Source organism: Macrotis lagotis, chromosome X, assembly GCF_037893015.1.
Source record: "Macrotis lagotis isolate mMagLag1 chromosome X, bilby.v1.9.chrom.fasta, whole genome shotgun sequence".
Taxonomy (NCBI): domain Eukaryota; kingdom Metazoa; phylum Chordata; class Mammalia; order Peramelemorphia; family Peramelidae; genus Macrotis; species Macrotis lagotis.
In genome coordinates this window covers 224884126-225028304 of record NC_133666.1, presented here as the reverse complement: position 1 = coordinate 225028304, position 144179 = coordinate 224884126, and the positions used below count along the sequence as shown (strand labels likewise).

Sequence of the window (144179 nt, the reverse complement as noted above, 5' to 3'; positions counted from 1 at the left end):
ATTTCTTCAAGGGAAGAAGATATCGATAACTCATATGAACTTTCTCATTTATAAGCTTGTTAGAAGGAGCATATATAGACAGGGAACAGGAAAGAGCTAAATATGATGGTATAATATAGTAAAAAAGATGGAGTCAATGAGTGAAAAAGGGAAGTGCTGGGAGGAAAAGAAAGGAGAGGAAGAAGGAGCTAAGATATTTCACACAAGAGTCAAGAAAAAGCTTTTTCAATAGAATGGAACAGGGGAAGGCAAGGGTGAATGAGTGAGCCTTCATTCTCATCAGAAATGGCTCAGAGAGGAAATACCATACACACTTAATAGGGTATAGAAATATATCTTACCCTAGAGAAAAATGAGAAGAAAGGGATGGGATAAGGGGAAATTGGGGGAGGGAAGGGTAGAATAGGTGATAGAAGCAAGGGAAGATCAAGGGAGAGGGTACTCAGATTCAACACACTTGGAAAGGGACAGAATGAAAGGAGAAATTGAATAGAATAAATGAGAGTAGGGAGGAATAGAGCTAGTAATAGCAACTGTGGGAAAAAATATTGAAGCCACTTCTTTGGAGGATTTATGATAAAAAAAAAAAAAGGCAACTCACCCCAGAGACAGAGCCATTGGAATCTGAACATAGACTGAAATACATTTTTTTTTCTCTCTCTCACTATTCTTGAGGTTTCTCATCTTCTGGGGGGGGGGGTGGAAGGGGGTTTTATGTTTTATAACAAAATTATTGTAATATTAAATAAATAAACCAAAGAATTTTTTTAAAATTGTTCTTTGCTTTTTCTTTCTCATAACCCCCCCATTCTGATTCTTCTTTCACAGTATGATTAATATGGAGACATTACTTGCTAGCTTAGGGTGAGGGAAGGAGGAAAGGAAAAAAATTTATAAAAATGTATGTTGAGGTCTATTTTTTTTTTAGGTTTTTGCAAGGCAAATGGGGTTAAGTGGCTTGCCCAAGGCCACACAGCTAGGTAATTATTAAGTGTCTGAGACCGGATTTGAACCCAACTACTCCTGACTCCAGGGCCGGTGCTTTATCCACTGTGCCACCTAGCCTCCCCAAAATCTATTTTTAAATATAATTGAAAAAATAAATTAAAATTAAAAAAATAAGTAGTGATAACACAGGAACCTTACAATTCATCAAATTGTTAGATCAGAGTTAATACCTAAAAAAAGAGGGATTAAAATGAAAATATATGGGATCTAATCAAAACAAATATTTAAATTTACAGAATTCATTTATCTATTTAAGTCAGCTATGGAAACAGAAAAATCGGCAATGGATAAAGGCACAGGAAATGTTTTCTAAGGAAGTCTAATTGATGAAAAACAATGAAGTATACAAGGCTGTCAGAAGGGTTTTTAAAGTGCCTAAGGCACTTTTCACTACTTCTTTGCAAAAGTTGGGGATTATGGAACACTGAATATAATGTCACAATTTTTCAACATGTAGATGATGAATATGATTTTTCTTCATTTCATTCTTTATTGTAAGTGATAACTCTGTGAGAGGAGTAAGGAGAAAGACTACATTGGGTAATGTAAATACAGTAGGTGATGCAAAAAGTGAAAATTAATTTTAAAAAAATAAGCATTTCCCTTGGTCAGCAAACATTTGATCTTACTTGTCAAGTTGCACCATGATTTGGTAGTCAAGGCCAATCATAATTTAAAACATTAATTTATTTGAAAAATCTGGTAGAGAAGGAGAGTGGAAAGTTATAAAGTGAAGATAATTATGATTTATTATTTCATAATTTATCAAGGAACAGTGAATAAAAAAATTTTATAGAAAGGTTAAGCTTAAGAGAATACTAAATTTTACTGTGTTAATTATCTGTTAATTATAAAAAGGGGATAGGGACTGGACTAATAATTTCATTTGTATGTGGAAGTGCTGATGAGAAAGTTCCTTATATCAGTGAAAGTCAACACTTCTTAAAATTAGAGAGTAACCTAAGATATCCAGGGGTTATGTGACTTCCCCAGAGTCATAAGGCCAGGATGTGTAAGAGATGGTACTAGAATCTAGATCATACTGACTCTGAGTCCAGCTGTAAATCCTAACTAAACTACAGTGTCATGCTAGTTTGTAAAAAAAAAAAAGTAAAATAAGATGTGTGTCTGTGTGTGTGTGTGTGTGTGTGTATTTAGGGAAAAGTATCCAGATATAAAGATGGGTCTTGGAGGTGGTATGGTGAAGGGCAATGAGAACAGGATAGCCAAAAAAGGAATTAAAGAAAAGAAAAAAGAGGGTCACTGAGGTATATTTTTTTTAGCAGAAATTCAAAAGCATTCCTGAAAGAACAGATAAGCAGAATGACTTTGAAAGATAGAGGTTGAATTTATCAATTCCTTAAAAAGAAAAATAAGTCACCTATAATAGAGATTTGTAGCTCCATGTGAAGCAAGGCATATGAAATGACTATACTGTATTTAAAAGTCATGCCCTTTGGGACAGGACATACTAGTGCATGGAATGCCACCCATGAGCAACAAGTACTGTCTTAGCCACTCCTTGGAGAGCTGCTTCTATGTCACACATATTGGAGAATACCTAGAGTCAGGTTCTAAACTACTCCCCAAATACCACCCTTATCCAACTCACCACTATGGAAATGTATTTAAGCAAGGTCTTCTGGAAGAGAACTCTTTCTTCCTCTTTCCTCTCTTCTACTTTGCAGGATGGCCATGTACTCCCAGCCTATACCACAGAACTATGACCACTGCTCCATGTGGTGAAATTAGATCTGGGCCGGTCAGCTCTTATGGCTGTTTTCCTTCATTCTTTTTTTTTTAAATTTTTTTTTTTTTTAGTCCTTCATTCTTTCCCTCAAACATTCTCAGCTAGACTTTTGTTATTCACCCTGTCCTCAAACACCTTACTGTTCTTCCAGGGGAAAAGTATTAATCTGTGAACTTTTCAGGCTTACGAAATAAAAATCCTGAGCTTTTCTACCTCCAGGGCTAGTATGAGTTTTTCACTTCAAGAACTCTCATTTTTATGATGGCACTACCAATTTCTCCCACATCACATGTACATTCTTCTTTTTCTTTCCTACAAAATATATGGAAATATCCATTTAATTTTTTGTTAATTTCAGAATAAATATGAAGATTTAAATATGCACATATTTTAAGTTTATTACCCAAAGGTAATAGATACATAATGGGAATAAATAGGTTATAATATCTTAACTAACAAAAAATTACACAGAAGTAGCATGAAAGATATAATCAGAGAAAACTATGACTAGAAAGGCATGAGTCAGTCATAAAGCAAAACTGAGTGGAATCTCTCCCACATGCTTCACTGGCACAATGTCAAGGAATCTAAAGGAAAATCCATAGCAGACAAGGCAACAGATTGGAAGATTTATGGGAGAACGTGGATGAGAATAGCTTAAAGAGAGAAAGGACAGTTGAACTGAGATCTCTAACACTGGAATTTATCACAGCACACATTTCATCTGTTTGATTTTGTTCCGTTTAGAATTTTATTGTATAATGTAAATTTTTTTTATTTTTTATACTTGAGTTGTTTCTTTGTATGAATTTTCTTTTCCCTAAAATATAATCTCTCAAGGGTTTTGCATGCCCATGTTATCCTATCTCTGCTATTTACTATATACTGTGTGTCTTTGGAAAATTCATTTAATTAGTCTGGGACTCAATTTTTTCCACCTGTAAAATGATAAGATTAAATAATCACTTAGGCCACCTTTCTTCTCTGAATCATATGATCCTTGAAGGCAAAGGTAATACAACATACTTTTGTCATATTTTTCATTTTACCTGTAGAATGTTGGACACACAGTTGAGAGTCAATAAATATTTGTTGGATTAAATAATGGGAATGGTAAAATTGAAATATAAAAAGGAAATGTGATGCTGGTAGAAATAACAACTTTGGAAGACAAAAAAATTAATCCATTAAAAACTATTTTGGCTTAGGTAACAGAATGAAAAAGCACATTGACATTTTATCTGCAAGAACAAGTTATTTTAATTTCTTGTTCTAAGGACATGATCAGATCTAGAATGTTATGCTTAGTTACCTGGAAGGAAGCCTACCTTTGCTTTTAATCAAATCATCAAATACAATTTATTTTTATAATTTGATCTTGATAGGGCACAACCTTATATCTCTGAATTTTTTCCTGAAGTTTCTTTAGATATTTTAATCAAAATTAATATACTTTCCTCTCATTTGTCTCGTTTCTAAACTTCTGTACCCTAAGTATATGTGGAAAAAAATAGTTTTAATTGGGACAAATCAGTCTTTTTTTTAGTCACTACTTATTTAATCACAGGGTAGAGACATTTCTTAGGAAGAAAAGGATGCATTCCAATGATCCATTTCTCATAAACTTCATTATCAGAAGTAGAAATAATATTGAAGTCAAAAAATATATTTCAATTAAGGCAAGTTAAACATCAAAATCAAATTGCCAAAAATATTATTTTAGGAATCTAGAGAAACAGGAAGTGGAAGGATTGGGCTGACCTGACCTGATGTTCAGATAAAGAACCAAGAGAAAATATTCTGCTGGAATCTCCCTATGCTTGGCACAATATTCTTCTATGGTAGAACTCAGGAACACAGAAAACAGATCCTTCTCTCTTTAGTAGTTTCACCCAGGGATAGGTTACTAGCTACACCCACTAATTCTTTTTTTTTATCTTTTTTTTATCTTTTTTTTCTTTTTTTTGAATTTATTTTTTTATTCTCATTTTGTACACATGTTTTTTTAACATTAATAAAATATTTTTGTTTACAAATAAACAAAATACCCCTCCTCCCCCATAAATATAGATAGACTTGCTTGGGTGAAAAAAAGGAAAATGGAGAGAATAAAATTAAAATTAAAAATAAAAGTAATAGTAATAATGATAAGTATGGCCAGGTGGCGCAATGGACAAAGCACCAGCCCTGGAGCCACAAGCACCCGAGCCCATATCCAGCCTCGAAAACCCGACAATCACCCAGCCATGTGACATGCAAGCCACCTGATCCCCACTGCCCTGAAAAAACCAAAAAGAAGAAAAAAAAAGACCCAAAATAAAATAAAATAGTAATAATAGTAAGGGTGGCTGAGTGGCAGAAAGAGCATTGGCCCTTGAGCCAGGAGCACCTGGGTCCAAATCTGGCCCCAGACACCCAGCCTGTGGCCCCAGGCAGGCCATCCAGCCCCACTTGCCCTGCACCCTCCCCCAAATAATAACAAAAAATGTGCTTCAGTCTTTGTTCCAACACCAACAACTCTGTCATGGGTGGATCTCATTCTTTATGATAAGTCCATCACAAAAGTTACTTCCATATTTTTCCAATGTTGCTATTGCTGATAGCAACTCCCTCCTTTCTTATTTCTCCACTACCATATACTATATTTTCTCTCTCCTTTCACTCTGACTCTGCTGTAGGGTCGTTGACTGGCTCAGCAGACAGATCCCTAGTCCTGGGGCCAAGAAGCCCTGAGCCCCCATACCACCCCTTAGGCCCACAATCCACCTGGCCCTATGGTCCTGGACAGGCCTTCCAATCCCAGCCCCTTGCAAGAAGTAAGAAAGAAAATGTGTTATATCTGACCACTCTCCCACCATGGTTCATCCTCTCCTCCTTTATTCACATTCCTACCCCTTCCCCCTGCTCCCCCCCTCCTTCTTACTCCAGATGTCTATACCCCATTGAGTATATATGCTGTTTCCTCTCCTAGCCATCTCTGATGAGAGCAAAGGTTCCCTCATTCCCCCTTGCCTCCCCCTTCCATATCATTGCAATAGCTCATTGTAATAAAAAAAAATCTTATGTGAAATATCTTGGACTATTCCCCCTCTCCTTTTTCTTTCTCCCATTCCATTTCCCTTTTTTCTACTGACTCCATTTTTACACCATATTTTATCTTCGTATTCAGCTTTCTCCTGTGCTTCAACTATAAAAGTTCTCTCTACCTGCTCTATTAACTGAGAAGGTTCATATGAGTATTATCAATATCATTTTTCTATGCAGGAATACATGCAGTTCGTCATCATTAAGTCCCTCATATTTCCCTCCTCTCCTCCAATCTCCATGCTTCACCTGAGTCTTGTATCTGAAGATCAAATCTTCTGTTCAGCTCTGGCCATTCCAAAAGGAACATTTGAAATTCCCCTGGTTCATTGAAAGTCCATCTTTTTCCCTGGAAGAGGACATCCAACCTTGCTGGGTAGTTGATTCTTGGCTGCATTCTAAGCTCTTTTGCCTTCCGGTATATTGTATTCTAAGCCCTATGAGCTTCCAATGTAGTTGCTGCTAAGTCCTGTGTGATCCTGACTGCAGCTCCACGATATTTGAACTGTGTCCTTCTGGATGCTTGTAATATTTTCTCTTTGACTTGGGAGTTCTGGAACTTGGCTATAATATTGCTAGGGGTTGGTTTTTTGGGATCTCTTTCTCTGGGGGATCAGTGGATTCTCTCCATGTCTATTTTTCCCTCTGCTTCTAGAATATCAGGGCAATTTTCCTGTAATAATTCTTTGAAAATGATGTCAAGGCTCTTTTCCTGATCATGACTTTCAGGTATTCCAATAATTTTTAAATTATCTTTCCTAAGTCTGTTTCCATATCAGTTGTTTTTTCCATGAGATATTTCACATTTTCTTCTAATTTTTCATTTTTTTTGTTTTGAAGTATTGATTCCTGATTTCTGGTAAATTCATCAATCTCCCTGAATTCTATTCTTTATCTGAAAGATTTGTTCTCCTCAGAGAGTTTTCTTATCTCTTTTTCCATCTGGCCAATTTTGCTTTTTAAAGCATTCTTCTCCTCAATAACTTTTTGAACTGTTTTATCCATTTGACCTAAGCTGTTTTTTAGCATGCTATTTTCTTCAGCATTTTTTTGGATTTCCTTGACTAAACTGCTGACTTCATTTTCATGTTTTTCCTGCATCTCTCTCCTTTCTTTTCCCAGTTTTTCTTCCAACTCCCTCATTTGACTTTCAAAAGTCTTTTTTGAGCTCTGTCATAGCCTGAGCCCAATTTCTGTTTTTCTTAGAGTCTTTAGATGCAGGAGCAGGAGCTCATCTTCAGACTGAGTATTTTGATCCTTCTTGGGCTCATTTGCAAAATATTTCTCAATAGTCTTCCTTTTGTTTCTCTGCTTGCTCATTTTCCCAGCCTGGGCCTGGTTTGGGGGTGCTTCCTGAGCTTTTGGGACACTCCCACAAGGGTCTCAGTGTGTGAGGCTCTGTCCTCCCTCCTAGTCTGTGAATGACCATAAGCACCCCGCCTCTGCCATGGGGCTGAGGTGGGGGGGGCTGCTCTTCTATGGGGGGGCCTGGACTGCAATCAGGATCTGAATGTTGTCAGAGCCCCAGAGTCCTGTTCCAGAGGCAGAGGACAGAGCTCTGCAGTCTCTCTTCACTCCCCTCCCTCAGCTCAATGGGCTCATGCCCTGGCGGGGCTCTGCCTGCTTTTGTTTCCTGGATCAGGGCTGGGGAAAGACCATGCTGCTGGCTGTGTGCCCTGAAGGCTGGGCTCCACCTGCTTGCTCTGGCAGAGGTCCCCTACTGTTCCCCCACTTTGTGCCCGGTGCTCCCCGGGGTGCAATTCAGGAGACTCCCCCGCTGTTGTGAGCTGAGACTCCCAGCGCTCTGGGGCTGCCTCCGAGAGGCTGAAGTTCTTTGGCTCTGGCGGGCCACCCCTCTGGCAGGCCACCTCTCCGATCCCGGGGAGCAGAGCCTTTCTGCTCTTTTCCAGGTTACCTTGAGTAGGAGAACTGCCTCACTGGGTCCCTTTGTGGGTTCTGTCTCTCAAAAGTTTAGTTAGAGTCCTTAGCTGGTGAGTTTTATCAGAGAGCTCCTAAGACTGGATCCCTTCTTGTCACCATCTTGGCTCCGCCCCCTACACCCCCTAATTCTTTAGTATTTTTATTCAATTCAACAAATAATTATTAAATGACTGCTGTATGGAAGGGATAGTACTAGATCCTGGAGATGCAAAGATTAAAGAAAGAGAGAGAGAGAGAGAGAGAGAGAGAGAGAGAGAGAGAGAGTCCCTGCACATGAGGAACTTACATTATAAAGGTGTGAGGGGGAGGTAGGAGACAATAGGAGAAAACTGAAAACAACTAAGTATGCTATGAGATTAATGAGAGGAGAGAGTAAAATTTCTATTAAAAAATATTAGTATAGGAAACATTGGATTCAGTTCACTGAGGTAGTCACAAAAGAAAAGTTAGAACTTTTCCATCTTCCCTTAGCTATATTCTTACTTATTTTAAATATATATTAGAAATATATACTCAAGATCATCCAATCAAGATGGCTGCCTGACTGGAGGTAGACTGCCTAGTTCCTTCATATCTATTCTACCAAAACCCTCAATTTTGCACTCAACCAAATACTGATTTTAAAAATGCAATAAGAATCTCCCAGTGACTTCTTCCATCCTAGGATTACATGAAAAGTCAGTCAGTAGCACATGGTCAATAGGAAATTGTATTACCAAAGAAGAATAAGGTAGCCTTCAGATAAACAAGCCCTCAATTCAGAGACATATCAGAGTCTGTAAGAAACTGTTTCCAGAAACAGTAACAACGAAGGATCCCATAAGAAAGACCCAGGATGATTGTAAAGCCACATCTGGGTTCCAAGAACACATCAACTAGTTTGATCAACCTATCTAAAAGCATAGCCAATGGTAGAGTATGACCCTAGCACAAAGCCTTGCTTCAGGAACCAAAGTTGGGGATATGAGTAAATCAAATCCCCAGTCCCAAAAATTATTGCAAACACATATTTTCCTTAAAAAGATAAAGTAATTCCATGACAACTATAAGCAGAGACACAAAGGAGGAAAATAAATTTTTTCATTAGGACTACATGATTACCTAGAAAAAAAACATAAAATAAGGAAAGAAAAAGGTCTGAAGAAGTATATTTGGGAAATAAGTCATAAAACATAACCCGAGAGATTGACTCCCTAAATACTAGAATGTACCAAATAGAAATCAATGACTCTATAAGACAGCAAAGAATATTAGAACAAAATCAAAAGACTAAAAAAAAAAAGAAGAAAATGTGAGATATTTGATATAAAAGCAATTCACTTAGAAATCAGAATTTAAGCATTATTGGACTCTATGAAAACTATCATTTAGAGGGCAGCTAAGTGGTGCAGTGGATAGAGCACCAGCCCTGGAGTCAGGAAGACTTGAGTTGAAATATGATCTCAGATACTTAATAATTACTTAGCTGTGTGATCTTGGACAAGTCATTAAACCCCATTGCCTTGCAAACCCCTCCCCCCAAAAAAACAAAAAACCCCTATGATTTTAAAAAATATCTTAGATATTATATTTTAAGAAATCATAATTGAAAACTGTCCACTTCTCTTAGAACCAGAGAACAAAGGGAAGACAGAAAGAATTCACCACCTGAAAGAACTTCCAAAATGAAAAATCTCAGAAATGTTACAGCCAAAATTCAGAGTTCCTACTTTAAATTTAAAAAAAGGGAAAACAATCAAAAAGAAGCAGTTCAAGCACCAAGAAACCACAAGACAATAAGGCTCAAACCAGGCTTAGCAGGTTCTACTAAAAACAAGAAATTTAAGAATATAATATTGCAAAAGGCAAAAGATCAAGTTTTACTATACTACCAAACTACAGGACAAAGGAGAACCTTTAACACAATAATAGACTTTCAGATATATCTGATAAAAAGAGCAAACTCTAAATACAAAAAAAGCAAAAGCCAATGGTAACCTAGAAAGGTAAATTTATTTAAGCATACTGTTAGAACTAGAAGGCAGAAAAAACAAGAATATCTTCAGAACCTGTTGTATGGGGGGGGTGTTGAAAAGGGAAGGAAAAGCGAGGATTTAAAAAAGGAAAACTTTGGTGTAGAAGGGGGCAGACAGTATTTCTCATAATTGGTGAGAAGAAGAGTGTAATAAGGAGGAGGAAGTATCAGATGAATCTCACTCTTATTGGAAATGAACAAAGGAAGGTTGAATTCATTTGAATAGGATGGTGTAAAAATACAACAAATTCAATAGGGAGATAAAGCATCTAAAGGGTTGAGGGTGTTGAGAATGAGGATGATCCTGGGGAAGGAATAGGCACAAAATAAATTTCCCAATTCTGAAGGGAGGATTAAAAAGAATAAAAGAAAATAAAAGGACTACATTATAAGAAATACTTTAGCTTTCCTCTTAGACATTTGGAAAATGTCTATGTAAATTATAGTATATGAATGCAATAGAATATGATTATACTGGAAGAAAAGAGAAAAAAGATTAAAAAAAAATCTTGGTAGCCTGAACTGATACAATGAAATGAATAGAATCAGTACAATGTACATAAGGACTGCAACTGTAAAGAAAAACATTTTTTTTCTTTCTTTTTTTTTTTAAGAAAAACATTTGAAAGATTTAAGAACTTTGATCAATACAATGAATAATTATTTCTCCATAAAACCTATGAGGAGGCATGGTACTCATTTCCTGGCAGAAAGATGAAAGATTCAAGATGCAGAAAAGGACATACTTTTTTTCCTTTTATATGGCATTGTGTGGATTCATTTTGCTTGACCTCACTTATTTGTATTAGGGGTGGAATTTTTTTTTCCTTTTCTTTATCTCAGTTTTTCTTTTCATGGGTGGGAACAATTGTAAGGAGTGGGGGGGAAGAAATAGTGATATAATAAAAAAGAGAGATTGCAACATTTTTTCAAAATGTACAGAGCAGAAAGAAGTACAGAAGAAAACAGATAAGCAGTATGGGTTTGAAAGTAATGTGAGCAATCTACTAAATTCTTCTTTACGAAATGATATGAAATGAACATTCTTCATTTTGTGAACAATCATCTTTTTGTGGTTTGCAGTGTATTTGGAAATAGGTACTCTTTTCTTTTTTTGGTGTTTTTGGTGGTTTAACTAAAAAAATTTAACATACTTGTAATTCTACCTAAAGTAGCAAAAGTAGTAAGAACATTCTTACCCTCTCATTCCCTCAACTATCTCCCCTCCTATAAATGTCTGGGTTCTTTAATAGAAGACAAATTCTTTCATTTAACATGTAAAGATTATAGGCTAAGATAACAAATTAATAGAAATTCACTACCAATTTTGCACCCAACCAAATAATGATTTTAAAAATCCAATTAGAAACTCCCAGTGACTTCTTCCATCCCAGGATTACATGAAAAGTCAGTCAGTAGCATATGGTCAATAGGAATAACACTATCTTTAGAAGTAAGCATGGCATAATAACTTGGAACTGAAATTGGGATTTAAAAAAATACCTGGATTTGAAATCTTGCCTCTAACACAATCAAGATATGTGAAATTGAGTATGTTATTTAACTCCAATGAACTTTAAGTTTCTTCTTTAGAATGAAGAAAGAAATAGCATCATATATCACAGAGTTCTTAGGAGGTTTCTATGAGAATACATGCATTTCAAATATAACCTATATCAAATTGCTTGCTGTCTTAAGGAGGAAGAGTGGAAGTTTGGAACTTAAAATTTTATTTTAAAAAATGAATGTTAAAAATTGTACTTACATGTAATTAAAAATAAAATATTATTTAAAGAAAAAATAGAGGGGTGGCTAGGTGGCACAGTGCATAGAGCACTGGCCCTGGAGTCAGGGGGACCTGAGTTCAAATTCAACCTCAGACACTTAATATTATTTACTTACCTGTGTGACCTTGGGCAAGTCACAACTCCATTGTCTTGCAAAAAAAAATTAAAAAAAAATAAAGATAGAGAATAAAGTTCTTATTTTCCTTTGCACCAGGAAAAATAATTCACAGAAAATCCAGCTGGAAGTTTTTTAGGTCTTGGCACAGAAAATAGAATACTCTTTCTTCTTGGGAATCACTTTTCTTCCTCTTTTTTTTCTTTCTAATAAGCATGCAAGTCAGTGACACCAATTTCCATCTTCCTCTGAGATGACAGTACTGACAAATAGCAGCATGCTCAGTTAGGATACAGTGCTACTTAAGACCAATCAATATCATTGACTGTGACTCTTTGCCTGATGCAGGTGTGCTGGGGGAAAACATTGTCTTTTTAGCTTTCTCTTAAATCCATAAAGCTGAGAAGGGAAAGTGAATATTCTTTCTGCCATTTCCTTTTGATGAGTTTGGGTATATGGGCTAATGATTTTTCCACATGCACTAAAGATCTATGAGTGAAGATCATGAAGGTACAGGAATGGTGGTAAGAATTTATGTCATTTGCTTTTAATTCTATGTTGTTAAAAACTACAATCCCAAATTACTAAGGGTCTACATCTAATTCTATGAGAAGTGACCTGAGATAGTAGACTACTTTAAGTGGATGGGGACTATGAGTAATTTATAAATAAATTTCATATTTTAATATCCTATCAAATACAGGGATTTGCAGGTATGAGCACCTTATTATAGTGGCTAGCAGGGACAAAAACAGCCTGTTAAAAAAGAAGCCATCCCATATCCATATATACCAGATACTAACAGTTAATGCTGATGTGACTCTCTGAACTAATTTAAACTGCCTTGGCTGCGGGGGTTTTTTTTTTGTCCTGTCCATGACATTTATTCCAATATAGTCTACTAACTGTCTGAAAACTGTTTTATCTTATTTGTTAAGGTTTTTGCTTTAAACCTTGGCAACAATATCAAAGAACCTCATTCCTAAAAGAGCTAGTCATCAAAGTATTATCAAGTATTTATTTTGTAGTTATCTATTATTATAGAAAATTATCTTGTTTATGGGAAATATTACTCAGTAAAACTGAAAGAAAAGAGACTGACATTCAATGTGAGGGCTCAGAAAAAAAGTTAAAGGGATAAAGATCACGAATTTTTTATTGGAAAACAAGGAGAAAGACTACATTTTGTAATATGTGATTGTGTGCCCCCATTCAGGCTTGGGCAATTTGGGATAGAGAGAATGAGATGAAAGGGTAAATTTTTACCTGTAAGAAGTTCATTGTCACCTCTTTCTTTTATATCTTCAGATTTTATGTTCACCTAGTAGAGGATTAAGTCTTTCTGAATGTGATTGAATCATTCTACAATTTGTTAAGCTTGTAGGGTATTGAGTAATTTATTTGTATCAAATAAAAATCAGAAAAGCTACTGAGTAGCCATAATTAATCTGCCCCCAAGGTATGAACTTCCTCCATAACTTTACATTTACACAGACCTCCAATCATTTACATAAACCAACTGGTCAAAGTTTAAAAACTGAGGAATCAGTTTTTATTGACTCACACTGCCATATATATACCTCCAAGAGTTTTAATTTAGGAGGAAAAGTTGAAGAGAGAAGAAGAGAGGGAGGAGGGAAAGGGTCATATCATTATTAAACTTGGGGTGAAAAAAGGAAATTATCTGTTAGACTGCATAGGGAAAGAATCCATGACCAAATGAAAGATGAAGAAACGAGATAAATGGTTAATTTTAATTACATGAAATTAAAAACTTTTTGCACAAACAAAACCAAGACAGTCAAATTTAGAAGACAAACAGAAAAATAAGCAAAAAAAAGGTTTGTGTTTTTCTGATAAAGACTTTGTTTCTAAGATAGAGAATTGACTTAAATTTGTAAGAATGAGGGCTACTCCCCAATTAATAAATGGTCAGAGGATATCATGAGGTAGTTTCAAGGAAAGAAATACAAGCTATCTTATGAAAAAAAATCCTCTAAATTAAAATAATTAGGAAAATATATAACAAAATGTCTGTATCAGTACTTGTAGATACCCATTGATTGGGGCACTGCTAAACAAATTGTAACAAAAAAAATATAATGGAATTTTAGTCAGTCTGATGCAGGGAAGATGTGTGATTAGAAACAATTTTGTAAAAGTTTAGAATGCTATCTGCTCGTAAGATGTAAATTGACTCCTATCCTTCCATTGGTTTTTCTTTTAGTTTTTTTGCAAGGCAATGGGGTTAAGTGGCTTGCCCAAGGCCACACAGCTAGGTAATAACTAAATGTCTGAGTTCACATTTGAATTCAGGTCCTCCAGACTCCACTCCACCACCTAGCCACCCCCCTAGCTGCCCCCCTTCCATTGTTAATTGTAAAATTTGTACCCTGTCTTCTCATTCCCAATCTTCCCAAGCTTCCAATCTTCCACCTAGTTTCAGTGCAAGGTGGGGAAGGATTTTTTTCCCCTTTGCCCCCAGTACCCAGATAATGGGCAAGGCTATCAAAATATGGCCTAGGCTCCCCTAAGAACTACTACTCTCCTTGTCTCAGTCAGCTCTGCCTGACTGTCTTCCTTTGTCTCTTTCTCTTCTTTGAATTTGTCTCTGTCTTCCAAACAACCTTGCCTAATCTTTAGTTATTCACTTCTGTCCTCAAAGTGCTTGTCATTTCTCTGGGAGAAGGAAAAAAGTTTCAAATATGTATACTTTCAAATATGTATACCTTTCTATGAATTCATTTACTATTCAAAGAAACTCTCAATCTTCAATCTTTAATTAGTGGCCCTAAATCTAATCCACTCATCCACAAAGGGACCACTCCCTGAATCTGCTCAGACATCTGTGAGGTGAGAGAAACTCTGAACTAGGCTGCCTTTCCCTGGCCAGGTCAAATTAGATTGTTAGTAAAATCTTCCCTTTGTCATTTCTTTTGCCCCCAGGGTTAATGAGAAGTGAGACTATAAATTTGAAATTGTTATTTGAATTGAGTGCAGTTGGCAGAAGACAGTTCCTAGGATGCTAGATCCATTGATGACCCAAAATTTGCAGTAATCTTTGTGAAGGAACAGTAAAACACTTTCCCTTTGCAGCTCCCCACATTCTTGGGATGGCTGCACAGGGTGGGGGGAAGTTCTTACTTCTTAAGGACCCAGAAGCTTAACCCATTTCCCTGCTGGAATGCAAACCTACATTACTGATGGATAAAATCTGCCCAAACTTAGTCTAGCCCCAGAGTTTAGAATAGTGAAATCTCCCATATGTTCTCTGGGAGTTGGGGAAAAGGGGGCAGGGTGAACTACTCTTTTCCCTAGATTTGACTGGTAGTTACTAAATCCCAATTCTCATTCCCTTAATCTGGGTGGAGGAGAGCCCCACCCTTGAGAAGGGGAGGAGAAAGGGAAGCAGGCAAATTGATTATTTTGACTTTTAAGTTAAAAAGTTTTTGCACTAATAAAATCAATGCTGCCAAAATTAGAAGGAAAGCAGAAAGCTGGGAAACAATCTTCACAACCAGTAGTTTTGATAAAGGTCTCATTTCTAAAATATATAAAGAATTGCATCAAATTTATAAGATCACAAGTCATTCCCCAATTGACAAATGGTCAAAGGATATGAACAGTTTTCAAATGAAGAAATTAAAGTTATATATAATCATGTGAAAAATGCTCCAAATTACTATTGATTAGAGAAAATACAAATTAAAACAACAATGAGGTATCATCTCACACCTATTACATTAGTCAAGATGAGAAAAAAGGAAGATAGCAATGTTGGATAGGTTGTGGGAGGATTGGGACAATTGTTGCATTGCTGGTGGAGTTGTAAACAGATCCAACCTTTCTGGAGAGCAATATGAACTACGCCCAAAGAACAATAAAACTGTTCATACCCTTTGACTCAGCAATTCCAATTCTGGGACTATATCCAAAAGAAATTGTAAAAAATGGGAAAAGTCCTACATGTTTCAAAATATTCATAGCAACTCTTTTTGTAGTGGCAAAGAATTGGAAATTGAGGGGATGCCCATCACTTGGGGAATGGCTAAGCAAGTTATGGTACATGAATATTATGGAATATTACTGTTCTGTAAGAACAATGGTCAGACTCTAGAGAAGCATGAAATGACCTATGGGATCTGATGTCCAGTGAAGGGAGTAGAGTCAAGAGAATAATGTACACATCAACAGCATTATAAGATGAACAACCTTGATGGAAGCAACTCCTCTCTACAATCCAGAGAGCTAGGATAACTGTATTAGAGTGGTAATTGTCTCTATTATCCCCAACCAAAGTAAGAAAAACAAAACACACAGAAAAAAACCCACCCCCACTGAATCTGATGAACACTTTCATAAAAATTATCTTTTATGTATCCCTTAATCCTAATTCCTCATGCTAAAAATTACTAATTTGTAAATATGTTTAACAAAATATATATGTAAAATGCTAACCTGCCTCTTCCCTATTGAGGGGAGGGGGGTGGGAAGGAAGGGTGGAGGGAAATTTTACAACTTGGAAATATGCATGTACAAATAGATGAAAAAAAGTCATAAAAAAATAAAATAAAATCTTCATATATATATTTGAGGTTCCTTAAGAAATTCTAACTGATATTAAAAATTATTTTTTGACTGGTCTTAATCTGTACAATTCAAAAGTAATAATATAAGTATATGTATGTATTTAAAAATAGATTTTTAAATCAGAGGTCTCTGTGTAATTTTACAGTAGGGCTTTTCACACCGCTCCCCTGGCCTGGACAGTTAGGAAAGGGTCTCAACATTTGAAATTTTGGTACTGGTCAGATTTCCTAAAGTCTCACTCACCACATATTTTGATAAATGTGTAACCTTTGTTCAAAAAGAATTGTACCAATGTCTGGTGTGTGTCTGTGTCTACAACTCCTGTGTATGTAATTCAGATCTGAAATAGTTCCTGATTGTTAACTGAGTTAAATGTTTATTCCTTTTATTTTGAGTTTTGGATTTAATTGTTTTAAAAGATTAATTTAAAATTAAGTAATTAATAGGATCTGAGCCTACCACTAGGGAATTTTAATACTATTTGACCTCAGTTAGGAATTGCAAAAACTAGCTACCATTGAATCATTTAGTAATTTTGATTTAAATTGGAAAATAAGTAAATTTAGCATAAACAAAAGGCTGCTTCCTGGCTCTCACTAGTCTTAGAGAAAAAAAAAGCTGAGCCCTATCTACAGTTTCCATTTGAAAGTGAGGGTAATTTACCAACTTTGTGAGGAATACCTTTGTGTAATTTTATCACCAGTGAACTAAGTTTTTGTTAACCCAACCTTGATTCACAACTGTATTCAACCTAAGTTAATTAATTGAGACTTTTAAGTAAGTATTCTCTTGGGTTTAGAAAAATGTAGTTATTTTATAACCTTTGTTAACAGGACTGGGTGATTTGCTGTTTCATTTCTGTGTAATTGTAATCTCAAATCCTGGAAATGTGTTCTTTTCTCTTGGTCTAAAACATCTTGCCCTCAAGATGCTTTAAGAGTCTAGAAGAGATTAAGACAAAAGGGGGATAGGACAAGAACCTTAATAAAGGAAAGCATCTGCAATTATGCAGAGACAAATGGTATTATAGATTATTTTATCAAGCAGCCTAGTATCCTAGAGCTGAAGGGAATTCACTTCTGCATTTCTATAACAAAGGTCATTGCATGACTCTTAGAACCTCCTTTATGAAAAGAGGGGGCTAGGAGACTTTTGAAAAGAAAAGTTCCCTTTCTTATGTTTAAAGGGAAAAATGCTAAAATGGAGAGCAGTTATTACTTTCGGGAAAGAGAAACATTGTCAGGAGTTGTGAAAATGGCATTTGTGTATTAAATTCTGTGAACTTTGTTTTAGGCCTTTTGTTGAAGAAGAAAGTTGTGATAACATTGTCTCTCATCACATGTTTATGGAAGAGAATATATGCATTTACATATTATAAAATTATAAATATATCATATATATAAGATTAAAGCAAAATCTAGTTAACATTTTTATTTGAAAGTAAGAAAATATTTCAAATTGAAATCTTGTTCGTTGTAAATGTAACATTGCCTGGCATCCATGGCACAAATAAGAGTTAATTGGGGTTTTAAAATTTTCAGATTGAATCCTTGGAAATTCTCATTTTCTTTTTGAAACTAGAAGTAGGTTTGGGATAGAGGTAAATAAGCATATAAAACAAAATGTAAAAGATATTGAGTTATAAGATCTGCCTTAAGTTAAGGAAACCTTTTTATTGTTTGGTTGTGTTCTAAGTAAATAAGATGTTAACATAAGAATCTTATTATATGTTTAATTTTAAAGCAGTCAAAATTGTGGATTTCTTCCCTCCCAGTAATTGCAAACAGAGAAGGTTAGTGAAAGTATGTCCTGATTGTGGGATGTTTTCAGCTAGTTTGGGTGTGTGTATGTGTGGGTCTGTAAGTATAGAGAAATCTTTAGGTTATGTTGACACAGGGAAAAGATAAGAGAACTGTGAACTAACACTCTTAAAGACTGTTGAATCTTGTTAAATTGGGTGGAGGGTTCCAGCTCTTGAGATGTAAATTGACTTGAAACAGAGAATTATGAATATAACGGAAACAAAATTTGTAATCTTTTTTTATTTTTGCTTGTTTTTGCAAGGCAAATGGGGTTAAGTGGCTTGCCCAAGGCCACACAGCTAGGTAATTATTGTCTGAGGCCAAATTTGAACTCAGGTACTCCAGTCTCCAGGGCTGGTCCTCTATCCACTGTGCCACCTAGCCACCCCTAAAATTTGTAATCAAAGACTTTTGAATCTTGTCAAATTGGGTGGCAGTCTCCTACTTTTGAGATGTAAAAGAACTACCATTGTTTAATGCAAAATTTATATCCTTGATCTCCCACTATCTAATTCCAGGTCCCCATAAGAATGGGAAGGGAGTTCACCTTTTTGGCCTCTGGATGAAGGGCAAGACATAAAAACCTGGGTTGGACTCCACGCCTGTCTTCTGAACTTGTTGGCCCAGTCAGCTCTACTTGACTGTTCTTTTGTCTCTGTCTCTACATTTTCTTATGTGTTGTAACTTCTTTTTAATAAATTTCTGTTTTATTTCCACCCTTGTTTTCATGAATCTGAATAATGATTCCTCATAGGCAAGCCAGCCAGGAGAAATCTCTGCCCAGACTTGGGGAAACTGGATCAAGTTCCTTAGGTGAGAAACACTCTTTTAGACCATATATTTTTAGAAAGGTAGGAAAATGATTGGACATTTAGCCCTCCTTCCTCTGTGTTTTGTTCCCTGCTTACACTTCTCTCCCCCCCCCCCCCCCAATAGTGATATCAGGTTGATGTTGAGAGATTAGCAGAGGCCTGGCTCAGACTTGACCAGGTCCTAATTGGTGTTTCAGCTGCCCTTATGTGGGCTTACCTTGTCTTTTGTTCAGGCTGACGACCAGTTTTTGGCAGCCCTGAGGTGTCACCCCCAACTGTGGAGTAGTGGGTTGCTGAGGAAGGACTTTTGGCCTATGTTTGACTGGCATGTTTGCCTATCTAGAAGTTTAGGAGAATCAAAACATGGGGAAAACTTGGTACCAAAGACTTCCATTGCCCCAGCTGTGTGATAGCTCCTTGGAAGGAATTAGATTTGACAAAAGCAAAATACCTTACCTCCTAGAAATTATCTTTGGGTGGAATTCTCTATCTCTTTGAAATGCTCTCTCTCATTTTCTGTGGCCCCCCACCCTCTTCAGGGGGAGGGGGGAGGGAGAAGGAAAAAATCTTCCTTTTTAGAACTTTGAAACTCAAACCTATGTCTCAGATGGAATGTATGCTTCACTGCAGGAAGGGTAAGATTCCCCAAAACTTGTTTTAACACCATTGTTTAAAATAGGGGAACCCTCATGCCTTCTTCCTGGTTTGGGGGGAGGCTTGGGCAATGACCATGTTTTCAATTCCAAGCCCCATTCCCTAAAAACATTAGGTGGGCTGAGAAAGTCCTACCCTTGGGAGGGGGAAGGGAAATGGGTAAATTGATGAGAAGCCTCATGGTAAATTAAGAAAAAGGAAAAAAATAACTTTTTCTGGGACTAGGAAATTCAAATGTCATCTTTTAATGAAGCCTATGCTAATAACTAATATCTCTAATAGAGTAACTGGATTTGAACTTTATAAAGTTACTTAAGAATGCAATCAATTTTAACTATTGATTGGGTATTTCAAAATCTTAATGAATATATGAGGTTCTTCAAGAAATTCTGATTGATTCTAAAAATTATTTTTTGACTGGTCTTAATTGGTACATTCAAAAAATATAATATAAATGTGTGTGTGTGTGTGTGTGTGTGTGTGTGTGTGTGTGTGTGTGTGTGTGTTTAAAACTCAATGGGAAGTTTTCAAATCTCTCCACTGGCCTGGAGAGGTAGGAAAAATGTTTCTATATTCTGAGATTTGGTGCCAGCCAGAGTATCCAAAAATCTCACTTTGGTAAATTTGAAATCTTTATTCTAAAGAGCTCTGTCTGTGTCTAAACTCTTGTGTTTATGTGTGTGTGTGTATGTGTATAATTCAGATCTGAAATAGTTAAAGTTATCTGAGTTAAATGTTACTCCTTTTAGTTTGGGTTTTGAATTTAATCACTTGAAAAGGTGTAATTTAAAATTAAGTAATTAATGAAGTTGGGATCTGAGCCCTTATACCATTTGAAAGCTTAAGTTGCAAAGTTTGAGTAGACTTCCCCCCCCCTCAAGAGGCTTTGAAAAAATGAAGGAAAGGTCTTTGGTAGGAAAAGGTCACCACTTTGAATTTAAAAAAGAAACTGAGAGCTAAATGAGAGTAATTTAGTCAACTTTGAAAGTTCTGTAAAAAGTCTTGAGAATTTATATGTATTATTAATAAAGAAAATATAATTAGGATAAATTGTAAGTCAAGGAATTTGGGAATATTGAATCATATTTACTGATTTCTTTTGGGAGAGAAATAGAGTACTAAATTTTGTTATCTTATTTTTGATGTTAAATCAATATTGATAATACACTGTCAATAATTTCACAAGGTCTTTTGTTGGTAAAGGAAGAAAGTTTTGTAATCTTTGTCTCTTTATCATATGTTAAGGGACTGGGGAGGATATTTAAGCACTTGTATTTTGGTAAATAAATGGAGTTCTTGGTTTACAGAGACAACTTGTCTTTCTTGTCTCCCACCCCTTCAACACTCTCCTGGGGAAAGGGACTCAACACTTAGGTACATGGGCAACAATTGAATTATAATTTTTTTCCCTGGATCGCTTATACCAAATTACAGCCTGACACACTCTTGGTTCTCCTTAGTATTCAAATCACCTGAAGCTCTGGTTATAGGCAATTGCTATAATACATTGTAATATATTGTAATACCTGTCTGACATCAGATATGTTAAAATAGAAAGACAATATGCCAATGAAGCTATTAGCCCTATGGGGTTTGATATTAAAGCTGCAGATGGAGTAAGTGACCTGAAAGAATGGCCCTAGCCTCAACTCGGATAGGATTCTCTTAAAGGAATCCCTCTCCTGGTTCATTGAAAAGGATTGTCTGTATGACTTCATAAGGTGACATGTCCTCATGTCCTTCTCTGCATTGCAATAATCATTCCAGGTGCATCATAATTAAGTATGAGAGTGAGCCACTGGAGTGCTATCTTCTAAATTTTAAATAATTGTCTAGTATTTTGTCTTGGCCTTTTACCATAGAATGTGAATTTTTATCACACCAAGTTCCCTTAAGGATATTATATCAGGATAATACCTATTGATCTATTTTTTTATCTACTTTAAAAGAGAGATCCATTCTCCAACTAGAATTTTTGTTCATTCTAAACATGGCCAAACTAAAATAGAAAGTTTTGTTGAAAAATTACTTTTTGGGCACATGCAGTTTTTAAAATGCTTATTCAGTACATTTGTTTACTATTTTTGAGCTTTGGTTAAAACAATGTAGCTAATAACAAATCTGTGTTATGCTGGAACCCATACTCACTGGTTTAGGATCATAAAGTATAATTCTTCCTCTATAGACCTAATTTTTTCCTAATTATTGAATCTGTTAAATAGCCTTCTGTGTTACAATATCTCTGGTTTTTGCTTACTCAATTTTTCCCCCTTTTTGTTTTGTTTTCTCTATATAGAGAAAATATATAGCTGTATATCTTTGAGACAAGCCTCTGCAGTATGCCAAACCAGCTGTACCAGCCAATCATTTTCTGGACCCTGACTCAAGTTTTCTCTGCAATGCATTCATATCCAAATGGACTCTGAAAGGCCCAGAAGAATCTGGGTCTCAAAAAATTCTGAGGGGGGGAATGGTACAGGGAAAAGATGAAGAGAATTGTGAACTAGCAATCTTGAAGACTAGAATCTTGTTAAATTGGGTGGAGGGTTCCTGCTCTTGATGTAAATTGACTAGAAGTAGAGAATTATGAATGTAGCAGAAACAAAATTTGTAATCTTAAAGACTGTTTAATCTTGTTAAATTGGGGAGAGGTCTCCCACTCTTGAGATGTAAAGGGACTACCATTGTTTCATTGCTTAATGTAAAATTTATATCCTGATCTCCTTAGGCTTCACCCTCTATCTAATTTCGGGTCCCATAAGGATGGGAAGGAAGTTCACCTTTTGCCCTCTAGATGAGGGGTAGGACATAAAAACTTGGGTTTGTAAGGATAATGAAAGGGAAATATCAAAACCAAGACTCACCACTAGGATTCCAAATATTACTAAATGTATAAAATAATAATCGAAATATTGTTTATTCATTGCAATGGGGTTAAGTGACTTGCCCAAGGTCACACAGCTAGGCAATTTAAGTGTCTAAGGTTAGATTTGAACTCAGGTACTCCTGACTGCAGGGCTGGTACTCTATCCACTGTGCCACCTAGTCACCCCAATCACTTAAGATTTTCTAATGATTTTAAAGAATTCTGAAAGCAATGATATGTATTGATTTTAAACATGGTTAATAACTAAATGGGTTGATTGAAAAAAAGGTTGCTTTTATAAAAAATCCAGTTCTAAATGTGAATGAGGATTATTTTATTTTTTGCTTCTCAGATTTTGCTTATTGTATTTCATTTACAGCACTGTTCTTAGGTCCATGAGTAACAATTGAAATATGATTTTCCTCTGGATCTCTTTGTTGATACCAAATTACAGCCTGGCACACTCTTGATTGTCTTTAGTACTCTTCAACTTAGCATTTTTCCCTTTAAACACAAGGGGGGAACTTTTCCTTTTAAAAGTCTCCCAGGAAGTGGCTAGGTGGCACAGTATTCAAATCTGGTCTCAGACACTTAATAATTACTTAGCTGTGTGGCCTTGGGCAAGTCACTTAACCCCATTGCCTTGGAAAAATCTAAAAAAAAAGTCTCCCGGCCCCTCTTTTCACAGTTCTGGTGATAGTTAATTACTATATTACAATATACTGATAATTGATCTGTCTGAAATCAGGTATGTTAAAATAGAAAGACAAAAATATGCCAATGAAGCCATTAAACCTATGCAGATGGAGTGAATAGCCTTTAGAGAACATCACAGCCTCAGCTGAGGTAGGATTCTTTTAAAGGAAGTACTCACCTGGCAAACCTGGAACTTGGCTCATTGAAAAGGATTATGTGGAACCTCTACTGTAAAGGACATCGAATACATAAGGCAACATGTACTCATATCCTTCTGTGCTCTTTAATAGCAAATTGCCATAATCATAATCACAATAATTAAATATAAGACTGAACCACTGGACCTCTATCTTCTAAATCTTTAATAATTGATAAGTATTAAGTTTTGGCATTTTTGATATAGGATGTGATTCTTTATCACAACAAGTTCCCTGAGGAAAAAAAATATCAACATGATTACTTTTATATCAGGATGACTATTGGCCTATTTTTTTTTTTTAGGTTTTTGCAAGGCAAATGGGGTTAAGTGGATTGCCCAAGGCCACACAGCTAGGTAATTATTAAGTGTCTGAGACCAGATTTGAACTCAGGTACTCCTGACTGCAGGGCTGGTGCTCTATCCACTGCTCCACCTAGCCACCCCTATTGGCCTATTTTTGGTCTATTGGTCTATTTTAAAGGAGAGATTCATTCTTCAGCTAGAATTTCTGTGCAGTTTTAAAATTATTCAGTGCATTGGTTTATGCTATTTTTGAGCTTTTGGTTACAACTTAATGTGGCAACCATTAATGAATCTGTTATATTGGAGCCCATGTTCTTATGAAAAGTATTCTGATACTGGCTTAGGATCATAAAGTATAATTCTTATTATTCTTTTTTTGTTTGTTTTTGCAAGGCAAATGGGGTTAAGTGGCTTGCCCAAGGCCACACAGCTAGGTAATTATTAAGTGTCTGAGACCAGATTTGAACCCAGGTACTCCTTACTCCAGGGCTGGTGCTTTATCCACTGCGCCACCTAGCCACCCCTAATTCTTATTCTTTATAGACCTTCTAGTTTTTCCCTACTTATTGGGCTTCTTTTATATAGGCTCTCTCTGGTTTTATTTTCTCATTTCTTCACCCCACCCCCAAGCTTCATTTCTCTGTACATCTCTAATAGCAGCCGCTGCAGGATGCCAACCATTTGTTCCAGTCCTTCCAGATCATCAACATCCCATGAACTTTGCCTCAGTTGAATTCCCACTGCAATGCATTCACTTCCAAATGGACTCTGAAAGGCCTAAATGAATCTGGGTCCCAAATAATTGGAGGGGGAAAATGATGCAGAGGATATGCTTTGATTAGAGACAAATCTTGTAATCTTTTAGGCTGTTAAAATTTGTTAAAGTGTAGCATGCCATCTGCTCCTGAGATGTAAATTAACTCCTATTGTTCCATTCTTAAATGTAAAATTTGTACCCTGTCTCATCATTCTCAACCCCCAGCTTTCAGTCTTCTACCTGGTTTTGGTGTAAGGGGAGGAGAGATTTCCCCTTTGTGTCCAGTACCCAGATAATGGGAAAGACTATCAAAATCTGGCCTAGGTTCCCCTAAGGGCTGGCATGCTCTCAGGGCCAGTTGGCTCTACCCAGCTATCTTCCTTTCTCTTTCCTATTTCTATCTGTCTCTGTCTTACATGCAACCTTATCTAACCTTTTGTTATTCATTTCTGTCTTCAAAATGCTTTTAATTTGTATACTTTGTAAGCCTTCTATAATAAATCCTGAGCAATTTTAAATTCCAGGGGATGTGAATTCATTTGCTATTCAAAGAAACTCTTGATATTCAATCTTTAATTGGAGACCCTAATTCTCATCTACAACAAGTTGATAAATATTTATTATTTGCCTATGTACCAGGCACTCTGATAAGGTCTAGGGATACAAAAAGAGGAAAAGACAGTCTGCCTTCAAAGAGATTTCAATAGAATGGGTTAGACAACATGCAAACAAAAATATATAAAACATGTTATATATAGGATAAATAGGAAATATTCAACAGAAGTAAGACATTGGAATTAAGAGGAATTGGTAAAGGCCTTCTATAGACATTTAGTTGAGAAATCAAGGAGGTCAGATAAAGGTGTTCTAGATCAGAGAGACAGTCCAAAAGAGAGTCTTATTTGTGGAAAAGGAGGTCAGTGCTACTGGATTGCAGAGTACATGATGGGGAGTAAGGTGGAAGAAGACCAGAAAGATAGAAGCCTAGATTATGAAGGGGTATGAACACCAAACATAATTTTGCATTTTATCATGGAGGCAATAGGACGTCAGTATTTTGAGTTTATTGAGGGTGGGAGGCATGACATGAGCAGACTTGTACTTTAGGAAAATTATTAAGTGAGGACAGACTAGCAGGCAGACCCACCAGCAGGCTACTGTTCAGGTGTGAAATGATGAGGGCCTGTTTCAGAGTGGTGGCAATGTCAAAGGAAGAAAGATATTTGAGATGTTGTAAAGACAAAATCAATGGGAGATGTAGGGGGAGGGGAGTTGATAAGTGAGGACTTCAGGATGACTTCTATGTTGAGAGCCTGAGGAACTAGGAGAATCGTGTTAATTCTTACCATGGTAGAAAGTAATAGTAGGAAAGGTTTAGGAGTTATTAAATAATACATTCAATTTTGGACATATTGATGTCTATTGAATATCCAAATTGGTGTCTGAAGTTGGAGATGTGAGATTGGAGGTCAACAGAGTCTGAGATACAATAGACTTGAGAATCATCAGCACAGAGACAGTAATTAAATTAAATTAAAATCTCATGGAAACATGAGATCACCAAGTGAAGTGGTATAGAGGAAGGGGGCCCAAAACAGAATCCAAAGGGAATATGGTTAGAGTGGAATGGAAGAGGATTTAGCATAGGAGATTGAAAAGGAGCAGTCACAAAGATGGGGGAGAATCAAAAAATCCTCAAAAGCTAGAGAGAATTAAGTATCAAGCAGGAGAGAGTGATCAACAATATCAAAGCCTGCAGAGTAGTCAAAGAGAATGAGGATGGAGAAAAGGCCCATTGGATCTGGTAACTAAGATCATTTATCTTTGGCAGAAGTTTTGGCAGAATGATAAATCAGAAGCAAAATTATAAGGGATCAAGAAGAGAGTTGGAGGAGAAAAAAATAAAGCCACCTAATACAGATGAGTCTTTTTGAGGAATTTAGCTACAAAACAGAAGAAATATAATATGATGGCAGGGAGGGAAGGATCAAGTTTCTTTCAAGATGGGTTAGATAAGGGGGTGGCTAGGCATCCTAGTGGATAAAGCACCAGCCCTGGAGTCAGGAGTACCTGGGTTCAAATCTGGTCTCAGACACTTAATAATTACCTAGCTGTGTGGCCTTGGGCAAGCCACTTAACCCCATTTGCCTTGCAAAAACCTAAAAAAAAAAATGGGTTAGATAAGGACATAGTTTAAGCACTAGGAATTGAGCCACAGACAGGGAGAAAATAAGTCAGAGAAGGGATGAATGAGGAGACCATCTGTTGCAGGAGAGGGGATTAACCTTGGTACGGAATGGGCCAGTATCATTATCACTCCTATTTGAGTGATAGGAAATCAGCAAGAATTGAGAAGAGAGAATTCACAGAGAATAGCCTTAATTGTTTCTGTAAAATATGAGGCAAAGTTCTCAGCTGAGATGAGAGAAGGGAGCTATACAAGATTTGAGGAGGGATATAACGATCTAGAAGAGATAGAAGAGTGAGATTGTGAGTTGATAAGGAAGAATTCATAATGTTGGCAGCAGTGACAGCCCAGTTGAGGTTATATTAAATACATTTCTATTGGACTCTTTCAAAACAGTTGCATGATTTTCTACTGAGAAGAAACAATGTATACAAACAATGTAGAAAAGCAGCATTTTTACAATTAGTGTTTTATAAAAATAAACCATAAATATGTACAAAATAATTGAAGATGAAATGTTGCAAAAATGCAAAAAACAAACATGGTCCCATAGAAGAACTTTGAAGATACTTCCTTTGTATATTTTTTAGAGATGAGAAATCTATGAGTATGGAATGTTGTATTTTCAGATTTTTAAAAAATGTATCAATTATAATTTTGATTACATTAAAAAAGCTTTTGCAAAGGAAAAAAGACTGTAGCTAAGATCAAAAGAAATGTAGTAAATTGGGAAATAATTTTTGTAACTAGTATTTCTGACAAAGGACTCGTTTCTAAAATATACAGAGAACTGAGTCAAATTTTCAAAAACACAAGCCATTCCTCAATTGACAAATGGTCAAAGGATATACAAAGGCAATTTACAGATGAGGAAATCAAAGCTATCCATAGTCATATGAAAAATTGCTCCAAATCATTACTTGTTAGGGAAATGCAAATTAAAGCATCTCTGAGATACCACCTCACACCTCTCAGACTGGTCAATATGACCAGAAAGGACAATGATCAATGTTGGAAGGGATGTGAGAAATCTGGGATACTAAAACATGGTTGGTGGAGCTGTGAACTGATCCAACCTTTCTGGAGAGCAATTTGAGATTATGCCCCTTGGACAACAAAAATATGCATACCCTTCGACCCAGAAATACCATTACTGGGTCTATACCCTGAAAAGATTATGAAAAAGGGTAAAAACATCACTTGAACAAAAATATTTATAGCAGCCCTGTTTGTGGTGGCAAAAAATTGGAAATTAAGTGAATGTCCTTCATTTGGGGAATGGCTTAACAAACTGGTATATATGTATGTCATGGAACACTATTGTTCTATTAGAAACCAGGAGGGATGGGAATTCAGGGAAAGCCTGGACAGATTTGCATGAACTGATGCTGGGTGAGATGAGCAGAACCCAAAAAACATTGTATACCCTAATAGCAACATGGGGGTGATGATCAGCCTTGAAGGTGCTCATCCCTTCAGTGCAACAACCAGGGACAATTTGGGGCTCTCTGCAATGGAGAATACTATCTGTATCCAGAGAAAGAATTATGGACTTTGAACAAAGATCAAAGATTATTACTGTCAAATTAGAAAAAAATGTATGATTATTATGTAATTTTACTATCTCATACTTTATTTTTCTTCCTTAAGGATATTTCTCTGTCATCACATTCAACTGATATCTATGTATAACATGAAACCAATGTAAAGACTAATAGAATGCCTTCTGTGGGGGGGTGGGGGAGGGAAGCAAGAATGGGGGAAAAATTGTAAAACTCAAAAATCAATAAAATCTTTCTTTAAAAAATATCAATTAGTTATGTTCATTTTTATTTCTTTTCTTTCTATAAAAATCTTTGACATTTAGGATAGCTATCTGGGAGGAAAGAATGAGAGGAACACAGGGTCAAATATAGTGGATATAAAAACAAGAGATATTCATAAAAACCCACATTAAGAAAAGAATATGAACACATCTGTTCTCCCATCTATGGGATTCGATGATAAATAGTGGAATGATAAATCAGAAAAGCCAAGGTCTGAGGGAGCAGAACTGAACAGGTTTGCCTATTCTAGGCTGAGTTCTTTTTGAAGTACCCCAGGCAAGCAATACAGTTGAGCCCAAAGCTACAGGTGTCTGTTGGGAAGCAAATCAAGGCAATTGCTATGAGATTGTCTAGCCTAGCAGTGGAAGAAAATTCACTCAGGGTCATATTCCGGGTCATAAATTGCATAAGAATTTTATGAAGAAAGGACTTTCCAGCCCTGAAGGTCCAGCAGTTCTAAGATACTTTTCATCACATGTATTAACACATGTTAAAGTATTACCATTATATTATTTGAACCTATTTTTCCCATATATGCGGAGTTTGCATATCTGGGGTTTATGGGGAGAATATTTGCACCAACTGTTCTTACTATATAATTTCAATAAATGCCTTTCTAAAGGCTAATTCAGTCATCTGATTGTTAGTAAGAATTGCAGTGAGGTCTCAGAAGTCACCATGTTAGGAGCAGGAAGTCACTGGCTTATTCCTAGATACCAATGAAGTTGTTTCAACAGTCTTTGAGCATCCAGTCTTGAAATATAAGATAAGGAGGAAGATGCAGGTTTTATACTTTGGAGACTTAGTCTGGGATGTAATTGGGTGTCCTTTTACCTTTGAAGGGAAACACTGGAGAGATTCTTTGTCTAGAATTCTCTATCTTGGATGTTCTGTTTTGGCAGGAATTCACTGATCTTTTTCTTTAAAATATGATTGAACAATCAATTTTCCCCATGTTTCCTTTTAAGACAGACCAATTCCTCTTATCTACTCCTTGTTTTAATAACTAAGTACTAATATTTATTAAATTGCAATGTTACATGTATGAAACTGAGTAATTTGGATTGAAATATTCCTAGACCACTGATTTGCAATGTACTAACATCTAGATAGAGGATTCCGAGTTATAGATGCGTCCCATGATTTAAAAGACAAGGATGTTGAAGAGTATCTTGTGAAATGATTTTGATATTTTGAGGGGTTATGCTGCATGTATATATGTGTATATATATATATATATATATATTTATAAGTTGTGCTACATGAATACAGCATAACTCTTCAAAACACCACAAAATCACATAAAGAGGTGATAAGAGAAAAAAAAATCTTGATTGTTTCCTGTAAGGTGCCTGACCCTACTAAATTTATGATAGCTTCAGAAAGGTACTTGGAAATTGGTCTCTTATTGAGGATAAAAGGATACTATAGAGGGTTAAATACTTTTTTTTTAAGGTTTTTTTTGCAAGGCAAATGGAGTTAAGTAGCTTGCCCAAGGCCATACAGCTAGGTAATTATTAAGTGTCTGAGTCTCGATTTGAACCCAGGTACTCCTGACTCCAGGGCAGGTGCTTCTATCCACTGTGCCACCTAGGCGCCTGGGTTAAATACTTCTAATGAAGGAATACCTGAAGACGGAGCTTCAGGAGTGACCTGGAAGGGGGCAAAACACATTTAATTGAAGGACCAGGAGTAGCTATTTATTGATGGAGTTGTAACACAGGGGAACCACAGGCCCAAGTTAGGGTTTTTCCAGGAAAGGACACGCATTCCTTCTTCTGGGGCAAAAACAAATGAGATATCTGGTTCTGAAACAGAAACAAAGCACTACTACACAGCACATATTTGTGGAATGGAAAAAAAAAGTAAAAAATCCAAACGCACAGCTTATGATATTGTAAACAGCATAAAAAAAAATGTAAAGCCTGAAGTCATATGGCAATGATGTTTGCAGAGACTAAAAGGCAATTGTAGTATACTATAGTAATTGTAGTATACTATAGTAAGCATATGCTAACTTTATTTAGTTTGCCATGCAATGGAAAGGGGGAAATCTTTTGAATTTATTAATTCAAGTGAACAGTAAACTACAGAGATTAGTAAGAATAGTAATAAAATCTAAAGCAGAGGAAGCTAGATTGCAAGTACATAGAAGTATGGTATACTCCTAAAGATAATTAGTCTTTAATACAAACGAAAGGTACTGCATTTTGATTAGTTGGTGGAAAAGAGTAATCCAATTTATGTGTGATTTTCAAGTGGCAAGGAATACTCTTAACTAGGGAAGGTTCAGTTTAGATCCAACATTTAACTATGGATGGGCCATAGAAATCAGGCAAAAAACCAAGTGTGATGCTCAGGAATAAAGATCAAGATGTTATAGGAAAAGGATGTTCTACTTGGAGATCTTAGGGGTCAAATTTGAAGACATGAATGATGTGCACTCTCAATTATACGGAGTTGATGTTCACAAGACTGAATTATGAAACCAGAATTGAGATGGGGATTGACATCATCTAATAAGCTTGACAACAAGTCATGTGTGAATCCATCCACTTGAACTCATAGGATTCCACATAGAAGTGAGAGTAAAGATTTTATGAGATATACTATTGATCAGGACAGTAGATCCAGGAAACCCATGTACTCCCATCTTTCTACAAGAAATAAATGAAAAAAAAATTCCATTGCTGTCAATTAAAGGGTTAGGACTTAAGGGACTCAAGAATTTAGTGACAAAGGACTATTCATATTTAATCTACATCATAAAGTCTAACAATTAAGTTGGGAAAAGTGAAGTGAATACCTTGGTTTTGTTGTATCCAGTCTCAAAGAACATTTCTGGAATCCTATCTTTGAGTGAGATGAACTCTGATTTATTCCAGAACCTAGCAACATATTGTGATCAACAAGGAGGAACTCAGAATACTTTGGACAGCTATTCAGCTTATACACAATCATGTTATTCATCCTTTGTTTTCTAAGAGGACCAATGATATTGCAGATGTCTTGACTTGTGTGTGAATGGGATTTAATTGAAGTATTTCACAGTCATCCAAATCTAGTGGCAAGCCAAGAAGACTGGCAATAGCTAAGATGAAGTGGATGACTTAGTCACCTTCAATGTCTCCACATTATCTAAGCATTCCACAGTTCAGCTACCTTCAGGGATGTTCTCATCTACCCATTCTCACTGGGGGAAGTCTTCACATGCATAGGTTATATATCCTCCTACCTCACTGATGGATTTGAAGCCTATTGGTTAGTTATCATCAAGCTAGTTCAAGCTGAGCATGTTGTATACAGCTTCTTCTTGGAGCCACAGGTGAGACTTGGATGACAAATGGACATCAAAGATGGATGAGCAGTCCCCAAAAGGGCATGTTAAGCTCTCATACAATCCCAAACAACCCATGTAGAATGATACAGGAAAATAGCAGTAGATGTTAGCAGAAAACACCATCGAAGCACTGTTTTATTAAATTCAGGAATGAATCTGGAGAAATTTTGTTTTGGCGACTCATCAGAACAGAAGAACCAAAAGACCCAAAAGTTATTTGGATGACATAGATGTTCTTGCAGTGAGTGTGGGATGTAACAATATGCAACTTAGAAAATCTACCTAACTCACAAAGATTTCCTGTATGTGATAGATCTGAAACCATCTGAAAAAACTGCACAATAGTATCATCAGGGAATACAACAGTCTGTACATATCAATTGTACCAATGGTATGAAATAAAACAGAGAAGATAGGAAGTGCATAGCTGACCAGATTTTGAAAAAGAGTTTAAGTGGTCCAGTATGTCAAAAATTCAAGATGGGCTGGACTGCTTATAAGGCAGGCAATGATCTTTAAGTTGGATTTACACAAAGTTACTACCAGGTCCAACAGCAAAATAAGACAAAGATAGCTTTTATTGTTTCTGTTTGATTTTATGCTTCAAAGCATCTCAGAAGCATGAATATCTACCTTCTGTCAAGGACATATGGAGAAGGTAGTTGGAGACTATTTAGAAATATTGGTGCACCTCCATTGAATGGGCAATATACCAGTGGGGCTGCAGGAGCAGGCACCCATTGTGATCCCTGTAACTTAATAGAAGCCCTTGTTGTAAGCTGTTCTAAGATCTAATTTACAACTGCAAGTTGGAGTTGTATCCAAGGGGGGGGGGGGGGTTAAGAAATAAAAGTATTTAAAACATTTTTATAGTCATCTATCTTGAAGGCTTATTTTTTCCTTATAAACTGATTATTCATAAAAGGTTACTCTTTTCCTATAATTTTAGAACAAACTTTTCATTTAAGTAGAAATAGGTTTAAGAATATCTTTTAGGATTTTATCATTAGTTTTTCTTTTAAAAAGGTACTTTATTGCATAACTATTAAAATGTTAAAATTTTAAAAATATTGATACAAAGAAATAAGTTAAAGCTAGATGTAATTTTGAAAAATACAGGATAGAAGCACTCATTGAATTTCAAGAAAATACTATATATTTTTAAATATTTATTATATGCTTTAAGTTACACTCATCTGAAAACTACAAGCAGACAATCTGAGAATATTATATTCCGATTACATCCAAGAACAAAGATGATTAACATTTTTTACTTTAACATCATTTTATGTATAGTTTACAGTTGATGAAAAAAAGATCAAAGTTACATTAGCTTTTTTTTAAACATGGAAAAATCAGTAAGGAAACTGGATTATCAAAGACACAGCATTACCAATATAAGAGTAAAAATGACTTCTAAATATTTTCAATTTTTAACAACTTACAATTCAATGTTTTTTTAAAAAAGTAATAAATTATGTCAATATTACAGGGTCACTGTCAGGGTGAAAATATACATATTTAAAAGTAAAATATATTAGGAAAATGCTTTGGGTTCGTTTCATCTGTTTTAATATTGGCGTACCCCATATCACAGAGAGTAAAAGTACACTTCATCAAATTTGTTTCACTGAGCTGGACATTAAACCAGACTTTTTCATAAATTTCAACAGAAGCACAGTAATACCATCATGAGTAAAGTTAAATACATTAATTTAAGTGTGTTGATTCTTCTATCAAATAAGCATCCCCATTCCCTAATGAATTTTGGATATTCCTTTAAAAGTACAAACCCAAAAAGCTCTATTTCTTCAAGGAAAATAATGGGGTCTTCAGTGATTTAAGGGTTTGGAATTCACTTTTTTAAAACCAATGTAAAAATAATAACTCTCTCTCTAAAGTCACCTAATACTTTTGCTCATGGATTCCCCACAATAATTCTCAATATAATATTGAAATTCTTAATAATACTATATAAGCTTCAAGTTCCAATCTAAGAAGTTATCTTGAAGTGATCCATCTAAGAAAGGTTCAACGACATCTTCACTATTTTTTTTTAATAACACTGAGTTATATTTATAGACTAAAAAATTACTTAGTTTTAATTTACATTCTCAATTACAAGAAAGGTCAATTTATATTAGGCTTTGATCCTTGTTACATAAAGAGGTGAGCTAGCAAAAAAGATTCCATAGCAAAGATAGACTCTTTATTTGAATGTACTCAAACACTGTTTGGTCTCTTGATTCCAGATTATGAGCATTAAAAGCTCTGTGTGGGTGGTTAGTAAGAACATGAAAACCACAATAAGACTTGTATATAACCTTGAAATCCACTAATTTCCTTGTCTTTAATTATTCATTTGGCTACAGGAAAATGGGGTAGAAAAAATCTATTTTTATAGGCTCTTCTGTAAAGCAGAGTTTCTGCCTTTTGTTATCCCCCCAAATAATCAGGAATATTGCATATAATGAAAATTTTCTATTAACTTTTTAATTAGCATAGGGGATATTTCAAGTTAAGAATTTGAATAATCCTACTCTGCTGTATGTTTGATCTAGCTCAGTCATAAGTTTTATGAAAGCAGGAAACTCCATCTTTAACTCCTGTTACATTTCCCTATGGAGACTGACACAGTGCTATACTTATGGAAAATGCTTAAATTCTGTTTCACTGAATGAATCAGAGTTTGATACTGTCTCAGAAACTCTCCTCTAGCACTCTAAAAACTGAGTTTCATATAACTGGACCAATTTGAATTTTGGAATTCTCCAAGTAGAAAGGCAGGAATAATGACTTACAAAACTCTTAACTTCATTTCTCCACACACGCACTCCTTTTCCCCCTTTCCAATATGCAAAACCAAAATATATCACTAAATATCACTAAATACTAGACTACCTTTTGTTTAGACTGGGCAAATACAATCTTTCTATTTCAGTCAAAGGTAGCAGGTAGTTCAAAATTCATCAGCCAAAAATCAGTTCTGTGATTCAGAAAATGATTAAAGTCCAGTTTACACTTCAAGATTAATTTGATAGACCTTTTAATGGAGCAAGTAAAATATCTGTTTCAAGATTATATAATTAAAAAAGGTGCCAAAGTTGATTACATATATAACATGCTGCCCAAAGACAGAATGCTTTTAGACAAGTTTTTACTTTTCCTTCCAGACCAGAAGGAAGGGGTAGGAAAATAATTCAAATAATGTATATTTTTAAGTATACCTGACAGTGTCCTTTGAAAAAAAACTAAATATTTGCTGGTAAATATGAATACTTAAAATTTCACTATTTGCAAAATATAACACTTCAACTGTTACAATATATTTTCAGTCTTTTTTACTGAAATATTTCTGTTTTATGAAGCCTTGCATCAAACCCAAATGCACTTAATTTTTTTAAATAAATAAATACTCCATAGACAGTGACTATTTCATTAATAAGTTACACAAAGAATAAATAAATCATGGCACACATGAGTCCAGTCCCTACAATAGTGAATTGTTTCAGGTGTCATATAAATAGCTATATTATATGTTTCACATTCAATTTAAATGCAAAATATCAGGGTTGGAGCACAAAAAACAAAACAAAACCCTTACTTTAATGGACATAAATAAAATGAGAGTTTCCAAAAGCAGATATGGATAACTCTTCTTACCTTTTCTCAAAATGTCTTCCCCATGCAACCATCCCACAATTTCAATGACCAAAAACAAAACAAAACAAAACCTACAAACATTTAAAAGGCAACAGCTTTGGCAAGCTATTAGCTTCTTTCAGAGGCTTTTAATTATTTGGTGGAAAGTAAATAAGTTAAAATAAGAATTCTCCCTCTTTTGGCTTATTCCTTCTCAAATCTCTTCCCCCTTCCCCTTAATAATGAGAAAGCACTTCTTGAAATGAACACAATTATTTTAACCACAAAACTGCTTGGTTTTAAAAGTATCAATTATATGATTAAACTAACACACACAAACTAGGATGGGGTCCTAGAGGTGGTTACACGCAGAGCTAAACTTGCAAGAGATCTCATTGCACATGTTGAAACTTTGTGACACAACCCAGCTTTTGAAATATAGTTGGAAGCCAAGCGGTAAAGCCTTTCAGCTCCAAAAGTGTTGAAATGCCCAGGAAGCACCTTCTCTACCACACCACTGTCCACCAATTCTATCAGACGCTCACAGGTTACAATATAATCATTTATTCGGCTATATGGAAGCCAGTCAATCATTGCTCCATCGTAAACAACATCTCCACTGAATAGAATCTTCCGATCTTTGTCGAGTAAGCAAATGCTTCCCCTGGAGTGACCAGGCATGTGCATAACAGTGAGTTGTCTGTCACCAAGGCTGATCACATCCCCTACAAATGAGAACAGATTTTAAAGATAAAAATCTCATTAAAAACTTTGTTACAAAGTTATATGCACAAGGAAATAAAGTTAAATGGTTTGAGAAAGAAAACAATAGGTGAAGAAAAATTAATCTATAGTCTTGTTTCACAAATAAGATTATTCCCCAAGTAAATTTTTAGAGTGAATTAAGTGTTAGTACTTGGTCTGAACTCCTAAATAAGGGTCTGGTGATGGAATGCATATCTTGTTTAAGGCCTTTTAGCTCAGAGATGTTCACTGTCAGATAGATGGGCTGAAAGGGAATGAATTTTTTGGACACAGAAATTATATAAAACCAGAGAAGTTATACTCACTGCATAGGTCATCTCTGTAGTGATATGATAGTTATAAATGGGTTATTCGTATTTTCCCCTCGATCTTTCTAATCTAGCTCTAGTTCCATGATACAGTTAAATCCTTGGATAATTCTCAATCTTCATTTGAGATAGCAACTGATCAAAGAGAATAGTTACAAATTTTTCAGAAGCTTCAACTTCAGGGTTTGGTAATATATGTAAATGAAAACATTTAATGAATTTGTGTAGACATTAGCATAAAAAAGGTTTTAGGGACATGTAATGAAGACCCAGAATATAATATAATATACATTTTAAGAGATGAAAGATTGAAAAAAGGCAACAGTATTTAGTATGAAGTTAAGTGATTGAGGAATAATAGATGAGACTGTCTCCATTTCAAATCAGTAGCAAAAGCTGTTACAATGGAGCTGGGGGTTTCAAGAGAGCCCCAAAGGAGAGAGCTTGAGTAAGTTAGGAAAAGGGATAATTTCCTAGAAATAAAGTACTCAGTAATAGCTAGGGTCCATTTGATAGATTATTTTGCTGTGAGAATTGACAAATTACCCCGAGTCCCTAGCTGTTCAAACTGGGCCCTGTGGGGGAATATTGTTGTTCAGGCATTTTTTTCCTTTTCTTTTTCTGTAGAGTGCTTTGCAAAGCTATTTATTTCATTTTTTAATTGTTTTGAATTTTATAACCCCCCCCAAGGCAGTCTTTACATTATTTCCATGCTAAATACATTGATCAAAATTGAATGTGTTGAGAGAAAAATCATATCCTTAAGGAAAAAAATAAAATATAAGGAGAGAAAATTACATAATACAGAAGATAACTTAAAAAAATTAAATAGTCTTTGGTCTTTGTTAAACTCCACAATTCTTTTTTCAGACATTGATGGTATGCTCCATAGCAAATATTCTAAAATTGTCCCTGATTATTGCAATGATGGAATGAGCAAGTCCATTAAGGTTGATGATCACCCCCAGATTGATGTTAGGGTATACAATGTTCTCCTGGTTCTGTTTGTCTTGCTGAGCATCAGTTCATGCAAATACTTCCAGGCTTCTCTGAATTCCCATACCTCCTAGTTTCTAATAGAGCAACAGTGTTTCATAACATACATATCCCACAATTTGTTCAGCCATTCCCCAGTTGATGGACATTACTCAATTTCCAATTTTTGCAAAGCTTTTTAAGTGCTAGTTGATATTACTATTGCTCTAGTAGACTTTTTTCCCAGATGTTTGGTTTTTTTAAAGATTTTAGAGTTTTACAATTTTTCCCCTAATCTTACTTCCCTCCCCCACCCGGACAGAAGGCAATTTGACAGTCTTTACATTGTTTCCATGTTATACACTGATCTAAATTGAGCCTATGAGAGAGAAATCATGTCCTTAAGGAAGAAACAAAGTATAAGAGATAGCAAGATCAGTTACCAGTTCTTTTGGTAAATTTAAGGTAACAGTCCTTGGTCTTCGTTCAAATTCCACAATTCTTTCTCTGGATACAGATGGTATTATCCGTTGCAGAGAGAGCCCCAAATTGTCCCTGATTGTTGCACTGATGTAATGAGCAAGTCCATCAAAGTAGATCATTGCCCCCATGTTGCTGTTAGGATGTACAATTGTTCAGGCATTTCAATCTTGTCTGACTCTTTATAACCACATTTGGGGTTTATTTGGGCAAAAATGCCGTTTTTTTCTCCAGCTCATTTTACAGATGAGGAAAATGAGACAAACAAGGTTAAGTGATTTACTTAGGAACACAGAGCCAAGAGGTACTGTGCTGTGGGGCTGGATTTGAATTCAGGAAGATAAATCTTCCAGATTTTAGGTCTGGTACTCTATCTACTCAAGGTGACAAGAGTCTAAGTGTCTTGGGGCCAGATTTGAGACCTGGTACTTTAGCCACTGTGCCACCTAGCTGCCCCATGGGGAAATTAACTTTGAATTAATACCTTTTGGATCCTTCAGTAGAAAATCAAATTAAAAAAACACAAATTTCTGAGCCAAGTGGCTGAAACTTGCTTCAGAAGAATATCACATACAGGGACTGGTTAAAGGTTCATGACTAAGTTCTGACCCAATGTCTGAGACAAATGTCTCTTTTCATACTGTTATTATTCTGTTCCTAGAGCTAGGTCTCAAGTTGATGCCAGTGGAAATGGAATGAGACATTCCTCAAATCCTTTGAATAGAATTGTCTTGGAAGACAAGAATACACTGCCTTTGGAAAACTTACAATCAGTCTTATTTTATTTATTTGTTTGTTTATTTATTTATGTGTGTGAAGGGGAGGGAAGAAACTTCTACTAATTTTGATAATTAACTACTCAGTTGTGATCAGCTGATTAAGAAATTCAGGAATGAACTATCCTCAAACAAATATTAACAGCTTAGGATAGGTATTAATTTTCAACTAGGTGCTAAGAATAAATCCTATCCCTTCTTGCAACTGGGTAATTGTGAATTTAGCATGGAAGAAGCACTGTATCTAGCCTAGGTTCAAATCCCAGTTTTATTAATTGCATCTGTGTAACCTTAGACAACTCACAAGCTCTCTGGGACTCATCTACACAATGAGAGGTCAGACCAGAATCATTTTAGCTCTAGGTTTGTGAGTTCATAATTTGATATGTTTTTTAAAGAAGAAAAATTTTAGTTAAATTACAGTAGTACTTTGAACTTAAGGATTGTATTACTTTGGACTTTTCACTGACTTGTATGGGGTTCAGTTTAGTGTTAAGTAGAAATTAAGCAAAATACAAATGATTTAAAGAGTTGTATTTTTGTAGGAAATGTTTATGTTGGTGATATGGCTCTTTCAGTAATCTGTGGTTAGGGAAAGCCTAACATGGTCAGGTATATATGTCCTTTGAAAGATATCTACCAACAATTATCCACTGAATAAGCAAAGTGCTCAGGATGGATCAGTTTATTCTTTTTTTTTATTTTTAGGTTTTTGCTAGGCAAATGGGGTTAAGTGGCTTGCCCAAGGCCACACAGCTAGGTAATTATTAAGTGTCTGAGACCAGATTTGAACCCAGGTACTCCTGACTCCAAGGCCGGTGCTTTATCCACTACGCCACCTAGCCGCCCCCCTGGATCAGTTTATTCTTACAGACTTTGACTTATGGGGCCAAACCTTTTAAGGTCATATTAAGCAATAAATAATACTTCTTTACTCCCACATAATTTTTGCTTCAAAATATGCACACATAATGTCATTTGATATTTACAACAACCCAGTAATGTTCATACCAAGAATAGTATGCATGAGAGTATTATTAGATCAAAAATGCCATACAATATCAGAGCAATGGTTTCCCCACTCTTTTAATTCTTATTATAGATAATGTGGTGAAACTATTTTTACAGTGCTATTTTAAAATCCTGATGAGCTCTATTCAGATGAACTTAAGAGTTGTAGCCTATGATCAACTAGAATTTGTTCTGAAAAGATGAGCCTCTCTGTTCTGGGAATATTTCTTTTAATGTAAGATGTCAAAGATGCCCAAGAAGTTTCAAAGGAAATGTTGTTCATAAAAGAGGTATGGATTAGACTGGAAAGAAGAAAACTGGAACAAATGACCAAAATTAAAAGGCAAAAATGGAAAGGTCATCAAGCTTCTCTAACTGTGGAGAGAGTCTAATGGATTTTCATTTGAGAAATTACTTTTAGACTTTAGAATTCTGATCACTGCAATGAAAAACCACAAAACCAAAAGAATGAAGGTGAAATACACCACTATCTTTCTGACAGAACATAAGATGCAGAAAAATACATGCATTTTTTTTAGACATGGCTATTGTGGGAATTTGTTTTAGGTAAGATATAATTGGATTTTTTTTTATTCACTGGGAGAGAAGGGGAGGGAAAGATTTATATAAAAATAATTATTACTTTAAAAAATATAAAAATAATTTGAAAAAGAAATTGCTTTATTCAGAAAAGTGTAAGGACCATTACAATTAAACTATGAATAATTTTTCTCAATAACATATACTGTTTTTTCAGGATCTCAAATTATCTAGAGCTAAAAGTAACCTAATCTCTCTCTCTCCCATGTTCTTGCAAGAAACTACTAAAAAGATGAAATATCAAACTACTCTTCTTACTATTGGAGAAGCAAAAAATAAAAATAAAAAATCAGTTAGAGGAGTGGTAAAGGAAAAGCCATCTGTTTATTAAGTTTTATCAGGCTAACAGGGCACATCCCTGGGGAGGTTTTGACTCAAGAGTAAAAGGAATCTAAATCTACTTAAATAGCGGTTGAAAAGCAATGCTATAAAAATTGTTTGTATTAGTTTTTAGTATAAGTAATAACTTACTCTTTAATAACTTACTTCATTTTTGTATTTATTCTTAATTATTTTAATAAAGAGTGATGGGGGAGAAGACAGAAAAGACAAAAGACAGAAAAATTCCCTCAATTTCATTTTTAACCAAATGGGATGCAATCCAGGAACCTCTTGATCAAAGGGTAGAGAAGCATATTCTAATTAATGGCCAAGTATTTAACATGAAAGATAACTCGAGTGCAGAATTTTCAAAAACATTTGTTCAAAATACCAAACGTACCAAAATACTTATGATTAAATGGAAGTTGTTCTCCATGACAATAAATTCAAAGAATGGATTCCAAACTGCTCCATTTTCCAACTGCAAAATTAAAGTCTCATGATTTTTGTCTTTCCAGGCAAAAAAAGTTTTTAAGCTGATCATGGAAGAAGCATCATTCTGTTTTCATTTTGATTGTTCTTTGAACAAGGACTTCATAAGTTAATATATTTTTTTTGAGTTTCAGAGCTCCAACTGAGCCAAATACAAACCAAGCAACTGACAGTTTTGACCTAGTTCTTATCTAGTCCAACCTTTTACCCAATGCATTAGTCTTCTACATGACTCACAAGCCCCAAACTCTGCCTCAATACTGTTTATAATGCAAAACTTGCTACTTCATTAGACAGGCAATTTCATTTTTGAATTAATAGAAATTTCATCTTGACAATGGGTAAAAATTAGCCTTCCAATCATTGACCCTAACTAACTCTTGCCCTCTGAAGTCCTACAGAATAAGTCTCATCTTTCTTATACCTGACAGTCTTTTGAATACACTTATCCAACATCCCCTAAGTTTTTTTTCCTAGGATAACTCCCCTTCTTTACTCCTTATAGATAACCTTTACATGACATAGTTTTGAGTTCCCTCATGGACCTCTGGACTCACTCCATCTGACTAGTACCCTTTCTAAAATATCACACTCAAAACAGAACACAATATTCTAAATATGGCTTGGTGAAAGCTGGGTACAGTGAGTACAGATTATCCCTCTGCACCTGGACAGTGATGCCTCTTTTTTGTAGATACTCCTTGGGCATGTTTAAAACACTATAGATTTTCCATTAGGATACAGCATTACCAGGTAGTCTACTTCTGGCCTTGTATTAGAAGCATTGGGCTATCTATAGAACACTGGAGGTTACTGAAATTCTACCCCAAACTGTTCTTAACTAGGTAGCAAAGTCAGCCTGATAGAATTATTTGGGTTCAATAACTTCAAGTAATTACTTTGTAAAATAATAATACTCATCTTCATGTCACAAACACACAGAATGTAAATAAAACTATAAGTGAAATTCATGAAAATAGTATTAATATATATATTTAAAAAAGGGAATTATTTTTCTATTAATGATAAATGTGATTTACTACTTTCTCCTGTGTCCCTCAGTGTATAATTTACTAGCTGTAGGATAACAATCCAACAACTGTTGGACACTGGGAAAGTAACTACCCTGAAGTGGATACAATTTATTTTTTTTTGCCTTTCTAGCACTAAGTTCTAGGGGGAGAGAAAAGGTATATTACTCCACATCACTGTTTTTAAAGTTTGGCTATTTCCAGATCTTCTAGTTACTTTGCCAGTAAAATTAATCCGAAACGTTTTTGAGACAGGAAATGAACATTTGTAGATAAGGAAGAAAATTGATATTACTTAAAGAGGTGAAATTTACAGTTCCTGATGTGTTAGTAGAAACTGTTGTTTTCGATTTTTCAAGTGTTTTGTAAATACTACGCCTTTTTTTCCCACACCTTAAAACTTAAAAAACTAGTCATGAAAAATGAACTTGAAAAATGCCTAGTTCTCCAAAATTCTGTGAATATCTTTTCTAAAAGCTACTCTTTATATCATTAAAAAAAATTAAAAATTTGTAGACAGCTATAACTGCTTAAAAATACTACTTTTTAAAAACTATCTGATTTTATAAAACATCTGCAATAATTACAATACTTGTTAACAGTAAATTTAAGTTTGTTTCCTTGTTTTCACTGTCATATAAAGACCATTTCTAGTCAATTCTAGTACAAAGTTAAGTCAAAAGACAAGTCAAGAGAACCACTTGCTCTCATGGTGCTCAATCCAATGGAGTAGACAATATATAAACTATTATGTATAAGTAAAAAATATACAGGATAAATTGGAAATTATCAACAGTCGGAAGGCACTAGTATTAAAGGAGGATGGGGAAAGGCAACCTGTAGAAGATGGAATTTAGCTAGGACCTGAAGGAAGCCAGTAGGCAGTGATAAGGGAGAGCATTCTAGCCCAGAGGGACAGTCAAGGAAAATATCTACAATTTGGAGATGGAAACAGCAAGGAGGTCACTGTCACTGGATTGCAGAATCATGGGGGGGGAGGGAAGGAGAGAGGTAGAAGAAGATAGATGTAATGTGAAGGAAGACTGGAAAGGTCTTATTAATATTTGCAGAACTGACTTCAAGATGTTTGACTTACTCAGCACTCATATCTTCATCCATCAGCAGGTCCATTTACTGTTGAGAAATGGATGTTTTAGCAGAAATGTAGAAATTGTTCTTAATCTACAAGAATTTAATCTTACAAGGGTGTATAAGACAGGAAGGCTGAAATATTCCAAACTCTTTTTGAAAAGTGATGACATGGTACCCTGTAAAATTTTATAAATCACACACAAAATATGGCAAGTACCCTTAAAAAGATAGCACTAGAAAGGGGATAGGTCTTTTTAAAAGAAGGCAGTAAATATTAATTCAGCAAGTGAGACTTGAGATGGTTGCTATAGAAACAACTGAATGCAAAATTCATTTTTTACAATTCCATTAGTTAAATTATTAATCAGAGGGAGTCATTAGTTAGTTAGAACTTCCATTCAAAGGAAGACAACAAAGCAGGTGGAGTCTTAGGTGGCTGGAAAACTGATAATGAAGGAAAAAAATATCCTTGAAAAAGCTTCTTAGAAAAATATTGCTAGAATGAAAATGGTTTTTTACTCCTGCTTCACCATTTATCAAGAAGTGACACAATAAAGTAAAAGGTACACAGCAGGGACTTTCCAGATGAACAGAGAGAATGTTAGGGAAGCCAATTTAAGGCTGCCCCACCTCCTATAAACTTCTCATTTTGAAGTCATGATGAAGAGAAGGTTCCAGAACCACATTCAAATGTTGAAGGCAGGTTAAGAATTAGCAGACTGCTCTATCTCATTTGCATTTTTTTGGTAAAGACTATTTGCTTTAAGTAGTGAACAGAATTGGCACTATTTAAATTGTTTTTCCTTTTTGTCTAGTGGAATTGTAGAGTTGAATGGGGACAGATTAAATGTTCATTTGATGACTACTCTATCGGCTTTCTATTCTCACAATTAAAGGCTTCTTTGAGTCCACAAGAAAGGCAAAAATCTCTTTGAAAATAAATGTATAAATAGTTTCCAATCATTGTTCTCTAGAATGATTCCCTAAAACTATATGATGGAATTGATATTGCCACGAACTGAGTTGATGGTGGGAGAGATTTTCAGAAAAAAATCTTTGGCTTTAAGGACCCTCAATTTGATGTAAGGCACTAAGTAGTTTTTTATTTAAAAGTGCTTTTGGGGGTAAAAGCACCACTTGTACAAAAATATTCATAGCAGCCCTGTTTGTGGTGGCACAGAATTGTAAATGAAGTGAATGTCCTTCAATTGGGATTTCGCTTAACCAACTGTGGTATATGTATGTCATGGAACACTACTGGATCTATTAGAAACCAAGAGGGATGGAAAGTCAGGAAAGCATGGAAGGATTTGCATGAACTGATGCTGAGGGAGATGAACAGAACCAGAAAAACAATGTACCCTAACAGCAACATGGGGGTGATGATCAACCTTGATGGACTGGCTCATTCCATCAGTGCAACAATCAGGGACAATTTGTGGCTGTCTGCAATGGAGAATACCATCTGTATCCAGAGAAAGAACTGTGGAGTTTGAACAAAGACCAAAGACTATTGCCTTTAATTTCAGAAAAAAAAAAAAAATCAGAACCATCATCTCATTGTATAATTTTGCTATTTCTTATCCTTTACTTTTCTTCCTTAAGGATATGATTTCTCTCTCATCATATTCAACTTAGATCAATGTATATCATGGGAACAATGTAAAGACTAAGACTGCCTTCTGTGGGACGTGGGGGGGGAGGGAAGCAAGAATAAGGGAAAAATTGTAAAACTCTAAATAAAATCTTAAAATAAAAAAAAGTGCTTTTGGGACAAAGAGTTTTTCTTATAACTAAACTAGGGGTGAAAAGAGGAGATTATCTGTTTGAGCTGTAAGAAATAATTTAGCTCTATGAATAGGGAAAAATTCATGATCAAATTAGAGATAAAGAGACAAGATAAAATTTCAAGTAATTAAAATTATTTGAAATTATAAAGATTTTGCACAAACAAAACCAATGCAGTCAAATTTATAAGAGAAACTGATAAATGGACAAGTTTTTTTTTTTTAGGTTTTTGCAAGGCAGTTGGGGTTAAGTGGCTTGCCCAAGGCCATACAGCTAGGTAATTATTAAGTGTCTGAGACCCGATTTGACTCCTCCAGGGCAGGTGCTTTATCCACTGTGCCACTTTAGCTGCCCTGACAAAAGATAATCGCAGTAAGTTTCTCTGATAAAGACTTTGCTTCTAAGATATATACAGAAAATTGGCTTAAATTTATAAGAGCTATTCCCCAATTCATAAATGGGGGAAGGAAGACATCCAAGTTATCAATATCAATAAAAACCCCCTCTACATTAAAATAATTAGAAAAATTCAATTTAAAGTTTGAGATTTCATCTCATTCCCATACTATTGACAAAGTTGACAAAAAGTTAAATGACAGAAACTAGAGTTTATGAGCCCTAAATCCTTAACCTGTGTATGTATTTTAGTCCATCAAAACCACTAGATTCTATATCCCCAAAGAGATTAGAGGAAGGAAAAAAATATGAACAAAAGTATGTCATCAACTCTTTTTTTGGTAGCAAGAGATTGGAAAGTGAGGGAATACTCATTAATTGGGGAATGGTTAACAAAGTTATTGTAAATGTATACTATTATGCTATAAATAAAGATGGAAGGAAGGTTTCAGAGAAACATGAAGACTTGTATGAATTGATTTTGAGGAAACTAACCAGAACCGGAACAATTTATACAAAAACAGCAAAATCATGACAAAGACTTAGGAATTCTTATTAACAAAAATGACCACTACAATTTAAGGGAACTCAAGATGAAACGTGTGATAGACATATTTTTGAGACCTTTTTTGAGGACAGTCAATTTGGGAATTTGTTTTACTTGACTTACATATCAGTAACAGGATTATTTTTCCCCTCCTAAATTTTAGGGGGAGGGAAGCTGGCAGGGAGGAAATGTGTATCTAAAAACAAAATAAAATTTCATTCAAAAATAGTGCAAGAGGGAGTGACTAGTGTACTAGCCCCAGAGAAGGGAGAACCAGAGTTCAAATTTGACATCAGACACTTAATAATTACGTAGCTGTGTGGCCTTGGGCAAGCCACTTAACCTCATTGCCTCGCAAAAGAAAAAAATAGTGCAAGTCTGGAGGATCTGGGTTCAAATGTGCCTTTAGACAGACTCTGGACAAGTCATTCAGACTGCCTTAAAATAACAAGTGTCTGACCAAGGATCGGAAAATGGCTGGAGAAATTGTGAAATTGTGGCATAATGAATGTAATGCAATATTGCTTTGGTAGAGCTGTTAAAGGGAGAAACGTCAAAGCATTCCTCGGACAAATGTGAAGCTGCACCTGTAAGGAAGTCACTCAATCTTTCAAAGTTCTGGATAAACTGGAAAAAAAAAAACACCTAAGTTTTACAAAAAAAAAAAAAGAAGCAGAGCCTCAGATGAGGTAGAGTGAATTTTACCCAAATGAAATCACAGTCCCCTCATCATGAGATTCTTACTCGTCTAGATGCACAAACAAGGTTTTTGCGGCTGGATCCCCCTTGACAGTCAAATGACCCTTTCTGGAAAGGCGTAAAATGTGTAAGATTACAGAACAAATCCATGACATTGACATAAAAATATGGTTTTCTCCCATCTTAAGAATCTCCGAATGGAAGTCGCCTTAGACGGCAGCTGGAATGTAAAAACCTGGCAGCCGGGGAGTCGGGGCCGGCGCCTTCCCCCTCGGGGCCGGCGCCTTCCCCCTCGGGGCCGGTGCCTTCCCGGCGCCTTCCCGCGGGCCTCGGGTCGGCGGGTCCGGCTTCGCCGGGGCAGAGGAGGCGCGGGGAGGCGCGGCCGCCGGCTACCGGGGAGGGAAAAGGCGCGCGCCTTCCGGCTCGGCCGGCCCCCGGGACAAAAATACGAATTCGTGGCTTTCCGACGCATTGGGAGCGGGAGCGCGCGGGTGGGCCCGAGGCCCCGCCGGGCACCCGCGGGCGGGTCTGCAGGCCCCCGCCCGCCGCGCCGCGCCCCGCCGCTTACCCTCCTGCAGGATGTGGGTGGGCTGCACCGCCTGCACGCGGAACTGGCGCGCGTTCCAGCCGGGGCTGGGGGCCCGCACCACCTCGCTCTCCGACAGCCAGGTGGCCGTCTCGAAGTTGTCCCCGCGGGCCAGCGCGTCCGCCTCGGCGCGGTGCACCGCCACCCGGTCGAACTGGTAGAGGCCGCCGGCGTGGTCGAAGTGGACGTGGGTGGCCACGGCCAGCAGCGGCCGGCGCGCCGGCTCCTCCGCCCGGTCCGGGTCCTGCAGCAGGCCGGCCGAGTACAGGTACTCGGGCAGGCTGCGCAGCCCCAGGCCGGTGTCGATCACCACGTCCTGCTCCGTGCCGCGCACCAGCCAGATGTTGGCGCGGTTGCCGGACTCGAAAAAGCGCTCCTGGATCCAGAAGACGCCGTCGCCCAGGGACTTGTGCGCGTACCACTCCAGGGCCGACATGGCGGGGCCGGGCGGGCGCGAGGCGGCTGCGGACACGCTCCACGCAGACAGCTGCGGCTCCCGCGGCCCGAGGACGGCGGCTCGGCCGGGGGCTCGCTCCGGGGGGCGGGGCGGGGGCGGGGCTCGGCGCCGCCGCAGTGGGCTCGGCGCTGCCGGCGGAAGGCGCCGCGTCCTCCGCCCCGCCCCGCCCCGCCCCGCCCCCCGGGCCGCCGCGACGCCGGGAGCGCGCGGGCCGCAGAGCCGCGCGTGCCCGAGGCCCGGCCCGGAAAGGGCGGGGCGGGGCCTCGGCCGGCCGCCGGCGGAATGCCGTTCCGGACGGGCGCGGAGCGGAGGCGGCCCCGGGCACCCCGCCGGCCTCCCGCGGCTCCGCGTGAGTGAGGGCACCCGCAGGACAGGTAGGCGACGGCGACCGCGCGCGGAGGGCCCCTCCGGCCGCGGCCCGGGAGCTGCGAGGGCGCTGCCCCGCGGGCACCGCGGGCACCGCCGCCCGCCCTGACGGCTCCCGGCCATTGCGGCAGGCTCGCGGCCGCGCCCCTTACCTGCCGCCGCACTCCCGAACCAGGCGACAGCCGCTTTCTGCACCTTTTCGCACGCTTGAAAGGAAGGCGAGGCAGGTAAGGGGGCTGGGGGCTGGAGGAGGCCGAGCGGGTCCGAGGGGGATGCCCTGGGCAGCCTGGCAGGGTGGGCGTGCCCATCGGCCCCCTGCAGGACTTCCCTGCCCAGGCTTACCTTCCCCCACCCACGTGCCGACCACACGCCGCATCCCGAAGCTTCCCCGGATTGCGCCTCACCACTCTTTTTTTTTTTTAATTTACTTTTTATTCTCATTTTGTACAAATGTTTTTTTTTACATTAATAAAATATTCCTGTTTACAAGTAAACAAAATACCCCTTCTCCCCCTGCCTCAGCGCTCTTTAGGCCCTTCCCAGATTGACTTTCTTTTTTTTTCTTTTTTCTTTTCTTTTGTTTTTTGCAAGGCAAATGGAGTTAAGTGGCTTGCCCAAGGTCACACAGCTAGGTCATTATTAAGTGTCTGAGACCGGATTTGAACCCAGGTACTCCTGACTCCAGAGCCGGTGCTCTATCCACTGGGCCACCTAGCCACCCCATAAAATTGAGTTTCTTGAAGTCTGCAATGTGAAGTCCTAAGAGAAAATTGGACAAGCTGTATTTTATGGAGGCAAATACTAACATGCCTGTCTTTGAGGAAGAAGTTATTAGGCCATAAACTGCCTAGGATGACTTTGGTCATGATTTAGGTTGTTTTTTTTTTAAGGTTTTTGCAAGGCAAATAGGGTTAAGTGGCTTGCCCAAGGCCGCACAGCTGGGTCATTATTAACTGTCTTGAAGCCGTGTTTTAACTCAGGTCCTCCTGACTCCAGAGCCGGTGCTCTATCCACTGGGCCACCTAGCCACCCCATAAGATTGAGTTTCTTGAAGTCTGCAATGTGAAGTCCTAAGAGAAAATTGGACAAGCTGTATTTTATGGAGGCAAATACTAACATGCCTGTCTTTGAGGAAGAAGTTATTAGGCCATAAACTGCTTAGGATGACTTTGGTCATGATTTATGGTTTTTTTTTTTATTTTTTAGGTTTTTGCAAGGCAAATGGGGTTAAGTAGCTTGCCCAAGGCCACACAGCTGGGTCATTATTAAGTGTCTGAGTCCGGATTTGAACTCAGGTCCTCTTGACTCCAGGGCCAGTGCTCTATCCACTGCACCACCCAGCTGCCCCATGATTTAGTTTTTAACAGGAGATTTTGTATTCACTTTGATCATTAAAATGACAGATCAAATCAGCATGCATTTATTAAGCACCCTACTGTATGCTTGCTCTGTGCCAAATGAATACAAAGGAAGTAAAAAATCCAGGTCCTGCTCTTCAAATTTCACACTCTGATGGAGAATGTAATAGGGCATTCGAATGTTGTGAGATGATGGTCTTGATTTTTTTTCAGTGAATATGAGGCTAGGTTCTCAGGGGATAGGAGACTTACAGGCTTAAAGAAGGATGAAGGGGGCAGTTCAGTGGCATAGTGGATAGAGCATGGTCCCTGGAGTCAAGAGGACCTGAGTTCAAATCCGGACTCAGACACTTAATAATGACCCAGCTGTGTGACCTTGGGCAAGCCACTTAACCCCATTTGCCTTGGGAAAACTTAAAAAAAAAAGGCTGAAAAAATTTAGAAAAAGTCACTGTAGTTAGTGGAATACTGAATGGGTTAAGGAACTGGGCCTTCTTTTTTGATCTGCTTGATATATAATAGGTTACTAATATCAGGCAACCAATAAGTCTTTATTAAGCCCCAGTAAGGAGCCAGACACTGTGCTAAGTACTAGAAATGCTAAGTACTGGAGAAACAAACTGAAGCTGAGAATCCTTGCCCTCTAGAAGCTTATAATCTAATGGAGGAGAGATGCAAAGATAAATAAAGTAAGCATATAGTACAGTAAGAGGTCGTTAAGGAGAAAGGCTGTAGAATTAAGAAAGATCATGAAGACTTCTAGTAAAAGTTGATTCTAGTTGGAACTTAAAATAAGTTAGCAAGGTTAGTAGTGGGAGCTAGAGGGATAGAGATATTAGGGATGGTGAGAAAAAGTGCCCAAAGCCAAGAAATAGACTATTTTGTTCATGGAACAGCCAGTAGGTCAGTGTTACTGGATCAAAAATATGTATTAGGGAGTAAGTTTATAAGAAGATTAGAAATGTAGGAGGGATTGATTAGTTTATGAAGGCTTTGAGTACCAAACAGTATGTTGTATTTGATTCCCAGAGGCAAGGTAGGGACTTCAGGAAACTTTAGGAAAATCACTTTAGTGTCTGAATGGATTGTAGTAGAAGAAACATCAGGCAGGAAGACAGGCAGACTCAACAGCTTACTATTAAAATGGTCCAGACCTGAGGTGATGAGAGCCTGTGCTAGAGTGGTAGCAATGTCATTTTTTTTTTTTTAGGTTTTTGCAAGGCAAATGAGGTTAAGTGGCTTACCCCAAGGCCACACAGCTGGGTCATTATTAAGTGTCTGAGACCGGATTTGAACCCAGGTATTCCTGACTCCAAGGCCAGTGCTTTATCCACTATGCCACCTAGCCCCCCCTAGCAATGTCATTTTTGAGAAAAGGATGCATTCAAGAGATATTGCAAAGGTAAAATTGACAGGCCTTGGATATATATGAGTGAAGGCAACATCTTCATCCTGAGATTGAGGCATTGAAAAGATGATGTCAACAGTTAGAGGAAAGATGAGGGGGGGGTGGGTGGGAAAGGGTTTAGGGAGAAAGGTAATGAATTCAGTTTTGGACATATTTAATTTAAATTGGACATCCAGTTCTAGATGTCTGAAAGGCTGTAGGAGATTAGAGGAGAGGTCAACCAAGAACTTGGGTCAGGATGGGTAGAGGAGAACTCAGGGAATGGTATCCCAAAAACTCAGGTAGAAGAAATAGTAAAGAGGAAAGAGTGATCAAAAGTGTCAAACTGAAGAAAAGTCAAGGAGAACAAAGATTGAGTAAAGGTCACTGGATTTGGCAACTAAGAAATCACTAATAACTTTGGAGAGAACAGTTTTAGTCGGATAAGTTTTAAAGCCAGATTTTCTTTATTTTGAATTTTACAATTTTTCCCCCAATCTTGCTCCCCCCCCCACCAAGGCAGTCTGTTAGTCTTTACATTGTTTCCATGGTATGCATTGATCTAAGTTGAATGTGATGAGAGAGAAATCATATCCTTAAGGAAGAAACATAAAGTATGAGATATAATATAGCAGAATTACATAATAAGCTAACTTTTTTTAAAATTAAAGGTAATAGTCTTTAGTCTTCAAACTCCACAATTCTTTCTCAGGATACAGATGACATTCTCCATTGCAGATACCCCAAAATTGTACCTCATTGTTGTCCTGTTGGTATGAGCAAGTCCATCAAGTTTGATCATCACTCCTATGTTGCTGTTAGGGTGTACAGTGTTCTTCTGGTTCTGCTCATCTCCCTCAGCATCAGTTCATGCAAATCCTTTCAGGCTTCCCTGAATTCCCATCCCTCTTCGTTTCTAATTGAACAATAGTGCTCCAGCACATACATATACCACAGTTTATTAAGCCATTCTCCAACTGATGGACATTGAATTCCATTGCTTTTAAGAAGCAATGAGTAATAGTGGAAACCTGATCAAAATCAGGCAGATTTAAGTTCAAGTTTTGATACATACTGACTCTGATGTACAAACAAGTACAGACAAGTCATCTCAAGTGCGTTTGACAAGTCTCAAGCAGTAACTTGCAGAGAAAGTGCCAACTAGCATTAGTGAAGGGAATTTCTTGGCATTCCCTTTGGTTTAAGAGGGGCTAGAGGGGAGTGGGGTAGAGGAAAAGGGATCCACCTAAGAGAAAGTTTGAACTAGAGAGTACACCTCTTATTCAAGAAATAGTGAGTAGGCTGAAATACTGGGAAGTTGGAGAATTAACAGGTTGAAAAGGAGGGGTTCAGAATGCAAGAGATAAATCAGTGATCTCAAGACTGAAAGGATGGCTTAGTATATTAAGGGCTACTATTATCCAAATGTTGTCATCTGATAATTGGAGGAATTAGATAGTTTGAAGAAATGGAAAAGAGATTAAAAGTACAGTTGGAAGAATCTTTAGGATGTCAACATATTGGATGTGGAGGACAAAAAGTTTAAGGTTTTGGTTCTAGGTGATTGAGAGGCAGTGATGGACCTGGATTTTATAGGAAAGACAAAGGAGAAGAATAAGAAAAACTGATAAAAGAAGGAAGGCAGCAACTATGAGTAGACTATTCCTTTTTTCACACCTAAATAGGAAGTTTTCTAGTTTCTTTTCCTGCCACTTAAAGCTAGTTATAACCTTTTTCTGAGTCTGAAAATGTAGACTTTGGAAAGTGGGAAATCATTGAATATTATTGAAGATGCAACTATTTTAGGAAGATTAATCTGGCAACAATTTACAGAGTGGTTTGTAGGTGACCTGGGGGACTAGTTATGAACCTGAAACAGTCCTAGCTTTGAAGTAATGAGGCCCTGAGTTAGAACAAAAAGGAGAAAATAAGAGAAAGATTTTAAAAGAAGAATTCAGTAAGTGTAGTGTTTAGTCAGTGAACATTTATTAAGTACTCGCTCTCAATCTAAATGAGGTGATGCAAATAAATGTGTACAAACTAGTTATATACAGGATAAATAGGAATTAATTAAAAGTGGGAGGATGTTAGAATTAAGAGGGTTGGGAAAGACATCCCGTAGAATTTGGAATTTTATCTGGGACATAAAACCAGCCAGTATGTAGGTGGAGATAAGGAGGGACAGCATTCCAGATATGGGGGACAGCTGGAGAAAACGCCCCCAGTCAAGTGATGCAGTATCTTGTTTGTGGAATAGGGTGGAGGTCAGTGTCACTGGATCCAAGAGTAAGTATATGGTGAAGTGTGTGGTATGAGAACACTGGAAGGGTAGGAAAGGTCGAGGTTAGGAAGAGCTTTGAACTTCAAACAGGATTTTGTATCTGGCAACAGATTTAATAGTCAGGGTGGTAAATACTGAGGAGTCCAAGATGACTCCTAGGTTGTGAGTGAGGTATTGAGATGATGTTGTTGGCCTCTACAATAACAGGAAAGTTTGGAGAAAAAGTTAGGAGAAAAGATTTTGATTGATGGGTTTTGAACATGTTTAGTTTTAAAATGTTTATAGATAACTATCCAGTTCAAGATGTCTAAAAGGCAAGTGGAGATGAGAGATTGGAGGACAGCAAAGAAATTAGGGCAGGATTTGAAAGTCATCAGCATAGAGATGGTAATTATATATGTGAGAGCTAATGTGTACAAGTAGTAGGGAGGAAGAAGAGAAGATGGTCCAGCCTTATAGGACCTTATGAGATACCTATAATTAGGGGGCATGATCTCAAAGAGGATCAAGCAAAGGAGATAGAGGAGCAGTAGTCAGGTAGAGGAGAACCAGGAGATTGATGTTCTGAAAAAACTAGAAAGAAGAGAATATCAAGGAGGAGAGAATGATCAATAATGTCAAAGACTATTGAGAGGTTGAGGAAAATAAGAAATGAGATTGAGATGAAAGAAAAAAGTCAGAGACAATTTAGAGAGTTTGAATCTGGATTATTCCTTAGAGACACAATGAAATCAGAATCTTAGATTGAACCTCTCATCTCATCCAAGCCCTTCATTTTACTGATAAAGAAAATTGACCTTCTGAAAACTGAAATGACTTGTCATTTAAATTTTAGTTTTCTGACAGAGAGGATAATTCAAGGATAACTGTTTGGAAAAAAGATGATTATTTTAGTTGGGATATATATAGATATAGATATAGATATATAGTATTTAGACTTGTAAGTACATTAGAATGTGAACTCCTCTTCACACATACCCACAACTTCATTGGCTAAGGTATACAACTGAAAATTGTTTAGACCTGGAGATAGGGATTTGCTATCATTTATTTAAAGCTTGAGGTTATCTATTCCAACTTCCTTCTTTTACTGATGAAGAAATTGAGTCCAGGAGAGAGAAAGTTATTTTCTCTAGGTAAAATAGGTAAAAGGCAGGATTCAATTTCTCCTCTGGAGCCATCTGGGTCCAGTGGCCAGATATGAATCAGGAGATGGCCCTGGATGTGAGACAATCAGGATTAAGTGACTTGCCTAAGGTCACATAGCTAGTATAAGTCAAATATCTGAGGCTGGATTTGAATTTCTGTCCTCCTGACTACCAGGCCAGTGCTCTATCTACTGTGCCATCTAGCTGCCCCTGAGGACCTCATGCCTGGAATAGACTTGATCTTCATTTTTTAGCTTCCCAGTAACTCCCTATTTTTGCACACATTTCTCCTTCTTTGCCCCCTCCCCCAATTTCTCCAGGACAATATAAATTCTTTGGAAAAAGTGATAATTTTATGCTTTGTGAACTGTGGGTTCTTTAAAAAAAGGTCGTTGGAATTGAAACCAGAAGGCTATGAAGGTTGTGCTTCTGATTGATCAGGAAGAATGAGGATTTGAGTTAAGATTCTAGGATTAGGCCCATCAGAGGTTATCTCTGACCTTTAAGAACAAGTTTTTTTTTTTTTGAAAGGTTTTGGTATTAAAATCAGATTGCAGTGACTAGTTCCAATGGAGGGGATAACTCCTTTGAGAAATTTGGCAATAAAAGGAAGGGCTTTAGCTCTTAGGGTAGGCATTCAAGCATAAGTTGTTGTTGGGGTTTGTTTTTTTTTTTTGTATGTTTGCTTTACTACTAGATTAGGAGAAATTCCCAGAAGTAGACAAAAGAGTAATATTTACTAGGGGAGAATAATTGAGGATTAGGGTCTCTACTGGAAGGTATGGGAGAGGTAGCACATATGGGGAGGCTTAATGATTGAACGAGGGGAGGAAACTTCTTTCTCTGAACCTGGAGGAAATTTTTTAGTGTTTTGAAGCTAAAATAGGAATTTATACAAAGTAGAAATAGGGCACTGGGGGTTTTTTATTTAAGAATCTGAAATTAAGACCAATTTATCCCTTATCTATTTTGTTTTAGGTTTTTTATTTTTTTTTTTTGCAAGGCAAACTGGGTTAAGTGGCTTGCCCAAGGCTACACAGCTAGGTAATTATTAAGTGTCTGAGGCTGGATTTGAACTCAGGTACTCCTGACTCCAGGGCCAGTACTTTATCCACTATGCCACCTAGCTGCCCCTCTATTTTGTTTTGTACAAAGGTTGGGAGTATACTGTCTTCCTCCTTAGATTGTAAGCTCCTTGTGTGTAGACTGTCTTTTTGCCTAGTCAGTGCTCCTTGAACTTGACTTGTTTTCTGATTTGTAAATGACATGCTAATTGTAAGTGATTCTTTTATTAAACAAGTCAGATAAACATTTTTTCAGATTTTAAAGTTATTTTATATCACATATATAGTATTTGAAAATAATAAAATAATTTCTCTGAGAAGATTGCTTAATTCTGAGTTTTTACAAATTTTACAAATTTCCCACTGAGTCTTAACTGTTAATTTCTTATCTCATTCTTTTAGGACAAGCATGATTGTTGCAATTTTGTAGTATTTAGTTTTCAATTGTTTTGTTGTTTTTTTCTCTTTAAATATTTAGAACACTTGTGTGTATGATTTTCCTGCTCCTGCCTTCCTCTGTCTACATCTATACTTGTTCTTTCATACTTATCCATATTTATCATATATATATATATATACACATATATATTTATCATATATATATATATACATATATAGCTTTTTTACATCTTAGTAATATATAACTGTCTTATACCATAAGTTGTTTAACCATTTCTTAATTATAAACATATCACTTCTTCGGTCTGTTTTGTTCTTTTTGTTGTGTTGTCAACTCATATCCAACTCACCATGACCCCATTTGAAGTTTTCTTGGCAAAGATACTGGAGTGGTTTACCATTTCCTTCTCCAATGCATGTTGAACATGAGGAACAGGGTTAAGTGACTTGCCCTGGGTCCTCCAGCTCTAGGAAGAGTCTGACACTGAATTTGAATTCATGAATATGAATCTTCCTGATCACTGATTCTAAGCCTTGTGCTCTCTCTATATTCTGCCACCTAGCTAGCTCATTAATCTCTTGGGGCTTGTGTATAGCAGTGGAAATCTATAGATTAAAGAGTAACTATTTTATTCATTTTCTTTGCATAATTCCAAATTGCTTTTCAGAATAGTTTGGATTACTTCATAGCACTAAGTATGCCCAATCTTTCCCCAATCCCTCCAATTTTGAGCTTTGCCATCTTGGTCATTTTTGCTGTTTTGCTATTTGTGACTTGAGAATTCTGGGTTGTTATGTTTTCTTTTATTAGTAATTTGTAGCATTCTTTCATACGATTGTTAATTCTTCTGTTTGAAAACTGTCTAGCCTTGTCAAATGAATGAATGTGTGAAAGGCCATTTATTAAACCTTTACTGTGTACACGACCTTAGGCTTTAAAAGGAAAGGCAGTTAAAGCCAAGAGAGAATTATTTCAATTCAGTTGATCCCTTTGGTTATCCCTTGAATTTTACTTTGTGCATCTACAAAATTTTTCTGAGAAGGAATCCATAGACTTTATTAGATTTTTCACAGAGATCCATGAAACTCTAGTTAAATTCTAATTTCTGCAAGGGTACTTTCAGCTTTTCCTGTAGTTCGTATCAAATAGGAAAATTGAGGGATCACTGAGGTTTATTTCTGATTCTTCCTTGTTTAGTCTGTATTATTGAATTTTTATATTTTTTACCATTATCAAATATTTTTAAATTACCTCTTCATAATAAAATTGGAGTTCTGAAAGGGATATTCCTGCTTTACCTTTCCCTTTTTTCATTATTGTTATTTTTTATATTATATATCCCAACTTTAGTGAAACTGAATTTCTCACTCAGTTTTTTGCTGATTCCTAGAATTTTCTAAATAAAGCATTATGTAATCAGACAATATGAATAATTTTGTTCCTCTTTTCTCATCTTTATATTTTTTGATTTTTATTTCTTAATGCTATTGTTTCTAATTCTAGAACATTTGAAGAAAAGCAATCCTTTTTTTACTCTGATATTTGGGAAAACTGCTTTTGAAGTGATTTGAAAACTATTTCCTTTTTTTTTTTGCAAGGCAAATGGGGTTAAGTGGCTTGCCCAAGGCCACACAGCTAGGTAATTATTACGTGTCTGAGGCCAGATTTGAACTCAGGTACTCCTGACTACAAGGCCGGTGCTCTATCCACTGTGCCACCTAGCTGCCGCCCCATTTCCTTTTTTTAAAAAGAGATTTTATTTATTTTGAGTTTTACAATTTTTCGCCTAATCTTACTTCCCTCCCCCCACCCCCCCCCAGAAGGCAGTTTGCCAGTCTTTACATTGTTTCCATGGTATACACTGATCCAAATTGAATGTGATGAGAGAGAAATCAAATCCTTAAGGAAAAAGCATAAAGTATAAGAGATAGCAAGATCAGACAATAAGATATCAGTTTTTTCCCTAAATTAAAGGTAATAGTCCTTGGTCTTTGTTCAAACTTCACAGTTCTTTCTCTGGATACAGATGGCATTCTCCATTGCAGACGGCCACAAATTGTCCCTGATTGTTGCACTGATAGAATGAACAAGTCCATCAATGTTGATCATCACCCCCAAGTTGCTGTTAAGGGTGTACAGTGTTTTTCTGGTTCTGCTCATCTCACTCAGCATCAGTTCATGCAAATTCCTCCAGGCTTCCCTGAATTCCTGTCCCTCCTGGTTTCTATTAGAACAATAATGTTCCATAACATACATGTACCACAGTTTGCTAAGCCATTCCCCAATTGAAGGACATTTGCTTGATTTCCAGTTCTTTGCCACCACAAACAGGGCTGCTATGAATATTTTTGTACAAGTGATGTTTTTACCCTTTTTTCATCATCTCTTCAGGATCTAGATAGACCCAGTTGTGGTATTGCTGGGTCAAAGGGTATGCACATTTTTGTTGCCCTTTGATTGTAGTTCCTGACTGCTCTCCAGAAAGGCTGGATGAGTTCACAGCGCTACCAACAATGTATTAGTGTCCTAGATTTCCCACAGCCCTTCCAACAATGATCATTGTCCTTTCTGGTCATATTGCCAGTCTGAGAGTTGTGAGGTGGTACCTCAGAGAGGCTTTAATTTGCATTTCTCTAATAAATTAATGATTTAAGCTATTTCAGCTGCTTTTTTTATTTTCAGCTATTTTTTGCAAGGCAAATGGGGTTAAGTGGCTTGCCCAAGGCCACACATCTAGGTAATTATTAAGTGTTTGAGGCAGGATTTGAACTCAGGTCCTCCTGACTCCAGGACTAGTGCTCTATCCACTGTGCCACCTAGCTGCCCCTAAGCTATTTCCTTTTGAAAATAATTCTAGCTCTTGGTTTTAGATTAGATAATTTGTGTCATATTTAAAAGATCATTTTTATGATCTTTGTAGTTTTTTTAAGCATAAATGAGGATTGATTGCATCATTTATTTATTGATATAATAATGGGTTGCTATAGCTAAAAACGTAAAGACTTAAGGAGGTCATGACGAACTCAAAAAAAACAGGAGTAAAGGATTATTAAAGAATTATATGACAGAAATAGGACTGGACATGTGTCAAGAATGAAGGGTGACAAGTGGATAGCTAGAAAACTCAGTTCTCTTGCAAAATCAGGAGAAGGAAAAAAAATTCCAGTGCACTTAGTTCAAATCTGGCTCAGCCACTTCTCAGCCTCTGTCCCAGCTACCATCTTATGTTGGCAAATAATATCTCCATCCCTGTGGTCTTCTTAAAATAGTGAGTTCCTTCCCCAAGGCTTTCATTTGAGGGATTCCTTATACTAATACCAATATACCAATACATCAATGTGTAGGGACTTCTTACTTTCTGGACTACTTTTCTACTTTCTCCCACACACTTCCTGCTGTTCTCTTTTATTTATTGTTTTACATCTTTAGAATGTAAGTTTCTTGAAGGTAGTTTCTTTTTTTTTTTTTGTGAATTTATTTGTAATCCCAGTTCTTAGCACTTTGCTTTGTGCTTTGCTTATAGTACTTGGCAAATGATTTTTTCCCCCTCTTTTTATATCTATCTCTGTATGTATCCATCCATCCATACATCTATACATCCATACATCTGGAACGTTGGGCTGTACTCCTTGAGGTGAAATTTGGGGCAAATATAGTTGAGTCCCACCAGCAGGATGGGTAGGTGAGACTGCTTTGTAATACCCATTATTGGAGAAAACTCCAAAATTGATGAGGTCACATATCCACTTGCGTATTGATATATTGAGGATTTATGTTTTTATCCCCAATATGATTAATTATTTTAATTGTTTTGCTAATGTTGAATTGTCCTTGAATTTTTGTTTTAGATCTAACTTAATCAGAATGAATGGCTTTTTTGGAAAAATCTTTTTCATCTTCTTGCCAGCTTTTTGCCTTGCCTTTTTGCCAGGATTTTATTTAGCATATCTGAATTGATACTCACAAATGACATTGGACTGTAGCTCTCTCCTTTCAAAACTTTTTATAGGTAGATTTATATTTTCTAAAATTAATAAATGTTTGTTTTTCTCTCTCTCTGTTACATTTCTTTTTACCATTGGGGCAGAGGAAAAAGGAAAAGCAAAACTTTTATAACAAATAATACATAGTCAAGCAGAAGAAATTCCCATTGATTGTAGCAAAAAAAATTTTTTCTCTCATTATGCATGTTTCATCTACCATCTTTCTAACAGGTGCTCTGTTTTCTGGAATCATGATCCAATATTACATTATTTAGAATTTTGAAGTAGTTCTGCTTCAACACAACTGAGAATTCAAAGATACAGAGAATTAGCTACAAAATATAAAACATCTAAATTAAGAGAGACCTCAAACAAATCTTAAATAATTCAATTTGAGGAAAGGAAATTGAAGTAGTTTTAAAGAAACTATTAAGGTGTGGAGGTGGGGGACAGCACCCAGTTTAAATGTTTTTTTTACAGGAGAGTTCTACCAAACTTTTAAAGAATAAGTAGTAACTTATGGAAGGAACTGATTTAGTTGCATTCCCCAAAGATAAAAAAATGGTCACTTATGCTTGTGAAATGCTATGAAATATGCTCAAAGTCACTAATCATTAGAGAAATGAAAATTAAATCAACTCTGAGATATTATGATACACCCATAGAATTGATAAAGTTGACAAAAAAAGGGAAAAGACTAACGTGGGGGATGCTGTGAGGAAAATAAACACATGGTGTCTGCTCAGGGCGTTGTGAATGGGTAGTTATTTTGGAAAGCAATTTGGAACTATGCCCCAAACTTGTTAAAACTGTACGTGCTTTATGACTTAGCAATACCATTTCTGGATCTATACTCCAAAGGAATCAAAGAAAGGGGAAAAGAGCCTACATATACAGAAATTGTTACGGTAGCTTTTTGAGTAGGCAAAGAACTAGAAATTAAAAGGATGCCCATAAATTGCAAAATAGCTGACCTTCCCAGTTTCCTTTCAGTCCCAACTAAAGCCCTTCCTACAGAAGCCTTCTTTAACCCCTTTAATTCCAATTGCTTTCCTTCAATTACTTTCTATTTATCCTGCATATAGCTTATTTTGTATATATACATTTGGTTGTGTGTTGTCTCCTGGATTAGATAGTAAATTATTTTAAGGAAGGGGCTGTCTTTTGCCTTTTTAGGTATCTCCAGCTCTTAAAATAATTATCTGGCACCTAATAGGCAATTAATAAATGTCTATTGAACCACATATAGTAGGTTCTGATAATTATTATTTCTTCTGAGTTTGTTGTGATTTCACATAGTTCATTTTTTCATTGTTCATTTTGTTACTTTGTTTTAACTTTTTTTCATTAAGCAAAGAAGAAACAGTTACAGGTTGGCTAGTGAGAGCAGCAAAGACAATTAAGAGGGAGGAAAAGATAAACAGCTATGAGAAGGTGAGTCAGCTTAGATCAACAGGGATCCAGCAGCATGGAGAAGAGAGTGGGAAATTTTGAGGGATCACACTTTCCCCAGAATGGGCTGACCTCTAAAGCAAGGTGAGCTTATAGGGAGGATACATTGTAAAGAAGGGTATAGGGAGTTATTTGGGGAATCTCTCTTTCCCAGATTGGACTGGCTTCCCAAAGGAAGTAAGTAAGTCTGTGGAATGTCATTGTTAAAATCTTAATTTAGGTCTGTGCTCATAGTCTCTAAATTGATTGCTGTTCTTTTTTAATTGTATTATGGTCATAAAGGATGTTTTTAATACTTCTTTATATTTACATATTTTCTTTTGTGAAAATGCCATATGTTGCTGCAGAATATATATAATCTTTAGTGGTTCCTTTCAAAAGGATACAGTAAATCTTTTCACTCCAAATTCTTCAATAATTTGTCTTAGTTCTGTAATGTCTCTCTTTTTGTTAGATTTGTTCAGATCTGAGAGGAATATTAAATATTCCTACTCTGTTACTGTATACGTTTTGCAGTTAAGCTAATTTTTCTTTTATGAAGTGCTATGACTTTTTGATGTATAATCAATATTATTATTGGCTTATTGGCTACAGTTCCTTTATGCATAATGTAATTTTCTTGCTTATCATGACTGATGGGAATTTTTTTATTTTTTGTCTGAGAGCATAACTGTAAATTCCTGCTTTCTTTTGGCTATATCTCTGATCCAGAGCAACTTTTGTTCTAGCTCCTCATGTTTAGTCTATTTTTGTTTTCAGTTTTTGTCTTTCTTGAATTAATGGTTTCTTATCTATCTGGCACTTTTATTTCACTGATTATTTACTCATTGACATTTAATGTTGTGGTAGTTATGTTTGTTTTATTGCACTTTTTTAAATCTCCACATGTATATTGCAAGGGGGGAGGAATTACTTAAATTTTTTTTTCTTAAGTAATTTATTTGATTATCTATTTCTTCTTCTCATTCTTCCCAACTCAGTTATTTGTTGTTGTTCAGCATGTCCTACTCATTTCAACCCCTTTTGGAACTTTCTTGAATAAGATACTAGAGTGGTTTACTGTTTCCTTTTATGATTCATTTTATAGATGAGGAAGCTGAGACAAAGGTGATTAAGTGACTTATCTAGCATCACATAGCCAGTATCTAAAACCAATTTGAACTCTGGCCTCTGACTTGAGCCCTGGTGCTCTGTCCACAGTGCTATCAGGTCTTCTTCAAAGATTAAGGACAAACATTATTATTATTATTATTATTATTATTATTATTATTATTATTATTATTATTATTATCATCATCATCATCATCATTATCATTATTATTACTATTATTAACTGTCCCTAGTTAGCTAAAATCATCTCCTTCCTGCCCTCTACTATATCAACATATTTTGGGGTTTATTTTGCATGTTTTTCTAAAAAAAAGAATTTCTTAACTCTGTTAACACTAATTTTCTCTTTTCTGCAATTTTATTCTGATTCTTTTTCTATATCTTTGTTTTTTCTTTAATTTCTTTTTGTTTGTCATGTAAGTAAAACTTGTGAAGTACTGGAGCTTCTCCTAACAGATTTTGAATTTATAGATTCTGTTAGGACATCTTTTTTTTTGTACCTTACTCTTAGAAATTCATTAGAAGGGCGGGGCTAGGTGTGTGGTGGATAAAGCACTGGCCCTGGAGTCAGGAGTACCTGGGTTCAAATCCGGTCTCAGACACTTAATAATTACCTAGCTGTGTGGCCTTGGGCAAGCCACTTAACCCACATTTGCCTTGCAAAAACATTAAAAAAAAAGATAAGAAAAGAAAGAAATTCATTAGAAAAGTAATGTGAATAGAAGCTGTCTAATTGTAGGAATTAGGACCTCAGATTTTCCAGTTCTATATTGTTTTTCCCATTACCACTTTCTCATTTGTTATGCCATTTTACTTTTTAATCCATGCCTTCCTTCTTTAATAATCCAACTGCCTCAGCAGCTTAAATTTCCTTCTTCCTGGCACAGGATATTGTTCTATATATTCTCAGAGAAGTTGGTCTTCCATGTAACTTCCTCCTAGGTCAAACCCATCATAAATTTCGCATTCCTGTCATTTATCTCTTTTTCCTCATAGTTATTTGTCCTTCTCTTTTTTAGTTCCTTACTCCTAACATCTCTCATTTCTCCTGAAGCCCAAATTCTTTCTGAAAGACTAGAAGTCCTCTTTAACCTAATATAAAAGGCATGGACCTCATTTCTTCTCTGTCCTCCCTTCTCCCCAACATGTACCCTTTCCATTCTGCATTTTTGTCCCACAAAATTTCATTGATTCACCTATAGTGGGGTTATGGGATTTAGAGCTTCAATTTTGCTTGTATACCATCATTTATCCTATTTCTTTAAATTCTACTGTATTCCCTTATGTGCTTTTCATTTCTTCAATATTATTTTACTTTCTAGTTAGAATTTTCTCTTAAAAGAATGAAACTTCAAATGTCTAAAAGTATTGAAATTTATTTTATTCCTTTTTTCTTTCCTTAATAATTGTATTTATTTGTTTGTTTGAGGTTTTTGCAAATCTTATTCTTATGTTATATTCCCCCCTTTTTTTTCCTTTCCAGGAATGCCTTAAAATTCCCTATCTTCACCTTTTGATAAATTCTGGAATATTTTTTTGTTTCATGCCTTCTTGTAATTCTGTGGACTTCTGTGCTTCATCATACTTTTATTCACTTTCCTTTGTTTAAAAATTAAGTACTATTTTTTAGATTTTCAGGATATAAATACTAAAAGTTAAATCACTTTATATTCCATTAGGGAATACCCTTCTGTACCTATATGCCAATAGTCTTATAGTTTTGCTATACTTGCTCATTTTGAAACATACTTCAAAATTAATTATCTAACATTTAAAAATTTTTCTCCTTCTGCCAGTTCAGACATTCTGTGATTCTCTACCTTTTTACTACAAAACTAAAAGGAAGAAGAGATTAATGGTCAAATGGCATTCCCCAGAAAGTTTTTTTCAATTGATAAATCAATGGAATATATACTAGGACTATCAAGGCAAATTTTGAAGTACTGGGATATGACAGACTAAACACTTTTCCCAATCCCCACTGACTTTTTTTTTTATTGCAAGGCAGTGGGGTTAAGTGGCTTGCCCAAGGCCACACAGCTAGGTAATTATTAAGTGTCTGAGGCCAGATTTGAACTCAGGTACTCCTGACTTCAGGGCCAGTGCTCTATCCACTGTGCACCTAGCCACCCCACTGAGCCACCTAGCCACCCCTTCCCACTGACTCTTAAAGAAAACCCCCCAAGAAGAAATTATATGCCAACTTGATAGTAATTAAAGCTGAATTCATAAGTCAAAAGAAAGAAAGAAAAGAGATACCTTCAGGAATGTACATACAAAAGAAAATTAATCTTTAAAGGTCTCATTTAGTAGTAGCCTTTCTCCCTCTACAAGTCAAAAGATGCCAGGTTCTCAGGGGACTATATTGATATCCCTTCTAATATCATTTTACCTCATATCTTATACTGTTCATTCCCCACCCCCCCCTCCCACCTTCCCATTAAGACTTTGGAGGTTAGACAGTTCTTGATTAGACTCAACCAGGCAAAAGAAAGGACGAAAAAAATAAGGACGAATCTGAGGAAAGGAAACAGCATGAGAGGTTGGTTGCACTGAGTCTGAAAAGAAAGGAAATTAACATTTGACTAGGGTTACCCCAGTTCTCCCATCACCCCCCTTAGATCTTGTTTTCTTCATCTGAACATTGAAGGGATGGGACTGGATCTCTGAACTTCTAAGTTTTCAGATTCTCAGTTGTAAAGGTACCAGAGACAAACAATATGATAGACTTGGAAAATCCTGAAGACTCAGCTAAAAAGTTAGTTGAGGGGCAGCTAGGTTGCGCAGTGGAGTCAGGAGGACCTGAGTTCAAATACGACCTCACACACTTAATAATTACCTAGCTGTGTGGCCTTGGGCAAGCCACTTAATCCCCATTGCCTTGCAAAAAAAAAAAAACACAAACCTAAAAAAAAGTTAGTTGAGACATAATTTTAGTAACTTAGAGCCAAATAAGAATCACCCCTGCTCTTCCTCACGATATCCTCTAGCAATTAGGGATAGTCACCCAACTCATACTTGGCAATCTTTAGTTGCCTGATGCAGCCTTTTCCTTAAAGTAAACTGATTAATTTTTATTTTATTTGCAATATTGAAGTAATTATATAAATTATTCCCTTTCAGTTCATCCAAATTATTCCATTGTTTTTTAATCTGTCCTTCATTTCTCATGCAATAATTTGAATTGTATTCATATTTCACAAATTTTTATCAGTCACCCTTTTATTGAAAAATATTCCCTTAGATTCCAGTACTTTCCCTGCTGTTATGAGTCGGTATAAAAATCTGTATCCTTTGAACTTCCACATGTTAATACATTGTTGGTGGAGCTGAGAATGGGGGGGGGGGTCTGCTTTTGTTGGGGAGGGAGGTGCAAGGCAATGGGGTTAAGTGACTTGCCCAAGGTTGCACAGCTAAGTATTAAGTGTCTGAGGCCGGATTTGAAATCAGGTCCTCTTGACTCAGGGCAGTGCTCTATGCACTGTACCACCTAGCTGCCCTTGGAACTAAGAATTGGAACAATCATTCTGGACAGCAATTTGGAGTTCTACCTTCCCTTAGATTCTGTTACTTTGCTGCTGCTATGAGTATTTTTATATATATGCAAATTCTTTTTCTCTTTTAATTATTTTCAGGGTGCGAACCTAGTAGAAATATCTTTCTGATCCAGCATCAGTTCATGTAAGTTTTTCCAAGCCTTTATGAAGTATAATCACTTATGATTTCTTTTTTATTTTCTTTTTTTTACTCATGATTTCTTACAGAACGATGGTACTCCATCACATTCATATACCATCTATTCATATATCATCCATATATCTCCATTCATTTATCATCCATATATCATATATCATCCATTTTGATGGGTATCCCCTCATTTTCCAATTCATTGTCATTACAAAAAAGAGCTGCTACAAATTTTTTTTACATATAGATCCTTTTTTTTTTATGATCTTTTTGGGATATAGACTTGGTAGTGGTATTGTTAGATTAATGGGTATGCACGTTTTTATTGCCCTTTGAGCATAGCTCCAAATTGCTCTCCCAACTCTACCAAGAGTACATTAATGTCCCACTTTTCCCATGTCCTCTCCAACAGTGATCATTTTTCTTTTTTGTCATATTAGTCAATTTGATGAGAGTTGGTAGATTAACGATTTGGAGCACAATATGTGACTATAGATAGCTTTAATTTCTTCATCTGAAAACTGCCTGTTCATCTCCTTTGACCATTTATCATTTGGAGAATAACTTACATTCTTATAAATTTTACTTAGTTCTCTATACAGTTTAGAATTCTTTTTCAGAAACACTAGCTTTGAAAACTGTTTACCAGCTTTCTGCATTCCTTCTAATCTTGGTTGTATTGATTTTATTTGTGCAAAACCTTTTAAATTTAATGTAATCAAAATAATCCATTTTGCATTTTATAATGGTCCATATCGCTTCTTTGGTCACAAATTCCTCCCCTCTCCATAGATATGACACATAAACTTAAATGGACCTATTTTATTTATTTTATTTTTTTTAGGTTTTTGCTAGGCAATGGGGTTAAGTGGCTTGCCCAAGGCCACACAGCTAGGTAAGAGACAGGATTTGAACTCAGGTACTCCTGACTCCAGGGCCAGTGCTCTATCCACTGCGCCACCTAGCTGCCCCTAAATAGACCTATTTTAGAAAAAGAAATTAAATATACCATAAATGAGCCTTCTAAGAAAAAAGCACCAGGACCAGATAGATTTTACAGATGACTTCTGTCAAACATTTAAAGACCAACTAATTCCAATATAAAATTAATTTTCTTTTTTTAATGAATGAATGAAACTATGAAACTTTTATAAAACATATATATATTGATAACCTAAACCAGGAAAAGTAAAAAGCAGAAAATTATAGACCATTTTCATTAATGAATATGAATACAAAAATCCTAAATATAATTCTTGCTAGGAAATTACAACAGATTACACATTGTGATCAGGAATGCAGAATGGCTTAACAATAAAACTATCTCTTTTTTTTTGTAGACAATGGAAAATTCTAAAGATTAAACTAAAAGTTAGTTGAAACAATTTTAATAACTATCAGGATGTAAAGTAAATCCATAAATCATCAGCATTATTAAATATCATGAGCAAAAGAGATAGAAACAAATATACCACTTAAAATAATTGTAGACAGTATAAAATACCTAGGAGTAGCATCTGTCAAAAAACACCCAAAATTATAAAACACTTTTTAATATAAATAAAATCAAATATAAATAATTGGAGAAATGGTCATCGTTTATAGGTGGGCAGGGCTGATATAATAAAAATTGAAAATTTTACCTAATTTATACTATTCAATGCTATCCTAGTTAAATTATCAAAAAATATTTTACTGTTAGAAAATATATAAAAGGGGGCAGCTAGGTGGCGTAGTGGATAGAGCACCGGCCTTGGAGTCAGGAGTACCTGGGTTCAAATCTGGTCTCAGACACTTAATAATGGCTTAGCTGTGTGGCCTTGGGCAAGCCACTTAACCCCATTTGCCTTGCAAAAATCTAAAAAAATATATCTATACATCTATATCTATATATATATATAAAAGAAAATATAAAATTCTTCTGAAAGAACAAAAGATCAAATAATATCAAAGTAACTAATAAAAAAATATAAAGAAAGGAGACTTAGCAGTGGATATTCAGTATGCATGACTATATTAACATGTTTAATTTGGGGGGAATAAGAATTCATTATTTGGTAAAAACCTGGGAAAGTTGTAAAGCAGTTTGATGGAAATTGGGCATAGATCAATATCTTACACCAATTACCAAGATTAGATTAAAATGTACACATTATCTAGATAGAAAGGAAGATACTAAAGAAAATTTGAAGAACATAGAATGTAACACATATCAGATTTAATGGATAGGTGAACAATTTACAGAAAAACAAGGTAGTTTTGGAAAATGTAAAGTGCATAATAGTGATTACATTAAAAAGTTTTTGTACAAAAAAAGTTGGTGTGTCAAGATCAGAAGAAATCAGAAAATTGGGGAAAAGATTTTATACACAGTTTCTTAGATGAAGGTCTGATCTTTAGCATGTAAAGAATTTTGTAAAATCTGTAAAAGTACAAGTTCAAGGGCTGCTAGGTGGTGCAGTGGATAAAGCACTAGGCCTAGAGTCAGGAGTACCTGGGTTCAAATCCGGTCTCAGGCACTTAATAATTACCTAGCTGTGTGGCCTTGGGCAAGCCCTTAACCCCATTTGCCTTGCAAAAACCTAAAAAATAAAAAAAAAGTACAAGTTCATTCTCTATTTGATAGTCAAAAGATATGAACAGAAAGTTTTTAGATGAAGAAATCAAAACAATTTATGGTTTTATGAAAAATCTTTGAAATCATTATTCATTAGAGAAATGCAAATTTAAATAATCTTGATATCATTTTACTTAAATCAAATTACTAAAATGAGAACAGGGGAAAGGGACAAATGTTGGAGAAGCTGTGAAAAAGTTGGGACCCTGTGAACTAGTCCAACCATTTTGGAGAGCAATCTGGAATTATATCAAAAGTTATTAGACTGCCTTTGACCCAGCAATATTAGTGTTAGCTCTGTTAAGCAATATGATTAGGGGGAATGGAAAAGAACCTATATGTTCTAACATAGTTATATCAATTCTCTTTGCGGTGGCAAAGAACCAGAAACGGTGGAGTTGCCAATCGATTGGGGAATGACTGAATAAGTTATGGTATATGATTGTCTTGGAATACTATATGCTATCAGAAATGGTTAACTTAATTTTAGAAAAATATGGATAGATTTACATGAAATAATGAAGAAAATGAATACCATCATGAGAATGTTGTATATAATGATAAACAATATCGCTTTAAGAACACCTTGGAGCAACCAAGTCACTTTGACTATTATAAATACTCAAATTAACTACAAAGGACGCATGAAGGAAGACTGTCTGCATTCTGAGGAAGAACTGATATGTTCTCTCTCTCTCTCTCTCTCTCTCTCTAGATAGATAGACAGATAAATATATATATATATTCTATATGGACATTTTTGTGTCTGTCATTTCTAGGGTGTGAGCGAAGGAAAAAATTTAACTGAGTTTATTATATATTTAAAATGAAAAGCAAGTTGTACATAATAGGTTTGCTGTTTCATGTTCAGTCCTCTTATTGGTTTTTTTGTTTTGTTTTGCAAGGCAATGGGGTTAAGTGGCTTGCCCAAGGCCACACAGCTAGGTAATTATTAAGTGTCTGAGGTTAGATTTGAACTCAGGTGCTCCTGACTGCAAGGCCGGTGCTCTATCCACTGTGCCATCTAGTTGCCCCAGTTCTCTTATTTTGAATCCTACTTTGATGGATTTTTTTTTTTAATATTGAAGCTAGCATAACAAAGTAGGATTCAAAATAAGAGAACTGGGGCAACTAGATGGTACAGTGGATAGAGACATATATTTCCTGTGGGATTTTAGTGTATATATAAGTCCCTGGTCTAGGTAATAAGACTACAAAGGTGAAAAATAGAACATTACTTTCCTTTATACCTTTTATAGTCTCTCTGCTATTGACTCATCTCAGTCTTTCATCTCCTTTCTCCTTGCACAAACATAGAACATTTCCAGGGCCAGGAATCCTTTCCCTGTTACTCTCTCCCTTTCGGAATAATTTTCTTCTTTTTAAGGCCTTAACTCAGAGACCAGCTTCTTTGTTATTATTTAGATTCTTTTCAAATGTACCTAAAACATTTTGTCTGGATCTTTCCTGTGTTCTAGTTTCTCCCTGTTTTGCATTATATTTATCTGGGTTCATATCTGCTCGCCTATCTCTCCTTTCCATTTCCCTAAAGCATGGAAACTATTTTAGGGTAGTAATGTCTTCTTAAAAAGTTTTTGTAATATCTAATGTCTAATTCGTTCACTTGAACATGAACATGAACATGGCAGCTGCTTCAAATCAATCTTTTTTGAAGAGATCATCCCTGACTGAAGTGACAAGTTTATAATTGAATAAGGGAAATATGAATCTTTTTTGAATTAAAGAGTGCCATTTTATTTTATTCTTAACATATTATCCTTCGGGATTTGGCTGTCTGTTTTTATAGTACAAGAATTCTGATGGCTGGAAACAAAGGAAGAGGACGTGCTTCTTTTACCTTTAACATTGAGTCTGTTGGGTTTGCCAGAGGTGAAAAGTTACCTGATGTGGTATTGAAACCTCCACCAATATATCCTGTAAGTATCTCTTCATGCTTATCTAACTCTTTGGATCAGGTTTAAGACCATCTTAAGGTTCAATATTCAAATAAATTATTAATTATTTCCATTCTTTTTATGTCAGGGACCATAACCATAGAATTTCATCTTATTAGATTTAGCCAGTCTGGTGAAGCTTATGGGGCCCCTTAAAATCATGTCTTAAATGGATAAAGTAAATTATGTAGGATCATAAAGGGAATCACTCATGTCAAAATGCAGTTATCCATTTTTTAAAGTTCATAGACTCCACATTAAGCTATGTAAAAATGGAAGAGAGTCTAGGTTAACTTTCTTACTTTTGTTAAGTTGTTTGTTTGTTTTCTCTCAACCTATTTCAATTTCTAAACAGCCTTCCTTTGGTATAGAAATATTATTTCATTAATTGGAGAATTACTGGTATAGAAATTACCTCCACTAATACAGATGAGCAACTTGTTTATAATTTATAATGAGAGTTATTACTTGGGACTCCAGGGATTTTGTTGACCAAGGTAGAAGGTGCAGAGCACAAACTCAAGTCTTAATCAATATGTCACCTAGTTGTCTTCTCTGTTGAAATGAAAAGGAAACCTAATGGAATAAAAAATAACAATATATATATGTGTTCTTTTAAAAAAAATGCTTCTGCTCCCTCCCTCTTTAATTACATAGGACATAGATTATAAACCAGTGCCTCTCAAAGCAGGAGAAGCAGAAGAATACATGTTGGCTTTAAAGCAGGAGTTTAGAGCAACCATGAAAAGAACACCTTATTTTATGGACACAGAGGAAGAAAAACAAGGTGTGTATGTGTGAACTTGTGGTGATTTTAAATGTCTGCTAATATAACAGTGCTAAAGTATAAAGACAATGCTTAATTCATACACATTGGGTAGAATTTAAATGTCAAATGTATAGAAATAGTACATTAAGTGGCTTGCCCAAGGCCACACAGCTAGGTAATTATTAAATGTCTGAGACCGGATTTGAAGCCAGGTACTCCTGACTCCAGGACTGGTGCCCTATCTACTGTGCCACCTAGCCGCCCCCTCCTTCTATTTTTACCACAAAAATATTAAGATTTGCTTTATTAAAGGGATAGGCCCTTGATCTGTGATTCCCCTGGGGTTGGGGATTCCCAGGGGTTCAGACTCCCTTACCATATAGGTCAGCTGGCACCTTTTTTTTGCAACTTAAAATTTAAGAGAAAGGGTGTCAAGAGCACTGAGAGACAAAGTGACTTGTCAAGGGCAACTGGATCAACATGTCAGAAGCAGGACTTAAACAGAAGTCTGTTTAGCTTCAAGACCAGTTCTCTACCCATTTGGCAACACTGTCCCTACATTATCAAAAGCTTGGCAAAAATCAAGGTAAAAATATATTCTCAGTCTTCCCTTCATTGACTAATTTCATGATTGAATCTTGATGAAGCCATGTTGCTCCTTTGGCATCACAACTTGGAACTCAGAGTTTTTAGTTTGTAGACTTTGTCCTTTTCCTGTTTTTGAAGCCCAGGTTATCTACTCCTTTCTAGAATTGTGGTACTTCTCCTATTTTTCTTAGTCTTGGAAATCTTATCAGTCACATATACTGGTTCTTTTATTATTATTATTATTATTATTATTATTATTATTATTATTATTATTATTATTATTATTATTATTATTATTATGTTTTTGCAAGGCAATGGAGTTAAGTGCCTTGCCCAAGGCCACACAGCTAGGTAATTATTAAGTGTCTGAGGTTGGATTTGAACTCAGGTACTTCTGACTCCAGGGCCAGTGCTCTGTCCACTGTGCCACCTTGCTGCCCCTTTTTTTATTACTTGAGTTCATCTGGGCCAGATGACTTGAATTCATCAAGGGCATTGTAGGTGCTCTTTTACTCCTTATTAAGTTTGTGTTTCAGGTCCTTTTAAAAATTTTATTTTATATTTTCTACTGTCATTTTCTTTCTTTTTATATTTTCTACTGTCAAGGTCATTTTTTTTATTTTTAAAGACTTTATTTGAGTTTTGAGTTTTACAATTTTTCTCCTAATCTTACTTCCCTCCCCCCCCAACAGAAAGCAATCTGTCAGTCTTTATTTTCTTTCCATGTTGTGCATTGATCCAAATTGAGTGTGATGAGAGAGAAATCACCTCCCCAAGGAAGAAACAAAAAGTATAAGAGATAACAAGATCAGATAATAAGATCTGTTTTTTTTCTAAATTAAAGGGAATAGTCCTTGAAATTTGTTCAGACTCCATGGTTCTTCATCTGGATACAGATGGTATTTTCTATCGCAGACAGCCCAAAATCGTCCCTGGTTGTTGCACTGATGGAATGAGCAAGTCCATCAAGGTTGAACCTCTCCCCCCATGTTGCTGATAGGGTGTACAGTGTTTTTCTGGTTCCGCTCATCTCGTTCAGCATCAATTCATGCAAATCCCTCCAGGCTTCCCTGAATTCCCATCCCTCCTGGTTTCTTTTTTTTTATAATCAAGTAATTTTTATTATTTTTATCATTAATATGGTCAATTATGTTTATAACTTTCCTTATATTGGAAGCAATCCCACATTTCTGGTATAAATTCAACCTGTTTCTTAGTATAAATATTTTTAATATGCTATTTTTATATATATATATGAGATTCTTATATATATGAGATATGCATATATTTACTTATGTGACTGAGAAGAGAAGTTCATTGGCAACAGTATTCCTATGTAGAGGATAGGAGAGGATGAACTTTTGATTTCCTAGGCACAGATGCTTGTCCTTTGTTCTCAAAGAGGATCATGACATCAGAGAGGTGATGCAATGACAAGCATGTGAACCTGGAGTATAAGGCAGTATTAGTCTTTTTTTTAAATTTATTTTATATTCTCATTTTGTACAAAATTTTTTTTTACATTAATAAAATATTCTTGTTTACAAGTAAACAAAATACCCTCCCCCCATGAATATAGATAGACTTGCTTGGGCGAAAAATGTAAAGGGGAGAGAAAAAAAATTAAAATTAAAAAAATAATAGTAATAATTGTAGGTATGGCCAGGTGGCACAATGGACGAAGCACCAGCCCTGGAGCCATGAGCACCCGAGTCCATATCCAGCCTCGTAAACCCAATAATCACCCAGCCATGTGACATGCAAGCCACCCAATTCCCACTGCCCTCCAAAAACCAAAAAGAAGGGAAAAAAAGACCCAAAATAAAATAAAATAGTAATAATAGTAGAGGGGGCTGGGTGGCAGACAGAGCATTGGCCTTGAGCCAGGAGCACCTGGGTCTGAATCTGGCCCCAGACACCCAAAGATCACCCTGCTATGTGGCTCCAGGCAGGCCACCCAGCCCCACTTGCCCTGCACCCTCCCCCAAATAATAATAACAAAAAATGTGCTTCAGTCTTTGTTCCAACACCAACAACTCTGTCATGGGTGTATCACATTCTTTATGATAAGTCCATCACAAAAGTTACCTTCCATATTTTTCCAACATTGCCATTGCTGTGGATTACTTTGATCTCATCTGTAAATTGGCTTTGCATATCCTTTGACCATTTGTCAATTTGTGTTAAAAATATGACTCAGTTCTCTGTATATTTTTAGAAATGAGTCCTTTGTCAGAATCATTAGTTGTAAAGATTGTTTCCCAATTTACTACATTTCTTTTGATCTTGGTTACATTGGTTTTTATCTGTGCAATAGCTTTTTAATTTATTGTAATCAAAATCATCTAATTGGTTTTTGGTGATGTTCTCTAACTCTTCCTTAGTCATAAATTGCTCCCCTTTCCATACATCTGACAGGTAGACAAGTCCTTGATCTTCTGATTTGCTTATAGTATTGTTTTTTATGTCTATGTCCTATAGCCATTTGGATCTTATCTTGGTAAAGGGTGTGAGGTGTTGGTCTAATCTAAGTTTCTTCCATACTAACTTCCAATTATCCCAGCAATTTTTATCAAAGAGGGAGTTTTTATCCCAATGGCCGGACTCTTTGGGTTTATCAAACAGCAGATTATTATAATGGTCTCCTGCTTTTGCACCTAGTCTATTCCACTGGTCCACCACTCTATTTCTTAGCCAATAACAAACAGTTTTGATGACTGATGCTTTATAATATAATTTTAGATCAGGTAGTGCTAAGGCCCCCTTCTTTTGTACTTTTTTCCATTAAATTCCTGGAAATTCTTGACTTTATTTCTCCATATGAATTTACTTACAATTTTTTAAAATTTTTATTGTTTTATTTTTTTAATTAAAGATTTTATTTTGAGTTTTACAATTTTTCCTCAATCTTACTTCCCTCTGCCCACCCCCTCCATAGAAGGCAATTTGTCATTGTTTCCATGTTGTACATTGATCCAAATTGAGTGTGATGAGAGAAATAATATCCTTAAGAAACTAAAATATAAGAGATAGCAAGATTAGACAATAAGATATCAGTTCTTTTTTCTAAATTAAAGGAAATAGTCTTTGGTCTTTGTTCAAACTTCATGGTTCTTTCTCTGGATACAGATGGTATTCTCCATTGCAGAGAGCCCCAAATTGTCCCTGATTGTTGCACTGATGAAATGAGCAGGTCCATCAAGGTTGTTCATCACCCCCATGTTTCAAGGCAACTCTTTACCCACTTTTCCATGCAGCCTTTATAAAAGAATAATATTCCATTTAATTCCATATACAAATTTTGAATCCTGCTAACAAGTTGATCTTTTTAATGCCACCACTTCAACCAGAATTTATATTTGGCAATGAAACATCCTAAGTATTTACATGTTTGGTAGCCTTTAATGGTGAATAGTGGCCATCCTGCCCTTTTATGAAAACTTTCCTTCAGACTTGTGGGAGAGAAACTGAGGAAGCTGGGTAGGTGTTTCAGTAGATTGCCCTGTAGTGGGTAATTATGTTATTGGCATCTCTCACTAGATTTTTAAAAAAATTAAATTTATAAGGGGCAGCTAGGTGGCATAGTGGATAGAGCACTGGCCCTGGAGTCAGGAGTACCTGAGTTCAAATCCAGCGTCAGACACTTAATAATTACCTAGCTGTGTGGTCTTGGGCAAGCCACTTAACCCAATTGCCTCTTACAATTTTTTCTAAGTCATTAAAGTAAGTTTTTGGAATTTTGATTGGTAGGGCACTAAACAGGTAGTTTAGTTTTGGTAGAATTGTCATTTTTATTATATTAGCTCTACCTATCCATGAGCAGTTGATATTTGTCTGGTTATTTAAATCTGATTTCATTTGTGTAAGAAGTGTTTTATAATTATTTTCGAAAAGTTTCTGAGTCTGTCTTGGCAAATAGATTCCTAGATATTTTATATTGTCTGAGGTTACTTTGAATGGGCTTTCTCTTTCTAGCTCTTCCTGCTGTATCTTGCTAGACATATATAGAAAAGTTGAGAATTTATGAGGGTTTATTTTATAACCTGCAATTTTGCTAAAATTGCTAATTGTTTCCAGTAGTTTTTTGGATGATTTTTTGGGATTCTTTAGGTAGACCATCATGTCATCTGCGAAGAGTGAGAGTTTTGTCTTTTCCTTCCCAATTTTAATTCCTTCAATTTCTTTTCCTTCTCCAATTGCTGAAGCTAACATTTTTAATACAATACTGAATAGTAGTGGTGATAATGGGCACCCTTGTTTCATCCCTGGTTTTATTGGGAATGCCTCTAGCCTCTCCCCATTGAATATAATGCTTTTTGATGGTTTCAGATAGATACTGCTAATTATTCTAAGGAACATTCCATTTATTCCTACACTCTCTAGTATTTTTAATAGGAATGGATGCTGTATTTTGTCAAAAGCTTTTTCAGCATCTATTGATATGATCATTTTTTCTTTTAAGGATTTTGCAAGGCAAATGGGCTTAAGTGGCTTGCCCAAGGCCACACAGCTAGGTAATTATTAAGTGTCTGAGGCCAGATTTGAACCCAGGTACTCCTGCCTCCAGGGCCGGTGCTCTATCCACTGTGCTACCTATCCACTCTTGATCATATAATTTCTGATAAATTTGTTGTTGATATAATTGAGTATACTAACAGTTTTCCTAATATTGAACCAACCCTGCATTCCTGGGATAAATCCTACTTGATAATAATGTAGTATCCCAGTGATAACTTGTAATCATTTTGCTAAGATTTTATTTAAGATTTTTGCATCTATATTCATTTAGGAGATAGGTCTATAATTTTCTTTTTCTGTTTTAACTCTGCCTGGTTTAGGTATCAGCACCATATTGGTTTCTTAGAAAGAGTTAGGCAGAGTTCCATCTTTCCCTATTTTTCCAAAGAGTTTATATAGAATTGGAACCAATTGTTCCTTAAATGTTTGGTAGAATTCACTTGTGAATCCATCAGGCCCTGGAGATTTTTTCTTAGGGAGTTCAATGATGGCTTGTTGAATTTCTTTTTCTGAGATAGGGTTGTTTAGGTATTTAATCTCCTCTTCATTTAACTTGGGCAACTTATATTTTTGTAAATATTCATCCATTTCAATTAGATTATAAAATTTATTGGCATAGATTTGGGCAAAATAATTTCAAATTATTATTTTAATTTCCTTCTCATTGGTAGTGAGTTTACCTTTTTCATTTATGATACTAGCAATTTGGTTTTCTTCTTTTTTTAATCAAAGAGGCTTATCAATTTTATTGGTTTTTCATAAAACTCACTTTTGGTTTTATTTATTAATATAATAGTTTTTTGCTTTCAGTTTTATTAATTTCTCCCTTGATTTTTGGAATTTCTAATTTTGTATTTGGGGATTTTTAATTTGTTCTTTCTCTATTTTTTTTAGTTGCATGTTTTTTCCTCTTTAATTTATTCATGTAAGCATTTAAAGATATAATATATATCCCCTGAGAGCCACTTTGAGTGAATCCCATAGGTTTTGTTATGTTGTTACATTATTGTCATTATCTAGGATAAAATGGTTAATTCTTTCTTTAATTTTTTTTTGGTCCACTCATTCTTTAAAATGAGGTTATTCAGTTTCCAGTTTTCTTGGTCCATTATTGCATATGACTTTTATTGCATTGTGATCTGAGAAAGATGTATTCACTATTTCTGCCTTTCTGCAGTTGATCATTAGGTTTTTATGTCCTAGTACATGGTCAATTTTTGTATAAGGTCCATGTACTGCAGAGAAAAAGGTATATTCCTTTCTATCCCCATTCAGTTTCCTCCATAAGTCTACCATATCTAGTTTTTCTAACATTCTGTTTACCTCCTTAACTTTTTTCTTGTTTATTTTATGATTCGATTTATCTGGATCTGAGAGTGGGAGCTTGAGGTCTCCCACTAGTAGAGTTTACCTCTCTGTGTCTTCCTGTTTCTTTCAGCTTCTCTAAGATTTTGGATGCTGTCCCATTGGGTGCATATATATTCAGTATTGAAATAACTTTATTGTCTATGGTACCTTTTAGGAGGATAAAATTTCCTTCCTTATCTCTTTTAATGATATCTATTTTTGCTGCTGCTTTGTCTGAGATAAGGATTGCTATCCCTGCTTTTTTTCACTTCAGCTGAAGCAAAATATATTTTGCTCCAACCTTTTACCTTTACTCTATATGTATCTCTCTGCTTCAGATGAGTTTCTAGTAAGCAGCATATTGTAGGATTCTGGTTTTTAATCCACTCTGCTATTTGCTTACGTTTTAAGGGAAAGTTTCATCCCATTCACATTAAAAGTTATGATTACTAATTCTTTATTGTCCTCCATGCTATCTTCCCTCTGTATTTTTCCCCCTTTCCCCCATCTGTATTTGCCGATATTTTGTTTCTGAATACCATCTCCTTCAGTGTGTTTGCCCTCCTGTATCACCCCCTCCCCTTTCTTTCCCCTTTCCCTTTTTCCCTTTTCCCTTCCCTTCCTTTTGTTAGTTCCCCTTTTTGCCTCACTCCCTCCTCCCTTTCTCCGGCTCCCCCTCCCCTTTTCCCTTTTCCTCCTTTTAATACTTGAAAGGTTAGATGTTTGTTAAGTTAACTATATGTAAGTTGACTTTAAATCATGTCTGATGAGAAGATTCAGGTGTTTCTCATCTCCCTTCTTCACCTCTATTACCATAGATATTTTGTACCTCTTAGTGTAATGAGATTTACCCCATTCAATCCCCTCCCTCCTCCCATCTCCTTCCTGTTCCCCTTTTTAAGGGGGGTAGTGTTTTTAACATTCTATCTAATTGAGTTAAAATTCTTGAGAGTTTTTAGTCTTTCTCCCAAGTAGGGTTAAAGCCAGTTACATCCCATTGGATAGCAGTCTCATGGATAGGTTATGAATGTCCATCATTTCTGGCTAGGTATATTTTCTCTGTTAGAGTTACAATTAAGGTCATTCTTCTTGACAAAAAAAGAAAAGTAACAACTGAGCAGTTCTGCCTTTGCAAACTCATCCTTCCCAAACAGAGTCTATATCCCTTCTCTTTATTCTTTTTCCCCTTCACTGTGGTTACTTTAAATATCTTTTTGTTCCATTGCCAGCCTCAGCTCATTTTGAGCTTTATAATTTCAGACACTATTCCACCACACTTTTCCATTCATCCTCTTTTTTGTGCCCTTGCTTCCATCTTCTGTATAGTTCTTTTAAAATTTAAATTGGTTGATGAATTCCATATATACATCCACAGTGATCTTAAGAAAACACTTATTTCCTTCTTATTCTTGGAATGTCTTAAGCATCTCTTATGCTCCTGAGATGAACTCCTCTTAAGACATTTTAATCCATGGGATTCTACCTCTTTCCTCAGAAGCTTTTTTTTTTTTTAATTTTTTTTTAATTTTTCAAGGCAGTGGGGTTAAATGGCTTGCCCAAGGCCACACGGCTAGGTAATTAGTAAGTGTCTGAGGTTGGATTTGAACCCAGGTACTCCTGACTCCAAGGCCGGTGCTCTATTTACTGCGCCACCTAGCTGTCCCTCTCAGAAGCTTTTGAAATTATTTTTCTAACATCTAGAGTGCATGTCAGATTGTGCCCAGATTTTTTACTCAGAAAGGCTAGGAGGAAATGGTAACTTCTTCATAAGGTTCTCATTATTCCCACCCCAGCACCAAGTTCCTTCTGGTTAATGAGAATCATATCCAATATAGTATTTCCCCTTTTGCTCTTCTGTATTATGAAGGATGAATTTATCACTAAGTGAAAAACTTATTAGACACTGTGCTTTTAGCAGAGAGAGAGCATTAGGAAAGATCTGGATAATTAAAGTCTCCTATTAATACTGTAGCATTCCTTTGTTCAAGTCTTAAATTCTAGTTGCCAAACTCTTCCTCATGTATTTCAGCTTTCTGTCATAGTGATCTGTAGTATGTTGTTGTTGAGTCATTTCATTTTTGCCCAACTTTCTGTGACCTCTTTGGGGTTTTCTTAACAAAGATCCTTCTCCCAACTCATTTTACAGATGAGTGTTGAGTCCAGAGGAGGGAACTCAGTGCCGACATCAATATGATGCATAAGCTGGTTCGTTTATTGATCACAGGATACGTACTTTTATACTCTACATTTTCGTAACCAATTACACAAGCGTTTTAGCAAGCATTTTTTTCACATGCATACCTTGTGTATGTCTTAGGTGATTGTTTTGAGAACCAAACAGTGATTTGATAAACAGAGTGCAGAAGGTAATTATCTCAAAATGCACTATCTATCTGAGCCTGGGAATACACCTCATTAGCTCAGACATGCAGCTACTCCCTTATCTAAGCTCTGAAGTACATCTTGCTGGTTAAAGCACATAACTATTTCTGTGTTAACCCTTCATAGCTCTTAGCCTGGAACACATATGACGCAACAGATGAGGAAACTGAGCTAAACAGTTAAGTGACTTGTCTAGGATGATACAAGTAAGTGCCTAAGGCTGGATTTGAATTCATCTCTTTCTGACTGTGAGCCTAGTAACTCAATCCACTGGGCCACCTGGCTGCCCAGTCTGAAGCTTACTTCATTGATAAAAATTATTTCTTTCTTTCTTTGACCTTCAGTGAAATAATTTCCATTATGCTCCCTCCGTCTGGTTCCTGGATTTCCTTATATAAGCATATTTTCTTAATATGTAAGCTACCTTCTTTCTGCATCTTATCTTTTTCTTTTGAATAGTTTTGTTTGTATCCTTTCAGAGCCCATGGTCTCTGAAATAATATTAACCTATGAAATCTCATAGATTATTCTTAGGTCAAATTTATCTCCTTGCATCTGGACCTCTAGTTCTTTTTTGCTTCTTTTTTTCCCCTGATTTTTGTTTTTTTGTGGGATTAATGTGATTACCCAAAGTCAAACAGCTAAAAAGTGTCAAGTGTCTGAGGCAGGATTTGATCTCAGGTCCTCCTGACTTTTAGGGCCAGTGCGCTATCTACTATGCCATTTAGCTGCCCTTTTTTTCACAGTTACTTCTTTCTTGGATTTTGTTCAAGAACTTCTAGATAGGTTTTCTATTTTTTTTTTTTTTTTTGAGGATATTTTTATGGTTTCTTATTTGGGAGATTTTTAGAGGTAGCTGCCTTCTATCTTCTTGTCCTGTTTTGGTTTGAGACTCTTGATTAAATTCTTCATTTTCTATAAGTGATTCCATTTGGTTTTTGACTCCATGGAACATCATTCCTCCTAGGATTAGCTGATTACCTGAAATCTCATCATTGTTCAGAGAGACTCAACACTTTCTCAGCTCCCTCAGTCGCCTCTTCCTTCTGATTGGAAGGCTGGAGGAGAGAATAAATTAGTTCAAAAACATTTACATCAGCATCTCTGCTAGGTTTTGGAAGAAACAGAATTAGGGAGCCTAGTCCTGATTTGGATACTACCTGGTAGACTCTTTTTTGCTTTGTCTTCTTCCATTAGATTGTAATTTCTTTGAAGTCTGAGACTTTTTCTTATTTGTATTCCGAGCAATTAGCAATGTGTTTAGCACATAGCGGGTACTTAACAAGTGTTACTGAATTGAATTGAATTTGCAAGGTCACCAGCCTTTGTTAGGAATACTTTGTCCCAGCCCAGGAACCAGTTATCTATGAATTTAAAGTTATGGTTTGGAGTTCCAAATTCTATTTTCAGCTACCATCTTCTTTACTAACAATTCATTTTAAAACTTAGTTTTTCTCTTTTGTATCCCTTGACATCAATGGACAACACTGAGGAAAACATACCTTGCATTCCTGTTATCTTCAGTTGTTTTTTGCATTCCTGTTATCTTCAGTTGTTTTTTTCCCCTTCCCATACCCTTTAATTGTTGGCAGGACTTTTTAGGTTCCTTTTGGCAGGATCATTTGTACCAGTGTGAATCACCAATAGTGGGTAGTTGTCATCCATTTTGATAATTATGATCATTCTCTAATTGCTTGGATACATGTCCTGGGAAGGGAACCAACCTTACTCTTCCTGTTAGATTGACAGATAGTTGCTTTAGTGTCCTTGAGCAGGGAATCACCAATGATTATTATTGTTTCCTTCTTCCTCTGACCTTTTTTAGATACTTTACCCGATAGCTTCTTTGGTTTTACTATATCATTAATTGTCCTTTATTTTTGAAGATGACTACAACAACAAGGAGGTAATGTCATGATAAGCACTTGGATTGGATGGGGGGTTGCTGCTGGGGTGCTTTGCTAAGTCATCAGCCACACTTTCTCCTCCAGAGCCATCTGGGTCCAGTGACCAGATATGAATCAGAATGATTGGATCTGGCCCTGAATGCCCAAGGTCACACAGCTAAGGGGCAAGTGTCTGAGACAGGATTCAGACTCCCATTCTCTTGAATACAAGGCCAGTGCTCTATCCACTGCACCACCTAGTTGCCCCTACTGTATCATTAATTAAAAGACAAGCTTTTATTTCTTCTCAGACCATCCAGCTCCCTACTCTTCAGAAGAGTCCCAAATCTTTTTTTAAGCTCTTACTTTTAATACAGTTGTCATTGAATATCCTCATCGACTATTTGCTTCTTTTTCTTTTAGAACTCTTCATTCTCCCTGACAATCTGAATTGCCTCTTCATTTCTTTCTTCCTTAGTAACTGCTTAAGATTTGTTGTTACCACTAGTTGTGGACATTGACTTTTGATTAATTATAAGTTACATTTACATTAATCATTTTAAAATGGAATCTTTATGATGTAGATATAACTCTTCAGGTATATCAGTGATCATTTTTTACTAGGAAAAATGGAAGTCTCTTTATCTTAAGGTAATTATCACTTGAACACTGAAACTTTTATTCTGGGCCTTTATATAAAAAGATTTAGAAATATATTCTTGTTAGTTATAGCTTCTTTTTTTTCTTTTTTTTAAGTTTTAGTTGTGAGAACTGCTGATTGCTTTTGCAATAAAACATCTCTCACGTTTTTATAACTTGTAGGTTGAAACTTTAATGGTTACAGTATAATTATTTCTATCCATTACTGGAGAATTTTTGTTTCTACTAGTTGGTTAATTGTATGTCTTTTGGATGTATGCATAAAGCTTTTTTGAGGTCTGTGTCTTCCATTAGGCATTAAGCTTCTCCATGGTCAGGAATTCTGTCTTAGTCTTTTATCCTTCACAGTGCCTTATACTGTCAAGTAGGCATTCAATAAATATTTGAATGTATGTATGGATTGTAGCTTGCATTTAAGACCAGAAACAAACCCTTCCTTTTTTGCAGACCTTCAGTTGACCATAGTGTGTGGTTATTGATGGTAATGAGCACTTTATTCTTGCAACAATAATTTAAAGGGGAGTTGTGAGTGTCTCATAAATACCTAAAGGCTTCTTCTGAACAGCTAGTTTAGTCATAGTGTATTGATCTTAGTTTCTTCTTTCATTGTTGTAGTTAGAGAAATCAATATCATCCTTGTATTTGCAAACATACCATCATTAAAATATGATGATGAAAGTACATAGAAATATCCCATTCCATTAGTATTAAAAATGCATTTGCTTTTTTGTTTCTTCCATCTGAAAGACTTAAAAAAGCTAAGAAATGAATGAAAAAGTAATGCATCCTAATGTTACATGTGCTTTGTAATCACGAGAAACATTATAGCCAGTATGTTTAATTTTTTTAAAATATAGCTACTCGAAGTTCATTATTGTGGCTTGATTTCTAATAAATGTTTGCATTTGAAAACAAAACAAAACAAATTAACTTGACTTTTGGGTTGATTTCATGTATTCAACTGTTTGTGAGTATAAGTTAAAACACCAGTAGAAAATGGTTCTATGAGGAGGGCTAAAGAAATCCATGAGGTGTGATCCTTGACTTCAAGAAACTGAGAATTAGATTCAGGGGGATACCATATTCTTTTTTGTATAATAGATTGCACACATGTTAAATGTTTGAAAGAGGTACAAATTGCTATGGCCTTTCAGAGGAGGGAGGAGATACTTTTGGCTGAAGGGATCAAACAGCTCTTCAGGAAGCAAGATGAATTTGAGCTGAATCTTAAAGGATATGTATCAGTGGCTTTGTTTTTTTTTTTTTTTTAAGAAGACTGGAAGAAAATGTATTCTATGGGGAGGGATCAGTATGAGTAAAATAGAAGTATATTTGACATTCAAGGCCTACCATAATGTTGTACTGTCTTATCTTTTCTTTCTAAATTTCATTTTATTCCTTCTATATACTATTTGATTCAGCTGAAGTAAACTGTTTGCTACATCCCTTGCCCTTGAATATTCCTGGCCTTTTACCACCTTCCATGACTCTGCTCTTGTTCCTTATTCCTGGAATATTCTTCCCTATTTTCATCTGCTTACTTCCTCCCCAAATCAGATGCTACCTGGAGAAAACTCTAACTCACTTGTCTAATATTACAATTTCCCCTTAGATCTCAATTAGCTTTGTTCTGCACTTTTGTAATATGCATAAACAGAAATGCTATGAGTAGTGATCTCTCTTATCGTTTTACCATACTATAAATGCCATAAGAGATTTCATTTTCTCTAAAATTTGTATCTTCTATTACGTTTAGCTTAGAGCGCTGTAACATCATTCAATTCAAATGTATTAACCATGGCCCTTGTTAAGGTCTGAGAAAAGTCCCCAATTATGGAACAGAGAATAGCAAGGGTTTATTAAACTAGCTCGAGCTAAGGTTCCATCCTAGGACAGGGCTAGGATCCTGGAACCCCAAGTAAAGTGAGGAGAGACCTTATATATTGTTTAGTAGGGGAGTTCCAAGCATCTGCTGGTTGTCTTGAGATAGTGAGTTATCATTGAATGCAGGTCCTCGGGGAGGATCCCCCATTGCATGGTCCCATAGATGACCAGGCAGAAACTTAGGAGCAGAATTTAGGCAAAAGTTCACAGGTTTCCACACCCAGGATCTTACAGGCATTCAGGCAAAAGTTCACAGGTTTTGATACTCAGGGTCTTACACCCTAAATAATTGAATTTTTCTTGCAGTTACTTGGGATAATTGGAGAAAGAATAGGAAGAGGTGGATGACCTTGCCTTGCTAGACACCTAGGTGTACCTTTAGATATTCAGGCCCCAAGAGTGAATAGTCAGGATTAGCTGTCTATGATAGGGTTTAATTATGTAAATAGAAGATCAAGATAAGAAATTTCAGAGACTTAGAATGACCTGATTGATTCAGATAAATATGTGGCCTAGATGGTAGGTGAAAAAATAGATAATTGAAGCAAAGGGATAGTTGAAGACTTGGTCCAATAAGTAGTTGTAGAAACTCAAGCAGGAATGAGTCTCTATAGCAGATGGACTAGAGATATTGAGAGGAGAATTGAAGGAAGTGTGGGAAGGCTGTGGTCAGGAGGATATCAGAAAACATAGATGAGGCAGACTATTGTGGATAGTAGCTGGGATTGCTCCTATAAAAATGAGTTTTGCTTATTTAAACTTGCTGTCAGTTGTCCTTTCTAAAAGAGAGACTGGGGTCTTCAGGGGTAGCTCTTTTCCCAGAACAAGATATACCCATATTTAAATGGAGTGAGAAGGGATAAAGATTTGTTAAAAGTTTTCTTTCCTTTAGCCTACAAAGTTTGACTAAAGAGGAAGTATTTGTCATTGGAATACAGGGTGACTCCTGAGATCTGGATTAAAAAAACCCTATAAAATCAGAGGGACAGTGCTCTTCAATCCCACAGAGCTAGGTTTCTCACAACAGAGCATTTGATTTAGAAGTCAAAATACCCATCATGAGTACAATGAATGGGAAGAAGGAAGAGACCAGGAGGCTAGTTTTTAACCATAGTTATATGCAAGAGATTGTAATGGGAGCCTGAACTAGGATAGTATCCATGGATTTAGAGAGAAAGAAATGAATTCTACAGACTTAAGAGCAGCATTGACAGAACTGTGGAATTGATTGCTTGTTGGGTGATTGAGGGAAAAATTAAAGATACTCAAGGTTTCTGAAGGCAAGGGAATTTGAGGATATGAATGACTGGATTCTTGAAGAGGCCAGGTCTTGGTTTCTCTGTTATTTTGCAACATGTTTTCAGTGTTTATCTCTGCTCTGATTTTCTGGATCTTCCTTCATTGGGATCAGTGAAAATTCCAAACAGATACTTATTAAAGTTATTCTATCTATCTGAAGAAAGGTACAGTCATGATTTGAGTAATAAATTCTTTGAAAATGAAACTGATTCTGTTAATTATACTTTATAAACTGTTTAAGATAGGCTATATGGAATAGTGACAGAATACATGGAATCTTGGGGGAAATCCTTATGCTAAGTTTTGCTGGTAAGGATCTCAAATTAGTAAGAATGATCAAGACAATTTTGAAAGATAGAAATCCAAACTATCAACATTCATGTGAGGAAAAAATTTCAAGACACTAGGCATCTGAAAAATGTAAATTAAACCAATTCTGAGGTTTTATCTCACACCCATCAGACTTAGTTATATAGTTGATAAAAAAGGAAAATGACAAATACTGAAGGTACTATAGGAGAGCAGGCACATTAATGCACTCTTGGTGGAGCTATGAATTAGAATAGTCATTTAAGAAAGCAATTTGGAACTAGGCTCCAAAAGTTACTATATTGGATAAAAATTGGATTACCTCAAGGATTACACTATTGGGTCCATATCCAAGAGAGATGAAAGAAAACAAAAAACCTAGATGCTACTAGATGTCAGGCTCCTTGAAAGTAGAAGTATTATTCATCTTTGTATTTGTAGCATCTAGTTTAGGGTCTTTACTTATTAGATGCCTAGTTAGTGTGATGAATTTAGTAGAAGTAAAATAAAATAATAAACTATATTTTTAAAGTGGGAAAGGATCCAACCAGTGGAGAATAACTGGACAAATTAGTGTTTATAAATGTAATAGAATATTATTGAGCTGGAAAAAACTGTGAAAAGGACATTATCAGAGAAGCTCTGGAAAGGTTTATATGAGTCATTGCAGTAAAGTGAGCAAAAATAGGATGATAATTTATCCAATTACAATAACAACATAAAAACAAATAACATTGAAAGACTGAAGAAATAGGGGTGGGTAGGTGACACAGTGGACAGAGCACTGGCCCTGGAGCCAGGAGTACCTGAGTTCAGATCCAGCCTCAGACACTTAGTAATTACACCTAACTGTGTGGCCTTGGGCAAGCCACTTAATCCCATTGCCTTGCAAAAACCTAAAAAAAAAGACTGAAGAATTATAATCCAACTACCAACCATGATTCCAGATAACTGATGATGAAACATGTTTCCCTCCACCTTTTGACAGTGAGATGATCCATTAAGGATGCAAAATGAGTCATATTTTTTAGTCTTGTTCAGTTGTGGGAAATTATTTTGCTTGATTGTATATTTGTTAAAAAGTGGTTTACATTTATTTTTCTTTTTCAACCTTGAGGGTAGATAAGAGGAAAAGAAAATTCATTATTATTAATTGATTAATTAACAAATTAATTTTATAAATATGGAGACATAAAGTAAGGAAAAGACAGGATTTGTAAATCTAGATTTGTGAGTTCTATGCCTGACTTTTTTATCCCGAGCAGGTAATGTATAATATTCTTTTGGTTTTAGTTTTTTTAATGTGTAAAATTAGGGGATCTCTGAAGTTTCTTTGAACTCTTAAAAATTTCTGATTTTTAGAGTCATTGTGGTAGGGCAGGAATAAAGCTACTTGATCTGTATGTACATAGAAATATTTACTTTAATATATTAGGAAAAAATCTAAGAAATGAGGGGATATTCAGTGCATTCAATAAGAATAAATTTGAACTGAAATCAGGCTTGTAAAATGCATTTTTTAATTAAGTTGTTTTATGCTAATGGATATTTTCTATCTTGTTTCTAGAAATTGAAAGATATAGTAAAAGATATCTGAAAAATTACAAAGAAGATGATTTGGAATGGGTACCAGGTAAGTATAAATTATGTAACTAAAACTTTTATTTTAAGATTTCTTGTTTCCTTTTTGCATAGAACAGATTTCCATTTATTGAGAACTACAGAAAAATAACAATTGCATTTCTGTGTTATCTTTTGGCCTTAGAGGTAAGAGCAGTCTTCCAGGTAAGAGCAGTCTTCCCAAATTCAAATTTGTAAGTCTTCTCTTTTTATAATCTGAGTTAATAATATGCTGTTAAAGTTTCAGTAATTCAATTCAAGGAATATTTATTAGGTGCCTAATATATGCACAACCCATGGTGTCTGCCTTGTCATAACCTGATATGTAAATATTCAGGAGCTGGCATGAAAAGAGGATTTTTCACATTTTTGAGGAGAGAAGAACTAGAAAACAGGTTCAAGCTGTAACAACTAGTTACAGTTTGTCAGCAAAAGACATTTATTTTTTAAGGACTGCTACTCTTTTTTTTAAAGGTTTTATTTATTTTGAGTTTTACAATTTTCCCCCCTAATTTTACTTCCCTCCCCCCCACAGAAGGCAATTTGCCAGTCTTTACATTGTTTCCATGGTATACATTGATCCAAATTGAATGTGATGAGAGAGAAATCATATGCTTAAGGAAGAAACATAAAGTATAAGAGATAGCAAGATCAGACAATAAGATAATCATTTTTTTTTTCTAAATTAAAGGTAATAGTCCTTGCTCTTTGTTCAAACTCCACAGTTCTTTCTCTGGATACAGATGGTAGTCTCCATTGCAGACAGCCACAAATTGTCTCTGATTGTTGCACTGATGGTTGATCATCACTCCCATGTTGCTGTTAGGGTGTACAGTGTTTTTCTGGTTCTGCTCATCTCACTCAGCATCAGTTCATGCAAATCCCTCCAGGCTTCCCTGAATTCCCATCCCTCCTGGTTTCCAATAGAAGTTTGCTAAGCCATTCCTCAATTGAAGGACATTTATTTGATTTCCAATTTTTTTGCCACCACAAACAGGGCTGCTATGAATATTTTTTTTGTGCAAGTGATGTTCTTACCCTTTTTCATCATCTCTTCAGGGTATAGATCCAGTAGTGGTATTGTTGGATCAAAGGGTATGCACATTTTTGTTGCCTTTTGGATGTAGTTCCAAATTTCTCCCCAGAAAGGTTGGATGAGTTCACAGCTCCACCAACAGTGTAATAGTGTCCAAGATTTCCCACACAAGATTTCCTCAGAGAAGCTTTAATTTGTATTTCTCTAATAAGTAATGATTTAGAGCAATTTTTCATATGACTATGGATTGATTTGATCTCCTCATCTGTAAATTGCCTTTGCATATCCTTTGACCATTTGTCAATTGGCGAATGACCTTTTATTTTTTTTAAATTTGACTCAGTTCTCTGTATATTTTAGAAATGAGTCCTTTGTCAGAAACATTAGTTGTAAAGATTGTTTCTCAGTTTACTACATTTCTTTTGATCTTGGTTAAGGCCTGCCACTTTTTTTTTAAATTTTTTTTCAAGGCAGTGGGATTAAAGTGGCTTGCCCAAGACCACAAGGCTAGGTAATTATTAAGTGTCTGAGGCAGGATTTGAACTCAGGTACTCCTGACTCCCATGCTCTATTCACTGCGCCACCTAGCTGCCCCTAAGGACTGCCACTCTTAAAAGTATTGTGTTTACATGTTAATAGTACTTTTCTATTTCAGGTACACTATTAATCCTATTGTAAAATAAATAATAGTTTATCCCTTCTTCTGGGAGAATTTATATCCTGAAAACTCTAGCTTTAAGATGTGTTTTTCCATCCAAGTTTCAACAGGTTCATCTTTATTTTTTTTAGGCATATGTAATTTAAGTTATTTGGGTACCTTTTCTAATAGAACCTACTTTGCTTGCTTTATAATTGCAAAAAACACATTTTACCTATGATATAAAAATCAGAGCTAAATGTAACTTTTTATGGTATGCAACCTAGGGTTTCTTAAGCTTTTTTGGGTGTGGCATGAACCCCCTTAGCAGAAGTAGATGAATTTCTTAGAATAATATTTTTAAACATCTAAAAATAAAACATATAAGATTACAAAGGAAATAAGAGTTTTTAAAATCTTTTTAAAAATTGTTTTGGATTTTTTTCACAGACTCCAGGTTAGGAACCCCTAATCCTATATTCTTCTCTCATATTTTCCATAGAAATGAGGAAATTGAGACCCGAGTAGTTAAATGAATTAGTGGAACAGAACCAGGACCCAGGTTTTTTTTTTTCTCTCTCAAGCTAGGACTGCTTTCTCTGTACTGTCCATCTCATATTTTAATCAGCATTTTCAGTGTTTTCATGCACCTGACCTTTGAAGAGAGGCTTAAGAGAGCCTTACTCTTTTATGTAATATAATGTGTGTATACTCAGTCAGTCAGCACTTATTGTTGATGAGGACACAAGTTCCCATGGAAACAGTCTCAAATGTCTCATATTTTTTTTCTACTTCATTTCTCACTGGTCTCAAACCATTATCTCTTCATATTTTAGCTTGATTTTTCTGTGAAACATTTTTTCTGTTAAATGTAAATATATTCACTGTAGAAACCATTAGCTAAGGAATGCCATGTGAAACTAAGATTTATATATTTTCTGCTACTAATTTAATGAGTTTCCTTTTTGGGTTGGTAAGGTTTTTGGATGTATTGTTTTAATGATGCTTCATCTTTCTGCTCAGTTCAATGTCTACACAGTTAAAAGAATAAAAAAATAGCAGTAGTTATAATATAAAGGTGACTGAAGGTAGAAGCTGATTGAAATAGTTGACTTTTCTCTCAGTTATCTGGATTTTTTTTTTCTAGGATAATTTAGAAAACTGTCAGTTCTTTACTCTTCTTTGCAGGCTGTGGATACAGCAATGGTGTGGTTACCCTGAGACTTAATATTTTGAATTAATTTGTGGTATGGTCTGCAGTATCTGGACAGAGTCCTTGACCCTCATTCATCTGTGCTAGAGAAAATACATAGAAGTCAAAGGCTAGGTTTCCTCATTCAGAATCACTGGTACCATGTATATCTGTCTCTCTGTCTCTGAATCAGATTGGAGAAGACTTCCAAGAGAGATGATGCCAAGGAAAAAGCTGACAAAAGGTAGGATATGATAAAGATTCATTATACAGCAGTCTTTTGGATGTGGAGAGGGTGTTAAATTACTACTTGATATGGGCTTTATCTAAATTTTATGTATTTACTTCAAAGCTTCAGTGTTCAATTTTTTTATTTTTCCAGGGTGGTGGGGAGGGGGAGGGTGGGTAACAGACCTAGAACTGTGATTTCATTGGTGTTCTGGGAATACCTGGAAGGAGTAAATCCTGTCTATGTATTTCTTCAACCTATAATCTGAAAGAGTTGCCTGAGGCATTGAGAGCTTAAGTGACCTATCCAAGGTCACATAGCTAGCTTGTGTTCAAAGCAGGACTTGAACCCAAGTCTTGATTCATAGATCAGTTTTCTGTCCATTACCTCACACTTATCTCTCATGCAGATGATAATTTGTGAAACTTAGTGACCTAAGTGTTTCTTAAATTTCTGGTTTTGTTGGGATTTCTTGATATTCTAGCAATAGTTTTTCAGTTTTGTAAATGAGTTAGAAATATTTCATTAAGATATTTAAGTTTAGAAAACAATGTTGAAACTTAAATATTGTGCATAATAATATTTGATATTTATGTAGTGCTTCAAGATTTGTAAAGCATTTCACATAAATGATCCCATTGATCTTTTAAGGAATTTGGTGAAGTAGTTAATACATGTTTTATTAGCCCTATCATATGGGCAAGGAAGCAAGGTGAGGAGAAGTGAAGAGACTTGCCCAGATCCACACAAGTAGAAGAGACTGGAGGAGGTGCATTTGTACAGAGACTTTTCTGATTTCAGATCCAATGTTCTTGTTGTTCCATCATGTTGCCACATTTTTAAAAACCAGAATAGTTTATCAGTATTTACAGTGAATCTTTTTATTGGGCAGCTAGGTGGCTTAGCAGATAGAGCATTGGGCCTGGAATTAGGAAGATCTGACTTTAAATATGTCCACATACACTTGCTAGGTGTGTGACCCTGGGCAAGTCAGTTAACCCTGTTTGTCTCAGTTTCCTCATCTGTAAAAACTGAGCTGGAGAAGGAAATGTTAACTTTATCTTTTCAAAGAATATTTCAAATGGGGTCATGAAAAGTTGGATATAAACTGAAAAATAAACAAAGTAAAAATAGGCTTCCAGAGATTGAAAATGATTTTATATTGGGGTAGAGGGATGAGAAGAGCCTATAATATTATTTTGCACATCATTAAAATATCAGACTATCTTACATAATAATACAGCTGTTGGAATTATTTTACCTGACCTTCACAGTCCTTTTCTGGCCTTTACATATGATTTGAAAGTATGGATTATTTTATTAAATAATTTGTAAAGAAGAATAATTAGCAATTATTAGTTTCTGCTTTTTTAGTCTTATGTGGAACAACCAGTTATTGTTCTTTTCAATAAAATAATAAACAATAATGAATTTACATATTTACCACTTTTTCTTCCCTACATAATATATTCTTATTAATATTTTATAAAAATATTAATTACTGTATCGATATAAATCTTTGAAAAAGGCAATATATATTGCTATTATCTGCAAAATTTTTTGTCTTCAAAAAGTAGATACTATTTTGTTTCATAGAATTCAAGTATCAGTCTACTTAAATGGTCAGGATTTTTAAAAAATTTTATATCTGAAAATTTTAAAGAATCATTGAGTCTCAGAATTGGAAGTCATCTCATTCAACTCCTAAGTATGAATCCCTTCTTTTACAAAAAAAAGTTGTATTGGTATCTTTTTACATCCTATTTTATATTGGATCTTGTTTTACATCAAAATTATTTTCAGCCAATATCTCTCTTCACTCTACCCCTATTACAATGAACTGTTACAAAAAGAAAGACACATAAAAAGGTTATTGGAAGACAATTTCTTTCTTTTTGTAAAAGTTTATTCTTTTATTTTTTTTATTTTTTGCTTTTTTCTTCTTTTTTTTTATAATTTTGGAGCTTTGGTTCTCTCCTTCTCTCCTGCCATTCCTGTACCCACTGAGAAGACAACCAATATGATCATTTATACATGTGAAATCATGTGAAACATTCCCATATTAGCCATATTAGAAGAATGAAAGTGAGAAAATTATATTTCAATTTGCACTCAAGAGTATCTTTTTCCAATAAAGATAAGATGAATGTATAACAAAACCTAGCAATTTATTGTGTATGAGAAATATACTTAAAATAGGAAAAAAATAAAAATTTTGGGGTTGGAATTTGAAATTATACCCCCCCCCCATGATTAAAATGTTTAGCCCCTTTGTCACAGAAGTTCCATGGCTAGGCATCTAACCCATATGCAAGCAAAAATGAAATAGTCTAGGCCTTCAAGGAACATATTAGTGGGGATATTGGAGAATCTGGAGAAGCTTCATATAGAAGTTGCTTCAGCAGAGTAGTCAAGGAAATTAATTCCAAATGGAAGGTTGAGTTGAGCATGCCTAGGCAGATGGAGATGAAAAATAGTAGTAATCTGCATACGAAGCATAAAGTTAGAATGACCAAGCTTGACATTGAAGAAAAGTTAGAAAACATATTTCCATTCCCTCTTTGTGGAGGTGGAAAACTTTGTGTGAGGAATGCTGAATGCACTACCAGAAAAATGATTTGTTTGGTTTAGTTGGACTTCTCATTTTCATATTCTTTTTGATTCTTTATTACATTTAAGTTAATAGAAGAGGGAGGAGAATATTCAGAAATGAAGGAAATATTAAAAACAAATTGTATTAATTTAAAATTTTTAATAGTACACACGAGAGAGAGAGAGAGAGGCAAATTAACTTATTGGTTAATTTACCTATATCCTCTTGTATAAACAGTAGATAGACACTTCTGGGCTTAGTCCTCTTTTTTTTTTTTTAAGTTTTTGCAAGGCAATGGGGTTAAGTGGCTTGCCCCAAGGCCATACAGCTAGGTAATTATTAAGTGTCTGAGATGGGATTTGAACCCAGGTACTCCTGACTCCAGGGCCGGTGCTTTATCCACTGTGCCACCTAGCTGCCCTCTTCGCCCTCTTTAATAGATTTCTTTTTTCTGATGCCCGCAGTTGCAGGAGTTTTTTAAACTTTTAAAGAATGGTGAATGAATGAGAGTTTGAGGAATGTAGAACACATTTTCTTGTTATACTTTTTTCTGTAAGAAAATAAACTTATGATAACACATTTAATTTCTCATCCTGTTACTGGTTTTGTTGCGATGTTGAGTGCCCTTTTTCTTCACTTGAAATGGTGTGAAGAAACTGAACCCAAGCTACCTCTTTTACTTGTCATCTTGCAGCTGTGATCATACCAAGCCTGCTCTTCAGCATCTCTGACAAATGATCATCTGTTCTCTATTTGAAACACCCTAGTATTGCCTTCTGAGGCAGACCCTTTTATTTTAGAGAATTTTTAATTATTAGGAATCTTCTTTATATTGTTCCTAAATATGCCTCCGTGAAATTTCCATCTCTTCCTTATTCTGGCCCCTGGAGGCAAGCAAAATAAGTTTTATTCTACTCATATAATCATTCTTTTCATCATCATAATTAGTAATTATACTTTACAAATATTATCTCTTTTGGTCTTCACAGCAACCCTAGTAGTTGCTATTATCATCTTCATTTTACAGATGAGGAAACTGAGGTAAACAGAGGTGAAGTGTCTCACAACTAGTAAGGATCTGAGACTATATTTTAATCCATGTCTTCCTGACTCCAAGGTCTAGTTTTCTATCTATTGTACCACATATCTGCCTGATGAGGTAATAATCTCAGTGATACTTATTTTAAATGCTTGAAGACAATCGTCATGATGAAAATCAAAATCTTCCCTTATTTTTAGGCTAAAAATGCTCCGTTTCTTTAACCAAGCTAGGGTGAAGGATTTTTGGTCTTCTCATCATTCCGTTGTTACTCAGTCACTTTTCAATCATATCTGACTCTATGACTCCATTGGGGTTTTTCTTGGCAGAGATATTAGAGTAAGTTGCCTTTTTCTTCTCTAGTTCTTTTTATAGATGAGGAAACTGAGACAGATAGGGTTAAGTGACTGAACAGCTATACTTCTAGCCTGGATGAGAAAGGGAGACTCAGTCTCAATTTTTTTTTTAAGTGAATCAGTTTTGTTTTATTTTTTGATTTATCAGTCGTGACCATGTTTCCTGAATTGTTCCTTCAGTTTCCTGAAGTGTTCATTCAAGACTAATAATTTGAACTCAATTGAGGGATGTTCTTTTATCATCTTATCACTTATGTTCCAATTCTCCATAAACTACTCCTTATTCTAGACTTTCCATTCCTGAATGCCATTCTACTTGGTAGAGGAAACCGAAGTAAAACAGGAACTGCCTTCTCTCATATTATGCATTGAGTTCCCTTTGCTTCATGTGTGGTCTTTTTTGATCTTTTTGCTTCCAATGGAGCTTTAACATAGGACAAAAAAAGGCTTTTTGTTGTCTTTGGCCATTGAAAGCCTCAACTTGTTCTGCTGTACTCCTCCTCCCCATCCCACCCCTCTTTTTACTGTTTTACTCTTGTTACTTATAAATCTACTTTACATGCCTTAATAGCATGTATTCTCCTTCTATGCTTAAAATTTACTATCTTACCTAATCCTATATGTGTTATTAAAAAACTGAAATATTTAATGCTATGTAACTGTACTAGAGAAAGATGGAAACTCTTCTCAGTCATTAGCAGTATTTCCAAGTGACTTTGTACTTTGGCTTTTTTCTTTAGAGGTAGCAACAGGACCTTAATTTTCTATAAAACCTTTCCTGTTCACCTTTAATATCCTGCTTCCCTATGGTGTTTCTGAAAGGAACAGATAAAACTGAACCAATCTCCATGACTACTGCCTTTTATGCTCAGTTTTCCTCATTCACCTTTATCCCTGAAGTGAAGAAATGACAGGCATAAAACCTAGGTAGAGAAAAGAGACAGGAGGGCATCTGGGCATAATAATAGCTATTTCTTTGTGCCATCTTACAGAGATTTTTTTTTAAAATTCATTATTCTCCCCACCTAGTTTGTTTACTTTGGTAATAGAAAGATAAGTTGAGAAATTAGATTTTTAAACTGATAATTGTATTTATTTATTTTAATTTTTAAGACTTTATGATTATTTAGCTTTAGCATAGAAACCCACTTAACCCTCTACTGAGGGGGAAAAGGGACAAAAAGAAGTAGAAAATGAGTTATTTTTAAACTGGAATGAATATAAAAGTGAGGAGACCAAGAAAGAAATAGGAGAAAATAGGAACCAGGGGCATTTTAGGAAACATACAAAGAACTGGGCAATACCAGAGATTAGAGTTTCTTGAATTACTTATAGTAAAGAATCACTGCATGTTTGAAATTAGATTATTAGAAAAGAATATGAACTTAGCAGAGAGGAAGATTTCTGTGATTATAAATGTAGATGAGTAAGTTATTTTATTTGATTCTCACAACAGTTCTAAGGTAGGCAGGGCAGATGTACTCTCTATGCTAAAGCAGAACTGGTACCACTGAACCAGTAAGATCCATTTGGACCACATATTGACATAGAAAATTACATATTAATACTATCTATTTTTTGGCTTTTTGAAATTTCATTAAATCTTTACCAGTTGCATTTTTGATCTGGTCTGGGACACACATTTGGGATATTGTGGGCCATATGTTTTTATTTGACACCTCACCTGAAAAGTGCTTCATATGCGTGAAGAAATTGAGGCTCAGGGAAATTGATATTTCTCAAAAGCTAGTATGATGTAAGACTATGACTAGAAATCCAGATCATCCTGGTTCTTGACCCAGTGGATTTTCTCTTTACCGCAATTACCTCCATGCATTGTCTCCTCTGTCTCTTGCCATGAATAATTCTATTTGGAGGGAAAGAGGAGGAAAAATCTTTTTTTTAATTCAAAAGTTTAAACTTAAGAATAGTAGAATTTTAGTGCTATGAGGGAATTTATATATTTATTTGTTGATTAATATGAAAGGAAAATTTTCAGTATTTGGCCTATCTTCCTGTATCTACCACTTCTACTTTTCATTTTACTACAAATGTTTACCTCATTACTTAGAGCTGGACTCAAATTTTCATTGTTAGGTTTTTTTTTTGTTTTGTTTTGTTTTTTAGGTTTTTGCAAGGCAAATGGGGTTAAGTGGCTTGCCTAAGGCCACACAGCCAGGTAATTATTAAATGTCTGAGGCCAGATTTGAACTCAGGTACTCCTGACTCCAGGGCTGGTGCTCTATCCACTGCGCCACCTAGCTGCCCCTACATTTTCATTGTTAATCCTTATTTCCTCATTTCAAAACATATTCTTTCTAATTTGAAATAGTTTATAGCCTGGGTGATTGGGAAGTCCTAGTGTCCTTCAAAGAAGGGTTCAGGAAGGGAGCAGGGCTTTATTAAGCACCTGCTAGACACTATACTAAACACTTTGCAGATTGTATCTCTCTCTCTCTCTCTCTCTCTCTCTCTCTCTCTCTCTCTCTCTTCTTTAAGGTTTTTGCAAGGCAAATGGGGTTAAGTGGCTTGCCCAAGGCCACACAGCTAGGCAATTACTAAGTGTTTTAGGCTGAATTTGAACTCAGGTATTCCTGACTCCAGAGCTGGTGCTCTATCCACTGCACCACCTAGCCACCCCTGATATTATCTCTTTTGATCCTCTGGGATGTAAGTGCTGTTATTAGCTATTATTGTAGTTTGGAGGACAGAAATGTTTTAGGAAAAGATCACTTCTGTTTTAGCATGGGGAGTTTTGAGATGCCTTTGGAGAATTCAGTGTAAGAGGTCTAAAAGGCATTTGGGAACGTGGAACTGAAGTTTGGGGGATAGACTAAGGCCTGGATATATAGATGAGTGAATAAATGAATGAAAATGTTTTTATTAATTTCATACGATGTGCAAAGCACTGTATAGTGGCAGTAAAAATGTAAAAAGCAAGACAGTGTCTGCTCTCAAGGAACTCATATCCTAATCGAAAGAGACAGTCCAGATGGAAGGTTATAGCTGCAAATCAGATAAAAAGAACCCATGATCTATAATAATAATGATAATAACTAATTATTATGTAGTGCCTACTATGTTCCAGACACTATGTTAAGCATTTTACAATTATAATGTCATTTCAACCTCACAACCATCTGAGAAGGGAGGCGCTATTATTATCCCCACTTTACGGATGAGTAAACCAAAGCAACAAATGAAATACCTTGCTCAGGGAAATACTGCTAATCATATCTTGACTGCGTTTGAATTAAGATCTTCCTGTTTCAGGATGTATTACCTAGCTTTAGGGCATTTCAACAAAGTTGGGAATACTTCTTTTCAGGGCATTTTCCCTGAGAAAATCCCAGTTGTTTCTGGGGTTGAGCCCTTTGATAATAACAACAACTTTGTTGACAAGAACTTTCCTTTCTGGGTTGTCAGTGACTGTGGCTATAACACCTGGAGATGCCAGATTGCATCTTCATAGAAATTATTTCCCAAAAGTTGGCTGTGGAGTCAAATAATTTTCTGCATAGAGATAATAGTTAAACTCATGAGAGCTAATGAGATCACCAAGTGTAGTGGTATAGAGGGAGAAGAAAAAAGGGTCTGAGGCAGAGCCCTATGAGATACTCAGGATTAGTCAGTATGATCTGAACAAAGATAAAGGAGAAGGGGGAACCTGTCAGCTAAGCAAAACAGGAAGAGGGAATTGTGTGTGTGTGTGTGTGTGTGTGTGTGTGTGTGTGTGTGTGTGAGAACACACCTAGGAGGAGTGATTAACAATGTTGGAACTACATCAATTTTCATTTAGCTACATGCTATGAAATTTCCTTTTCCAAGAAGAGATAGTTCATCATGTATTTATCATTTTATTTTGTAGAGACAGTGATGTTGTAAATAAAATCTAAGAACAGTGACTACTTTTTGTTTGTTTTTTGGTTTTTTGAATGTTATTTTACTGTATTTTTTCCAATCAAAAATAGTTTTCAGCATTCATCTTTTTGTAAGCATTTGAGTTCCATGTTTTTCTACCTCCTTCCCTTCCTTTCCTCCTTGACAATGAATAATTTGATATAGATTAGACATGTGCAGTCATGTTTGACACATTTCCATATTAGTCATTCTGTGAAATAAAAATCAGAACTAAAAGGAAGAAAAAAATAAGAGTAAAAAACTAAGTTTTAAAAAGTGAAACTAGTATGCTTTCATCTGTATTCAAACTCCATAGTTTTTTCTCTGGTTGTGGATGGCATTTTCCATCACAAGTTGTTTAGAATTGCCCTTGATCACTGACCTGCTGAGAGGACTGTTTATCATCACACAATAATATGTACAAGGTTTCTTGGTTCTGCTCACTCCACTCAGCATCAGTTCCTGCAGGTCTTTTCAGGCAAGAAAAGTTACTGTGATTGCAGACCCTGATGTATGAATTGCTGTAACTTATTTATTGTCAGGCTTTTTAAAAAATTGCCTTTCACATTGGTTTAGGGAAATCCTAATGAGTAGACTAATTCTCCCCAGGCAATTCAGCATATGTTTGGCAACCTAAAGTTTACAGAGCAGGAAGGTTTAAGTGATGTCCAGGATCTCTCATCCAATATTTTTGAAGGGCATAACTTGAGTTCAGGTCTTCCAGATTCTGAGAATATTTATTTTTTATATACTTATTTATATATTTATTTAGGTTTTTGCAAGGCAAATGGGGTTAAGTGGCTTGCCCAAGGCCACACAGCTAGGTAATTATTAAGTGTTTGAGACCAGATTTGAACCCAGGTACTCCTGACTCCAAGGCCGGTGCTTTATCCACTATGCCACCTAGCTGCCCTGAGAATAACTCTTTATATACCAGATTATGCTCCCCTTCACCTTAACTTTTAGACATAAAAAAAAATTTTTGTATCTTTATTTACTTTGCTGTACAACAATCAGGATTAAGTTACTTGTTCAGGGTCATACAGCTAGTAAGTGTCTAAGAACAGGTTTGAACTCCTTATTCAAGACTGGTGCTTCATTCACTGCTCCACCTAGCTGCCCTGTAGACATAAAATTTTCACTAAAACATCAGTAAATTAGTGCTCACCATATATTACTCCTTTTTATTTTAGTCCCTAACACCTTGCTTATCTATATATTCTTTCCAATTCAGGGCATTAGACCACTGGGATTTTGGTGTATTTTTGGCACCATGGCTTAACTTATTAGTTTTTTTTTTTTTTAGCAGGAATGGCAGAAGCCATACAGGTGATGATGGAATAGAGAATAACTGGGTTATATATATCTCTATGTTGGCATGTCACTGGGAGTTATATGGATGGGCGTGGCTAAATGTCTCCAATGACTTAAAAAATTTATAGATGCAAAATAGCTTGAAAGTTTGGGAGCACTTTAAGATTGTCTTGGGGTTTAGGAAGCTGAAACAGTGACTTGGGAGTTCTGGAACTTGGCTATAATATTCCTAGGGGTTGTTTTTTGGGATCTCTTTCTCAGGGGGCTCAGTGAATTCTCCCCATTTCTGTTTTGCCCTCTGCTTCTAGGATATCAGGGCAATTTTCCTGTAGTAATTCTTTGAAAATGATGTCAAGGCTCTTTTCCTGATCATGACTTTCAGGTATTCCAGTAATTTTTAAATTATCTTTCCTAAGTCTGTTGTCCATATCAGTTGTTTTTTCAATGAGATGTTTCACATTTTCTTCTCATTTTTCATTTTTTTTGGTTTTGAAGTATTGATTCCTGATTTCTCATAAATTCATCAATCTCCCTGAGTTCTATTCTTTGTTTGAAGGATTTATTTTCCTCAGAGAGTTTTCTTATCTCTTTTTCCATCTGGCCAATTTTGCTTTTTAAAGCATTCTTCTCCTCAATAACTTTTTGAACTGTTTTATCCATTTGACCTAATCTGGTTTTTAGCATGCTATTTTCTTCAGGATTTTTTTGGATTTCCTTGACTAAGTTGCTGACTTCATTTTCATGTTTTTTCCTGAATCTCTCTCATTTCTTTTCCCAGTTTTTCTTCTAACTCCCTCATTTGATTTTCAAAGTCTTTTTTGAGCTCTGTCATAGTCTGAGCCCAATTTCTGTTTTTTTTCTTGGAGTCTTTAGATGCAGGAGCTTGTGCTTCCTCATCTTCAGACTGAGTGTTTTGATCCTTCTTGGGCTCATATGCAAAATATTTCTCAATGGTGTTCCCCTTTTTTCCCTGCTTGCTCATTTTCCCAGCCTAAGCTTGTTTTGGGGGCGTTTCCTGAGCTTTTGGGACACTCCCACAAGGGTCTCAGTGTGTGAAGCTCTGCCATATGTGCCCCCCTCTGCCATGGGGCTGGGGGGGGGCCTGCTCTTCTGTGGGAGAGCCTAGACTGCGATCAGGATCTGAATGTGGTCAGAGCCCCAGATTCCTGTCCCAGGGGCAGAGGACAGAGCTCTGCAGTCTCTCTTCACTCCCCTCCCTAGGTTCAGTGGGCTCATGCCCTGGAGGCTCCTGCTTCCTGGCTCTGCCTGCTTCTGTTTCCTGGATCAGTGCTGTGGTGGCCAAGCTGCTCTCTGTGTGCCCTGAGGGCTGGGCTTCACGTGCTCCCTTTGGCAGAGGTCCCCAGCTGTTCCCCCAAGTTGTGCCTGGTGCTGGGTGGGGGGCGGCATAGGTCAGGAAACTCTCCTGCTGCTGTGAGCTGCCTCCGGGAGGCTGAAGTTCTTTCGCTCTGGTGGGCCATCCCTCTGGTGGGCCGCCCCTCCATCCCCGGGGAGCAGAGCCTTTCTGCTCTTTTCCAGATTACCTTGAGTAGGAGAACTGCCTCATTGGGTTCTGTCTCTCAAACATTTAATTAGAGTCCTTAGTTTCAAAGATTTATGAGAGGGCGCCTAAGACACAATCCATTCTTGTCGCCATCTTGGCTCCACCCCCTACATGTATACTTTCCTGAAGACAGTTTTTAATCAAAACCTTGAAAACAGATTTAACAATTTGATACCCCATGAATAAGAAAAGATCCATTTTAGGCAATAATTGTGTAAACACTTAGCAAGAAGGTGTTAAGAACATACTGTCACTGACGTTTTGGGCACATACTGGATATAGCTAGCCTCTTTATGAAATTAATTTCCTCTTTTGAAATTTTTGGTCCATTGTTTAGGGGATTTGTGTCTTATGAAATGAGATGCTTGTTGATAAAATCTCCTTAGGGAAAAACACAACAGTACATAAGGCACTTACTACTCCTGACTTTTTAATACTCTACTAGCATTGATTTTGGGCTGCAGAATTTATTAGAAATTCTCCCAACCTTGACTATGTTTATTATTCTACAAAACAGATTAAAGCAGTGTCCTTGTTCCTCTGCTGCTTAGAGCATTCTAAGAGAATAATAGCAAAGTTAAGAGTATTGAGCAAATAGCTATTAAATCCAATAAAATTACTTTTATTTCAGTAAAATCTCATCAAAAAGTTATGGCCATGGGCATATTTGCTGAATGAATCATAATTTAGTGCAAATAATAGAAAATTACATTCTCAGTTATGGTTGAGCAAACACAATTTACTGTGGTCCTTTTCTTCATTGTTTTTATATTTTGCCTTTTCATATATATATAATATATAGAAAATGCCTGGTTCTTAGGTATGTGTGTATTATACACACACACACACACCTAAGAACCAGGCATTTTCCTAAGTGCTGGGGCTGTAAGTACAAGGAATGAAATGATCCCTACTTGCAATGAGTTTATAGTCTAATGATTGTTTATTAATCAACTTCTTTAAAAATTTTTTTGTTGATATACTTTTAAAAAACATTGCCAGAATTGCTGCTATTATTTACTTCCCTTCCTTCTCACAGGCAGTCATTCCACATAAAGGTTTTCTTAATTTACCCAGGTGTTCTTTTGTGCCCATTTTATCCCATTATTTACTTGAGATTTGAGGGAAGAGGAAGATCAGTAAACATTTTCAGAACTCAAGGCTAATGTACCATTTTGCAGCTAATCATGGTGCATCTAAAGACATTGTGTCAGTTTGAAATAACATTGAATTCAGTACTAATCATTGAGTAGTTTATTGAGTACACCTATACCTCTGATTTAGTATAGATGTTAAATGACTGAAAAAAGGAACTGACTTTTATTTTGCAATCTGTTAGAGATCTAAACTTATATATTTAGAGGTAAAGAATTGTGATATATTTTATTATGACTGTTCAGTTGAATTATTTTTACTTTGTTCTGGTAATGAGATTTAAATATTGAATTCTTTCCCCTTTTTTCATTGATTAAATGCTGATTGTATTCATGAAGAGATGTCCTCCATTTTCATTTCTCAAGCATAGTGAAATGTCATCTCTTAAATTCTAGGCATATTGAATAGTGATTGATTAGGAGGATTCATGCTTGGAGATTTGAGCTTTTATATTTTTTTAGGTTGTTTTGTTTTGTTTCGCAAGGCTTGCCCAAGGCCACACAGCTAGGTAATTATTAAGTGTCTGAGGCTGGATTTGAACTCAGGTACTCCTGACTCCAGGGCCGGTGCTCTATCCACTGTACCACCTAGTCACCCCTCATGCTTGGAGATTTGATCAGAATTTTCAGCTAACATAAATATTACTATTGACCTCACACCAATGCCTTTCTACCCCTCAAAACTACAGCAGTACTAAAGCATTTTAAAATATTATGCTAAACTGACTATCCTTTTATGAGATTTGACAATGTTTGATTTAATATACTTGGTTTTGTTTTCTAATATGAACTTGAATGTTTTGTTGTAGTAATTTAGAAAATATGCCTGAATTGTCTTGTCCATAGTAGATACTTAATAAATATCTTTTGAATTGAGTGTATTGGATAGGACCTGTATACAACCATTAGAAGAGCTTACTAGATAAGAGAGTCTGAAGGTTTGGGTTTGGATCCAGATAGACTACATGAGAGCTCTGAAACTCTGTAAAATAAGTCTCTTCATCATCATCATTTTCCTTGGCTTTAAAATAGGGACAAACAACACTTGCCTTAACCACCTCACAATTTAAAGAATCAAATGAATGAATGTGTTTAAAAGTGCTTAGTAAACTGTGAAATGTATTAGAGGAGTGAAGTGCAAGGTGTCATTATTTTTTCTAAGAAATACAAAGCAGCATAATACAAGAAATGTTCAGCTTTCTTTACTGCTCTAGAAAAATTATATTAACTAGTTGTTTTACATTAGCAGGTCCCAAAGGACAAAAGACAAAAGGTACAGCCAAAGTTTCAACACTCATGAGTTCTGTGGATGTATTGAAAAAAATTGAGGTAAGTTTCATCTGCTTATTAAACAGCCTCAAGGTGTGCTCTGCTCACTCCGCTATCCTTTGATATCAGTGATTTGGCAGAAGAAAACATAGTTTGTTGAAAATAACAAGAAGGGGCAGCTAAGTGGCACAGTGGATAGAGCACCGGCCCTGGAGTCAGGAGTACCTGAGTTCAAATCCAGTCTCTGACACTTAATAATTACCTAGCTGTGTGGTCTTGGGCAAGCCACTTAACCCCATTGCCTTGCAAAAACTAAAAACCAACTAACTAACTAAATAAATAAAATAAGAAGTCTCTACATAAGCCAGTGCATTATCTGGAAAGTTGCATAATTTGTCTCATTGGTTCCATGCACAGTTAGACAATATTAGAGCTGTCAGAACCTTAGATATTGTCAGGTGTCTTCCCCAGTTTTCTTAACCTTCACAATCTTTTCCTTTCTCATTTATAAACATCTCTTAATCATACTTTATTCTCTACCATTTGCCTTCCTCCTCTCAGTGAGTTTCTACCCAGAATGATAAAAACAACAAAACTAGGAAAAGGAAACAAGACTGAATGAGTGAAATTTATACATTTATTCCCTTTATTAACAATATCCTTTATTTAGTTTGTGCATGCACTCTTCCCTCCCTTTGTCTTACTATATCCTTTTAGCATTTTAGCATTTTATTTGTGCATATCTTTGTTTATGTATTCAGTGTACCACTATAAACTTCCTGTAAGTTTGTAAGGATTGATGAAGGAACAATGATCAAATATGTCAAGCTTAAATTTGGTGGAACTATGGATGAGGTTGGAGACATAGCTTTTGGTATCAAGCTGAAGCCCTCTTAATAGTAATCAAAACTGGTTAGGTTCTGACCATTTGTAGAGTTTAAGAGTAGGAAGAGTATTAAGGACATCCATCTTAAGGAAGATTGATCTAGAGCTCTGGTTTATGTTCACGAGGAAGGGTTTAATACCAATACAGAAATGGGCCAAGTCATATTTTAACCTATGAAACCTCAAAAATTCCATTAAATTTATCAATTTTATTAGCATAAAATTAGAAGTCAAATGACCATATCATTATTTCAGAGGTAGGAGTAAGTTTGGGTCTTTAATATGAAGCTTGTATATAATCAAAGGGAAATAACACATTCCAGTCTTAACAACATTCAACAAATATTTGAATTTTAACTTGTTCTGTGATTTATGTGCTACTGAAACACAAAAGATTTGGTTCATGGTTATTAATAGTTTTCAGTCGTAATTTCCTAGATTTTAGAAAACGAATCTGATACTATGAATATAAGGCCACAATCCTCTAATTTAACAATAGAAAATATGTATTTCTCTTCTTCCCTTTTCCTTTGCCACTGCTTTATTTGTTCTTATGTAAAGTTGGTGTTTAGAATTCTAGCTTGATGGAAATAATTGTTACTTGTTCAGAGTTACATAAATTTAGCCCCAAGCTTAACCTAAAAACCCTAAACTTTTGGGGTGAGGACAATGTTGCTTCTTTTAAAAAACAATTATTTCCCTTTTGTTTTGATTCTTTTTCACAACATGACTAATGTGGAAATATATTTAGCATGATTTCATATGTATATCAGATTGCTATCTTGGAGAAGGGAGCTACAAGAAAGGGGGAGGGGGGTAGCTGGTGGCAAAGTGAATCTTAGAGTCAGGAGGACCTGAGTTCAAATTCTGCCTCAGACACTTAAAATTACCTAGGTGTGTGATCTTGGGCAAGTCACTTAAACCCACTGCCTTACCAAAAAACAAAAAAAATTAAAATGAAATAAAAAAAAAGAACAGGGAAGAAAGGAAGGAGAAAAATTTGGAATTCAAAACCTTATAAAAATGAATGTTGAAAACTATCAATACTGTAATTGGAAAATATAAAATACTATTTACCAAAAAAATTATTTGTTTGGTATTTTTCCCCAATTACATATAAAGACAATTTTACTATTTGTTTTTAAAATTTTGAGTTCCAAATTTTCTCCTTCCCTCCCCACCCTTCTTATTGAGAGGAAAAACATTTTGATAAAGGTTATACATGTGTAGTCATATAAAATATATTTCCATATTAGTATCATGTTAGAAAAAGAAAACATAGACTCACACCCCCCCCAAAATAAAGTTTTAAAAAAAGTATGCTTCAGTCTGTATTCAGATAACATCTCTTCTTTCTCTCGGGACAGATAACATTTTTCATCATAAGTCCTTTAGAATGGTCTTGGATCATTGTATTACTGAGAAAACGTAATCATTCACAGTTGATTATCTTACAATGTTGCTGTTACTGTGTACAATGTTCTGTTCGTTTCACTTTGCATGAGTTCATGTAGGTCTATCCAGATTTTTCTGAGAGCATTTTGCTTATCATTTCTTATAGCGTAGTATTCAGTCATTCCCCAACTGATGGGCATTCCCTCAGTTTTTATTTCTTTGCTACCAAAAAGGACTGCTAAAATATTTTGTATGTTTGGTGTGTCTGCGTGTGTGTGTGTGTGTGTGTGTGTGTGTGTGTGTGTGTGTGTACTTTTTCCTTTTTGTTTTTTATCTCTTCTGGGATCTAGACTTAGTAGTAGTGGTAGATAAGTTGCCTCTTAATCAAAAATATTGTTTTACTTGTCCTGGAATAATAAAGAAATAAAAATTCAAATCTTGCATTAAACCTGTAAAACCGGTGGGACTCTGGACAAATTATTCAACCTCTGTCAGACTTGGTTTCTTTTTCTGTAAAATGGGGTAATGTAGAGCCTACCAAGATTGTTGTGAAGATAAAATAAGATAGCAAATGTAATTGTAAATCTTGAAGTGCTTTAAATGCTAATTTTTAATATTATTATTTTTAGTAGCATCTTTTGTTCTGAGATCTCATCAGAAACTGTCTTCCCACAGAGAATATAGTTTGCAATCCATCTATGCCTATCTATTTTATTTAACCTCCTGTCAGTGCCCTGCAAAAAAAAAAAAAATTCTCTTGGGAGGTTCACTTAATTTGCCTGGATAGCTTTCTCCATGATCTTTTCTTCGGGTGAATATCAATAGATTGTACCATTTGTTTATCTCTTCTCTTGATGCAGGACTAGCCTATGTTTTTTTCCTCTAGTATATATCTGTGATAGTAACTTCTCTAAGATTTCTGAAGAATTCTTTATTTTTTTGATTTTTGAAGCATCCTAATGCATTTTTCTTGAATGGAAAAAATATAAACGTTTCACTTATTGAAAGTAGGTGGATGAAGTTGACGGGAACTGTTTTACAGATTGAAAAAATAGAAGCAAAGAGGATGAGAAATTTATCTAAGGTCATATAGGAAGTCACTGTCAGATGCAAATGAGGATGCTTTAAAAAAACTTTTCTTTTGTCTTAGTATCATTGAGTCTTTCCTTGTAGTGTGAACATTTCTAAAAAAAAAGATCCTGAATTATACTCTAGTATTCAAGGTCATCCACATATGTTCCCTGTCTTTCTTAAATGTTTTGATAAAAATGAATACACAAAAGATCAGATTCATAATCCACATATAGAGATGTAATTGAACAGAAATGATTTTCTACAGTATAGAAGGTCATTTAGTAAAATTTGAATTAGAATTCTGTTTATTGTGAAGAATGATCCTTTTTTATTGAATATTTGTCTTATGCCTTATTTATAATGCCATTTGCAAAAGTGTTGAACTATTTTTCTGGAAATCTATAAAATTCTAATAATGACGCTACTAATAATTATGCAGTGCATTGCATATATTAATTTGATGTTTCAACACATTTGCAGAAACTCATACATTATGTATTGGCTTCCAGTTTAATGACTGTGATGAAATACAATAATTAAAATAGTTTATGTTTCTATGCTTTGCACGATATCTTATTTACTCCTCATAACTATCATGAATAACCCTTGAGCAGAGTTAATACAACTATTTTAAAATGTCAGAGCTGAGATTTGAATCCAGGTCTTTCAACCCCACACCTAGCATTCTTCTACTACACCATTGCTGGTGACTTTGGTTTGAATAAATATTTGACACCGACTATAGAAACAGTCCAATTACTAATGACCTTCCCCAATTACTAAATTGGAGAGATGTCTATATGAAACCAAATTAAAATTCTGTAAATACAAGCAGGTATAATGATTTAAGTGAGATATAAAAATCTGGCAAGAGTGAAAGTTTAGGCATTTCCACTCCTTTTTTTCATTTTTCATAAATGTCACCGAAAATAGCTGAAATTGACTTGAGTTCCATCTTTCCTTTCCCTTATTAACCCTCTGGATGCATTAAAAAGAATGAAAGCCAAGGAGAAGCAATCAGGTAAGCAGGGAGAAAAAGATTAGCAGCATGCTGGATCTTCCACCTGAATAACCTCAATTGAAAATGATAATTGGTGCACTAAAACTTGTGCTTTAGGAAATTTTACCCTTACAGTATCAGTAGTTCTTTCATAAATATGTGAAAATTTACTCCAGTTTTAATGGGAATAAAATTCAGTATTTTTAATATTGATTTTAAGTTTATCATTATTAAAATATAATTTTTCTCTTTACTGTGTGTGTCTGTGTGAAGAAGAGGCAGCAAGGTAATACAGAGGAGAATGCTAGACAGATAATCAGGAAGACCTGAGTTCACATCTGACCTCAGATATTTACTAGTTGTATGACTCTAGGCAAGTTGCTTATCCTCTGTGTACCTCAATTTTTTTTCATGTATAAAATGGGAATTGTTGAGGATCAAAGGACTTCTTCCTTAAAGTACTGTGTATGGCTGCCCATTATTGTCTTGGAAGGTCTTGCACATAAGCCTTCACCTAAATAAAACATTGCCTCAAGGCTCAATATTGTGATTAACTCATTTAAAGACACTGACAAGATGGTGACCAGATCCCTGACCCACAAGTCACTGCACCAATTCTTTTGAAGAATCCTGGGAGCTGTTACTACAATTGTATTGTCCTGTGAAGGAAATTGAAGTGATTGTGGTCAAGCTGTTACTATTAATTGGTTAATGAATCTTAATTTGTACCAGGACTTGGAAAAGAAAGGTGATGAAGAAAAATCAGATGAGGAAACTGATGGGAAAGAAGGAGGCAAAGGGAAAAGTAAAGATGATGAGGATGAAGACGATGAAGCTGAAAAAGAAGATTCTGATGAAGAGCAGGAAGAGGTACTATTTTAAAATAATGACATAATATATAATATATCCTTTTATGAATATGTGTGTACATATACATAATATATATATTTATATTCATGTGAAAACAAGGTTGAAGATAGCAGTAGTTATCAATGTATATATGATTTTTTAAGAACAATTGGTTGGCAAGAACAAGGAACCTGGTTCTTAAGAGTGATATAAGGTGAAATTAATTGGACCATTATAATGCTAAAATTAAAAATTTAGTGGCTATAGTGTTCAGGAAGGAAAAGTGCTTGATTGGTAGGAAGCTTTATAAAAATGAACTGGCAACTCTAATTCTTCTTGTTTAAAGGGAGTAAATTTCTTTTTCAGATTCAATCATGTGAGATTCTTAAATCAGGAATTTAGGAACAGATCTTAAGAGACAGAAGTCCATAGATTTGATTAGTTGATACAGACCTAATTATAGTTGATATAGACCTAACAGAGCCCGACTCTACTTAGGAGATCTTATGCCTGATATGTGAAAAGTCTTATGACTTATAAGTTTGGGGACTAAATTTATAGGGACCATTCCTCCCTCTGTCCCCAATTTGAGTGAGTGCTTTAGAGTCTCTAGTAGCTATACTAGTATCCTGTGCCCCTTCCTTTCATTATCAGATTAAATTCTGTACTAAAGCTTAGTACCTTAGAATTGGAGCTTTGTAACCATTTAGCAGGAATTTCTTTAATCATCGAGAGATTTTCATATATTTAAATGACAATAAAATGAAATAGATTTTTTTATGAGTGGAATGCCACAATGTCATTCATTACCTTAGCTTATGTTACACACACACACACACACACACACACACACACACACACACACACACACACACACAAACACCCCAGCAGTGGAGAGAGCACTGGCCCTGGATTCAGGAGGACCTGAGTTCAAATGTGGCCTTAGAGCCTTAATAATTACCTGGCTGTGTGGCCTTGGCCAAGTCACTTAACCCCATTGCCTTGCAACAAACAAACAAGTTTTAAACAGTTGTTTCTCTTGAGCTCATATAAACTGGCTTTAGCATATTCCCATTATATAGAAGTCTGTTCTTTAGTGTGGTGATTTTGGGTGAGCATCAATTTATACTTATCCCACTAATAGTGCCTTAATAATCTAGCTAGATTGAGTGACATTTTGGATTGATTCAGAACAGGTTCTATCCAGCCATTGGAGTTATAGGCCCTCTGAATGTTTTTTAATTTTCCAATTTGTAGAAATGTTAAGAATTTTAAATGTGGTAAATATTTGGTTCCAAGTTCATAATCTCTATGGCTACCCCTATCTTCAGAATGACTGTAGACACTCCCTAGATTCAAGGGATAAGAGATAAGGGTCATCTTTTGGACAATTAAGATTAGAACTGCTTAGCTCAGGGAAGGGTTACCCCAGAGTTTGGGTTGGGGTCATTCTCAGGAGCCTTAATGTCCCCTATATTCTGCTGCCTTTGACTAGTGAGTCTTCAAAACACCTTTTAACTTAGTAGATTACTAAAAGCTAGCTTTTATTGGAGAAATATTCTTCCAGTCCTGCCCCCAAAACAGTGAGATTTTGCTTAAAAATTGGTTGGCTAATTTTGGGAATTTTGTATTTTCAGAGTTGCTTTCTCTTTGAATCATAGCTCAGCCAAAGCTTAAAAGGCAAATTAGGAGGTCTCCTGCTAAGCACAGTAACTGCAGGATTCCAAGCTTCTCCACCACTGGGACCAACATTGCATCAGTCCTTAGTGAAGTATTGTATCAGTTGATGTGCCTACATAACTGCATTTCACTTTTTTTTTCTTTCTGTATGCTCCAGTACAATAAGGGGACTGAGCTATATGTTAGGTGAGAAGGGAAGAAGGGAAGAGAAAAAATGCTTATTTACAAAGACAATGAATTTGAAGCAGTTGAAATTCTCCTAACATAATCTATTTTGTGACATCTTGATGCATGAGAAGAAAAGGGGTGTTTTATTTTGAAGGATAAATGAGGCTAATTAATCAAATGAGCAATTGCAGAAATATTGACATTTCTCAGAAAAATCCATATCCTTGGGAAGAAAGGGGAACAGGAAGTTTTGTTTTTTGGTTTTTTTTTTTTTACTTTTGAAAGCAGCAAAGAATAAGATTTGAACTCAGGTCCTCCTGATTCTGGGGCTAGTGCTCTATCCACCTAGCTACCCCCTTCCTGCTATTTTTAAGTGTAAAACTTGGGATAGTAGGCAAATTTGGCATAGTTAAACAAAATTCGTAGAGAATTCTAAATTCCCGGTTAAATTATTAGTTTCAGATTATTTTCTCACTATGATATAAGAATTCTCCTTCCCCACACAGACTGTCAGGAATCCTAACAAAAAAATGTTCTGTTTGTTTCCTTGCTTGTCACTCCTGAACCTAGATGGGAAAACCAGAACCAGTTTCCTCAACCCCAAATACTTTTTTTTTAACCTTTCTGAATTTGAGATTCCAGCTTATCTTGTCAGATGCCAGAAAAAGAACCAAAATGACTAGGAAGTCTAAGTCCTGGCAATAGAAGTCATACTTCCAGCTCTCTTTCTGTGTAAACTGAATTATTTTAAGGGCTAGCTATATATTTTTTTTTCAATTACTCATTTTCTCTTGGAGACCAACTGGATGCTTCTAATGCAAAAAAGAATCTCTTAGGGGCAGCTAGGTGACATAGTGGATAGAGTACTGGCCTTGAAGTCAGGAGATCCTGAGTTCAAATGCGGCCTCAGACACTTAATACTTACTTAGCTGTGTGATCTTGTGCAAGTCACTTAACCCCATTGCCTTACCAAAAAAAAGAATCAAAAGTTGGAATTAAAGTTATTCAGAGAAACATCAACAAATTCAGATATGTACATTATATCAAAGTGAAGAATAATTAAGAATTAGTCAAATCTTTATAAGGGTGAAGGAGGAGATTATAAAAACTGGCTTAAAGCTTAATATCAAAAAACTCCCAAGATCTTGGCATGACTTCCTGGCAAATAAAGGGAGAAGAAATGGAAGCAGTGTCAGATTTTTTATATTCTTGGAGATGACATCTGCAGCCATGAAATTAAAAGACACTTGGTCCTTGAAAGAAAAGCTATAAATCTGAACAGCGTAATAAAAAGCAGCGCTTTCCCCTGGCTGATGAAAGGTCTGTATAGTCAAAGCTATGGTTTTTCCAGTAGCAGTGTATGACTGAGAGTTGGACTATAAGGAAAACTGAGAGTGGCATAATCAGCTTTTGAATTGTGATGCAGGAGAAGACTCTTGAAAGTCCCTTGGACAACAAAGATATAAAATCAGTCAATACTTAAAGAAATTAATTCAGACTTCTCACTGAAAGGTCAGATACTGAAACTGAAGCTTAAATAGTTTGTCCATATAATGAGAAAAAAAGACTTATTAGACGACCCTGATGTTGGAAAAGATTAAAGGCAAATGGATAGATCTTATCTTAGAAGGATCTGGCTTGCTATGGTCACTAGGGTCATGAAAAGTCATATACAACAATAACAAAAAGATGCAGTGATTCACCTTAGAACTGACTTTTAAAATATCCTCTAATTAACAATATTTGTATTGATAAAATCATTGTGTTTTATGAAACTTTAAAAGATAATTGGGCAAAGATCAGGTTCCCTCCCTCCCCACTTTCTTTTATAGATGAGATTCGAAGAGACTGACTCTTGTCAAGGGAGCAATGGGAATTGGTGGTCTTTATTTGGAAGTGAAGTAAAAAATGTGAGCAGAGTTAATACAGCCTATTTTAAAGCAAACAGAAATTGTGAGGTCTTTCCCTTTGGTTTTAGGCTATTACTGTTTCTGATTTGGTAATTTAGAGGTTTTTTCCTCACTTATGTAGAGGAACAGATTGAGAGAGTAACTTAACTTTGAATTATGTTTTAATGTTACGTTTTTTCCCCATTGTTTAGGAAAATGATTATATCAACTCTTACTTTGAAGATGGAGATGATTTTGGTGTAGAAAGTGATGACAACATGGATGAAGCAACATACTAGTGATAACTGCTCAGATTATTTTTGTTTAGTATATGGCCTCTGAATACTTAAGCAAACTTATTACCTCTTTTGTTTCTGATGAGAAATGAGTAAGTATTCTATTCCTGTTCACTATCCTGTGAACATTTATTACTTAAAAATTCCAAAGTCACTTTGAGTTTACAGATTTGTTACAGTTTACATGTTAGTTTGCAGGGCTTTACTGTAAATGCCTTTGTATCAACCATATTTAAATTAATTTTTCAATTACTTTTTTTAATTTGAATGTGCCTAAAGTTTACAAATTAATACTTGAACCAAGCTGCTCTTGTTTTTAACTACCAATCTTTTGAAGAATTTATTGGTCTTCATAATGGATTTCTTTATCATGGAAACTGATCTTACATTGCACATGGAGCACTTTAAAAGTAAAGAAACTTGAAAGTAGTTGCTATTTTTTACCCTCCTGCTTTTAGACTGATGATTTTCTGGACATCTTCCAAGTTAACTTTAAAGTTAGGATGAAATTTATACAAGGAAGCAAGTGAAAATGTAAATTTTCAAAGTTCCAGTCCTTAGTCAGGAGAAGATGGCCTTCAAATATATTGAAAGAACCTTAAATAGGGGCGGCTAGGTGGCGCAGTGGATAAAGCACCCACCCTGGAGTCAGGAGTACTTGGGTTCAAATCCGGTCTCAGACACTTAATAATTACCTAGCTGTATGGCCTTGGGCAAGCCACTTAACCCCATTTGCCTTGCAAAAAAAATAAAACCTAAAAAAAAAAAAAAGAAAGAACCTTAAATGAATGAAAGATTCCAGAGAATTGCTTTCTACATGATACTGCAGGAGATGTTGAGATGTTAAGGTCATTTTATAATTCTCATCCATGAACAGTTGGGTTTTGAAGAAAATCAGGTTATTTTACAAAATAATATTTAGAATTATAATAGGGTAATTCCAAAAGCTTTATTCATATATAATAATGCGCCCTAGTGTGAATGGGTAAAGCCCCATGCTGTGTTGATTCTCTGAGGATAAATAGAGTAAGGTCTGTTGAATACTGTATAGAATATAGAAGCAGTTGAATTAATTCTATTTGTTTACATAATGATATTGAATAAAGCTCAGGATATCTTTAAAATAAATATTAACTTTTTTAGTAGGATGGCAAAACTACCCCTTCTGCCTTTTTTTTTTGTTTTTTTGCATGGCACTGGGGTTAAGTGACTTGCCCAAGATCACACAGCTTAGGTAATTATTAAGTGTCTGAGGACAGATTTGAAATCAGGTACTCCTGACTCCAGGACCCATGTTCTATTCACTGCGCCACCCAGCTATCCTTTTCTGCCTTTTTTTTAAAGCAAGTTTTATGGAAATTTCTTTCAATCCTCCAGAACCTGAAGATGTTTTTGTTTTTTGAGGACAGTAATATCCTGTTTAGTGGTGGTTTTCACACCTTAAGAATAATTTGTGAAAAGTAATATTGGATAGATAAAAGAAAGAGTCTGTCTTTTGGACCAGATTCAATAATACCTCAAGTCTATTTTTAAAAACTTGTTGTAGAAGACTTCTCCACTCACAAATATAAGCTTTCTGGGAAATACTAGTGTCTGAGTTCAGCAACAGCTTTTGAAAATTGAAATCTTCATTCCCTAAGTCTATGATCTTTCTCTTTAAAAATAAAATCTTCTCTCCCTCCTCCACCCTCCCCTGACTCTCCCCATTCCTGTCATACTCAGAGATACTGGGAAGTTTGGTTAAATTTTTTTCTGCCATGGTATGAGCATTAGTAAATAGGAAAAAATTCCCAGGAACCAATCTACAAACATTTATTAAGTGCCTGCTTTGTACCAGGTGCTGATCACACTAAGACAAAAATGAACCTGTCCATGTTCTCATGAAGCTCCCATTTTCTGTGAAGGTTCCACTCTAATCATACGTTCATAGAATTAGAGCTGGAAAGGAATTCAGAGGCATTCTTCTTGTTCAATCCCCTCATTTTACAGATGGGGTTTGCCCAATATCATCTTGGGCTGTAAGCCAAGCAGATGGGATTTGAATTGAAATCCTTTACCCTAGAACTTCATTCTAGTGCACCAAATATCTTTTAGAAATTTTTTTTAAAACTGCAATTTTGAAACCTCTGCTAACAAAAAATATAATCCTATAGGAAATACATAATTTCGTTTTCAATCTTTTAAAGGTCAAATGATGTCATTTAAAAAATTATATTTTCTTTCTTGCAGAGACAATGTTTATTTCTAATTCTAAGATTTAATTCTAAGATCTTCCTTTTTTTTTTTTCTGATTGAGGAAATTTAAAGACAGGTCTACCCGCATTTTTCTGAGGTTTAGAAATTACTTCCAAAAAAAAAATTACTTCCTCAGGAAACAGAATGATAGTTACTTCCTAGGTAGTATCTTTGATGTGGAAATGATAATTATTGTTAATAAGATGTAGTGATTACCAACTAATCATTTAAAGGTAAAAGAATCTTAAGGAAATGGAAAATAATTATTTCAAATTTAAACCACCCTTCTTTCAATGTAGAAAATCTGAGAGCTGCAATTTATTGCATTAGAAACTGGACCATTCCTATAAAGCAATTAAATCTTTTTTTTAAGGCCTGACTTAAAACTGTATGGTGATTAAAGAAATTGGGCATGTTTAACCTAGAGAAAGCTTCAGTCAGCCATGGTAACTGTCTTCAAGACTTGGGAGGGCTATCCTATATGACAGATCAGCAGCCATTCTGCAATTGATAGTTTGTATCAAGAGATTGGAAATAAAGCCTGATCTAATTGATTCTTGAGATTGGATCTACCAAATATTCTGTACTGCCACTTTTCTTATTAACTTATCATGTAGGCTACTAACATAAGAAAAGAAGGCAGCAAAGCATTTTCAGCTCTATGGGTGCTTTATTATTATTATTATTATTACTCTTGATTTTCTAATTCGATTAAAATATTTTTAAGACAATATGAAGTCATTTCTAATTGAAAGATTATAAAGTCAATTTAAAGACAGTCTTCATTTGGGGGGAAAAACTTCAAAAGGCTATATCTTAACATTGCTATGCAGGAAGCTGATAGCAAAACTTTAATTTATTCTTGCTACAATGCTCATCTTTACAAATTAAAGAAATTCTTACAAATTTTTTTCTAAAAGTTAAATTGACCTGAAAGTAAAATGACCTAATACTTTAACGATGCTGAAATGGTTCATATATTTTGAGGCAGGAAAAAATATTGTACACTCAGTGTAATGGAGTGATTCTTATGGATTTCAACATATTTATAGAGCAGATGAGTCAGTATTTATTAACAACTCCCATTTATATCATGCTTGAAGCTTAATAAGTCAATATAATTCTAGCTTATTTGGTCATCCTCACAATCCTGTGAGGTAGGTGCTATTATTAAACTTTTTACATATGGGGAAACCAAGTCTTAGAAAGTTTAAATTTTGTGCCCAGATTGTATGACTAATATTAGTGTTTGAAATAGGATTTGAATTCCAGCCTTCTACTCTTAGTACCTTATTCATATGGTGTTTTACAGCTTTGAACAGGACTTTGCATATAGTGACTCATTCGATCCTCAGGATATCTTAGTGGGTTAGGCAGGGTAAGCATTATTCTGATTTTACAGAAGAGAAAGCTAAAACTCAAAGAGATTAAATAATTTTCCCAAGGCCACATGAATAATTTCTGGTAGAACAGCTAGCCTCCTGACTCTCATACTGTGCGCTTTTTTTGTGTTATTTTTTTAAAATAATTTTCTAGTCTTCTCATCAAAGCCTGTTTCGAGTAGGACTTTTGCCACTGTACCAATACATTAATGTACATTGTAAAAACATGCAAAAACTGAACTTTAAAAAGGATGAGTTAAAGATGAAATAAAGTATTAAAAAATAATTTGTAAAAATGTTATTTAAAGTCAAATCAAGTCAACAAACACTTATTTAGTAACTATGATGTGCTGGCAATACAAAGAAGGGCAAAAGAAAAACCCAACCCATTTTTTTGTTCTTCAGGAGCTCAAGGTTTAATGGGGGGAGACTCCATGCAAACAACTATATATGAACAACTATAAACATGATAAATTGCACATAAGCTGAGAGGGTATTAGGAAAAAGCATGATAGAAATGACTTTCAGAGCATGGAATTTTATCCAAGACTTGAAGGAAGTGGGGAGGCTGAGGTGAGGATAGAATTTCAGATATGATGGATAACCAGAGAAAAAAGCATGGAGATGAGATATGGAGCATCACTGGAAAGGGGGACAATATCACTGACAGTATCACTATAGTGAACTGAGTAAGGTATAAGAAGATTGAAGCAGTAGGAAGGTAGCAGGTTAAGAATGGCTCCAAAAAGTCAGAAAATAGCCTAAGTACAAAAGTGATAAATATCATTTTTAGTGAGAATGATAGGATTCATTATTTTTGAAAATCTTTTTTTTTTCAAGACTTTAGTCTTAATAAACTGGAGGAAAAATACCTTCACATGGAAGTGTTGGATTCAAATGAAAGGAGTCCATTTTTCAATACCATCCATCAATCATTTATTTATTTATTTTTTTGGTTTTTGCAAGGCAGTGGAGTTAAGTGACTTGCTCAGGGTCACAAAGCTGGGTAATTAAGTGACTGAGGCCAAATTTGAACTCAGGTCCTCCTGACTCCAGGGCCTGTTCTCTATCCACTGTGCCACCTAGCTGCTCCACCATCCATCAATTATTCAAAGGGTTTTTTTTGGCATCTAGTTAGTCAGTTTTCCTCTTCCCTTTAAAGGACTTGGGCAGGGGTCATGGAGTATTTGATTGATCTTTGTGAGTCAGGTCTTCTGGTTAAAGAGTAGAGGAGAAAGGGGTTTCAGAGAGAAGCTGAAAGTAAACGACCAGGATAGTTCCTAATTTCCTAGGTGAATGGCTATTATTTGCTTCTTGTCTGATTGAAGGTTTGGGATAGGGTAGATATTAAGAGCAGGATTTTAGAATTTGAGAGTTTTGTGATTGATTGACTAAACCTACTGGCAGCCACTGCAGCCATCTTTTGCAACTAACTGTTGCAACTTGACTCAGCTCTATAGACAAGAATCCTACCTTGTTTTCATAAGGGCAAGGAAAAAGGGTGGGGGGGGGGATAGGCAAGGAGCTTATTATATAATGCTGTTATCATAGGGATGGGAAAGAGGGAAGATAAGGGAGCATAGGGAACTGCACAGGATACAGATAGCAGCTGCAACACTCAATTATGTTGCCTGCCTTAAAGCTACTATTTTTCTTTGTGCCAATAGATTTTTCTTGCACACCTCACTTTGAAGACCACTGATGCAGGAAATATTTCAGCAAAGTACATGTCTAGATAGCAGAGAAAGAGAGATAGTGAGAGAGAGAGAGAGAGAGAGAGAGAGAGAGAGAGAGAGAGAGAGACAAATTGAAAGGAAGATTAAATGATTTCTTTTTAAGTATATTAATGAATGTATACTGTGTTGTATTTCATACTCTTAAACTAGCCAAGATATAAAATATACAACAAAGGTGACACATTTATATTACTATAATTTTTTACAATTGTCTATAATTTTACATATTATATTTATAATCCTAAAGTTATTTTTTATTGTAAATATTAAATTACTAAAGCTAATTCTGGTCGTCAGATTCAGTTATCAATCACATCAATTTTCAGTGGAAAAGCAGAAGAAAAAAGAAATGTAAGAGATAAGATTTTCTTGCCAGAAAGAAATGAAGAAATCTAATGTGCTTTGAATGATTGTTATCCAAAAATTTCAAATAAAATTTTATTTATATAAAATGTGTTTTAAGCCTGTCTTTTTCCTCCCTTTTCTCTGCACTAAGCCCCTACTCCACCATTTTCACTAGAGTCAGTATTTGTGTTGAAGCCCATAGTGGAAAGGAACTAGAAAACAAATGAGAATGGAAAGAAAATAAAGATATTAAAGAAGGACAAGGAATATACAAAGAATAGTTTAGATCTTTTGGTCTAGAATGGAGCTCCTAAACTTTTTTTTTTGTCATGAACCACCTCTGGAAGTCTGATAAGATCCATGGACCCCTTTTTCAAAATGATTTTAGATATATAAAATAAAATTGAGTGTATAAAATAAAATTACAATTACAGAAGAAACCAATTTTGATGAAATAGAGTTATCAGTCTTAGAAAAAAACATTCACAAGTCTAATCTAGACTCCAGGTTAAGAACCCTTGCCATAGATTTAAGATAAACCAAAGATAACCCTTGCCTTTGATTCCTAGCAAAATTTAGAATGTTTTATTAAAAGCATGGTTAATTCTAGAAAAGGAATTGTTGATCACAGAGAACCCAGGTTTCAAGAGCAAATTATTCCAGATTAACTTCATTTCATTTGTTGTCAATTGTCAGACTGGTAAACCAGGGGAAATGCTGTGGATGACCAATCTACTTAGTTTACCTAGTTTTAGCAAAGAATTTGACAGTCTTCCATTCTCTGTGAGCCTTGTCACATCCAGTAGGGTAGGTTTGTACCTGGCTGAAAAGATTGGATTCAAATAATTTAATCTTTTAATACTATTTGACACTGTTGGTCAAGGCTTAGTTTAAAAGTGATAAAATGTGTAGATATTGGGTGATTTCATCTTATTTAAGTCAATATCATCATACTAAAGCCAGTATCTGAGTGTGAAAGACTGAGTGATACTGAAAATTTAATCACAGGTAGAGTTCACATTCTGGGCTTTGCTGCTTAATGGTTGCACAATATTGGCAACATTGAAAAGTCACTTTTTCTTTACCCTTCTATAAAATAAGTCAAAATGACCTTTAACATCTTTTCCAGGTGAAAATTTATGATTTCAAGACTCTTGGTATACCATGCTATACACTTAATTAACTGTCAAGTTGTCTCTCTGCAACTATGCACCAAAAGAATTTATAGCTACCCAGATTCTGTATGCCTATTTCTGGTTCAATTTATTTCCTACAAATGATATCATTTTAAAATTTAATAACTCACTTTAAACAAGTATATCTGAATTGGTTTGCTTCTCAAACTCTTGGTTTGTATCTAACAAAATGATGTATCAATTCAAGTAAATAAATTCGAACTATTTTTTGAATATGGAGAATGGAGAGTTTGGTTTTTTTCAATTAAATTCACCAGCTTCCATTTTAGATTGGATAATAAAATAGAAACTTTATTATGTTTTACACTCAAGACATCTGAAGATATGAAAATTTTAAGTGGCAAAAAATTTAAAGCCACCCTTTTAAAGACTTACATGCTAACACATGGTTCTACAATTATTACACTCTGCATTTGTATAAAATATATTTTATAAGAGATTTACAGCATTAATGTGCATAAAAATACTTAAATAAAGCATTCAGGTATTTCTGCTTATGATCTAACAGTGCAATATGCACATACTTGGAAGAAAAATACCAATTTCCTGAGCAAGTGTATTTGTGTATATAGCCAAATATAAAGCATGATTCTCAGCATAGTGCACCATTTAAATACATTTTCTTTAACTCTGGCTTCACCATTTAACATTTATACTGTATTATTTTTACATTATACTTGCAAAATTTTCACTGTATTTGATTCATCTTATTTCCCAATTAAATTTCTTTCCAATTTCCAATTATATAAATCCCAACTTTTTAGAAGTATCAGTAAGACTAAATCATTCATTTAGTCATTTAACTCACAATCTGCCTTATCAAGCAGCTAAAAACAAGTCTCCTAGAGAAATTACTTTAATATTCAAAATGAATTTATCTTATTCATATTAGAAGGCAGATTTTTATCACTTATTAATGTTATCTATGAAAATAACATGTTTTTAAAAAATTAAGCCCATATTTTACCTTGGAAGGGTTAAAACTGCAATTACATCTTTAAACACACAAACAATATTTTTATTTATAACCAAACATTTCCAAGGGAGCCAAGATGATTTTTCAAGTATTTTTTTGTCAGTTGGACATATGTGAAATATAAAGTAAGCCAGTTAAATCTCAACATTTATCAGGATAAGAGTCCAATGTACATTTATCCTTAAAGCCCACTTCCAAAGCCTTCACTTAGAAAACAAAAATACATCCTCATTGAGAAAATTATATAAAAAATTTCACATACCATCGTCATGGTGCTTATCAGCACATTAACAAATTTAAATTTTATTTTCATAATTATTAACTACTAAAATTGTACTTTGCTAAGTTTAACCATATTTTCTCTTGGATGTTCCATTTAAAAATTTTAAAATGTGTAATTCCAGAATGACATAATGAGTAAATGAGGGGAACTGGTTAGCAATGAAGAGGGTAATTTTATGTTCACATTTATCAAAATTGACATTCTATATGGCATCCTATATTAGGCAGGTTTTATGTTTATTTACTTATTTATTAGACTATAATTATAATTTCAAAGTAGCACCAGTAAAAGGCATTGATATTATTTATCAACTGAAATACACAATAAATTCTTCACATAATTTGAGCTTTACTATTCATGATTCTTATTCCCTTCAAAACAAACTAACACTGACTAAGGATTAGAAGGACTGCATTCCTCTCTGCAATATAGCAATCTAGAAAATTAAGATTTTTTTTTTTTGAGAAGGGACATTCACACAGAATTTAGATACCCTCATGAATGTTGCTCATTTCTCAGACTTTCTATATGAAATGAGTAGATAGATGTTATTTACTAATAACACTTCCTGGTAAATATCTAATATGTAAAAGGACTCAGTATCGTTTTCCTTTTATCTTTATGATGCCTTGCTTCTAAAAGATGACACTTATCATGGGTCTATGTTACTCATCAGTCAAACTCTTTACTGGTTAGGGCTTAGATACAAAATGATTGTTCTTTAAGTTCAAACATTAGACACTAGAAAGTAATGCCCAGAAAAATGAGGCAGTATCATATACCTAAAACACAAAAAATTTAATTACACATTTAAGAAAGGCAAGTCAGACTCCATTAAACCTATTTTCTCTGGCAGCACCACTTTTTTTTTTTAAATAAATGAATCAGTAGGCAAAGACTTGGTTAGCCAGATTTCTATGAACTTAAGGCATGAAAGGTACCCTGATCTGATCTTCAGAAGACAAATACATCTTCATGCAGCTCTAGCAAAAGATCCCCTGCCAATTCCTCTTCCTTAGTCTTCTAATATACTATAACTTAGAAAGAAAATTCTTTTCACTCACTTTATACTTTAGATAGTCATTCCTGTGGAAAAGAGCAGACTAAGGGACCAAGATAAAGGAGCTGTACCTATTTTGCCTACTAATGCAAATGACCCTGTTTACAATTTTTTCTTAGTGAACCATTTTTGGCAATTCACATTAGATTAAAAAGACAATAGACACATCTGTGTTACCCATTGGATTGTGCTTGATTAACTGAGAGCTAGGATTTGTTTACACTACACATACATCACAAGCATTAATTTTATTGAAAGGGCAGTCTAGGACACTGAAGTTTGATTCTAAAAAACATGTTACCTCTCATAGTAACACTAACATTTAATTAAGGCATTCAATTCAATTAAGGCATGTTGCTGCCCGTACGAAACTGCAACAGTTCATCATAGGAATAAGAATTTTCTTCCAAATAATGCATGTGCACAAGTTCTTCAAAGAACTACAAGTCCAAGTATACTTATTTTACTAAAAACAAAACATAGACATAATTAAGAATGTCCCAAAAATTGAGAAACTGATTAAATCTAATATCCTCTGATTCACCCCAATATTCTAATTATTCAATGATGCCACTTCTCTATAAAATTCTCAGAGGTTTTACTATATCAATTTGAAAGTCCTAGCTCTTCTTGCTGAAATTCTACTTCCCTTTCTGATTTTGTTACCTATTGATTTTACTTTTGTTTTTATGCCATATTATAAGTGATATAAAACAATCAACAGATTCAAATGGGTAGCATCATGTTCACAATGTGCTATCACAAGTACTTTTACAGTCAATTGTTCCTCAACCAAAAATTTTTAGCTAAGAGATGTTTTTCTGTTAGTAATAAATGAATTTTCTTCAGTCACATACATCTAGTGCTACTATTCATATTGCCAATAACTTTAACATCAATACCTTAAATGAAAAAAATTACTTAAAAAATAAACTTCAAAGTTATGTTTAAATAAGTAGGTGCAAAATTTTCTAAAAGAGAAATTTCTATGTGTACTTATATTTACTTTTGCAGTGCCACAACAGAAACTTTTGACTTAACCTATTCAAAAGAACAGGTAGTAAGTCTAATGTTTATACAGATTTGACTTGCAAATGGCTCAAAATAAAAGTCTCTGGAGGAAATAATAGCATTTTCAATAAACTAAAATACTGCCCATGAGTGGTAAATAAAGAATATAACCGATTCTCTGCATTCCAGATACATTTATAGTTATAAATATTATAATCTTGAACCAAATGTTATGTTATATGCCGTGTAGAAGGTGATTGAGAATTCTGTTTATGAAATTTATAATCATCTTGTTGTCCCACAATTGTTCCTTTTGTTGGAATTATTCCATTCTGTATTTCTCTCTGTTGTGAGGGAGCTGTGACTCCTGAATGTAGATGGGAGGAGTCCACTGTGGAATGATGACTAACATCTACTTTAACTAAAACTTCATAATACAGTAAGTAAAATACTGGCGTAATAATGCCTACTATCAACATTATCACCACAGCTGTCCACCAGCCTATTCCCCAGTCTGCTCCGTAATAGGGATCCTTACGTCTAATGCTTTTGCTGTCAGGTTCAAAAGACAGCTCTTGTTTCGCTAAGGCAGAAACCACTTCATTGAGGTTTTCTCTTTTTGTGTCTGTACACTTTACTATTTGTTCTATGTCTTTGTCCACTTCTTTTAAGAAATTCCCAGCAGTTTCATTCGAAACCAAAAGATCAGAGTTAGGGAAGAGCTCTTGCAGTTCTGGAGTACCCTGGGCAGCTGAAGGACGTGAAGTCTGTCGTCCTTTGGGAGAGTAATGTGTTTCAGTCAATACACTAAACTTTTTTACTGGAATTTTAACAGACCTAAGGGCAAAAAAGTCTTGATCGCTGATGAGATTATTAACCCTCTTGATATCAGCTACCTGTTGAAAAAGAATCGTTAAAATAAGAGTCAATGGAATTCAAATTCAGAAAACAAGAAGTTTCATTATCTCTCAGGTTTTTTTTTACTGAAAATAAAGATAAATCAAAGTTGATCCTCCAATTTCTCACAGCATCTTGCCTCAACTTTGTATTTCTTCCAGTGCCTTGCTTACATGTCCATTCCCTGAACCAATTAGATATCAAGTTCTCTGAGAGCAGCATTTGTTTTACTTGGTCTTTATATTTTATCACCAAGTCGCAATGCTTAAAAATTAGAGCCATTTAATAAACATTTGTTAAATGAACTAAAAGTTGGTCTTACATGAAAACCTCTTTATGCTGGTGCTTTGTCATCTGTACATCTCAAGTAACAGTTTGGAATCTTGAACAAAGCACAGACTTTGGTATACAGAGAGGTCTGGACCAAGCTAATTCTGTTACCTGTAAGACCATAGGGAAGTTACTGAACTTGTCTGAAACAGTTTCCTCATCTGTAAAATAGAAATAATGCTTCTATTATCTATCCCTTGTGACTGGTTTAGGGGAAACATTTCTCCTCTTCAGGTTTTAACAAACCCCTCTTCAGTATCTTTTGCACACTCTATCAACCAGATGCAGTTAGCTCATTAGTTCCTCCTCAGTATCTCTGGAGTCTTTCAGCCTGAACCTGAAATTCAGTGCATTCTCTAACCAGTACTCTTTGCTCAGCTTTGGATTATCTACAGAACCCACTACCCTCTGCTGTTATACCTAAGCTATACTTTATCACTTACATGACCTTTAAAAAAATGACCAAATCACACTAACCCTTTCAACCATTTTACCCAACAGGAATTTTTGATTAATAAAAAAAAAAGTAGTTACTGGATTTTTTTTTGATTGTGCATCCCATCAATTAAATTTTTTTTCTAACGTTCACTCCCCTACATGTCTATTTACTCATACCACTAAACTAACAATTATATATACACTATAAAACTTATACAAAAATTAAATTTAAAAATGATGAAATAAAGTTGAAATAATATTTGATCTAGAAGTTAACAAGGAGTGACTTGAATTCAAGTAGGGGAGTGGTATGATTTTAGAAAAATAATACAGGAAAAAGGTGATAAAGTTTTTAATTAGGGTGGTGGCTGTGAGAGAAGGAAGAAAAGGGACAGATGCAAAATATGCTGTGGAGGAAGAAACAATATTTCACCACTAGGTCTGGGATTGTAAAAAGCTGAAGATGACAATAAGGTTGCAATCCAGGGTCACTAGAAACATGATGAGGCTCTCAACAGTAAAAGAAAATTTGATAATTTGGGGGGGGAATTATACAAAACCGTCTGAAAATTGAAATGCCTAAGAATGAGCATGCTTATCTACTTTTGGAGATACACTATCCCACTCAAAAAGAAAGATCTCTACTCCCATAGGAGTGCTATGTTAGGGCAGGGGTTAAGTATGCTGGGGAAGGAGGAGTTAAGAAATCTGCACATGGGGCAGCTAGGTGGCACAGTGGATAGAGTACTGAGTACCGGCCCTGGAGTCAGAAGTACCTTAGTTCAAATCTAACCTCAATACCTAGCCGTGTGGCCTTGGGCAAGCCACTTAACCCCATTTGTCTTGTAAAAACCTAAAAAAAAAATGCACAATACTTTGATCCAGCAATACCACTACTGGGTCTATACCCTGAAATGATGAAAAAGGGTAAAAACATCATTTGTACAGAAATATTCACAGCAGCCCTATTTGTGGTGGCAAAGAATGGAAATCAAGTAAATGTCCTTCAATTGGGGAATGGCTTAACAAACTGTGGTATATGTATGTCATGGAACACTATTGTTCTATTAGAAACCAGGAGGGCTGGGAATTCAGGGAAGCCTGGAGGGATTTACATGAACTGATGCTGAGTGAAAAGAGCAGAACCAGAAAAACCCTATACACTCTAACAGCAACATAGGGGTAGTGATTAACCTTGATGGACACGTTCATTCCATCAGTGCAACAATCTGGAACAATTTTTGGCTGTCTGCAATGGAGAATACCATGTGTATCCAGAGAATGAACTGTGGAGTTTGAACAAAGACCAAGGACTAATACCTTTAATTTAGAAAAAAAAAAACCTGATATCTTATTGTCTGATCTTGCTATCTCTTATACTTTGTTTCTTCCTTAAGGATATAATTTCTCTCTCATCACATTCAATTTGGATCAATGTATACCATGGAAACAATGTAAAGACTAGGAACTTGCCTTCTGTGGGGGGAGGGAAGTAAGATTAGGGGAAAAATTGTAAAACTCAAAATAAATAAAATCTCTAAACATAGGAAAAAAAAATGATCTGCACAACTACTACCTAGACTGTAGCTAGGGTATAAGTACCCTGAAGTGCCAACACCAATCTCAACAGCAATGAGAATGAGAGTTTGCAAAATGAGAAGAGGAAAATGGAGTGGGTCAATGGGTATTGAGGGTGTGGGGTGAGAAAAGGGGAGATGTGATTGTGCTAGGAAACAAGCCACACAACAGGTAAGCTATAATGCAGAAAGTGATCATCCCATGCTGATGGTAGGTGATGAGGACAGTATAAAGGATGAATAAATAATCCCTAACAAGAATTTATATCCAAATGGGAGATTAATATACATAGAAAATACATATAAATATAAAGTTAATAACTACAAATAAATAAAAAGTAATAAATATGTTAGTTTGGGATGGATGAAATTAGCAGTTGTGAGGGTTCTTGAATGCTTTCATGCAAAATATAGTGATGGGCTCATCTTAATGCCAGGGATTCTTTAGGGAGGGAGTAGGGAGGGAATGTATGGCAAATACATGGGATGGTCAGAACAAAGGCATAGAAATGCGAGCTAAGAGTGTTGTACATGAGGAACAGAGAGAAGACCAGTTTGGCTGCACAAGATTAAAAGTAATACTCAATGAAGCTGGAAAGAAAGGCTGGTGTAAGCTTATGAAAGTTTTATAAAATATGTAAAATGAGTTGCAGAAGAGGAAAAACTTGAGGCAGAAAGTCTTGTTTGGAAGACACTGAAATAGTCTAGGGCTGATGTAATAACCAAGAACCAATGTATATAAATCCAAAAAAAAGGTTCAGCTGAAAGAGACTAGAAGCAAAAATAGCAGGATCCAGCAAATGACTGAATATGTGGGGTGAGAAAGAGTGAGGAATCAAAGATAATGAATTTGGAAGACTGAAGAAGGGTGGTCTCTTGGAAAGAAATAGGAAAGTCTGAAAGAGAGGAGACTGTCAGGGGAAAGATAATCAGTTCTATTTGGATGTATTGAGTTTGAGATGTATTTAAAGACATCCAATTTGAAATTTCCAAATAGTCAATTTGGTAATCCAGGAATGAAGGTCTGGAGGAAAAAAAATGATATAGGATTCATCTGCATAAAGATGTTAATTCAGTCAATTGAAACTGAAGAGGTTATTGAGAAAAAGTATAGAGGGCGAAGAGCCTTGGATAATCAGTGATACCCAGATATAGAGGTCATAATTCAACAGTCAGTAAACTGAGAACAGGCAATCAGATACTTAGAAAAAACTAGATAAAATAACATCACAAAATCCTAAAAGGAGAAAATATTTAGGAGGAAAGACTGGATCAAAAACATCAAATGCAAATGATGAATCAAGAAGTTAGGATGACAACTGAAAAGAGGTCAACAAGGTTAACAATTAATGGATCACTGGTAACTTTTTAAAGAGCATTTAGATTCAGTGATGAGGTCAGACTGAAAAAGGTTAAGAAGGAGAGGAAAATAAATGGAGGAATGGAATAGAGAAAGTTGTTCAAAGAATTTTGACTGAGGTGAAAAAAAATGATAAGATGGTTTAAGGAGAACATAGGGTCTAGGGAAATTTTTAAAAGATTGGTTAAGACTTGAAAAGTGGCAGTGAAGGAAACAGTTGGGAGAGAGGTTGAAGATTCTAGGGATAGGATGATTAAAGACTTCAACTGCTGGAGATGGTAGGGGTTAAGATCAAATGCATATTCAGAGGGATTGGACCAGGAAAAGAAAAAGGGCTACCTTATGTGGGAAAGGAGGAGGAAATAGAGGAGATCAAGGAGATTTAAGAGGGAAACAAGGGGAGATTAAGGGAAGGGGGGATCATAAAATGGCCTCTATGAGTGATACACAAAGCTCTCTCAGGCTAGACAAATAACTTAGGCTAACATGTGACAAAGGAAGAGAAGGCTCAACTTCTTTAAATGATAGTTTCATGTCATGCCATGTCATATCATTTCTGATATTCAGAGAACAATCAGGTGATACTATAGTCAATCCTATTCATTTGATTATTGAATCAGTTCATACATTACCATTTTTTACCTAGATTTGTCCTTAATTCTATACTATTAATACTTTAGGTTCTAGTTAATTCTCATCTGAAATGTTTCAAATGTCAATCCTAAATTCAACACATCTCACCTTTATTTTGCATAACCACTATCAAGTTATCTTTAGCTTAAACTTCTGGTTAAAACCCTATGATTTCCTGATGAATTAAATGTTTTACTTTTTCCAAAACCTCCTTCATCAGGATAAACTTTCCTACATCTCCTTCTATACTTGAAAATTTTAATTTTACTCATCTCATGAACACTAACTTGTCTGCTTATCCTATTCCCACTTTTAAACTTTCTCCAAAGCAATACCACACATCTAAATACTCATACTTTCCCAGTTCACCATATCATCTTTCTGTGTAAGTCAAAACCTCCTGACGTATCCCCTCCTGCATGATATTGTCTTGAGGTAACTGAAGAAGAGCTGATAGTCTTTTCTAACAAAGCTATTAAATTTGACTGCCTGACCTCAATCTCAATTACATTTTTGTTCACTTTTGTTCCTCATTCCCTAGAAAGAATTTTATCTTTGGTCTGTTCAGAAAGCAAATGTTTAAAAAAACCCAACTCAACTAATTTGGTAAGGAAGAATAAGCATATAAAAAAAATTATCCTTTTGTTTATACTGCTGTTTCAAAAGTTAAATTTAAACTAGTCTTTTATGCCTCCTGGTATTAATGAGGAAAGAGTAACCTCAAATTTACTTAAAGAAATACAAAATAGGGGCGGCTAGGTGGTGTAGTGGATAAAGCACCGGCCTTGGAGTCAGGAGTACCTGGGTTCAAATCCGGTCTCAGACACTTAATAATTACCTAGCTGTGTGGCCTTGGGCAAGCCACTTAACCCCATTTGCCTTGCAAAAAAAAAAAAACAACAAACAAAAAACAAACTAAAAAAAAAAGAAATACAAAATAGTTTCAATTATTAAGGGTCATTTATGACCATATGACAACCAATTAGCTTTTAAAAGCATAAAAACATAAAATGTTCAAAGTATGAACATATTACTTCAATAACTGCAAAATGCTTATTACTGTAGATTTTGATATTATTTAAATTTTTTGACCGCCATGCTATTTCCATATTTTTGTTACAATTAAAAACTTGGGATAAGAAATGGATTCATGTAATTCTTCCTAGTTACTGAAAAAAACTGCTTTTGATAATGATAAGAGAATATCTTTTACCTTTCTTGATATGATTATTATCTTGAAACAGTCTAACTCTTAGGCTCATAGGCTTATCAAATCATAGAGCTAGAGCTAGAAGGGACCTCAGAGGTCATTTAGTCCAATTCCTAAAAATATTAGTTTTGAAGGAATGTTACTCAAAACAAGATTTATCGGGGCAGCTAGGTGGCATAGTGAATAAAGCACTGGCCTTGGAGTCAGGAGTACCTGGGTTCAAATCCAGTCTCAGACACTTAATAATTACCTAGCTGTGTGGCCTTGGGCAAGCCACTTAACCCCATTTGCCTTGCAAAAAAAAAAACTTAAAAAAAAAAGATTTATCAAGATCCTATTCTATGTACAGCACCACATTAATTATTAGGGAAAATAGTTTTAAAACCTGGGTTTTCTTCATCTAATTGGGAACTCATTTTTTTGGTTAATAATGTTATATTTGATTCATTTTCATATTTTAGATGTACTAGTTTTTGTGTTATCTTTACAATATTTTATTTAGGCATTAAATGGTAAAATTTGGAATGTAGAATCATAATGGGCATTATCTACACCAGTACCATCAAAAAGATAATATAATTACACACACTGTTTTAAGCACCTGGGAGAGATAATCTGACACATTTTCTCTCTGTTATCTAAGATATGACACATTTATAAATATAAAAAGGGACTGAATATTCTAACAAGTATGTATTTAGTCACCAATATTGAAATGATAAATAAAGTCTGTAATCTTTATAGATCTATATATGGAAGCTTTCTGAGAATTTTACATACATACATAGATACACAGATTTGTGTATGTATATTTTTCTAGAAAGATGAGAAATAAAGGAGAAACAAGATAAATGGAATTTCACTGTTATAATTTTTTGTGATAACCAAAGTAAAAGGACTTACTGAACAACAATACTGAAGGGCTATCGCATTTAAAGTATCACCTTCCTGTATATCTTTTGTAAGTAATACGATATCATCCAGTCTATCTCTTGATGTACTTCTTCTGACTTTCTCTCTTCCTCTTGGTCGAAGTTCATACAATTCAGCATCCTCTTCAAAGATATCAGTGTCTGTATTATTTCCAAACGAATATATTTGGTTGCTCACCACAGACTGAGATATTGGAAACTGAAAATTGCGAGTCTGATTCCTCCCTGCCATAACCTCAAATTCTATAGAAGAAAAGAGAAAACTTGTGAAAAATTGGTTTGTTACAAAACTCAAAACAAACAGCTTTTCTACTTGAAGCTTATTTTCAAAGCAGTTAAAAATATTTTTATTATGTATTGTATGTATATATGATCTGTAAAGCAACATTTTTCTAAGTGTTAAAACATATTTTAGCAATTTAGAGAATAAGAACTGTGCCCTAGTCTAATAATCCATCAACAGTAGTGTGCTTGGGGGAAAAATGTTTAAACAAGGGCAAATCCCTAAAGAATAATTTTAAAGTTAAAGAACTACCCTTCCCCTTAGAGGTTATGAGGAGTGTGCTCTGAGTACCAGATAATTAGGTGTCTGTGTTGGCACTTTATCTAAAGAAATGAAGCTTTGATGGTGATAAAACAGTTTCAGAAGTGTGATTTATTTTAAATATACATTCTGTATCTGTAACCTAAATTTCTGTTACTGCCATGTCCAAGTTTCTTGGTATGTGAAAAACATCTTTCACTTAATTAAATAGATACTTGAGTATAGTCTTCTCACTATAGATATTAATGTATAGTAACAGACTTTTTCTGAATCAGAACATTATTTTTATTCATACATACACACACACACACACACACACACACACACACACATATATATTTGCAAGGCAATGAGGTTAAGTGGCTTGCTCAAGGCCACACAGCTAAGTAATTTTTAAGTGTCTGAGGCCAGATTTGAACTGAGGTACTCCTGACTCCAGGGCCAGTGCTCTATCCACCATGTCACCTAGCTGCCCCTATTCCTATATTTTTAAGGACTCTTACCTGCACCTCTTCAACCTGTAAGATAAAACTTGATCAACCATGTTGTTAATTGGGTCAACTAGTATATTTCTCCTCTACAGTACTTCAGTGGTTTAAAATCAACATCATTTTGTGTTATGTGTGAGTGTGTATGTCAGATATTATTGAGGGACTGCCAACCTCAGACAAAAACTAATGTAAAATTGATTTTTACTTTCAGAATGTCAGTCAATAATAATAAAACAACTCTCTAAATGTGGGTCATATACAATGGAAAAGAAGGAAGCTCTACCATTCTGTATTGCAATTTAAGTTCTTTATTAAATGTTTCACATGGGAAATATGGTTCTTTAAATATTTAACTATTTTTTTCAAAATGAAATTAATACAGTTATAATTGAAGTGAAAGGAACTTTGAGATTAAGGTTTATTTTGGTCAGAGTTCTTATTACTTACTAAAAAATAGTCATGAATCATATAGTTTGAGTCATAGTGTATATGGGATACTATTAAAAAAACAGAAGATAAAATGTTCAAAGTTCAGCTAAACAAACATGTCTCTCTCTGCAGGATTTTTTTAAGTTTCTCCTAAAATTTCAACTGAGGATGTCAATTATAGTTAGTTCCCTAATGTATTTTGGAATGGATATTTACTTTTCCAAGTCTAAGTTTAGCTAACAAACTAGCTGAATTTACATTTATTTGACCCAAAGATATAACTTCTCCTTCAAAGGAAAATATAGTGTTATCAAAATTGGGTAAGTCCTTGGCTCTATATAACACTCTCATTTCTTTAGCATAGATCTTAAATACAGAAGTTTACAAAGTAATCTAAAAAAAACAATCATTCCTTGATTAAACTTTCAAGAGATCCTAGCTGGATAAAACTGAGGACGAACTAGCAATACACTAATAAATCCTGATCTCACTATTCTGATTGTCACTGTCCTAAACAGAGACAAAACTGTATCAGATAACCACAAGTTGACAGCTTTTCTAGTAGAAAATGAAATATTGGGATCCGGCCTAGGTAAAATATTTACTGGACCAACTAATTAAAACAAATGTCTGAAGCATGGTAACTAAAGTCTTCAAGAACAGATTTTAAAAAAAAAGGGGGGCGGCCGGGTGGCACAGTGGGTAAAGCACCGGCCCTGGAGGCAGGAGTACCTGGGCTGTGTGGCCTTGGGCAAGCCACTTAACCTCATTGCCTTGCAAAAAACTAAAAAAAAACCCAAAATAACAAAAACAAAAAACAAAAAAGAATGAGAGAGAAATGCCATCCGCTTTCTTAACCAAATCTCCACCGTCCCAGGAGGCGCTTTTTGACATTTCAGGGCAGCCCGCACTGCGGAGCTTCGGCCGGGCCGCAGCTGCCTGCCGGTGCCCCCAACCACGGGTGGGCTCGGCCGCGCCCTTTCCCGGGCACAGCCTGGCATCCCGGCCCCCGGTCACCTGCTGGGCCTCAGGCTGGCATGGGCCCGTCCGCTCCTCGGGCCTCGCGGTCTCATCGACGGGCACGGGCCCTGGGCCGAGGCCGCCCGCGGTGCCGCCCGCGCCTCTCAGGCGTCACCCCGGAGAGCTGGAGGGAGAGGAGGGAGAGGCGTAAATGGTGGATCCGGGCTCCCGAGCCGGGCCGCGCCCTCCGGCTCGCCCCACCGCCCCCGCCGCCATCTTTACCTCCTCCTCTGGCAGGGGGCGCGGCGGCCGGACCCACGGCGGCCGCCCGCAAGGGCATGACCGAGGCTTCCCTCCGCGCTCCCGGCCCGCCCGGGCGCCGCCGCCGCCACGTCCGCAGCCCCGCGTGCGTCATCACGTCGGCCCGCGGAGGCGGGAGGGGCGCAGGGGCGGGGCTCCCGGGCGGCGGGGGGAGGAGCGCCGCGGCCCGGTGCGCACGCGCGGTGTGCCTCGGCTGTGTGAGCGCGCCCACGCGGAGCCTCGTGGAGAGGGCCGAAGCCCCGCGGGCGGCCGGCGCTGGCCCCTGCCCGGCGGGCTTGGGGGCCGCGAGGGCCGCCTTTTGCGAAGACCTGGAGCCGGCCCGCCCTCAGCCCCCCAAGCCGGAGTGGCCAGGGGGAGCCTCCGGCACTGTTGGGGAGCGTGAGCCCCCGGAGCCCGGCCCGGAGTGGAGGTGCCCAGGCCCCGGGAGGGCCTAGCGCCAGCTTGGCCGTCCTCTGCCAGGCTTGGCGCGCCACAGCCAGAATGCACGCGACTTGAGCAGTGCCATTACGGCAGGGCTTTTTAAAAGTATGTCACCGTGAAAAAGGTGAAAACATCACTTGTACAAAAATACTCACAGCAGCCCCGTTTGTGGTGGCAAGGAATTGGAAATCCAGTAAATGTCCTTCCATTGGGGAATGGCTTAGCAAACTGTGGTATATGTATGTCATGGAACACTACTGTTCTATTAGAAACCAGGAGGGACGGGAATTCAGGGAAGCCTGGAGGATTTGCATGAACTGATGCTGAGGGAGATGAGCAGAACCAGAAAAACACGGTACACCCTAACAGCGACATGGGGGCGATGATCGACCTTGATGGACACATTTATTTCATCAGTGCAACAATCGGGGACAATTCGGGGTTGTCTGTGATGGAGGATATCATCTGTATCCAGATAAAGAACTGTGCAGTTTGAACAGAGGCCAAGGACCATTACTTTAATTCATGAAAAAAAAACTGACATTGACTGATCTTGCTATGTCTTATACTTTATGTTTCTTCCTTTAAGGATATGATTTCTCTCTCATCGCATTCAATTTGGAACAATGTATACCATGGAAACAATGTAAAGACTGGCAAATTGCCTTCTGTGGGGGGAGAGGGAAGTGAGATTAGGGGAAAATTTGTAAAACTCAAGTAAAATCTTTAAGAAGTCAAAAAAAAAGTATATCAATTCAACACATTAATTCCAAACTGTCCTACTTGTCTATGTCTCCCTAATAATGGCTCCAACAAGAGCCAATGTTTATATTGCATTTACTGTGTGTTAGTTACTTTATCCTATTTGATTCTCAGACAACCCCAGGAGGTAGGTGCTATTAGCCCTAAGTTACAGAGAGGAAACCGTGGCATGCCAGGGGTTAATGACCTGTGTTACACATCTAGAAAATGTCTGAAGTCATATTTGAAGTAGGTCTTCCAGGTCTCAAACTCTACCAAATTACCTTCAGACCTGTCTTTTCTGTGCCTTTTAAGTGTTTTTAATACATTTTTTTTCTTTTCTTTTTTACACTATCACTACTCCCTCCCCACCACTCTAAGTCCCCCATTGTATCAAATAAGCCATGAAAAAAAATCCACACATTGGACATGGGTCCCATTCTGCATCTATAATTCATAAATAACCAGCTAGCACTTATATGAGCTTTAAAGTTTGCAAGTTGTTTCAAAATATTATCCCATTTGATTTTCACAATAACCCTGGGGAGGTAGGTTCAAGCTATAATTATCTCCATTTTTAACAGTTGAAGAAATTGAGGGAAGTGACTTACCCAACTAGTAAGTGTCTGACTGGACTTGAACTTAATTCTTCATGACTCCTTCCCTGTAGACTTCCAGTAATTGTTATTAACCACTTTTCTTGCTCTTTGCCCATGTAATGTAAATGAGATAAAACTGTTTTAATTTGTATTTCTCAGATTGCTATTCATTTAGACAATTTATTTCATGTAGTTGCTGAGAAATTTGTGTTTATGTATCTTAACCAGTTATTTATTGGGAAATAATCACATTTTTATTAAGCACCTACAAATCATTTGCTGAGCAGTAGAATTAGAACAAGAGTAAATGAAATAACCTCTTTTTCTAATCAAATACTTATAAATTCAAATCAGTTTCTTAAATATTTTGGATATCAGACATTTATCAGCGAAATGTACTGCAAAATTTTTTATTCCATTAACTTTTTTTTAAATCTTAACTGCATTGATTTTCTTTGTGCAGTTTTGTTTTTTAAATGGCAATCACAGTTGATCACTCTTTTGATCCTCTTGATTCATATTTGGAATGAAGGAAATAAGCATTTACTTTGTAAACGAGACACTGTGTTAAACTCTTTGTAAATACCCCATTTAATCCTCACAATAACTCTTGGAGATGGGTGTAACCTATAATTATCCCCGTTTTACAATTGAGGAAACTGATACAGACAGAAGTTAAGTGACTTGTCCAACTAGTAAGAATGCAAGACAAGATTTTAGATCATTTATTCTTGATTCCAGCACTCATTCACTGTGCTACCCAGCTAGTAAAAAATTCTTTCCCTAACGAGATAAAAAAGATATTACTTTCCTTTCTTTTTTTCTCTAATTTGTTTCTAATGTAACTTTTATATTTAGGTCATGTGTACATTTAAAACTTATCTACCTGGTCTATGTTAGGGCTCATCTTAATTTCTGACAGATTGTTTCCAATTTTCCCAGTAGTTTTTGTGAAATTGTTGGAGTTTTGATTACTGTGCTTATATACCAGTTTTCTGGATCATATCAGCATTTTTATTTTTAAACCACTACTAAATAGTTTTGATGATTATAGGTTTATAATGTAGTTTGAAATCAAGCACTACTAGGTCATTTTCCTTTCTATTTCTTCTATGATTCTTCACGTTTTGTTCTTCCAAATGAGTTTTGCTATTATTTTTCGAGTTCTATAAAGTAATCCATTGGTAGTTTGATGAGGCACTGACTGAGTAAATACAATTGAGTAATATTATTTTTGTTAAATTTACATGCTCCAATCATGAGCAATTACTGTATCTCCAATTAACTGTCTTTATTTCTATAAAAAGTGTTTTGTTGTTTCATTCGAATAATTCCTATGTCTGGATAGGTGGGTTTTGGGATGTTTTATACTTTCTGTTATTTTGAATGTAATTTCTCTTCCTGTTGAGTTTATTGGTAATAGAGTAAAAAGTTAATGGTTTCTATGGATTTATCCCACTAGTTTGGTAATGGTATTAATTCTTTAAAATTTTTTTAGCTGAATCTTAGGATTCTCTTAAATAGACTATCATGTGCAAAAAGTTATAATTTTATTTTCTTTTTGCTAATATTTATTCCTTCTAGTTCTTTTTTTGTTTAATCTTATAGTTAACACTATCATATATATCAAATAGAATGGTGATAATAGACATCCTTGCTTTTACACTTGATCTTATTGGAAGGACCTCTAGATTTTCTCTATTTTAGATAATACTGGCTCTTAGTTTAATTTAATATAACTATTATGTACATATTAAGGAAAAATTCATTATTCCTATGTTTGTTTTTTTGCAAGGCAAACGGGGTTAAGTGGCTTGCCCAAGGCCACACAGCTAGGTAAATATTAAGTGTCTGAGACCGGATTTGAACCCAGGTACTCCTGACTCCAGGGCCGTTGCTCTATCCACTGCGCCACCTAGCCGCCCCTCCTATGTTTTTTAATACTTTAAAAATATATAACTTTTGTATTTTTCAAAAGTATTTTCTTTATTGACATTCAGGTGGTTTTTGCTATTAAGATAGACGATTACATTTATATTTTTGCTAATATTGAACCCACCCTCATTCCTGGTATAAATTCAACCTGGTCATAATGTATAATGTTTTTACTATATTTCTATAGTTTCTTCATGAACAATTTGCTTAAAATTTTAAATTGATGCTCAGTAGGAATATTGGTCAATAGTTTTCTTTCGCTGATTTGCCCCAACTCTAGTAATGGAATTGATTTGTGATCAGAACACTTTTTTCAATCATTTTATCAAATCTCTCATATATTTATGGCAAAGTGTTTTGAAGTATTTGATCTCTGAAAATTCCAGTGGGGAAAAGGGTGGGTTTTGACCAAATCTGTTTTCTTCCCAAGATAAATATGACCCTGGTGCTTTAAAAATCACATACTTTAGGGGCAGCTAGGTGGCACAATGGATAGAGCACTGGTCCTGGAGTCAGGAGTACCTGAGTTCAAATGTGGTCTCAGACACTTAATATTTACCTAGCTGTGTGGTCTTGGGCAAGCCACTTAACCCCATTGCCTTGCAAAAAACCTTAAAAAAAACGATATAGAAAATTATATACTTTAAGTCAAAGCATCCAGATGATTTTTTTTTAATTTCAATTGACTAGAGGCTTTCAAGGCTATTTTGACATCATTTTAGCTTACTTTTAGAAGACTTGCTATTTCTAAAAGTGAATGATGCAGGAAAAGTTGAGACAACTAGATCTATAGTATAATATTTTTCTTTATCTGAGTAGACGTGAGCTATGCCCCATTAGGTTAAAAAAGAAATGCTGGAGTAGCAGTTTAAAAAAATGGTCCTGCTTGAGCTGTGTTCTTGCCCTTATGACACCCCTGTCTGTAACCATTTATCACAGAGACATTTTCTCATCAATAGACAAAGGGTATATTCCCAACTAGATGTGTAGGGCTTTAGCTGCAGAACTCTCATGAATGCTAATGGGGATACAACCTTCATTCTGCATATAGGTTACTTTCCCTATTTTAATGTCAGCGAGTAGCAGGGCCCCTGTTAAAGTCTCTAAATGATAGAATTTGAAGCATTGCCACAGTAATGCAACTGTTTTCTTTTATATGAAACTTTCTTGATAACCTATGTGTGTTATGAAATCATTATAATTTATATTTAGAGAGGCTACAGTTAATGAACTTTCGTAAGGTCTTGAGTTATACTGTTACATTTGGTTATTAGAATATACAAAGAACTCAGTTATCCATGAATTTTGGCCAAGTTCCAGAAATCAGACCAATAGGAAAAAATGCTTTCCCTACCAAAAAAAGGGGGGGTATCTTCAGTTCTCAGAAAAAAAAACAGGATTTTCGTTTTTTTGAGATCTAATCTGAAACATTATAGTTGAAATTCTAGATAAACGAAAATGTGAGTTCTATGAAAACATTATGTTGTTCCTGATATTTTTAAAAGGCACTATGTAGATGAAGGGATACTAAGTGTTCTTTATTCTATAAAAGTTGATCAAAATTAAGAATTCTGTTCTTAAAAATAACATAATACCCACAATTCACAATCTAGCTTAGAAAAAAATTTTAAAAAATTTTATCACTGAAAAGATCAACTTATGTATATCAATGAAATATCAATTTATGTATAAAATGTACATTATTCTCACACTTGTCAGTGCTACCTCTTAATCATTCCTGGCTCTGTCAACTTTCCTTCCTTCTTTCCTTGTCTTCTTGTCTCCTCCCTCCTTTCTTTTCTTTTCTTTCCTTCCTTCCTTCCTTCCTTCCTTCCTTCCTTCCTTCCTTCCTTCCTTCCTTCCTTCCTTCCTTCCTTCCCTTCATTTAATAGGAAAAGCTTATTGTCATAAATATTTAAAGACTCAAAGGAGCTAGTCCCTCTCCTCAAGGAGTTTTTATTCTTCTTGTAAGAGAAGGGCAGAACACTATAACATATCTATAAGTTATAGAATTAGAAAAACTGAATATAAAGAATACACTACTCATAGGCCAATAATTAAAATTATTAATTATAATCTTACATTTATATAATGAGGTTTTATAGTTTTTAAAGTAGCTTTTTCACCCAAAAAACTTAGGAGGCATACAACGCAGTAGTGAAAAGAGTTGGATCTTGAAGTCTAGAAACCTAGACTAGTATCCTTCTTCTGTATGATTTAGTGACAGTGCTGTTTAGGATATACTTTGGTGAGAACTTAATATGATTTTTAATAATCCTATAAGGTGTGGATTATACGATTGTCCTTTCCAGATAAGGAAACCAAGGCATGAACTTTACCTACCTAAGTCATGTTAATAAATAGTAATAGAAGAAAGCAGGATTCCTATGGACAGAGACCAGACTGGAGTTGGTTCTCTGTTGGGATGGAGTGGTGGGAGAAGAGAGGCACCACATTAAGAGATTCCCCTCACCAGGGGGGAACCAGCTTCTACCTATTCCTAATTTTGTCTTCTGGGTCCAAATAGAAGAAGTAAAATGTTCTTCCATGTGAGTGACCTTCAGATCCTGAAGTTCTCTATGTATAACTCCTCTCCTATCTGCTTCCCTTTGTGTCAGTTCCCTTTTGAAGGATAAAGCCAAGGGTGCAGGCATTCAGGCAGGCAGAAACCATTTAGCAAGTAATTATTGTGAGTCAGACACTTTGCTAAGCACAGAGGACACAAATACAAGGATAAAGAAAAGAATGTCTGACCTCACGGAACTCACATTCTATTGGGAGCAGACAACAATTGAAAGGGGCCTAGAAATGGGGAGTTGGGAGGAAGGTACAAACAGGGAGGGAAGGAGGCAGAATCCAGAAAATCTGAAGAACAGCTGTGAGGAGGATGAGTAAGGCTGGCCTAGATTCTCTCCAAAATGCTACCCCAAAACAGTCCACAGTCAAGATTGGTTATGGGGTGAAAAGGCAGCTGAGTCATGGTGACTTGGGAAAGTCCAAAATAACCCATATGGAGATACAACCTCCCAACTATTTTCTCAGGTGTGCAAGCTTCTCAGGTGCCCATCAGCTAATACTCTATCTCAGACAGGCCTGAATCATCTTAACACTGGGAGCCAGCAAGAAAGGGTGTAGCTCGGGACTTTGACTGTCATGACTCCATCAGTCATCTCAAATGAGTTTAGCTTCCTGAAGCCTGGCTAACCAAGAACAGGAAGTAAGCATTGATTAAGCACCTATTATGTACCAGGTAAAGTGCTAAACAAATATTGTTTCATTGGATCCTCACAACAACCCTGGGAGGTAGGTGTTATTACTAGCCCCATTTTAAAATTGAGGAAACTGAGATAGAGCACTGGCCCTGGATTCAGGAGGACCTGAGTTCAAATGTGGCTTCAGACACTTAATAATTACCTAGTTATATGACCTTGGGCAAGTCACTTAACCCAATTACCTTGTAAAAAACAAACAACAAAAAAAGACTAAATAAATGAGGTAACTGAGACTGAATGAGGTTAAATGAACTGCCCAGGGTCATACAGTTTGGATTTGAACTCAGGTCTTCCTGACTCTGGGCTCAGGGCTCTATCCACTGTACCACCTACCTGCTTCAAATAGACACAGAATTACCTGGGATCATACAGTTGAAAAGGAACAGTAGGTCAGATAAATGGTGTCTAACTTTTACTTAAAGACCTCATGTGAAAAGAAACTTATCCAGGCAGCATACCATATTTCCCCATTTTTAAAACTTATCTTTTTCATAAAATTTGGGGTCTAAAAACTGGGAGCATCTTATACAGTGGTTGTAGATTTTTTTTCTTGTATTTTCCACATTTTCATACTTGTTACTTTGCGCTCACTGTTTACCATTTGTTACCAGAATATTAGGTTACATTTTGCCATGTTCTTCCCAGAAAAGATTTTTTTGTATAATGCTGAATTCAAGTTCAAAGTGATCTAGTTTGCAAAGTGAATGGAAAGTAGTCGTGCTGCTGAACGTCAGTTTGATTCTCCTCCAACTGAGAAAACATCTGAGACTGGCTCCGGGAAGAAAACAGCTGCGACAGAAGAAGAACATGGAAGGGAATCAGTAAATGGCCTGAGTCAGAGTGAAATTGAAGATGTGGATTGAAGAGCAAAGGGCCAGTGGAATCCCTGTGTCCACAAAGATGGACAGAAGGAGGCCAGAAGAATTGCTGATGAAAAAGATGTGACTAACTTCAAAGGAGGACACAATTGGTGCTTCAAGTTCATGAAACAGAAAATAATAAGCATGCAACTACACACCAGACTTGGCCAAAAAATGTCTGAAAGTTAGGAGCAAAAGGTCCTTAAATTTCATGATGAATAAAACTTGAGTTCAATAACTTCATGTAATACTTTTTTTTTTTCAAATTTTGGGCCCCATAAAGTGCATCTTATACATAGAAGTGTCTAATACATGGAAAAATTTGGTATTTCATTATTGTATAGCTATAGTTGTTAAGAAGTTTTCCTTAAAGCCAAAATTCACCTCTTTGTAGCTTTTACCTATACCTAGTTTTGTGTTCTGGGTCCAAATAGAATAAGTAAAAGGTCACACTCCTTGTGAATGACCTTCAGATATTGAAGATCACTATCATCACTACCCTACATTTCCCCATGACCATGAATACATTTCTTCTCCAGGCTAAATATTCTTCAAAAGATCTGTGAATGGTGTGAAATCAAGGCCCTAAATCATCTTATTTGCCCTTCTCAGGACAGTCTTCAGCTCAGATGTGGTCTGATTAGTGTGGAATGAATGCAGAGAAATGCTCATTGTTTCTTCTCTAGATAGTTTGCATTTTTAAATATATCCTACAAACACATTAGCTATCTTAGCTGGTATATCACACAACTCATATGGAGTTTGTAAGCCCCTGATATGCCCATTTATATTCTATTAAAGAGAGAGCCTTAAATTTCTCTAAATCACTGAGAACTTTTTTATTCCTTTAAAGGGAAATTAACTTCAGAACCAAAAAAAAAAAAAGACCACCTCCTTTAGCTTCTAACCAGACTCCTCCTGGTCGCACCCTTTATATTAGTTAAGAGGTTGAATATGTTTAATTTATTTTAGATATATATTTTATAGTTTTTAATTGACCCTCCTAATTTTTCTTTTCCTGATATTTTCTTCCTGGTCTTCTATGTCTTCTTTCTATCCCCCAAATTTGATTTCCTTTAGATTCTGTGGGGATAGGTATTTTATTTTATTATACATTTATTGATACCTTTTATTTTTATAAAGTTTTAGTTTCTAAACATTTTTCAGTTATATTCAGCAAGCTAAGGAAAAATAGGGAAAGCAAGTCAGCTGACAGTATGTCCAATACTCCCTCTTCCCAACTAAGGAGGGAAGTACATTTTTCTCAACTCTTCTCCAAGACCAAGTTTTGGGCAACATTTCTTTTTTTTTCCTTTTCCTCCTTCTCCTACCTCTTTCTCTTCCATGTTCTTTTCTTCTTCCTCTTCATCTTCTCCCATTATATCATCTTCCTCATTCTGCTTACTTCACTCTGTCAAAACTTGTTTGCTGGTTCCTTCTTAATTGGTCATCTTAGTTTCCACTGCTTCGCTATTACAGAAACTGCCACTGTGAAGTTTTTGGTTTGTTTAAGACTTTTCTTTCTTTTTTTTTTATTGACCACTATGGAGTATATACCTAGTAGTAGCATCTCTATGAAGAGTAGAGCGTATTTATTTTAATGTCTTACTTAAACTATGACCATAGACAGGAACATCCTGACACAATTTTCAATTGCTTTTTTAATTAAAACCCAATAAAATTTTCTTTATATCTGAATTTTAAGCATTAAGAAGCATCTCTTAATATCTTTCGAAATTTCATAGAATCGCATATTTAAAATTATCAGGGGGCCTTTGCTGTATAACTTTACCTTACCAGAGAAATAGATGAGAAAGCTTAGGTTCAGAAAAGTTGTACAGAATAACTAAATTCTTGCAATACGAGATTGCCCTAAAATTATCCACGAGGTTCCTAGAAACTGAAATCATTCCAGGGACAATTCTAGGATTGATAGAATGAGCTGGAACTGCAAATAAGGGGAGGGCATGAACTTGAGTTATTGATAAATGATAAAATAGTCATAAAAAAGAAAAAAGATTTGTCAGTAAGCTAAAACTAAATGGAGAAGAGTTTTTTTATGTTCACTATTGCTTTTTTAAAAATGGAGGCAAAATTGAATATAAAAACATTTAGATTTTCAGTAGTGAATCTTACAAAAACTTACAAAAAGACCAGTAAATAAAGATGACTTTTCTCAATTTAAAAAAAATATAAAAAGAGACAATGTGACTCAGTGGTTGACTTTGAAGTCAAGGAGATGTGTATTCAGGTCCTGTTTATGAATCACATACTAGTTTGTAATCCTGGGCATGTATCTCTTTTTTAAAATTTTGTGAAATAAAAAAAGGTCATATACCCAGCAAAATGTAAGAGAGGATTCATAATATAAAGCAATAAATTTCAATTTCAAGGGAGCCTATATAATAAATATTACATTATCGTGTTCAAAATTTTCCAACTTTTCTTTGTTTTCTTATAGGTTTTTTTTTTCCTGGTCTTGCTGTGCACTATTTACTTTTTTTCCTCCTAATTCCCCTCCAGATGGCTATATTTAAGCATGGATGCATACAATATACATAGATATATGTGTGTATATGTATTCACATACCTATATATACCCACATATATAGACATTTATATATATATATTTATGCACACACATGCATAATACACATATAGATTTGGTTTGTGTTTATCTTTTCATTTTTGTAACATTTCCTGAAAGCAAAACCCCTCCTTA

At 35.7% G+C, this 144179-nt stretch overlaps 4 protein-coding genes across 8 annotated transcripts in view; 1 reads left to right on the top strand and 3 right to left on the bottom strand.

Annotated features, from left to right (window-relative positions):
* Positions 1 to 31235, bottom strand: part of CETN3 (centrin 3) — a 147683-nt gene extending 116448 nt beyond the window's left edge. The window contains exon 1 of the mRNA XM_074207074.1: positions 31199 to 31235. The gene's annotated coding sequence lies outside the window, so the exon portion shown is untranslated. The remainder of the gene's footprint in view (positions 1 to 31198) is intronic.
* A 1678-nt stretch (positions 31236 to 32913) lies between these two features.
* MBLAC2 (metallo-beta-lactamase domain containing 2) lies at positions 32914 to 47739 on the bottom strand. The gene is made up of 2 exons (XM_074199949.1): positions 47224 to 47739; positions 32914 to 36099 (listed from the first exon to the last, which is right to left on the bottom strand). The coding sequence occupies exons 1-2, from the start codon at positions 47675 to 47677 to the stop codon at positions 35714 to 35716; spliced, it is 840 nt and encodes a 279-aa protein (XP_074056050.1). The 5' UTR covers positions 47678 to 47739; the 3' UTR covers positions 32914 to 35713.
* A 273-nt stretch (positions 47740 to 48012) lies between these two features.
* On the top strand, positions 48013 to 121058 carry POLR3G (RNA polymerase III subunit G). 4 transcript variants are annotated; one of them, XM_074206692.1, is made up of 9 exons: positions 48013 to 48072; positions 65883 to 65928; positions 70359 to 70488; positions 71164 to 71293; positions 87716 to 87781; positions 90827 to 90877; positions 104026 to 104108; positions 109135 to 109272; positions 113201 to 121057. In XM_074206692.1, the coding sequence occupies exons 3-9, from the start codon at positions 70372 to 70374 to the stop codon at positions 113285 to 113287; spliced, it is 672 nt and encodes a 223-aa protein (XP_074062793.1). In that variant the 5' UTR covers positions 48013 to 48072; positions 65883 to 65928; positions 70359 to 70371; the 3' UTR covers positions 113288 to 121057. The 4 variants fall into 4 exon arrangements, with proteins under 4 accessions (XP_074062793.1, XP_074062792.1, XP_074062791.1 ...); XM_074206690.1 differs by lacking the exon at positions 48013 to 48072 and adding an exon at positions 48207 to 48291 and having other exon boundaries at positions 104029 to 104108; positions 113201 to 121058; XM_074206689.1 differs by lacking the exon at positions 48013 to 48072 and adding an exon at positions 48207 to 48291.
* Positions 120428 to 133700, bottom strand: LYSMD3 (LysM domain containing 3). 2 transcript variants are annotated; one of them, XM_074206688.1, is made up of 4 exons: positions 133592 to 133700; positions 133367 to 133493; positions 130857 to 131128; positions 120428 to 124404 (listed from the first exon to the last, which is right to left on the bottom strand). In XM_074206688.1, exons 3-4 carry the CDS (start codon positions 131115 to 131117, stop codon positions 123739 to 123741), a joined length of 927 nt encoding a protein of 308 aa, XP_074062789.1. In that variant the 5' UTR covers positions 131118 to 131128; positions 133367 to 133493; positions 133592 to 133700; the 3' UTR covers positions 120428 to 123738. The 2 variants fall into 2 exon arrangements, with proteins under 2 accessions (XP_074062789.1, XP_074062788.1); XM_074206687.1 differs by lacking the exons at positions 133367 to 133493; positions 133592 to 133700 and having other exon boundaries at positions 130857 to 133300.
* Between the last annotated feature and the right edge of the window lie 10479 nt (positions 133701 to 144179).

What these genes read in the sequence shown, in the direction of transcription:
- MBLAC2 (XM_074199949.1), bottom strand. Translation starts at nt 47,677, where the DNA reads ATGTCGGCCCTGGAGTGGTACGCGCACAAGTCCCTGGGCGACGGCGTC. An exon ending in CACCCACATCCTGCAGGAGG is followed by an intron (nt 36,100 to 47,223) that starts GTAAGCGGCGGG and finishes TCTCATTTGTAG; the next exon opens with GGGATGTGATCAGCCTTGGT.
- POLR3G (XM_074206691.1), top strand. Translation starts at nt 70,372, where the DNA reads ATGGCTGGAAACAAAGGAAGAGGACGTGCTTCTTTTACCTTTAACATT. An exon ending in AAGGAAAAAGCTGACAAAAG is followed by an intron (nt 90,878 to 104,025) that starts GTAGGATATGAT and finishes GTTTTACATTAG; the next exon opens with CAGGTCCCAAAGGACAAAAG. An exon ending in CTGATGAAGAGCAGGAAGAG is followed by an intron (nt 109,273 to 113,200) that starts GTACTATTTTAA and finishes CCCATTGTTTAG; the next exon opens with GAAAATGATTATATCAACTC.
- LYSMD3 (XM_074206687.1), bottom strand. Translation starts at nt 131,273, where the DNA reads ATGTTGCTTTACAGATCATATATACATACAATACATAATAAAAATATT. An exon ending in CCCTTCAGTATTGTTGTTCA is followed by an intron (nt 124,405 to 130,856) that starts GTAAGTCCTTTT and finishes CTTTTTCAACAG; the next exon opens with GTAGCTGATATCAAGAGGGT.